The sequence below is a fragment of the Netta rufina genome (genome assembly GCF_964035555.1).
Source record: "Netta rufina genome assembly, chromosome: 1".
NCBI classification, from domain to species: Eukaryota; Metazoa; Chordata; class Aves; order Anseriformes; family Anatidae; genus Netta; species Netta rufina.
The window spans coordinates 166,525,547-166,669,725 of record NC_140123.1 but is presented as its reverse complement, the minus strand read 5'-3'; the positions used below and the strand labels follow the sequence as shown (position 1 = coordinate 166,669,725).

The 144,179-nt window shown below is 41.0% G+C and overlaps 2 protein-coding genes across 4 annotated transcripts; one reads left to right on the top strand and one right to left on the bottom strand.

Moving 5' to 3' along the window:
• Positions 1-27,239: 27,239 nt before the first annotated feature.
• ZDHHC17 (zDHHC palmitoyltransferase 17) lies at positions 27,240-101,805 on the top strand. The gene is made up of 17 exons (XM_084287231.1): positions 27,240-27,309; positions 47,186-47,289; positions 56,406-56,528; positions 61,729-61,806; positions 63,204-63,348; positions 68,544-68,608; positions 69,360-69,522; positions 74,080-74,205; positions 75,833-75,975; positions 78,167-78,269; positions 86,169-86,291; positions 89,308-89,370; positions 90,224-90,317; positions 94,217-94,300; positions 94,707-94,864; positions 96,959-97,053; positions 98,738-101,805. The coding sequence occupies exons 1-17, from the start codon at positions 27,247-27,249 to the stop codon at positions 98,874-98,876; spliced, it is 1,869 nt and encodes a 622-aa protein (XP_084143357.1). The 5' UTR covers positions 27,240-27,246; the 3' UTR covers positions 98,877-101,805.
• A 5,214-nt stretch (positions 101,806-107,019) lies between these two features.
• Positions 107,020-110,680, bottom strand: CSRP2 (cysteine and glycine rich protein 2; the record flags this gene model as incomplete). 3 transcript variants are annotated; one of them, XM_084286492.1, is made up of 5 exons in its annotated part: positions 107,020-107,152; positions 107,284-107,377; positions 108,093-108,225; positions 109,090-109,258; positions 110,569-110,680. In XM_084286492.1, 5 exons carry the CDS (start codon positions 110,678-110,680, stop codon positions 107,076-107,078), a joined length of 585 nt encoding a protein of 194 aa, XP_084142618.1. The 3 variants fall into 3 exon arrangements, with proteins under 3 accessions (XP_084142618.1, XP_084142620.1, XP_084142619.1); XM_084286494.1 differs by having other exon boundaries at positions 108,111-108,225; XM_084286493.1 differs by having other exon boundaries at positions 107,076-107,152; positions 107,290-107,377.
• Between the last annotated feature and the right edge of the window lie 33,499 nt (positions 110,681-144,179).

Genomic DNA, 144,179 nt, shown 5'->3' with positions numbered 1-144,179 from the left:
CAATTGCTCACCACCCGCTGACCGATGCCCAGCCTAACCCTGAGCAGTCCGGCCCCCTCCCCCGGCTAGCCACCCCTATATATTGTTTAGCATGACGTCAGATGGTATGGAATACCCCTTTGGCTAGTTTGGGTCACCTGTCCTGGGTCTGTCCCCTCCCAGCTCTTACTGCACCCCCAGCCTGCCTGCTGGCAGGACAGAGCAAGAAGCTGAGACGTCCTTGGCTTAGTATAAGCACTGCTCTGCAACAATTAAAACATTGGGGTGTTACCAGCACTCTTCTCATCCTAAGCCAAAACATAGCATTTTACCAGCTACTAGGAAGAGAATTAACTCTGTTCTAACTGAAACCAGGACATCTATATCCACAAAACTTAATTCCCAGAGCTAGATCCTCAAATCCATACCTGAAGGTAGGAATCAGTGCTTTCAGCAAGGGGAACTGGAAATTCAGAAATGGGACGAAGAGAAGCCTGTGTGCTGATAAGATGGGCTGAAGGAACTAGCCACTAAAATACATACTGCAGGGGGTGTTCCTGAAATCCCAGCTCCCTCCTAATGCCAGGACTTATTCCCTTTTCTCACAGGTGCCTAACCTGACTTTTGGGTACCTTCCTTCCTCTTTACTCCTTTAAGAGGAGCATGGCATAGATGAAAATTCAGCATTTTGGGGTCAAGGAAGAGCTTGGACATAGCTTAATGAGGAGAGGAAGACAGGGTGGGAAATGGGCTCCCATTTCTGTTCCTAATCAAATCAAGTCTTTTTCTCACTGGGCTTCAGGTTCATGTTTTCTCTTGTTTTCTGGTTCCCCTGCCCTGGGTATTTTCATCTTTGCAGCAGGCTGGTCCAGAATTAACAACCACATTCAAGTCACCTTTATTTATTTATTTATTTATTACCATCAGTATCGTGGTAAACAGGCATGTAAACACTGCTAGCGATGAAAGGTTATTTGCTTGGGACAACCCATCCAAAACAGAGACTTTAATAGAGGTCCTAGTCTGCCTCCCCAGCAGCTGAATTGCAGAGAGCATCTCTAGAAACGTCGTGAACATTTGACAAACCGACCTCACTCTAGTAAATCTTCAGCTGACTTTAGTGTATTACCTTACACCAAGATACAGCTCACACTTAAGTAAGTTTTCTTTGAAGAGTCCATCTTTGGAATCCTAATACAAAACGCTGATTTTTTGTATTATTATTTTTATTTTTGTAACCTGCTAGCAGTTGAAATACCACTACAAAATAAATCAGTAAATAAATAAAAGTTGAGTTTAAAAAAAATAGTTGAAATACTGTCATTGTGTCATATGGTACCTAATGGGTGACTTTGTCTGAATTAATGCACATTGGTGTTTTAATAACTACTCCATGACTCATGTTCTATCCTCTGCTTGGAAGGAAACACTCCATCTCTGTTTAGTTATTCATTTATTTTAGCAGGACCTCTAGCAATAAAATCAGCTGTGTATGTTTCATGCTGCTATAATCAGAGTTTTCTGTACTGGTTTCAGAAACTGTATTTGTGAAATAATGGCTTAGGGCTGAAGAATAAAAGGCACTCAGTGTTCAGAGATGACAGAAAGGGGGAGCAAATATATGCTTACTTTGAGTCAAGTCCCTCAAATTGTAAGGATTCCATAACCTGATTTTCTTTTGCCCTGACTGCCCACAACACTTCTCAGCACAGCAAACAGAGGCGTACTTGGGCTTTAATAATACGCACATTAAACTGCAAGAGATCTGCTTGGACTGTTCCCTGGGAAAGCTTTCTCAAACAGCAGCCGCTCTGGGCTGGAGCAGCAGAAGCTTTTGTTAGAATTCAGCAACACTTTGGGACACGTAAGAGTGGCTTAATTATGTGCAAACAGTAGCCACTGTGTTTGTAGTTGGTGGTAGCTGAATCCCCTTCCCACAGCCACCATCTATCACAATGTCACTGCAGCAGGCTTACCAGTCTGAGCTCTTCCTCTGCCCCTCCAGCTAGCAGCATCCACTTATACCAAGGTCACCTCCACTAAAACTGATTGTCAGCACTTCTTGCAGAACAAGACTTTTGATGTCCTCATAGTTGAAATGTTTGTCTTCTGCAACAGAAGCACAGCAGATCTGATATCACGCTACAGACAATCGTGGTTACATCTGTACCAGCACATTTGCGTCCCTGTCTGCAAGCTGAAGGTGTACAAAATAACAAGAGAAGCTTGTACCAAGCTTTCACAATATCACAGGGTATTATTCTTAATTATATGTGCTTTAAAAGCATTGGACAGTCCTCTGGATTTGTTCAAATGCATAATACTATTTATTTCTACTGATCAAAGAAATATCATTTTATTTTATTTTATTTTATTTTATTTTATTTTATTTTATTTTATTTTATTTTATTTTATTTTATTTTATTTTATTTTATTTTATTTAACCAATTTCTCCATCCTAGCAGGTGAAAAGCAATTCTGGTTCTACAGAAGCAGCTTATCAGTATTCACATGCACAGAAATATCTGGTGGAAGCAACACAGAGGCGAAAGATTGTCCAGAAGACTCTTTTAGTACAGAAAAAAGGAAAGATCATTCTGTGTGGCTGGAAGGCAGGGTTTTGTGTACCCAAGCCACCACCATAAAATAAATGAATTGGCAGCTGTTCTATACAGGGTGGTAAAACTTGTTCAGTAATACCTAGAAATATTAATTGAAATACACAATTAAAATTAAAAATGAAAAAAAAAAAAGAACAATGCTTTGATGGTAGCTTTAGTGTTGTTTCTTTTATACATATCTGTAATGGTAAAGTGTCATAAAAGATTTTCAGTGGAATCTGTATTTGTTTGAGGCCATTCATTAAGCATCTGTTGCTCTGATTGCACAAAGGTGTAACTCCCCAGCATGCAATGAGACTTTTCCTTTGTGCAGTTTGCATTTTTTGTCTGCTTTCTATACTTCAGCACTTACTGCACATTTATCTTTTTAGATAATTCTAATCAGAAATCAGAAAGTGACTTCCATGCCAGAGTTAAATAAAATAACTTTTTTTTTCTTTTTTTTTTTTTTTCTTTTTTTTTTCTTTTTCTTTTAAAGCAGAACTCTTTGCAGTGTCTGTAGTCCAACAGAGCACTTATCTGAGGTTTGTTTTGCTGGGTGTCTGTTTCTAAAAGAAGAGACAGTCAGGAAATGACAGGTAAAGGCACACAAATGAGAGCAACAAGCAGAGTACTCAGAGATATCCAGACACGTTTGACATTGGCATCCACTAACAAGACTGTCAAGTGCCTGTCGAATTTCAGATGTTTTTGTTTTGAGGCTTGGCAATACCTATAAGCACTGCTGACAGTTTGTTAAAAATAACCCCAAGAGCGAACCCTTTCTGGGTCAAAACCAACTGTAAGCTGAGTGCACTGTAATTACAGTGCACTAAATGAGTTACAGCTTGAGATAATCACACCCCACTGCACTAAAAAGCTGTAATTACACAGAGATAATGTGAGCTTGGCAGCATCTCCTATGGCAGTCTATGGCTTTGAGTGAAGTTTGATGTCCAGGTTGCTGGTCACTGCAGGCTGAGCCAACACACAGTTCAACAGGTAGAATAAACTGAAGCTTGTGCTCAACAAAGAGGAAAACTTAATGGTGTTTACCTAGAAAAGCTGATATAAAGAAAAGTTGAATGGCAAATGTACTTGAAAATTTGCATCCAGTGAAGGATATTTCTCAAACCAGTGAATGTTAAGCTGGTTTGTTGCAGCAGAATGCTGTTCTTTGAAGGGAGCTAATATAGTTTACCAATGGACCTATGTAAAGAATTGGGGCTTCTGTACTTTTCATGTATTTCACATTCTCCTCTTATGTTAAAGCAGGTGTCTGAATGAGTTATTGGATTTAGGGCTTCACACTTAATTTTTAGTTTCTCAGTTTTCCAAGTTTTGTTTTACTATGACTTTCTGGAAGGGTTCAAAACACTATTCAGGCAAATTTAACCTTGTGCTGTCAGAGCTTTTCATCATTGATTAATAAATTGATTACTTCGGCTAATTTGTAATTAATTTTGGCCTGTGTTAAGAGCAGAGTATTTGGCAGACAAGTCATCCTTAGCACCATAGAAATCCCAGGGAGAAGGGTTCACAGAAGTAACTATATAAATTTTCAGTAAAATGCCAGATCATCGGATTTGTTAAGAACCTCATGGTCAACCCTTCTTCCTGATGGAGTAAAGCCTTGATAAAGGTAAGTAAGAGTGGAGAAATTTAATTAATATTACACAAATATGAAGATAAGACATAGTAGAAAATTCATTAATAAAACATTAGGTAGTTAACCTTGCAGAGAAATGGTGTACTGAAATAGTGTACATGAGAGACATGGACATACTGGAAAGAGTCCAACACGGGGCCACCAGGATGATACGGGCCTGAAGCACCCCTCCTATGAGGAGAGGCTGAGAGAGCTGGGAATGTTCAGCCTGGAGAAGACGAGGCTCAGGGCGATCTTGTCAATGTGTAAAAATATCTGTGGGGAGTGTGCAAAGAGGGTGGAAGCCTACTTATCAGTGGTGCCCAGTGCTAGGATAAGAGGCAATGGGCACAAACAGGAACACAGGAGGTACCATCTAAATACCAGGCAGCCCTTCTTTATGTGCAGGTGAAAAAAGCACTGGCACAGGCTGCCCAGAGAGGATGTGGAGTCTCCTCCTCAGAGACCTTCAAAAGCCACCTGGACGTGGCCCTGGGCAGCCTGCTCTGGGTGGCCCTGTTGGGACAGGGCTTGGGCCAGGTGGGTCCCAGAGGCCCTGCCAGCCTCAGCCCTTCCATGACTGTAAAATTACATTGCATGAGGTGACTCCTGAGCTTCTAGCTGGAATATTGCTGAAGACCTGGGAGACTGTGTTCTCAGTAGTGATGACTTGTAGTCTTCATCTACAGCTTTAGCTGAATTTAAGAGCTGCATTTAAAATTTGTACTCATTTCAAGTAGTATCACATGCAAACCATTCTGCTTCAACAGTAGCTACAGAAACTGTCTGTCTACTGCAAATATCACTGTTGCTGTTAAACATAGTCTGATAGCTCAGTCAACTAAAAGCCAGCTTTAAACACGGTGCCTGAAGGCACTTCTATTCACTGGGAGATGTTTCAGTGTCACGTTTCTCCTGCCCCCTCTCGCCCTTTGGTTGTTGGATCTGTGCAAGAAAGGTCACTAATTTTCTGGAAAGCATCACTTACAGAAAAGGACTGGATGTTCCCTCGTGCCAAAGAGCAGAGGATAATGCAGGAACACCAGCCTCCAGGAACAGCGGCTTGAGGAGGGGAAGTAGGTGCAGAGTGTGAAGTTCTCTCAGAGGGGCTTTGTGCCAGGATGGGTTCTGCTGAGTTGCCTCTGTTCTGTGGTTGTTGTAACCCTTCTCATTCTGTTTTCCTTTTTCTACAAAGGAACAACACAGAGATTGCATGTGAGGTAGGAAGCCTGTGCACAGCTGAAAGGTGATCACCAGGAGATGGTGACACTTCCTTCCTCTGAGTACTGCAAAATGCACTACGCTGGGTTTAAACCGGTGGCCTTGGTTTAACTCTCCTTTATCAGTGTTCATCTGCTGGAAATCTCTGACAGAACAATATCAGGGGCTTAGAGAACATGATAAACCTGGGAAGTAGCTGGTTTCTTGAAGAAATTTGGACCAAGGAAAGAACATGGGGAATGAGAGCAAGGGTTGAGGGGGATTTTCACCACTGTCCCTCAGGAAATGAAACGAGTGACCATCAATAAAATGCCTTGCTGAGCGCTTTTCAATCTCACAGTATGGGAACTGCAGGGCAAGTGGGATGAGCTGTCTAGCTTTGTTTTGCCAATAACTTGAAGAATATTACTTTTTCCTTTCAGAATTGATATCATATCGTCTGGAGGATTTCTTGGGTGGATAAAAGTGAAGAATGCTAGAGCTGCAAGAGCCCTCTCCAACTGGCTGCTGAGGGTAGCAGAGGGAGGGGAGGAATCCAGGCCACCGGACTCCTGTCTGGGCTGTTTGTTACCCACACCAGCAAGCAGTTCCTGCACCTGGTGGTGCCCACGCACTGCAAGCCTGGGGCCTGTCAGCCACCCTGGGGGAGGCTGCTCCTGCGTGGCAGGTGGGCAGACCCACCACCACCTTGCTGCAATGGTTTGTTTTTTTCCTGCCCCTGGCCTCTTCAGCATAGGCTGTGCTTGTGTCATGCCTGAGCCATGCACAAGACATGGTCAGACTAGTGCTCTGTATACAGGAACAGGCCAAAAGCCTGGTCAGTGGCTGCTCGATGCTCAGCTGCCACTGCAGTTGTGATGTTGCTCAGTAGCGATGCTTCTGAGGACTGCCATTGACCACTGCCATCCTCTGAGGTGGTGCCAGGTAGGCCTCTGCTGGGTACAAGCCATCCTGAGGGATGAATGGAGGTGCTTAATGCACAGGGAAAGATGTTTCCACCACTCCCATTCTCCAGATTTAAGTCAGAGTAAGGGCTGTCTTGCCCACAGGAGGTTTGGGGCTGGGCGAGTAGTATCAGCTGGTTAAACTACATCACTCTGCAGCAGGGGATAACCAGCAGAGAGTAGGGGGGGCATGCTAAGGTCCCTGTGCCAGAATCCATGAATTATCTTACCAACACCCAGGCCCAACAGGCAAAGGGCTGTTATGTGGAGTCACGCAATTATCAACTCTTACCAGCTGTTGAATAGTGATTTTGGAGTCATTAGGTTTGCTGTTGGCACAGAAGGAGTGATGTCTCTGGAAAACCTGCTGCAAATCCTTTGTCCCTGTCTTGTTCCTGGTGAAATGCATAGGAGAATAGAAATAATTCCTTAGCTGGAAAGGATGTGATAATTACTGAGATTTTCACGATGCCTCAGTGGAAATGAGTGCCCATGCATTCACTTCCTTAGCAGAAATGATTGGTTAGGAGCTTGGTTCATTAAATTGAGTTTTTTCTTGTCTATATGTACTAAGGTAAAAGACCCAAGTTGGAGTCTTGAGAATGAAAAGCACAATATAAATACCAAATACCGTATTTACATATTGATACTGTATTTACATATCTATATTTTTTATATTGGATTTATCTATTTGTAAAACAAAGAAGGTAACAAAAGGATGTTTTTCTTAAAGCCACCTGCCTATGACTTTTCCATTCTTTAATCTCCTTTAAAATATCTGGCTTCATTTGTGTGTTCTTATTGTTGTTAGCAAGGACTTCATTGAGGGAGCAGTGGTAACTTTGCGTTCTGTCTGCTTCTGCCTTCCTCGGGAGCAGCCTTTGCTGGTAGCGCATAGTGCAGCAGCCACCAGGAGCCCCCAGGTGCTACCCCAGCAGCTGGAGCACTGCTGGCACAGATGGTGCAGGGTTGTCAAGGCAACTCCAGTCACTGCATCACTGGGGACCTGCCTGGTTTTGTACGGACCATAGTGAGAACAGTGCAAGATGAGATTCAAACTTCTCCACTCAGTCACAGCAACACAGAAAGACTGTACTCAGCATGGGCTTTGAGAAGCTGGACTCCGAGGCTGAGGGCAGTCAGGCACTGGAACGGGTACATTGTGGGCTCTCGTCCCTGGGGAATTTCAAAACCTGACTGAACTCTGAGCAACATGCCCTAACCTTACCTTCCTCGAGCAGGCAACTGCACCAAGTGACCTGCAGAGGTCCCTTCTAGCCTGACTTGTACTTTGGTTGTACGACCTTGTCAGATAGTCACTCCACTGGATCCTCTTGAACATGCGTGCAGATTTAAATTATTTGTAAGTTGCTAACGAAACATGCTTTTATTGCCTTATTTGTTGGGAATACTGTTGGTTTCTTGTATCCGTAACTCTCAACGACCTACACTTTTTTATCTGTCTCCTGCTCAGGAGCTTACAGAGGTGTCTGTGATGCAGTATCAATATATATTGTTTAATTTAAACCCTGTACTGCAGGTCCTCTGCAGGGCAGTGCTAACTTTTCCAATTCTTTCCTTTACCAGGGCTTGCAAGTGTTTATGTCCTAGTCTACCTAATGCAATAAGCAAATTACTAGTTGAGTTTCTGAAGAAATTCCTAGCATTTTAACAGCAGTGGTCAGATTGGAAATGCTTTAGAGTATACAGCACACATTATTTGGAGTCATAGACCATTATGAGAATCAATGACATAGCTTTGAAAGCATGTTTTTTTTTTTTTTTTCTTTTTTCACTTGCATATTCTTTATATCTACACCAGTAAACTATTTCCATTTTCCTTAAATGAATGAAAAAGTAAGATTTTGTGGTGCGTTATTTTAGTGGGGTTACATCTAGAGTGATGTTGGCCCTCTTTCACCATCAGCTGGGGAATATCTCAAACCAAGAACCAATTAAGTACACAGTATTCATGAGCTATGTCTACATTGTTTACAGGATTGCACTTCATTAGTAAACACAATTTTGTGCTGCATTGTTAATGACAATCAACATAATTACCATAACTTGGTAGATGATTGCTTCTCAGTTATAATGACAGCTTTATAAAAAAAAATGAAAATAAAAAAAATTACTCCAAGATTTGAGATAATAGCTTTATTGGAACATTCTTCTTTTTTTCCCCCAATCTTCAGTAAGATCATTTAAGCACTTCACCACAACGGTGCAATTTAGAAGACAGTAAGAAGCAAAGTGGAGGACTGGCAGGCTGGAGTTGGCTCAGATAGTGCTTTCAACACGCCCAGGTGTCTGGCTCATCCTTACTACAGCTGCCAAAGCATTATCAAAATACAGAGAAGCTTTGTGTGTGTGTGTGTGTAAACATATGCATTTGTGTATGTGTGTACAGAGTAGCATCAGGCTGATGTGTGAAACATCATGGCCAAGTCTCTATGTTCTATCTCCTTTAAATAAAAGAGTGAATTATTCATTGAAGCTGTTAGCAAAGGTACTTCGGTATCACTCTAAAGAACAGATAGCTTCAGCCTGGTGTTTTACAGGAAAAATATGGGAAACTACTGGCTATTGTATACAGTCATGACAAAATTCACATAGCTCGAGACAGTGTAGGCCCATCGATACAAGGACCACATCCTTTCTTTGTTCGTGTTTCTGTACCAGTCATGGAAGCACCACCAAAGGAAGGCAGCAGAAGTAATTCACAGAATCAGAGAGTGGTTTGGGTGGGAAGGAACATTAAAGACCACCCAGCTCCAACCCCGTGCCATGGGCAGGGACACCTCCCACCAGACCAGGTTGCCCAAAGCCCCATCCAGCCTGGCCTTGAGCACCTCCAGGGATGGGGCACCCACAGTTTCTCTGGGCAACCTGTGCCAGTGCCTCACCACCTTCTGAGGGAAGGATTCCCTCACCCAGCACTACCCGTACAGGCAGGGACCTCACATCTTCAGCAAGCAGATCAATCATGTGCCCACAGCCCCAACCCTGGGACTGACTCATGCTCGTGCAGGTTTTTTTTTGCTTCTGCTTCTGCGTCTCACAGATCCATTTCAATCATCTCATTTTATCAGAACTATTTGTGTGATTAACTTTAATTGTTAGGTTATTTCACAAACTGCATACAAACAGTCACATTTAATTTCACATACTGCGATCCAAAGCTTACCCAAGCTTTTCATTGCTTGTTTCAATTTACAAAATAAATGATTTTCCCTGAAACCCATTTTCCTTCCTTCCAGAAAGAAAAAACCAAGCATGCTCCCCATCTCTTCCTTGTTACAAGGAAGCAGTCCTTAAACTGAGACCTTTGGAACTAGCATTAAGCAGTAAACCAAAGCCAAAGGTAAAAGTTCAATTCACTTTTTTATATATTCTTTGATGGAAACTTGGGCTAGATTCCCCTTTTTGCTTTAGTCAGCGTAGGACTTACTTGAGGATGATTCATGGTATGTTTTCAGAATATATCATGAATGACAAGCTAAAATTTTTCATTTCTTGTTAGTACACAGTCACTACAGCTTGTCAATAAGCAATTTGGATTTTTTCCCAATTCTTGCAATGAAATGCTGAAACTTCTTGTTTGGACGAAAATATTTACTCTGCACAAATAATGGTATATTAATTACATACAGATTCTGAGAAGTATGCTTGTTTTGGGTTGCATTAATTTTCTTCCCTAGCTTAAAAGTGGTTTTCATTTTTACTTTTTCCTTCTTATTTACATTTCAGGCATATATTATAATTACTTCTTTACTGGACAAAGCTATCTTTTGAGCATGTTGTTCAGTGACACTTTGTAAACATTTTCACTTCCCCTTTGTTTGAATTTATGTAGTGGAAAAAAAGTTAATGATGTTTTTAAATTTTCTTGTCAGATCACTCAGGATGTTTGTAACAAGGACAAGCAAGAGAGGAAGAGTATACTCTACTTTGGCAAAGTTCTTACTGTGAGCACCCTCATGAGGAGATACTAAAAAATAAATAAATCCAAGGGAAAACAAAATAAAAAAGGCAACATTTCAGTTTGGAGAAGGAGACAAGTGGAGAGAGATGAGTTTGGGAGTGATTAGCACAGAGTTGATATTCAGAAAGTTTTCATATCTGGTTCTTCAAACTGGATGAGCAAGCAGAAAAAGGGTAGGAGCTTTTATTGCCTAAGGAAAAAAATCACACCAGCTTAGGTGTTGAAGACAATGTAGCTGCAGCCCGGTGCCATTTGCCTGGGATTTAATGTATCTGGTTTCTCAGCAGAGCTAATTAGCTGAGCGAGAACCATCAGGAAGGGAGCTGCGCTCTGCACAGCTGAATGCAAGTCAGCACTGGTACATCACGCTCCACTGGGCTTCGTAGACACAGGGGATGCATCTGAAGAAATATCTGAGGGATTCCCTTAGGGAATCTCTGGCTGAAAGCAAATGGTAAAAAAGATGATGCTCCACCAAAGGAGAAAGCAAAGGAACAATCTGGAAGGAAAACATAGCACCTACATGGAGTGAAGTGGCAGCATCTGTCCATGGGATTTTGAAGACAAGGTTATGTTTAGCAGCTCTGATGGTGGTACTTGCTAATTAGTGCCAGATACAAATATCCAACATCTGTGCATTCTAGTTCAGTGGAGAACAGGAGGAGAAACAGGCTGAAAAATGTTCACTCTCAGTGTAAAACAGGCAGCTGTCTCATTTGCTTGGTAGCTGGTCAAAGCTGAAAAAGCTTTTGAGTGACCAAGAAGAATATTCATGGAGAAACAGGGGGCTGTTTGGAAAGCACTGCACTGTGTGGCCAGGAGGGCAGCCAGGTGGAGGTCTGTGACCTGAAAACTCTTCATTACAATCAAGCAATACGAAACCTTAAAAAAAAAAAAAACAGAGATAAAGAGAGATTGCTAGGGTTGGACTGGCTATCTTAACCCCCTACACTGAGGGGAATAAGGCAACCAAAAGCTACCAAAATTCAGAGTATGGAAGTCAAACTGGGTGTTCCTGGTTGGTGAGGAAGAGGCACTTCAAACAAAATATAACTCTTCAAGTCTGGTGGCTCATCATCTGAGAGGAAAACTAGAGGAACAAGGACTCCAGCCCTGTACATAAATAAGAACAAAATTGTGGATCCTGCAGACAGGATGCTGCAGGTGCCATGAAGGTCCCATCTATGGAGGGGTTAGAAAATTTTCAGCCATTTGGGCTCTCACAGGATTGTCTTAAAAGGACACAACTCTACTCATCATTTCTACTGTCACGTGGGAAGGATGTTCACATGGGAAATTGTTGCTGCAGTTTTAAAGGCGAGGGCAGGCAGGTGGTGTAAGCGCAGGTACAGAGCGGGAGCTGCCATCAGGCTCCCCTCCTAAAGTTGACCATCTGCTGTTTCTCCTGTGGCCAGGAGATACATGCAGGATCTCAGAACTACGTACAGCTCAGGCAGACTCTTGTGCGGACCACTAGCTCCTTGAAGTCCAATGTTCTTCTGGTCAGGAACACTATGGTTGCTTGCTGCATCTGATTTCTCTAACTCAACAGCCAGCTTTAGCACTTCAGTTACCACATTTTTATGTGATTTGGCAACTTCTATGAGCAAACCAGAAGAACCATGACCACAAGCAGCAAATATTGCAGTTGCATGTTATATAGAGCAGGTATTTGCCTAAGTCCCGCCTGCAGTTTGCTCAGAAGGATGATGTATTCACCATGTGTGGAGAAGGAACTTTAACTGAACCATAAGGGTTGGAGAGGTTAAACATGGTTGCTGGCAGGTTTGGATACTTCTCTCTGGAGAACCTTTAATAAAAAGCCTCGTATATTGGTCTACTCATGCAGTGACAGCAATAAATATGCCAAGTGAAATGCAAGCTAATTAGAAAGCACTTATTCTAGTCCTCCAGAGTGTATTAAAATGGAGAGTTTCACTTTCAGGCTACAAATTCCTCCTTTCATATTCAGACCCATTCTTTTGCTGTTGTATTTCTGAGATTTTCTTCTCCATTCAGTGACAAGGCAGAACATCTTGTGGGCTTTCCAATGCAGATTTCTTTCTGTGCTGAGAAGAAGGGGTCATTGTCTGGGAGAGTCATTCACAAAAGTCCTTCAGGAAGTGTAGCATCAGCTTCTTTGTCCATCCCATCAATTACCCCTTGCTCCCCTTCCCTTAAGAAAACACACACGTCTTTAAAATTCAGAACTGGTAGAAATGGGCTACCTCCAACTAGAGCTCTGGGACTTACCAGGCTCAGAACTGGTATTAAATATCCGCTAGTGTTATATCTTGCTCATCACTGGGGACCCTGACTCCCCTGCTGCTGTGTTAGTACTGCTCAGTAAATTTTATTGGTGAATTTGCTGAAGAAAATAATCTAAAGAGAGCAAGTAAATGTACTTAATGACAAGCAAGCTACTTGGAAATAGGATGGGGAAATTGAAACTGAGAAGAGTGACATGAAATTACAATATAGCTTGACATTCTTCGACATTGTTGAGATAATAATAACAAAAAATGTTCTCAAGTTTTTATAATAAAACCAACCTCTTCTACAGCTTTACCCTCGCCTGTGCTGCAGTTGCTGGAGTGATACTTTACCTTAGGATGTGACCGCGGCTTAAGTTTAAGATAAACCTACCTGAGCTATTCCTTATAAGTGAAATTTTGTCTCCATTGAAGAGGGTTGGCATTTTGCTGCAGATATATTTGGAAAATGGATTATCTGTGTACTGATTCTATTTCTTTTTAACCAACCTTGTAACTAACGGCCCATCTCCCTTGTTTGAATTCCACCATTTAGGAAGCAGAAATTAGCCTCACATCAGGCTGTTTGAGTCTTAAACTTTCATATTTTCAAATTTTGGAATTGGAAGGGGACTCTGGCCTTTTTTGTTACCCTTGGTTGCAGTTGGAGCTAGAGCTGTTGGAGGGAGTTTTTTTCCAGTAAGAGAGGACAGCAGCTTTTGAGCTGGACAGGCTTTGGTCTGGGTTCATGGCGAACAACAGCAGAATGGTCTACTTGGACAGACGCAATAGGCAGGGTGTGATGGCTGACCTTGTTTTATTGGGTTTAGGTACAGCACTGCTAGGGTTGGCTGGGGTTGATATGCAAGACAGGTTTTGATACCTGACTCAGAAATCTCCTGGGTATAGTTGCCATGCTTTAGTCTTAAAATATAGGTTGCAGAAAACTGTTAGGAAGTTTCGTGGCTCCCAAATACCCAGTTAGGTGATACGGGAAGGGTTACAGGTTCTGTGTCAGGTATAGGGATGATGCAGCAGTCATTGCATTGATCAGGCCAAGGTTTTGGGGCCGAGGCATAAATCTTCCACTCTGCTGCCAGCTTTCTGGGAGATCTGCAGCTCTCAGGTCTGGCCTCGAGCAGGAAAGAAGGGGAGAAGTGAAGGAAAGCAGTATCTTGCATACATCACAGAATTTCAGCTCTTATCACTGATATCCCCTGTTACAGGGGATATTTGGTAATTGTGCTGCCAAGAATGGGCAGAGAGAAAGGTCTGCGGATCTGCTTTCTCTGACAAGTTATGGATTGTCCACAATTAGAACTAGACTGGGACAAACAGTCTGACAAACTTCTTGGGTTGCTGGCTGATGTATCTTGCTTATATTCCCAGGGTTAAACTAACTGACAGATTTGGGGTTAATTTGAGGATTAATTTTTTGGTTGGTGTCAGATTGGCAGAGACTGAGCAGCTTTTGCTTTCCTGTGGGGCATGATGCAGGATCCATCTGCTAGAAATTCTCCAGGGATGTTTCAGCTAATGGCAGTGCTGTGCATGTCTTCTGTTCCCTTTCTGTGCCATGGTGTAATTTTTGAGGCTTTTTGCCTTTTGTACTAATGGTCTTGAGATTGTTACATGCTATCAGAGACTGCTTTGTGGTACGTGATATAGATGGGGACGCAGATACTCTGAGGATCCATCTGAGCCTAATGTCAGCTTCGTCACAGCATGATTGCAGTGAGCTGCATTCAGGGACCCTGAGGTTCCTCTCCAGTTCCACACTCTGCCTCACACCATGTCAGCTCAGACAGATCATCTGTCACCCTTTCTGTCTCATTGTCCTCTTTCTCTGCTGCTCTTTAGTTTTCTCCTCTTTATACATGCATATATATATATCTGCTTATGAGACTACATCATAAGATAAAGAAAAGAATAAGAAATAATTAAATATGATAAATGATACCATCCTTTGAAGCTTTACTATTCTGATAATTCTCAACCTTATCTTTCAATCCCTGTGTAAGCTTTGGAGCCAATATTTCCACAAACTGATGAAGGTGGAGACCAAAATTTCCACCCAACTTGGAAGTTGTCATATATTTTCCAATAAAGCATGTCACTGTTTCAATGGTAAATCATTTGAAGGCAGCAGCCATTAAAATTGGGTCAGAACTGAAATGGATCAATGTGAGCAGAGAGGATGTTAATGAAAGAAATGTGATTTTTATCTTCACAGTCTCATGAAGCACTAGGCCTAGAAAACAAACTGCTGAACATCTTTGGAAGGATGTAATGGGTGATGACCCTGCTTGTGGTGAGTACCATTGATTTCCATTCCTGGTGATCCCAAATCATCAATAGTCAATGGCTTTTCAAATCAGGAAAACTTGCAGGTCTTTTTCTGGTCAGAGCAAGATGTTTTCTGCATCTCACATGCCTTGAACCACCTACTTGACATCATCCATGTGAAATAAGACTAGTCAGCAGGAGTAAATAGAATTTTAAATAAATATTTTTTGTTCTCCTAGTGTGGGAGAGCAAAAAAAAAAGCAGACATACACGTATAAGAGGAATTGCCTGCATGTGGCTTTCTTTTAAAAGGCTTACATGGGGAGTGTAAAGCTCTTCTTAACCATGCACTTCTCAGGCAATGGTACTAATTGCACACTGTGCACACAGTCTTCAGTTTTAATAGCATCTGCTTGAGTAAAAAGGAGGTCTATTGCCTGATTTTTAATTCTGTCTGCATTGTTTTTGGAAATACCCTTTCTGTGCAAAGCCCTGGGGAAGAAAGGCATTTTTTTTTCCCATTTTTTGAGTGCTTGGGATTTGTGAACACTAAAAACAGGCCAAAGCCTTGATGCTATTCTTGACATTTCAAAGTCAGCTAAGCTGAAAGTCAAATACTGCTTAGCCACAGAGAAAGAAAAGACTATGGCTAGTATTTCACTCCAAAGGTAAAAGATCCCATGGTTTCCTTGCTCCCTTGCCCCAGCCTGTAGGTTGTATACATTCTGTGGGAGAAGAATTAAAAAAAAATACATCAAAAATTAAATAGCAGCAACTTTATGATTAACCAACACTTGATGAAAAAGAAAAAGAAATAGTTTCAAGAGATAATGAGTAAGAAATGCCCCTTTTCTTTCCCCACTCACCTTTTGCTTCTTTAATACCCTGCTTTCTCTATCTTTTACTGCCTGCTTTAGGCAGTAAATTGTTTCTCTGCTTGTTATTCTCCGTTCTCTAACTTTTTACTGACTCATATAATTTTCTTTCTACTTAGGGCTCTTTTTTTTTTTTTTTTTAGTTTATCAGATATCCCTGTTGCCTACCCTTTCATTTTGCACCTTGGCTTAGTCTCTTCCTGTTTTTCCTTCTCCACCTATTTATTGAGATCACTGCCAACTTAACACACAGCTATTGGCAAAGGGCAGGACCTGGCTTCACTCCATGGATGACCTCTTCAAGAAATAAGCAGTTTGGAAAGTCAGCAGGCTTCAGTAATTTTCACTGTGCCCTTGGAGATGGAGTGCTGAGGTTCATTAGTGTCTAATGCAATAAGAACAAATATGGAGTGAATACATGTCACTGGAGCAAAAGGGGGGAGCAGACTCCAGATACAGCACATCGAGTGATGGAGAATTTACTAATTTTGTTGATATTCATGGACTCGTACTGCCTACTTCAGTGATTGCAAAGATACTCACAATACCCACTGTCCCTGTCTCTTAAGAGATGATTCCAGCAAATACTGGACCTCATTCACAGTTATTTTTGCTAATAATGAAGTATTGCACCACCACAACTTTACTGATGTCAGCGGAGATAGGCCAAGTTTAGTGATATAAATGAGATCAGAAGAAGTGAACTTAGCCCATACATTTTCTCTGAGTGCTTTCCAAAGTCTTCTGTTGTGTTTTGAGAGTCTCTGCATTTCCACTCAAATTCAATTATTCATGTTTGACAGAACCTGCTCCAGCATTTACTGTGGTTTAAAAACTGGAAACTCCTCCAAGGTATAATAGAGAAAAAATAAAAACCTCTCTTGTCCTTGAAAGGAGCATTGAAATGTTGTTGGTTCTGTTCTTTCAAGCAGACTGATAGATTTTTGTCCTATTGTGTCAGTTTATGGTTGCTGAATGTATTCTAAAACATCTCAATTACTCTCTACTTTACAGACGTTTTTATTAGATCTATAATCTCATGCCTCATATCCTCAGAGCATCCTCAGTGTTCTGCCATTGCTAAACAATTATCAAGAGGATGTATTTTCTCCCTGATGGATTCTAAGCTTTTCTTCCAGAGGCTAGATTTTACTGCAGATTTTATGTCAGGACAGCCGAGGCTCATTGCGTCTTCTTAATTGTTCCCACTAGAAGTCAAAAACATAAATACAGAAAGAAGAACCAGACTGATAATCCGGGCAAGAGACAGAGTGGTTTTGGGCATCCAAAATACTCATAAAAATTCATTGCATGTTCCTGCTGACCTCCTTGTTGATTCATGACAGACAAACAGAATGCCTCTCTCTTTTCTCCCCTGTTAGGATGCATCAGAGAGCCAGGCTCACCTCTTAGCCAGCATCTTTACTGCAGAGTAACAGGCTACTGGATGGCAGATAGTTTTGCATGTCTGCATACTTTAGCTGTTCTTTCTGCTCATGTCTATTAACTCGTCCTCTTCATATACTGAAAAACTTCATCTGCCATACACTTAGGTGTCCTTAAGCCCCCAAGATCACACAGGAAAAAGCATGCTGTTCCCAGAATGTGATGCTTTAGACTTGTCAGTTGTGTTCCATGATTTCCATAGAAAAATAATAATAATAATAATAATAATTTTTTAGAAGATATTCCCAGTTTTCATATAAAAATGTCAAATTCATTAATTAGCTTTCTAAGTAATATTAAGTCTAACCTTCCATTCCAGTCTTCACTTCCTGCTTTTCTCAAGGCTTTACTTGAAAACAGGAATACCGAAAAGATGGCAGGAAAAGATTTTCTTTATCGTTTCAGTAGCAGTGTCACAGGGAAAGACCTTGGTAAGAAAGGTACTTAGAACTAGAGGTTTGAAGTGCTCAAGGCTGGTGCAAGACAACCTTCAACTTCAGATGATTACAGGTATATTGTGGGTCTCCCAGAGTATTGCTTGCTTTAAGGAACAAAACAGCTGCAGCTGGATCCATTCACTGTGTTTTGCATTTCTGCTTGGCCTTCCACGTGGGTTTATCCAGGGTTTAAGGCAGGAACTGAACATTTGCAAAGGGTGAGCTACGAGCACTGAACGAGTTCCTAATCAAAGAGCACCATGCTTATGCCATGTAGCTGGCTACTTGTGCTGGTGTGTGGCAACTGGGCATTTCAGTACGTGAAGGGCTGGCTCCAGCTCCGTGTAGCCCTGCCCAGCAGGTGGCTGCTCAGCTCCTCTGCCTCAAGGTGCAGGAGCTGCATGGCCCCATGCTGAGCAGCAGCACTGGGTTGAACACTGAGAACACCAGGCATGGGCTGTCAGGAAAAATGAAGACATTCATAAGAAGCTAAGCATATGGCTCTGTGGTCTGCATTATGCTTCATTTCTCCTTCACAGAATGACGCTCTGTCTCTCCTGGAGACTGGCGGGGTTATACAGGGGAGCTCGCATCCACCAAGAGCCAGAATAGGCTCGGTGCTGATCTGCAGCTCTGTAGATGAAATTGATGAGTTTTGCCGTCAGCCCTCTCCCTCCATATTTTAATAGGGAATCCAATTTTATGGTGTGGCATTCCCTACGGATGTTTTGTCGTTTGTTTCCCAGACATGCTGGAAGCATGTATGTGCTTCTAGAAAAGGCCAAAACCTAAACCAGACAGCTTATGAGTTAGCAGTGGCAGCTTACACTATAATAAATGGCTTAAGTTTTTGTTGCCGTATAATGTGTGATCACTTGTAACAGTTTTAAAGCCCAGCTATATACTCATCTATTAAATACCTTTGTCTGCCAAACCTTTTAGTTCCACTGTATTAAAGTCTGAGCAAATCTTTTTTATTTCTTTTAGAGACTGATAAAAAAGTCAGCAGTAAATGAAGTCCAAGGGGACCAAGGTCTTGATCCCACAAGTTCCTGAGCATTGCTGCTTCCCATTAACATCAAGATGTGCAGTTAGAGTGCTGGGAAGTCTCTCAAGTGGTGGCACTTCTCAGGACGGGGCCTGAATGGGTCTTAAACTTCATGGCAATTCCAGGGAAGTCTGTCTTAGTACACTGTAGGAATCATCCATGCTATTTTGACAGTGTTACTTCAGCATATATAGAGGGAGAGAGGGAGATAACACAGTCCTTTCATTCAAAATGTCTTAGCATCTAAAGGGTCTTTTTAAAAATTTATTTATTTATTTTCAGAAAAGAGTTTGGAAAGGGGGGTTTCCTCTTTCTTGTTATCCTAATTGTCCTATTATTCTATTCCTTTTTCTGGAGTTAACTGCATTCCCAACATATTGTAATGTTTCTGATCATGCATGAGTTTTGATTTTCATCTGCATTTTCTCAGAAAGGCAGCCTTGGAATAGCACATCTACAGATTCTCCTCCTCTCCTAACCCAGATCTTTGCACAGCAGATTAGAGCTGCGCAACAGCACTGTCAGCCTTAACGTGACAGCTCAGTTCCCTTGCATTTATTCTAAAAATGGTGCCACTGGCTCATTCCCTACAGCTTCATTATGCTAGCTATACATGTACACCTCCGATACATGTCCTCAGTGATTCCCAAGTGCACCGTCTAAACATGCAACTTTCCACCCTTCAGTATTCTGTTTTTTGTTTGTTTGTTTGTTGTTGATGTTGTTATTATTGTTGCTTTAAAGAATAAAATTTCATCATGCAGCAGTACTGAATATTAACAATGCATATGAACATTTGAATTTGCAGTTCGGATTGAACATTTTCATGCAAGCCTCCTTAAATTTTGCTCTGTGTTAGTTTTCATTTATTATTTATTTTATTTATTTATTTTAAAGCTTAACTATGGGGTTTAATTCTTCATTTATTAGCTTCAATATTCTGTCAGTTATTACGTGAATGACTAATGTCTAATACAAGAAATTCAACCCTCAAACCTTGTCCATTTTTTTTTCTGCAGATGAATCAATGAGATGGTAGACATTGCTACTGCCTACGTAGCCTTTCTTCATCCAGGGCAGGTAAATGTTGGTGCTACCACTTCAAACATAGCGTAGTTCATATCAGCACCTGTGAATAGAGTGCTTGCCTGTAAGTAATGATTAATGATATTAAAAATTAATTATTATTCACTACTAATTAAGCAGAAACCTAAATAAGATGGTGATTCATGCAACTTTTTCTGTCACAGTTTTGAAAGCTTATCATGAGTGGCATTGGCTTACTTTGTCCTTAATTCCAATGCTATGATAAATCTAAAGTATATGCATGGTATAATTTAAATACTTCAAACAGCCAATTAATTGTCCTCTACAGAATTAAATATAGAAATAAAACAACTCCCATTAAAAGAATGTGAACAATAGAAATATCAGAAGCATTCTGCTTTTAATCTTTCATTTTCTTTCTTACTACTTTTGATGAAAGTTTCCTTGGTTTATATATTGTTCCTGGTGCTATTCCTTGTTTTGTTTTGTTTTACATGTATGCAAACAATCTTCCATGTTCAGTTAATGGGCAGGTCCATCTCTGGCAATATGCTGCCTCTGAGAATGGTCTCTAGATGTTTATCTTGATGACTACCATGATGAAAATGACTGCAGTTCCTGAATAGGATTACAACACATTCTATCATCATGCTACTTATAAAAGTATCTTATAAAAATGCCTTATAAGTATGTTTGGGCACCATCTTAATCACTGAAAATTAATTCAATCAGGCTAACAGATTTTAGTTTATAAAGGAGAACAGTATAAACCTATCACGGTCCTCTGAGCTTTATTTTGAACTGAGAGAGGAAAATATTTATATCATTTGATTTAAATTACCCAAAATAATTCATTTATTGGCTTTCAGCCAAAGATGGTAACTCAAACTCCTGTGTTCTGTTTCTTATTTTGTTATTCAGCCTGCTTCAGATTCAGTTCTTGAGGAGCCTATATTTCCATGAAAGGGCACTGTAATTGAGTATTTATTGCTTTACTTTCATTAATATCTCTCTAAAGAAGTAGCATGGCTATTTATTTTATTTTATTGGTCTGTTCTTGCTTTTCAGTTTGGCAGTGAGCTACTCCCTCAGCAGTTACCGATGTTTCAGTAATACATCCTTTGGACATGTTCTGGACCTTCTTCAAAGGCAGTTGGAATAATCAGCCCAATGTATGCAAAGAGAGGTCTGGGAGAACAAATGGTCAATGAAAAATGGAAACAAAGTTCATGAAGTGTAAGCCAGTCTTCATTTTGAAGTCAGTTCATCTTCCCTTACAAATATTAAGCATAAACCAGAATCAGATGTTCCATGGGGCTGCACCACAATAGTTGTAAGTTTGCCCCAGTTAGCAGAACAAACTGGTATATGTGGCAAGTTCCTGGACGCGTTAAAGAAAGAGCTCTAGGGCAAAACTCAAAGGAGACTAACGGGTACCTTAAAATATGTTTTAGTAGACCTGTTAGACATATTTAAGCATTAGGCAGTCGAAGTAGTGAGCAACCTAATAATAGTAACTTTGGCTATAATGAGCGTAGAAAGATGAAACTTGCTTTGACATTAAGTATAGCAGCAAAGCCTGCTAGTTATGGGTATAACATGAGGCCAGATGTTCAAATTAAGATGAGTGGGAAAGAGGTGCACATTGTCTTAAAGAAAAAAAAAAAAGAAGAAAGAAAGAAAAAAGAAAAACAAAAGAGGGCATAAAAATGTTGTTAGATAAAGCCATTAATTTTCTGTACTTTTAAATCATTATGAATCATTGAAGAATTTGTCAGCATGTGGAATTGTGTCAACAAAAGTAACCACCTATAGAAAGAATCTGATTGTTTTATATTATTATATTATATTATTGTTTATATATAAGTTATACCTATTTGTTGGTAGTATGATTATTTTGACAGGAAAGAGGTACACAGTAAAGTTACAAAAATACCAAAAGCCTAAGAGTGAGGTTTCTACGCTTAGTAACAGACTAAATTTAATGTTCACCTCTCTGGTTGTGTTCAAATGCTAAATAATGATTTCATTAAACAAATAAACAAAGAAAAAAAAAAAGTACTAAAACCAACCAACCAAACAAACAAAAAACAAACACCAGAAAGTGAAAGAAGCTTTTCAGGAAGAGATGTTGTATTGACAGGTTGAATTCCTTACTGTTTGAAATCACAACTTTAATAGCAATTAACTAAGCCGTTTAGGATTCCAGAAATATGTTTAGCATCTTGCAGTTTGTCACTGTCATATATATCCTTATTTCATCAGCATTATATTTTAATAACATCATTGGAGAAGCCCCCTGTAGTTAATTCAATGTAGAAATTTGGGGTTCAATTACACTGTGGGAAGCTACAAGTAAAAAAGTCTCCCTTCAAATGAAACATGTAGCATCTTTTAGTGTTGCAAGGGGCTTTCCAGCTTCCAAAGGCCAGATGGAGAATTTGCTCACTCTGGGAAGGTGAGGGTGAAACATCAGCAATATATTATTTTTCTGATGCTTTCTTTCAAACACCATACTGGGCCTTTTTTTAAGACACTTAACTCCTGGAGACTTTCTGCAGGAGAAAAGAGGCTGCGCAGGGGAAGAGCTGATCCTGTTCCATACCAATAGTCCTGAAAAACAGCTATCATCTACAGAGCAGCAGCCAAAATTATGGCTTGCTTTCTCATCAAAAGAAGCTTGCTGCAACAGATTTATGCAAGAGTAGTGAGGAAAAAGGTGGCTTTCTCTGTTAGTACCACTGTCCGTTTTGTGTTTTACAATTTACAACAGTTGAGGGAGCACCCAGACATCAGATAATAGTTAAGCTGGGATTTTCCCACCTTTTTTCCCCTCTTCTAGGGGGATTGCTGATACTACATGGTATCTAAAACTGCCTGCCTTGATTTGTGGTAGTATTTGAGAAGTAGTAAAAGTAGTATACACACTGTGTCTGACTTTCCTCTTTTTACAGCAGTGTAAATCAAGAGCAATACTGCTGAAACTCAGAAACGCATCATTATAAAGCTGGAGTAAGAGCACTGTCAGGCTCTCTGATGGGATCCACAGAAACAAACTGCCTGCCACAACTGCCTAATGCAGCCACTGTGGCTATTTGTCTTTGCTGGCCGTGCAGAGCAGGGAAGCCTGGCAGTGCACGATAGTAAAGCAAAGCACGTCACTCGCTGATCTCTCTTACTCACAGCTCTGCCTGACTTGCAGTGGCACATTACAGTCACACAGTTGAGTTGTACTGTCACCAGCCATCCTCATCAATTCACTGTCTTTGATTTCTGATATGAATTCCGCATGCTTAATATTCTCCTAATGTGCTTGCTTTGAGATCATTTTCATCTGGATTATATTTTTAAAGACAAATTCCATGGAGCTATTTGGGCAGAATGAAGCAAAATAAACTTCCAATTTCCCCACCAGCTGTGGCTCTTGTTGAAGATAAATGACTTGGATTGTTCTTATAACAACTGGTTCTAATTTGACTTCAGATATAATTCCCTGCCCAGAGTGGGGCAAGAGCTGTTTGTCATCGGTTTAAGTATTTTTCTCTAAATTGTTAAACTGAGCATTTTGGAGGATCACAACCTAACTGCAAGAAGGTAGGAAAGGAAATCTGGTAATGGTGTCATGATCCTGTCTCAGTTACATTCATATACCAATGGTTTCTTCTGAATGCTGAAGACACCTCTCCTCAACAAGAAAATGGTCATACTGTACATTATTGTTTCTCCATTTTTTTTCCACATTGGATGGAGAAAGGTCATTTGTGAATGAAGTTTTTTTTTACATTCTCCCTGCTGTCGAAATTGGCTCACTATTTTCATCTGAAATTTCCCTCCAGTTGTCTCCTGCTATGCAGAGATAAAATCTAGTGAGTAAGAGTTTCTAAAAATGCAAAGGGCCTACAGCATGGGATTTAAAATGAAATAACTGAGGCAAATTTCATGGTTGGTGGCAGCTGGCCTTCCAATAGCAAAGAATAAAATGTGAAACTTTAATCAAAATGCAGGGTGCGAGGCATGTTGTCAGAGCCAAAGGAGTGAGGTTCAACCAGACAGACATTAGAGCAACTAAAAGGTGCTGATCCCCACAGCGAAGAAAAACCTACACAGCCTTTAAAGAATGGTATGCTTCTGAGCCCAGTGTACACTTAAACGCCCAGTTACATGGTCATGCTGTGGTAGTTTGGCCTGCAGGAGCATGTTGTATAAACACTTCAAAGAAAAAGTGTCCTGAATGTACCCAGAAGGAGGCCACCTGGGGTTAGCTGTAGTCACAAGCTTTTGGCAACTCAAGCTGGTCAAAACCGTGTGAGAACCGTGTGCTCTGCATCTAGAAGGGAATGTGGAGAGTAAGCTCAGACTTGGATAAACCCAAGCGAATTACGTGCTTTGTGTGCTCATACACATTTAGACGGATGGATGCAATTACCGCTAGAGGAAGCGCAGAGTACATGAAGTAACATGATTAGAAAATGCTGCGTGGATAGCTAATAACGAAGATGTAAAACCTCGGGCCACAGGAGCGCTGAGGATGTCGCTCTAGTGGTATTTCATTTTTCTCTGTTAATTACATTACTTGTGCTGCTCTGCAAACACACCCAGAGAACAGGAATGTGATATGCTCCCAGGGATATTTCAGCCACTGTCACTGAAGCTACTTCTTAGGGTGACTAAGCAAGAGAAAATTTCAGAGAGGCAAAGTATGGAGGCAAATCCATTTCGTGGTGTTTTAATTAGAGTAGGATTAGTGAAAATTACGTAGGAGAAGCGAAGGACAAACACAGTTCCTTTAACGATGTTCATTCTTGTAGAGTTAGGAAGGGTATTTTTGACTTAGCGCTTATTTTTGTGCTAAGACGTTCCAATATTTTCACTACATGTTTTTGCCTGCCAAGAGCGCAAACATTTAGCTTGAATTGTAGCATTTAGTTACAAAGGTAAACATTGTGTAATTGCACTTTTAGTCATTTTAATTGGTAACGCCATTATACAAAAATACTACTAAGACATGTATATCTTTTATTTCACGGTCACATTTCACAGTTTAGTAGAAGATCCAATCTAAAATAGCTGCAAAATAATCCTTTGTACTGAAACCTGTATATGGGTATATTATATTTATATTATGGGTATATATATGTATATTTTACAAATATATGATATCTTGTCTCTGCCAAAGGCCAAGGGTCCACGGTGTTGGTGAACTGTGCTTTCTTTTGTCAGACTAGAATCTAAAACCATTTTTCAGTGTGCACTGTGTTTAGCCCCTATCATAGGCACGTCCCTACTGCGTATTGAGTAGGAAGCACTGGATAAAACCTTTGGTCAATATGAAAAAAAATTCACACATCAGCTACTGATCATTCAATGAAACCACACAGAAGAGCATTTTCTGCTATCGATCAGTAAAAATCCTGGCATTTACAAGGCATTTTTAATCTGAGAACTTTACGTTGCTCTGCAGCAATAATAAATTCAGACTACCCCTCAGAACTAGGTGTCATAATACTTGATTTACAGATGAGCAAAGCAAAATGTAGAGGAGCAAAATAATTGTTCAAGGTCAGGTAACGATTTTCTCTCGGAATCCAGAGAAACATCTAACCTTTTCACATTTGTGGAAAATAGGTGCAAACGCATCACCCCAGCAGGTTATTAGGCTTGTATCTGCTGTTGGCTTACTCTGCACAGATGTTAAGTGTGTCCAAAGTGACGATGTAAGACAGTAAAGAATCATGTTTCCAAGCGATTCTGTTACAGATTAGGAAATGATTCTGAATAAAAGGGAGACTCCGTTCTGAAGAAGGAAATAATGGGCTGCACGTGAGCTACACAGGGCCTCAAATTCAACAGCAAATATTCTCTGTGCAGATGTCTCTCAGAACAGAGTCAGTTTCAAGGCGTGTGGACCTGTAAGGAACAGAGTATAAATAGGGAAATGGCAGGGTTTGTGCTTGCAACCCACTTCAGAGCAGAAACTGAATGTGCCAAGGGATGAAACATAGCTTGTTTAGACTTGTGAGGAGAAATAATGTGCATAGTAAAAATACTATAAGGACTTTTGGTTATTTTATGACCCTTACGTTTATTATAAATAAACGAAGAACTGCAGTGATTTACAGGATTTCTATTTCTGAGGTTTGCAGGAGGTTGAAGACTGTTCTTCAGGCAAATCAGATTACAAATTATATCTAAACTCTCATACGTTTAATAACATGCACAGTTAAAAAAAGATCCTCTTCCGTATACCGTGTGTTGTGTTCTGCTCTTTTAGCACTTCAGTACCTTAACATTTCAAGTCTGTGCTTTTGGACCTGTTCTACACTCGCGGTTTCTAAATCTTATGTCATCCATCTTCCTGACAATTTTAATCTTGTATTTATTTATACAGCAAAAAGATATTTATGGTTTAACACTTTAATAATGCTGTAGTCAAATTTTATTAGTGCTTCTCTGTTCCATTTTATATGAGATAGGAGTGCAATGAAGAACATATCATAGTTGGTTTTTAGGCTTATGAGCTTAATGTATTACGATACAACACAATGTATTATATAAAGTCCCTTTCTCAGAAAGGCAAATGAGAGCACTATAGATATGACAACATAAAGCAGCAATCAAACCAGCAATAACACTCTGTAATTGGAAAAACATTTTTTACAAAAATGTAATTGATAATGGCGGGCATTTACATGAGTTTGAAATGAAGAGCTTTAGGATTGCTCATCTTGCCTGTGTGCGTGTTACATGGCTGGTAAGAACAGCAAATGCAAACAAAACACGACAAAACCTGTTTTCCTCCCCAGAATCTAATCCGACCCCTAAATCCTCAGCATGCGGGTTGGCCGTTTGGGTAGTGCATGCGGTAGGACGTAAGAAATCATCAGTTCAGTTAGGCACCAGTGCTTGGAATGGATCCTTTGTCGACTTTCTGAGCATGGTGATGGTTTACATATATATTTTTAAATTTATTTTTTATTTTTGAGCTGATAGTGGAAATGTTGGAAACCTCTCTTGCTCTCTTTGCTACTAGCAGGCACGAAGATAACTTCCAGAGAACCGGGCAAGTGGTAGCTGGAAAATAAATCAATATTAACACAGACAGAAGAGTCCTTATTTTGCTTGCGTTCCAAATAATAACGAGTTAATTAATCCAGCTGAAATTTCTCGGAAACCACACGCCGAGAGCGGCATCCCCAAGCACCAACGCGCTCCCAAAGGGCATCGAGGCACGGATACCGCCCACTGCCCGTTAGCACCCGTTGGTGCCCGTTAGAGCAGGCTGGTGCCCGTTAGCACCCGTTAGAGCTCGTTGGTGCCCGTTGGTGCCCGTTAGCGCCCGTTAGAGCCCGTTACCCTCACCCGCCCCGCTCCCTCTCCCCTCCCTGCGCTGCCCTCAGCCGGCGGCGGGGGCGGGCGGGGCGGCGCGGCGGCGGCGCGCGCAGCACCCGGCATGCAGCGGGCGGCGGGCTCGCTCCAAGATGGCGGCGCCGCTGGAGGAGTACGAGAAGGAGGCGGGCTGCGTGCCCATCCTGCACCCCGAGGTCGGGCCGAGCGCGGCGCCGGGGCGAGGCCGCATGGGGCGGCGGGGCAGGGCAGGGCACGGCAGGGCAGGGCACGGCAAAGCAGGGCAGGACACGGCAGGGTACGGGGGCAGCGAGGCGAGGCGGGGCTGGCAGCGAGCGGGGCGGGAGGTGCCCCCGGGCGGTGCCCCGCCGCCCTCCCCCAGCCCCGGGCGGTGCCCCGCCGCCCCCCCCCAGCCCCGGGCGGTGGGAGGAGGCCGCCTCCTGCCGGCTCCGGGGCCGTGGGGCGGCTGTGGGTCTGTCCGGCCGTGTGTCCGGCCTGCAGGGGGGGAGTGGGGGTAGGCACGGCGGGGGGGGCTCGCTGTGTGCTCCCGTGTGGGGCTGCGGGGGTGTTGGGGTGCGCAGCGCCCGCCTGGGGGAGAGGGGGGAGCGTGCGCCGGGCTGTGCTGGGCAGGTGGCACGCGTTTTCCTTAAAACAGCGTCTTGAGGACACTTCGGGCTTTGCTGAGGACTGAGGAGGTGCTGTAGGCCGCTGTATGCGGCTGTGTATCCTACCCGCTCCGAGCCGCGCTTTCCTACGGCTTTAAAACAGAGACACATGTTCTGGAGGTTAAAGAGCAAAGCGTGCACCCCAAATACGTCCTGGTTATTATTTTTAAGCGATACACACAGACAGACACTGCGTGTTTCTTCAGAGTTACTGGCGAGGCACTCTCATTTCCAGTGTCTGATGTTCTTCAGAAGTGACAGAAGTTCGCAGTAGGGACCCAAATTGAAGGCTCTGCCTAAAAGGAAATATCCCGGGCAGAGGGAAAGACAAAAACTGTAAAATGGAATAAAAAGCATCTGCACTCTCTTAATCAACCATAGCATTTTATACGCTGTGTATTAGTATTCATTAGGTGAACTTTTGAGTAATTACCACATAGCGGGTGAACGCGTCTCAGGTTAAACGGAGGCGTTTCGCTAGCTGGGTGACCTGGTAGAGTTTGTTACTTACTCAGCTTTGTGCACCAAAGGAATGTGTTTATGAAGGGTGAGGAAGGAAATTAATATAACGTTGTACCATAACACCAACCCAAATGTGTCAATTTGCAGTAAACACCGCGACTTGAGGTTTTGTAGTTGGATTTACCTGGAAGTGTTGAGTATCGGACCAGTCAATACAGTCAGGTGCTCTCTGGCTGTATATAAGGGCAGTGTTTGCGTGGATCTTAGTGGGTGTTCCCTCAGTCCTTAAAAATCCTTTATGCAAATCAGCTTTCACAGAGAAGGATGTTTTCGGTGTTGGTGGCTGTGAAAAGAGTGTTTCTGGAGCATCTTTAAAAGCATGAGGATCCTGTCCCGTGGGGGGCTGTGCTGCCACAGACCCTGTGGTCAGTGGTTCTTCTGAAGGTCAGCGGCCTTTGTGCTCGGTGACTTCCACCTTTTAAGAAAATAGCACCATGTCCTTATGTAAGTGGTGACGTTGGAGCATATAATCGGGTCTTACATTTGTACACACAGAAAAGTGATGCTTTTTATAGGGCTGTCATAATCTTTCCCAGTTTCCCATGTTTCGTGCTAGTGTTATCTCGGTGTCATGCATCTTTTTCAGACATCTTTCTGTGCTTTTTAAAATTAGTTTTGTTTCTGACTGTCTTTTTGTTTGACTAATTTGAGCTACTTTCAAAGTTTAAGGAGCTTTTTGGGGGAGGGAGATGGTTGGTTTTTATGTGGGCTCTCCGGCTTTGTATTTGACCATGAGGTATTTTTGAATGCTGTCCGTGTGGATGTTGTAAGAAAGATGGTCTTAAAAAATTGTGAAACAGTACTTAAGTACTAAGGTGCTGAAAGATTTATGTATTTGTTTATTTATGAAAGGCTCAGCATAAACAAGTGACCCAGGTAATTTTTGGTAAGAAGAGGTAAAAACTGTTCTGAAAATGTGAACGCTTAAGGAAGCTGATTATGCGACTGGTTTTTATGGTGTGTTTTCTGTTTTTTTTTTTTGTTTTTTGGACCAAGTTTGTGGGTCTTCTACCCACTTGAAAGCCAGCCTAATTTATTAATGGAAACTTGTTTCCGAGGGTATTCTTTCGTATCGAAGTTCAGTTTGGTAAACTACTGCTGTAGAGCATACAAACATCATCTTAGACATGAAGTGCAATAGCCAACAGCCACTTTGTGTCGTTTGAGCACTGTGTGGTCTTACAGCATATGATAAAGTTAGCTGGGCAACTGTTAGGTCTCCGAAGCAGTGGCTGGAGGGAATTGTTCCTGAAAGCCTTGCAGGAGCGAACCTACTAGACTTGAGGCGCTTTTGTGAATGATTTGGAAGTAATTACAAAGTTGCCGTTAATAAAACTTGCAGGTGAACAAGGTGGATAGGTATTAAGCAATGAGGACAGAACAAGTGTACAAAACCATCTCTCACTCACATGAAGGTGTGCTAGTAAAGCAAAGTCCACCTTTATGCAGCCATATTCTAATGTGCTGAAGATAAGGAACGCAGGCATGGGACTATATCCAGAAATATATTGACTGGTGGGATATAAATATGAGCAGTTCTGCAGAAGCTCAGTGTAATTCTGTGACTAAAAGTGTGCAGTATATTCCTTGATTATTTTTTTTTAAAGGTGGTTTACTGATCAGGAGCAAGGAGATGATTTTTGGCTGAGCATGGGGTAATGCTAACAGTGAAGTGCTGCCCTGAAGTTTTGAGTCTTTAAAAGTGATTGTTGAACACTGGGAAGTGAGGGAAGAGTTTAAAAACCGACTTTAATAATGCCTGATGCTGAAAGGCTTGGAGAAAAACGTTCACATTGTTAGAAATAGTGAGAAGTGGCTTTTGGCAGCGCTGTTACTGGGATGCAGCGCTTTATTTAGGATATACTTGACGAGATCCAGTGGCTGGAAAGTGAAGCCAGATGGGACCGAGCTGAAAGGCACAAGTGGTAAACAGCGAGGGTGACTAACAACAGAAGAAGGGAAAGGAGGCATTATCCAAGCCCTGATGCTTTCAGCTGAGTTTGGGCGCCTTTTGGGAGGCTAAATGCAAACTTTTGAACTGGGCACGCCTAGGGCGCAGATGGCATCGGCTGCCCTGCAGTGTGGTAGCTCTCCTGCAGGAGCTGGGGCGCACACGTGGAGCACCCCAGCACGGGGCATGGCACTGGGCTGGGCAGTCCCTGCTGGTTTGTTTCCTCCTCCCACTGCTCAGGTCGCCCAGTGATGGCTGCAATGCAAGCTCTGCTTCCGTCTGTTTGGCGTAGCACTGGCATGGGAATGCTGCTTGCCCTGTTTGCACTTGGACTAAATGGTCTTAATAGTCCTCACCACCTTCCTTCAGTTCAGAAGATCTTCTAAACAGTTCTTCTGACGCCTTCTTGATGGTTCGGTGGTAGGTGATGATAGGGTTGGATGTTTCCCTTTGAAACAAAGGAGTTGTGGGGGAATATTCAGGAAACAGACTTTGTTTTTATCCTTCCTTCTTCTTGTTTGCAAAATATTCCTTGTGTGTGAGCTGATACTGCCTGACCTGCCGAAGGTATTTCAGCTGTTGAGGGCTGTGCTTCTCCTGACGTGTGGAGCACTCTTCCTGGAGAGGGAGCTTTGCTTTGTTAGACCCATGGAGCCTGTTCTCCAGTGCTATGAGGCTGTGTTGGGTGGGTTTGAGAGAGGTGGAAGTGACTGGTAATTAGGAAAGTCTTGGCTGTAGGAGTTGATTTTTTTTTTTTTTTTTTTTGTCTTACTCTGGTCAGAAAAATCTTCTTTTTAGACTTCAGAAGTGACTCTGGAGCTTGGTCAGGGTCTCTCCAGAAACTAAGCTTACATTTGTGATCTCATTCAGTTGTTATTTATTGCTTTATTTGAAAAAGGAGGATGGAACCGTGACGTCTCAGAGAAGTTAGCATGTTTGATATCGGAAGTTGAATCTTGTTCCATGTGTCATGCTTAGCTTCATAGGCTGCGAGGCCAGAGGGGAAAGCAAGTCTAAATTTAACCTGCCTTCTAATGCAGGCATGGAAGCTTTTTTATGAAATAATTATTTTTATAGCCAGGATACTACTTCTACAGTAAAAAAGAAAATCTTGCAGTAACAGATACTACTGTATGGCTGGGCAAGTTGCCCTGAAACTTAATTATTCTGTTAAAGACTTAAACCTACCTCTAAAATGAATTTAATTTGTTTCAGATCATTAGGTCTTGAGAGATATCTATCCAAATAAATACATACAGATCTATAATATGCAGATGATTATCAGATCCCTACACTAGAGCTGTGGTCTGCAGTCATACTGAATCTTCTGAGTATCTTGTTGAGACATGTTTTTTGTATTCTTTGCATGTTTTCATGGCATTATTCTGAGAGCAATATAGTAGCAGGCTCGAGAACAAGCTGCAACTTTACTGCTGCAACTGGCCCTGTGTGACTGCTACTAAAGCAGCTGGGAGGATGGAGAACCTCACACTGCAGGAGAAGATCAGGTTTGAGACCTCCAAGGAACCTGGAGGTGCACAGGTCTGTGGTACCCATTGAGATACATCTGTGGGTCCTGAGGGGATGGGCGGATGTAGTTGCTAAGCCACTGTCCATCGTGTGTGAGAAGTCAGGGTGGTCTGGTGAAGTTCCCACTGACTGGAAGAGGGCAAACATAACCCCCATTTTAAAAAGGGACTAAAGGGAGACCTGGGGAACAGTAGGCCAGTCTCACCCCTGTGCCCAGCAAGATCCTGGAGCAGATCCTCCTGGAAACTGTGCCAAGGCACATGGAAAATAAGGAGGTGACTGGTGGCAGCCAGCGTGGCTTCACTAAGGGCAGATCCTGCCTGACAAATCTGGTGGCCTACCAAAATGGTGTTAGAGCATTGGTGGATAGGGGAAGAGCAACTGACATCATCTGTCTGGACTTGTACAGAGCATTTGGTGCTGTCCCTCATTGTATCATTATCTCTAGATTGTAGAGCCATGGATCTGATGGATGGACCTCTCGCTGGGTAAGGAGGTGGCTGGGTGGTCGCACAGCTCTTTAGGAGTTGTGGTCAGTGGCTCGGTGTCCAGGTGGAGGCCAGTACTGAGTGGTGCTCCTCTGGGGTCAGTACTGGGATCAGCACTGTTTGTTGGTGACATGGGCAGTGGATGTACTGGAGACATGGCTGCATTGGAGAGAGTCCAGAGGAAGGCCATGAGGATGCTCGGAGGGCTGGAGCAGCTCTGCTATGGGGACAGGCTGAGGGGAGTTGGGGTTGTTTAGCCTGGAAAAGAGAAGGATCTGGGGAGACCTCATTGCAGCCTTCCAGTACTTGAAGTGGGCCTACAGGAAAGCTGGGGAGGGGCTCTGTTAGGGAGGGTAGTGATAGGATAAGGGGTAGTGGCTTTAAAGTTTAAAAAAAAAAAAAAAAAAAAGGTAGATGTATATTATACATAAAGGAAGAAATTCTTCCCTCAGAGGCTGGTGAGGCCCTGGCACAGGCTGCCCACAGAAGCTGTGGATTCCCCATCCCTGGAGGTGCTCAAGGCCAAGCTGGATGGGGCTTTGGGCAACCTGGGCTGGTGGGTAACATAGAGGGTTTGGAGCTAGGTGGTACTTAAGGGTCCTTCTGACCCAGCCCATTCTATGATAACTTTCACTTTCTTACTCGGTGTTCTCCATATGTGCAGCCCCTTGTAGTGGTCTTGTTGGAAACTGCATCACCTTGGAAGCTTGTGCCCAGTTGATTGTCTATTTCTAAGTCTCTTTAATGCTTTCCAGCTAGTTTCCTGGCTGGGTCCTCATTTTATACGTGACCTTACCTTTGTTGGTATTTAAAAAACCTTATTGTGGCTGGTCCCGAGCTCCCCAAGAGATACAGTCTGCATCGTATCAGAAATAACTGTTGCCCTTTTTTTTGCTCGCCACGAACACTTGCCTTTACGTGGTGTTTGTTCCTAGGTTGTAGAGCAACATGAAACAGGACGGGGTCAAAATATAAGCTCTGTGGGATGCTTAGTGCTCTTGCAGTATTGCTATATGGACACTGCGCTGCAGCTTTAGAACAGGAGCTATTGAAGAGGCTTCTTTTGGCCAGCATGGATAATGACAGCATTTGTAAGTTACCAAACCAATCATAAGAATGAGGCTTGTCTCGTTTGTGATACATCCAAGATAGACCACATTAACTTTCTTAATGTTCTGATATCTTAATTAAAATATCAGACAATACTGAATGATATACTTAGGGCATTAACTCTGTACTACTTCCTTATGAGCTGAAAGTGCTGAGTTTGTTTTCCTGGGAAGCCGTGATATCTAGCATCACTAATCTTTGCTTTTTCTCAATAACCATGTAGAATAGCAACCCATGTTGTCTTTTGTGCAGACCACTGGAGTTTCCTCAGGCTCAGATGGAAAACAGCATTCACATCTTTGGGGTGACACGGCTGGCCTTAACATCCTGTACTTTAAAGGAGTTGGAGAGTACCTGTGATATTAGAAAGCATTTGTATTGTGGCAGCGGGATGCGATTCCAATTTCCCATTTTTTCACTCAGCTGTTTTTGTTTTGCATTTATTGAACAGTTGCAGATGTTGTGGTTTTGTTTTTATTATTGGCAATTCAATTGTTCTTATGTACGACAACTTTTGCCTGTCTGGCATTTTTGGGTATTGGTATCCTGTTTGCCCTTCTAGGGCCAGGGCTCTGCTGTCTCCTTCTGCTTGCCTTTCAGTTTTACATATTTTTCTGACTTGTTGCATTCATTGCCAGTGCTTCTCTTGCAGTTTTTACAAATGTTTTTTCTCCTTTTTTTTTTTTCTTTTTTTTCCCCCCAATTGTTTCCAGTCCCCTTGTAAACCATGCACTTTTTCATCATTGCAGGCTTTTCCTTAATAGCATCATTGTGGCTTCTCGGGAATCTGGTAAAACAAACTGTAAATAGTTGAAGCATATTTTTTTTTCTTCCACATGTTTTCTTCTGAAAATGCAGCAGTAACTGATCTTAACTTTCCGAAGCATCTGTGGTAAATGTCATCTTTGACCTAAACTTGTGTTGACTCAGTTTACGTGGTAAGCACACTTTTCATCTCTCTCAGATTTCACAGAAGTTTGCTCCTTCAACAGCATTTATTTCACTGTGTACCGTTGTGCTCAGAAAATCCACGGGGCATTAAAATTATGGAAGAGGGTACTGGTGACTTGTCAGAAGTTTAGTTTAAGGGAATAAAGAGGACAATGTTTAAAAAAGTTTGCTAAGTTGCTTTAAAAACTGGGAAATATTGTCATCGATGCTGATGTGTAGGTGAGTGCAGCCTTGGGATTTTACTGTTCAGCATTCACACTGCCCTGTGCTGCTTTCCAGAGGCAGTGTGAGGTACGGATTTGACTTCCAGAGCATCCCTGCAGTCGGGAGAAGCGCTGAAGCCTGTTGCACGGATGCTGTTGGAAGCAGCAGGAGCGTCCTCTGAAGTCAGAGGAAGCTGAGTGGGGCCCTCAGGCTGCCATGCCCAGCCTGATGTAACACAGGCTGCAGTTCCTCTTGTGCAACTTTGTGATTCCTTCCTAGGATTTTAGGATGCCCTGAGGTCATAGAAGTGTTTCCTTGCTCCTCCCTGCAAGGGAGGAGGTACCAAAAGCAGAGGGTGGTGGCAATGTCAGAGCTCCCGAGGCTGCTTGAGGCAAGTCTGGAGGGAGATGGTGGTTGACTTGGGAAGGTGGGAGCGTGGTGTAAAGGGGAAGGGGACATCAGCGTGCTTTGAAAGCACCGAGGAACCCAGATGTAGTCCCTTACCCTTCCTTGGGCCAGTGCTTGCAGCCTGTGGCCAGGAGGTGACTTGGGCAAGCCGTGAGAGCTGCTAAAAGAGGCAGCAGGGAAGGAGGGGTGGCTGGGACCAGGAGTGTGGCCCCCCCTTCTGATGGTAGGTGGCCGTGAAGCCTACCCTTAAACACTTCCAGCTGTGCTCATCTGCTACTGACACTCATCTCATCGCAGAATAGAGCATTAATCCCATATACAAAAAAAAAAAAAGTGAAAAACTTCCTGTGAGTTCACTAGACCTGCTCGTTGTAGGGTCAAATGTGCTGCAGTACTGAAGGGAGATGGAGGACGGGGTGCCATGACCAGCCGGGGAGGTCAGGAGTCGCAGAGCAGAGGTGGATGAAGCTGCCTCACATTGTGCTTTGCTGTGCATTGCTGCAAGTTGTATTAATGTTGTTTGTTTTTTTTTTTTTTTTTTCTCTAGTATGTGCTAAGGAGGAAAGAAAGGGTTCATGGCCTGGCAGACTGCTGGTTCTGTGATGCGCACTTGCCAGTTCTGTAATCCTTGATTGATTATTTTCCTACTGTTCCACAGAGATGAGTTAGTTGCAAACTCACAAAACAGTGTAATTTAGATTTGAAGTGTGTGCTGTGGCAAATACTTGTTGAACAAGGCAGAGCCCTCACTCTGCTGGATTTCCATTCTTTTTTTAAAAAAAAAAATAAATCAAACTATGTGATGTTAGCAGAGTTTAAAACTGCATGAAGAATCTTCACCTTTGCAAATTTTCTGAATATCCTTTTCTGGGATTTTTTTTTTCCTCCAAGTAGTTGAGTATCAGGATTTGGCTGTATACGTGCTTATGTGCGTTTGGTGGAAAAATAAAATAGCAAAATTTGCAGTTTTTTTTTTTTTTTTTTTAAGTTTTTCTTATGATGGCTGATTACTAATGTGAAGTCTCTAAGGGATTTTTTGATGTTAAATGAGAGGTCTGCAAGCTCTCACGCTCTGAGACCTGGACCTGGTTAAATCACTTGGAAAACAGTTGTTTCTGTTAAAATACTCGGATTTGGGATGCCAGTGCAATGCAGAGCTTGTAAAAGAAAACAGAAAAAAGATGTAGGTACATGTTGATACAAGTTGCTAAATTAAACCCAAGTTCTATGGACTTCCCTTGCTAGGAGGAGAAAAAATAATTGTGGAAGAAAAAAATCTCTAAGAAAAAGAAGAATTTCAACTAGAAAAATGTCAGTGCGCTTTGACTTGTGAGCATCTGTAGTTATTACAATCTTGAAAGCAATTACAGGGTTGAGACGCGGTATGAAAAGGTTTCTGTGGACTATACAATTATTTTTGTTTTCTAATTTTTTTCTTATTGGCGTGTGCTTGGGAGAATCTTCAGGTAGCTTCTATCAAGTCCTATAAGTGCATAAATATAGCAGGGGTCCAGAAAGCAGCCTCAAAGCACTCAAGTTCCTGAGGTGAGGGTTTCAGCGTGCTTACGCAGTGCGTGGCCTGGCCTGACAAAACTTTGGTACCAGCATTTCTGGTTATTATCTGTACTGAAAAAAAATTGTTACTACCATCGCATAGAAAATGCTCGTTTTGAACGGAGCATGTAGTCCATTTAATATTCTCTAGTGCTCAGCAGGTGTGTTTTGCCTGTTTTGCTTTTTGTTCATGCTCCTAGGGGATAAATGGGATTTTTTTCTCTGTCTAACAGCCTTCTCTCAAGCACGCTTCTGCTGCTGGGTTTCACTTTTGAAAGTACAGTTTCATGCTGAATACTTTATTGTAGAGTTTTCTGTTGCTAAATGACAAAGATGACAATTTTCTGTTATTTTAAATTATTTTAATAATTTCATTTGAAATCTGCTCATCTGAAAAGGAACTGAGGAGGTAGGTAAGGGTACAGGCACAAAATACCGTAGAACATAGTTCTTTAAATCTGGGTATAATATAATAAAGCACTTTTTAACTCCCACTTCTCAGTCCGTAGTAGTTTACCTGTGTACCTAAAGTATGAGATAGCTGCTGATGGATGGATGATACTTTTGTATTTATAAATCTCAAACTTGTATTTACTGTTTCTGAGAACCTTTTGCATGGAAATCGATGTGATTAGGTACGTTGTTGTCGTGGTTCCGCTCGAGTGGGCAGCCGAGCTCCACCACAGCCGCTCTCTCACTCCCCCTCCTCAAAGAGGAATGGGGAGAAAATATGTGAAAAGGGCTCAAGGATTGAGATAAGGACGAGAAAATCACGCAATAATTATTGTAACGGGCAAAACAGACTCGGCATAAGGAGATAGTAAGATTTATTGCCTACAACTAACAAGCGAGAGAAGTGAGAAAACAAAGAAAAAAAAACAAAAGCACCTTCCCCCTCCATCCACCCTCTTCCACCTCCTCCCCCCGAGCGGCACAGGGGAACGGGGAATGGGGGTTATGGTCAGTCTACAGCACTTCTTCTCTGTCGCTCCTTCTCGGTCACTCTCGTCCCCTGTGCTGTGGGGTCCCACCCACGGGATGCAGTCCTTGATGAACTGATCCGGCGTGGGCTTCCCACAGGCAGCAGCTCTTCCAGAACTGCTCCAGATACGGGTCCGTACCACGGGGTCCATCCCTCAGGAGAAAACTGCTCCAACCTGGCTCCCCTACGGGCAGCAGCTCCTGCCGGGTCACCTGCTCCTGCGTGGGCTCCTCTCCACGGGCTACAGGTCCGGCCCGGAATCTGCTCCGGCAGGGGTCTTCCACAGGCGGCAGCCTCCGTCGGTGCAGGGCCACCTGCTCCACCGTGGTCTCCTCCACGGGCTGCAGCGTGGAGCCCTGCTCCACCGTGGTACTCCATGGGCTGCAGGGGGACATCCTGCTTCACCATGGTCCTCACCACAGGCCGCAGGGGACTTCTGCTCCGGCGCCTGGAGCACCTCTCCCCCTCCTTCTACACTGACCTTGGTGCAAGGCTGTTCTCTCACTCCCTTGAGTCTCCCGGCTGCTGTGTGGCGCAGCGTTTTTTTCCCTGTCTTAAATATGCTCTCACAGAGGCGCAAAACAACATCGCTTATTGGCTCGGATCTGGAAAACAATGGGGCCCTTCCCAAACATGGGGCAGCTCCTAGATCTTTCTCACAGAAACCACCCCTATGGCTCCCTGCTACCAAAACCTTGCCACGTAAACCCACTACAGTTGTAAACCTTTTAAGCTTTTTATTGTAAGCTTTTAAATATTTTAGCCATTACAAATGCTAGTAAATGCATCTGTCTTAACGCCTGCTGGCTATACATGTAATACATGTGCAAATAGAAGGCCTTCTGAAAGCCCTAGTTGTGAAGCTGGTATTGACTAAACTATGACACTCTTCAGTCCAGAAGCATCTGTAAGTACATGACGAGGAAGTGGTCAGCTGGTGTTGGACGCTTGCTTTGGACAAACAGGCCTGAGCTGCTGCCAGCTGTTAAATCACCTTAATTCGCAAGATCTCTGGCATCTGCATGCAGCAGATGGGTGGAAGGCTCTGGCTGAGCATCTCTGACTCCTCGTTATGTACAAATGTAAGTCTGCAGCGGAGTGTGCAGGGTTACTCGTGTTACGTGATGGCTGTCGCTTGTAGGTGGAACTCTGCCTCAGCAAAAGATCTGCTTCGTCATCTTTGGGACGAAGCCTCGCTCCATTGATCTCGCTTCTTTTTAAAGAAAGCATTCTCATTTTCAGTTGTAACCTGCTTTCAAAAGAAAATCAGGAAGTTGTTTTAGGTGCCTTTTTTTTTAATTATTATTATGTGTTAATTCCGTAATTAGCTTCTCCAGGGATTTTCATAAATTATCTTACTTTCGATGGGCGTGTGAAGGATCCATGCAAACAGGAGGGAAACCATGAAACAGACCTACCAAGATGCTGTCAAATGTGAAAAGTGATGGAAAGCAGTGACAGAATTGGCATTGGATGGAAGATTTTTTTTGTCAAGTCATACTCATTTTGTGTTAGTGAATGCTGTACTAGAGGGAGGGGAGAATCCCAGCATAAACTGTGTATGTCCAAATAAAATAAGTCTATGAGTGTGTATTTACAAGCCAAACACCAAACATTTTTCTATAATTTTTTAGTGTTTTATGTGACCAGTTAGGATTCAAATGGAGGTGGCATTGCACATCTTTTCCATGGGCAATGCCATCTGGTTTAGATGCTTGTTTTCCAGTGTGTGTTACCTGAACTGAAGGTCTATTTGCATCATCCCAAATCGGCACTCCCATGCTCATGGTTGTCTCCTGAAGCAGAAGAACCTACACAGCCCTGCAGAATTTCTTTCTATCTAGGACTTCCTCATGTGGATATAGGAAAGAGCGGACTGCTCCCATCTGACAACAGCTGGCAGTGAGGTTAGCTCTTTCTGATATCACCTGAAGCTTTACTGCTGTTTCTGGAGAAGAAAAAGCTATTCTGACATGATTCTGCCTAAAATTAAGCCATGGTAACTTTAGTCTCTGTTTCTGTGGCTGTGCTGCAGTTAGGTGAAGGGATAGGGACAAGGAAGTATCATCAATTTTAGAGAATGTTAACATTATAAATGTGAACATAGAAACATGATCTTTTTTAGGAGTTATTAATTGTTTTGCTTCTAGTTTGTGAGCGCTTCTTTATTAATATTAGTTCATGAGTGGCTGGTATATACGCTAATGGGGGTCTGTAAGTGTAATATGCAAATAAGTACAAATAAATTCATCTTCATAGCTTCTTGTGCTTCTTTAAAAGTGGGAGGAAAATTGCAAAAGCTTATTAAAAGCGATGCGCTCCACCAAATGAAGAACAGAGAAATTGAATGTAGAAATGTGGGGGAAGGAATTCTTTCATTCTTTTAACCCACGGTAGTCTGTTAAACATAACACACACACGAGGATTGTTTCATTATTTAGCTACCCCGAAATAGTACGCGTAGTTGCAGTCACTTCTGATTTTATCTAGATTCTTTGTGTTGCAGCCAGATACTGAAATAGTGTAGTTGTCAGTAAAGATACATATGTGTCACACTGCCTAAATGTTTTGCTTTTCCTGTTTTCATTAAGAAACACAGGAAATAGTGTGCGATATTTTGTAAAAGGTAAGGCTTTTATTTGTACATTTTTATCTTAGTTAATATTTCTGTTTTAAGTGTCTTTTAATGAACTTGGTCACCATTCAGGATTTGACAATCATGGTATCTCCTCCTTTGCAGCAACATTGCATAATGTTAAAGGAGAAGCAGCTCTAGCCATCTGGTAATGCCTACCAGAGCCATATGTAGCAGCTGTAAGCAGCAGTATTTTCCTCCCTTCCTTATGTCCAAGCAGGCATATTGACCTCTTCATATCCTTCTGCTATGAGAGTTACGAAATTGCTATCACAGAATAATTTCATCTTGGCCATCTTATTCTTTCATGCAAAACTTCCTATTTTTTTTTCTATGAATACGGTTTTCAGAATTATCTTTAAACTTCTTTTATGTTTGGCTTCTTTGATTGGAAAAGATTAAGATTTGGGTGCTGAGGGTAAATCAGCATAACTTGCGAATTTGGTTGTGAAGAGAATTGCTTGGGAATGCCAGTATTGTTTGTGCTTGGCAGTTGTATTCTCCTCCCCTTCATCCCCCACATTTCTTTCTTTCTCTTTTAGTCTTATTTTTCATCTTTCGCTCCATTTTCTGTTTCTTCAGTTTATTGGTCCCATTTTCCTGAGGAGGTTCCCTTTTCTCTTGCGCCGTGTTTTCTTCTTTCCAAAATACATTTTTCAGCCTTCTCTGCGTAATTTTTTCCCTTCCCTTCATTACTTCTGTGTCTGTGCAAGCAGCCTGCACAATTTGTGCCTAATGAGCAATGACAAACTAGCCACAGATGCATGTGAGTGATTAGGGCACTGTCAGAGGATAGTCACCGAAGTGGAAGCTCATCTAGAATAAGTAGTAACGAGGGGACCAAGTTTAATTATAAATAAATAAAACTCTGTTTCTCGTGCAGCCTTCTCAGCCAGCCAGCTCTACCTGTTCCTAGAAGCAGCAGCATTTTCTTCATCCTGCCAGCCTGGAGTCCTTCACCATTTAAGAACTTGAGTGTGTAACTCCACCATTGCTTGGTCAAATTGGCAACCAGCAGCTGCTAAGGTCTTGCTACCTTGTTTTCCCTCTGCCAGTGGCTGCAGAGCTTGTCTTTTTGTGGCAGAAACAGATTCAACTTGCAGCCCTAGTAGAAGAATCAGGCAAGAGCAGAAAAATTTCTTCTTTCTTCCAAGACCTGAGCTGGCTGACTGCAGCTGCAGCTCTCAGTACTGAGCCATGCAGGGGAAGCAGGTAGCCAAGAGCAATGGGGGAGGGTGGGCAGAGAGATGACCTTTCTGTTTTAGCAATGGTCAGCTCTTCATTTGGCTCAAGTCACCCTTGGAAACGGCTCCTTGAAGCAGGATGAAGTAAGTAGAGATTTGGTGTTTGCAACCTGCTTATTTTAAATTGGTGAAATTGAGCTTCATCTCCGCTACCTTCTATTTAGCTTTCCTGGCAGCCAGGCAGGGAAGAGTGGGGAGATGGAAAAGCCATTGACCATAGAGATCAGAATATCAACATAAATGATTTCAGTTAGGTTTTCATCTTTGAATTGGCTGTTAGTGGTTTTTAACAGTCAGTCATTGTTGTAAAATTAAATTTTGCTGAAATAAATCCGTTTTGTCATAAAGGGGGAAATATTTTAACACTTTAGGAGTATTCTTGAAGCCATTTGTGAACATGGTATGTGTTGTAAGCTCAGTCTGATCTGTTGTTTCTTTACTACCAGTCTGTTACCTCTCCAGAGATATAATAAATAAATAAATAAATAATAATAATAAAACAAAATAAATAAAATAAAGGGAAAACCATAACAGTTGCAGGGACTTCAACTCTTTTCCTAAAACTTGTGAGGGGACATGAGTTTAGAGGAGCTTCATTCTGTGCTATTTTAAGTGAGAACTTGAAAATGATGGTAAAAGTGATGCTAGGGTCTATGAAATGCATGTTGTAAACAGATTATCTTTCACCTTTTAATGCTTTGTCCTGTTCTCTTAATAATGGTGGTTAAATATTTCAGATCAGAATAGGATTTTTGAACGGAGCTTTTTCTTCTATCTGACAAGTAGAGGGAAGTAATCTGTGTTTTTGTGTGTTTTAATCTTCTGTTAAACTCCAAAAATAGATGTTGTCTGAATGTCATGACTTAGGGCTTCTTTTATTTTAGCTGCTGGTGCAGACCGACTAACGTTGGACAAACTCAGCCCCATACAGACCTGTAATCGGCCTTCCCAGGGACAAGCAGGACGCTTGCTGTCTAAAAAAGGAGGTTACTTAAACATTTTGCAAATTAAATAATGTACTGGTTGCTCAAGATGTCTTCATCCTTTTCAATCCTGTGTTTCTCCCCATGTTATATTAGTGTTACTCAGACTCGAGAGGCCACATCTGAAAAAAGCCTTTTATGCATGAGGCTATTTTTCCCTGACATTAGACCTAGAAATGGACTGGAAGTGAAATACTCCGTGTAGATTACAAAGTGGTAGGCTTGCAGTGAAGATTGTCTTCTTGTCAGGCCTGTTTATTTTGAAGGATTAATGTAGGTGTTCATGTTAAGTCCTCTTACTGCATCTCTTGAATGGAAGTAAATGACTAATGTCTAGGCTGTATCTGTAGGATTTGCAGTTACCATGCATATTATGAAGGAAAGGTGCTCAGTGGCATCAAATTCTTACTTCCCTATAGAGAGATGCAAAAGTTTGCTTGTATTCTAATTAGTGTCTTTTACAGGGCCTTTAACAGGTGAATATATCCCAGCACATAGGGGCTTATGAGGAGTTCTGGTGTCAATATGGTTTTTATTTATGTGACTGAGTTGAAACCTTGAATATTCATGCTTATCTGTTTCCTTCTGAGTGTTGGGCTGTCCCAGTGCTGAGTGTTGCAAATTCTATGTACAGTTGCAGTCCTTGAGAAAGAGGAGTTACCGTAATCGTGCTGGAAGAGCTTGTCTACTTTCAGATGGTTTGCAATAAGGTATGAAAACGAAATGAACACATTGTAAATTTTTTTTTTTCTTTCTAAATAAGTACAGAGATATGTGGCAGAATTTGACTGCTGGCTAGGTAGTAACTGCAGGTTTTGTCTCTTCTCATTCAAGAAATAGACCTATCAGAAATCATTTATTTACAAGTGTATTACAAATTGCAGTTTTCAATTAGAGAACACAAAAAAGGGCATCATCTGAACTTCCTTACGGGTCTTGGGAAGGTGCTGTTGGGTTTCAGTGCTGTGCATTGAATAACTAGGGAGAGCTTTGCACTTCGGTTTGAAGTGATGGTGTTAATAGGACTAAATATGTGTCCGTCATAAAGTTTTACTGGTTTGGCTGAAGTTGTTTGATATCTGAATCTGAAGTTACTTGAAATACTATAATAGTAAATGAATCTGAAGTTAATTGAAACCCGTCCATTTACACATAGCTGTTGTAAAACCAGAGGCAGCTAGCAATGGAGTTGTGTTGGCTAGATAGCAGTGCGTGGCAAGCCATGAGATGTGAGGAGGTGAACTGCGTTAAATACAACAGCTTCTAGTTTCCTGAGAGGTCAGCGTTTGGTCCAATGAGTGGGATTCTTTAGCAGAGACTCATACAAACCAGATTGCCCTCTGAAATCAGGAAGGCTGACAGTGACTGCAACATAAAAAGCTGAAGGTTCAGGGGAAGTGCTTCCTGGCTGCGTTGGGTAAACTTCCAGGTAACCCCCTGAGCATCTGTCTGGTGTGCGTTCGCTTGGGGTGGGTCTTGCAGTGATCCCAGCAGTACAGAAGGAGATCAAAATTTGCACATTTAAAAACATAGGAATGCTGTCATTACCCTCAAGTGCTTAGCAAAAGTAAGAGGTAAGCTGGAGGGGCCAATGAATTTCACCTCTCACTTCTTTTTTTCCTTAATTTATATGGTTAATAATTAATTTTCAAGCTTCTGCTGTATTCCCATAAACCCTTTAGTGAAAGCATTAGTATCATTGGGCTGTGGTTTCATGGTCACTTTAGGCTGACATAAATACGCATCGCTTCTGAGCGGGCAGCTCTCCTGGCTTGCTAGCGTGGGCCCAAGGGAACAGGAGCCTGGTTTGTGTGCTTAAAGTGCTTGGGAAAATGCAGCTTAAGAGAAATAGTGTTCCCTAGTAAATTAACATCTGCCTGAAAATAAGTTTCTGTTTGCTTTTAATAGCTGCGAGATAACAAGACAGATCTCCCCTCCCTCCCCCTCTTCAGCAGCTGCAGCAGCCCAAGAAACACCCTCCATGAATGTCTCCTCGTCGGGGTACTCCAGGACACCAGATTGCCTTTGTTCTGGCCTCTGCCTGGTGGATTTTTCCCTTTAGCATCCCAGGGAATTTCCAATTTGAAAAATCCTGGTGTGATTGTGGAGTGTAATAACAGGTGAACAGGCTGTATGAAGTCTGTATTTTTCTAATTTGAGGGAAAGCAGCACGGCACAAAACCAAAGAATTTATTAAGCTATTCTGTTTTGCTTTGTTTTCATTGTCATGTCATCTGGCACTTTTTTCAGCATCTTTACTCCAGACAGTAACTAGTAGCTGAGGTGGAGGAGGTTTGGTTCAGCTGTTGCCACCTTCAAATCCAAAATGAAGCTGTGTTTCGGGATAGTAAGAGAATGGGTTGCAGCGTGTGATTTGGATGACAGCAGATGCCCTGTTGCAATTTTAGGTTTCCTCCTGTAGAGATGGCAACAGAGGAGCCTTCCTGCTGGGCTGGCAATGCGTAATTGGTTAATCCAGTTAGGTTGTCAGGCTTAGAAAAACAGTGAAACGATGGAGCACCACAGAAAACATCGTGGTCATGAAAAGATGTGCTTGGATCATTTGGGTACTGAGTGAAACTGGGAAAAAAATCATTCCTTTTAAGAAAAGTCAGCATAAAAATGAAATTTTTGAAAGTTATGCGTATGGGTAATTTGTTCTGAAAATGGTGCTGAAGAAGTGAAGGTGTTGAATTGCTTTCCTCCTGACTGGTCTGAGAAGGTTCCCAAAAGGCCAAGGACGGTTCAGAAGTGTTACCTGGACCTCCTTTATTTTATTTTTTTCTGAATGGCTTTGTAGAAATTTGTATTTTGTGGAATAAAGGAACATCTTGAAATAAGAAGTGAGCATTCAATGAATTATCTGCAGTCTCTTGACATACTCTAATGTCATTGAGTAAGACTGCTCGCTTTTAACACATGCCTTTCCATACGGAGATGCTGCAGCTATGCGTGTGTAAGTGCAGCACAATATGGTTGGAAATGGAGACAGACTTGTTTTGTAGAGTTAGGCGTGTATGAGTAGCTAAATCTTGGGGTTCAGTGCTCTGTTCCCTGATTGTCTTAGCTGTGGTGGGTGGCTCAGGCTGTGTGTCATGGGGACTGGCTGGGTGTTATCCAAAGGCAGGTGAGGCTGGGGGTGAGCGAGAAGAAAGGGAGCACTTCTCCCACTCTTTTACAAGTGGGTTCCTGCTTTGTTCCTGCGGAGCCTTCCCAAGATGTCGCTTAAATCCCTGCTATAAGTGAGGATGCAGGTCGTGCAAGGATGTCCTGTTGGGGTCGTCTTCAGGGTCTGCAACTGCCACCAGTGATCCAAAACCATAAGCTTCTGCTGTTTGAAGTAGAGAACAAGACATAGAAATTAGGTCCCAGATAGAGCTATTGCTTTTATAAAAAGCAATTTTACTCTTACACTTTGAGATGATGGAGAATCGAGTAATAGAGGATACAAAATACTGTTCTATCCCATAAAGCACAAAATAAAGTTTGCATTGTTTACCTAAATATGTGTTATAATCAGTAAAAAGGATGGGTGTGCCCAGTGTTCATGGACATCTTGTTTGTATGCCATGTTCTGTCTTTATTCTGGGCCCAAATCCTAGCTTGATTTGGAGGAACTACTTTTTTATGTCAAGAACTTGGCAGTGCTAATAGATCTTAACATTCAGTCTTTGTTTTTTACCGAATTTATCCTTTTGCATTTGTTTCTGAAGATTTTGCTTGCAGTATTACTATGTTGTAAAGTTCTTGGTAAAAACAAGCAAAACAAAAAATCCAAAAAACTTGAATCTCTTGAAAGGCTTTTTATGTACAAAATTTCTGTAGTCAATATTAACTTAGTACAATATAGTGCTATAAAATGTACCGAATGCATTAAAATCCTCATTTGACTTTTTTCTGATTGCGTTGTATGTAACAGAAACATTCAGCTTAAGTTATTCAGTGCTGATACACAGGCAATCAGCTACACAGTATTTGTGACAAATGGAAAATTGTAGAGAAAACACCAAATACATTCCATTTCAACTTGCTGAGTTGATTTATCTGAGTTTCTACATGCATGCAGCTTTTAAAGAAAAATGGTGCGTTGCCACCCGAGTGATGCGTCAGCGCGGTGTTTTAATGTAAATTCCACCAAGGGGAACATTAAGGGTTGTAGTGATGCTGTTCATCAAAGTAATTAAGTAAATAGAAACTGTATCTGATGACGAATGTGTCATGCTGATGCTTTGTACTTTTGTGCTGAGGAGCTCTGACAAAGTATTAAATTCTGTTTTTTTTAAATTTTGTGCCAAAAAAGAGACGCATTGATTAAATGTATAGATCACCTCTGAAGCTGGGACTTGAGTTGAAGAATCAATAAAGTGTTAGTAGGTTCCAGCCACCGGTATTATCCATTCTCAAGTATTTATTTTACAGACTCTGTGATTTGAAGCGTAAAATTTGTAGTAGCGGTGAGACTTTCTCAAATTATGGCCAGTAGCTTTTTTTTTTTTTTTTTTTTTTTTTTTAAGCTGTTACTGTATGTATTGCATTTATTTAAAATAAATTCTGTTTCCCTTTGTTGGCATTCTCAAAAACTTCCTCAGGAAAGGATTTGCCAGAGCCCTGCTGCTATGGGTAGCATGTTCTGTAAGGTGTTTTCAGTCTATTCTCAGGAATACAGTGGCCTACTTTGCAAAAAGTACCAATATGGCCAGTCAGCTGGTCACCCTCAGATTCAAGTAGCTTTATAGTGCTTTGAACTGGGTCCTTATATTATTTTTACTTACAGATTTGCATTTTTTTCTGAGAAACTTCAGTAATGCTCATTTTGGTGTTCTAATAACAAGTTTGTCTCTTTTAGGAAATAAAGCCTCAAAGCCATTACAACCATGGATATAGTGAATCTCTTGGACGGAAAAGCCACATTGATGATTACAGCACTTGGGACATTGTAAAAGCCACACAGTAAGTTTTTTTTGAGAGTCAAATAGCAAAATATATATATAGCAAAATGCAAATATATAGCAAAATATATTTTTTATATATAATATATGTATAGAAAAATGTATTTTTTTAATATGCAGAAAGTTGAAGGCTAACTGTATTTGTAGATACAATAACGCAAGATTTTAGAAGTGAGCTCTAAAGTTTAAGATCATTTTATGAGCAATGTGAGAAACATGTAGGAAGCATTGTGATAAGTTGTAAATATAGGTGGTTGCTGGGCAGATCGTTGGAAGAGAAGGTACAGTTTTTCTCCAGCTTGTACTGATGTTTATTTTCTCTAAGTGATGGTTAAGAGGTAAGTGGGCAGCATATTGATGAGCAAATGTGAGGATTTCCTTGATTTCTTGGCATCATTTATGGGTTAGAAAGACTGCATCTGTATGTAGCTTCCTCCATCTTCTCTAATTCTGCACTTTCAGTGGTGCTATGAAACTGACTTTATTGCTGAGAAAAGAATTGTAGGAGTAAACTGTAAAGAAAATTCAGCTAATAATTGCTTTTTCAATGCAGATTAATTGTATAGAAGACAAATCTGTGTAGTCCTGTAATACCTACTGACTCACAAGACTTTCAGAAGAATTGTCATAGAACTACTTTTCAACTTTGTTGTTCACTGTTCAGAAACCACCACCATCCCTTTGACCCGTGGTTTTCAGTTAGCTGAGATGATACAATTTCATTTTTAAAAACTATTGTTAGTTTGAAATCCTACTCTATTGCCAAGCTATTTGCCTTTCTTTATAAAAGAAAAAAACAACTTTTAGTTTCTTTCCTAAAAGTCATCTCCTTGAACTGAAGGCACCTTTGCAGCTCAGTATTTGACATAGGCCACATGTAGGTTTAGGAAGTATGTACTTTCCTTCACCTTTTGAGTTCTTAGGGATTTAACTTCCTGATGTAGATGTTGACTGACCCTGCAGTTGTTGCTCTATAGGGTTTAATAGTAACACTACAACCTATAATCTTCTTATCAGGGGATTCTTAGAAATTAAAGCACTGGTATAACATTGAACTGGCTGCTTCTTAAGGGCATGGAACTATGACAGCAGAAGCGATGATTTTGCAAATTACCTGCTTTCATTTTTGTATGCTTGAAGCCCTGAAACACATTTGTCTCAGATAAATGTCTCTGTCATTATCCCTCAGATTTAGGTTGATCTGTGCTTTCAGCTGAGGTGCTTTAATTCTTTTCTGGTCTCCTCTGACAATTAATAGGGCTGTGAGTTATGTGTTACATTCCTCCACAGTCTTTGTGTGATGCAGTTGGTGAGAAGTCCTCTCCTCTGTAAGAGGACTGCTGTTTTCTATCACAGCCCAAATGCTTAATAGCTCAGGGAAAGATGACTCAGCGTGGGTATACGATCAAGTTATGCTAGTGGTATTCCTTGGGACCTCCCAGACTAGACGGATACCTCACCTTTATTTTAAGTATTTACTAAGTTTTGAAGACCATGTTATATAAGACATCAGGCCTTAAGGGAGAGAAACTAAGTATTATAAGGCTTGTAGTAAAATAAAGCTGCTAATATATTAATTCAGCTAATATATTAATTCAGCCCAATTAAAAAAAAAATAAATAAGAAAAATGGTCTCCACATTACTGTTGAAGGTGAAGTTTCACATGATAAATAGCAATGGTGAAAGGGTGCATCACTAATGCGTAGTTCCTGCTAAAATGAACAATGTAGTTACTTCTGTAGAAATATAACCTCTTTAACCTCTTGTACATCTATAACCTTTTTACCTCTTTCTTGTTAATAAAAAATGAGTGATCTTATCCTCTGCCACTTGTCCTCAAATAGCATTGTTTACTTAGATTAAAATAACTGGTTCAGTTTACCTTTCAGTTTGGTGCTAATGTAAGTTGGATGTCACAACAAACTTTTTCTTTTTTTTTTTTTTAAAAAAAAAAGAACACTAATGTGTCTCCTAGAACTCCCCTCCCCAAGCAGTTCAGTAACTTCAATGACAATACAGAAAAACAGAATAAAAATTATATTCAGTCTCCTTAGTTTTGGCTTTTTTTCCCCCCCAGAATTCACATGTGTATTCAGCTAGGATTGGCAGCAAAGTTGTTTTGTTTTTGCTGTGTTTCCCCCCACCCCCTCCAGGACACTTCAAAACCTCCCCTGAAGGATCTAAGTTTTCTCAGTGCAATGATATCAGATGGCAGCTGGGGTGCTTACTGTTAATAAAATGAAATCCTATTGTTCTCAGGACTGATCTGAGAGCTAATTATAATAATAGTCTTGTGCATTTTTCTGTTTCTTTAAAAAACAAAACAAACCTGACACTTTAAAAAAGACAAATCTGTCTGATTGTGTCTTCCAAAATGTTTGTCATTTAATGTAAGACCACTGAAATTGCAGGCTTCTGCAATTTAAGATAGAGGGTGAATTTCACCATAGCCTAGAGTTGTCTGTTATCGTGTTTGTGATAACCCACACAGGAAGCAGTCAGTCGCATCATATGAGTACCTAGTCAGTCATTTAATCTTTTTCAGTCACTGTTCATGCTGTATTTCATGTACTACATTATTAAAAGCTTCTCCTGTGAAATCAACTAGCGTTGTTTATTGCTGCAACACATACTGAAATGGGGAGCATAGCTTCTTAAACTTTAATGTTGATGATGAAAATGTTTAATTCCTCTCCACTCTCTACATGCTGTTTGATTGTAGAATTCCGTTTTGAGATGAAGACTTTATTGGCACATGATTACAGAGAAATAGAAGTGTTAGTAAAATGATGCATTTGCTTTTATGTTTCTCATTAGGTCAAAATGATAAGAGCTTGCAAGCTCCACACATTTTTCCAGAAGAATATTTTGTTCTTTGTTGCATGCCACGTTGGACTGTTCATGTGCTTTATCTTCTTAGTTTGTAGTTTGAGCACTTACTAAATTAACTTGCTTATACGCTGATCTACAAATCTGATAACCTCTTAAAATCAAATTAAGACTGTATGGAAAAGAGCAGTTCAGTCAATGTTATTGGTGCAAGGAGTTTATCAGTATTTGTGTTTTTCTCCCACTATAAATGTATTCCTCATAAGTTGCATAAACTGGATCTAGGCATGATTTACACCAAAAATACTCTGTTTATTTTGCAGAAGCTTGTGCTGGAGTAAGAATGATAGTGTTTAATTTTAATACACATTGATATGAAGGACACTTTCTATTGGCTATTTTATGTGTCCAAAGACATCTAGCTAGAGTTAAAAGCACTACTTTCTTTCTTTTAACTAGAGTTAAAAGCACTACTTTCTTAACCCTTCACATTGTAACATCTGCAAGATGTTTGTAGTCCCTCGGCACCTTGTATTCAATTATAGCAAAATTCAAGTTTATTCATGTAACGTTTCCACTGTTTTTGAAAAGTAGAAGCAGGCCACTCATATATTTGAAAATACATTTTCAATGCACTGGTAAAAATGGGCCATTTTTGCCTTTGCTGTTGCAGTAGAGTAATATAAGTTTACTCCATTTTACTCAATTTAGTAAGTACTTCACCTGGAACTGCGTGGCAGGTCTTTGTATTTCTCCTGTCTCTATAAAATCCAAGGATGGGCTGTGTACCAGTTTAGTTTCTCTGATACCTGCTCTCACTAGAGAGGAGTGAATGGAGTTTCCTATAAACTAGGAAAAGCCATAAGCTGTTTAAAAGTGGAAGTGTAATTGGGGATATTTTAGGTCTGTTTATTTCCATTTCTTATGGATTAGCACTAGTAGCTCTGCTTCATCCAAGTTGGAGTCAACTTTGAACATGATGACCTAGGAGGGGTACCATGATAACATAGTAACTTAAAGCTCATTGCTGGCTGTTTCTTTTTTTAGATCTTTTAAGCCATGAAAATAATGAGAAACAGCTAATGTTCACAGGTGGAGAAGTATGTGGTGGGTTATGACCAGAACTAACTCCAGAACAAGTTAATTCTTGCTTTGTGATTTTCAACTCTGAGTGAAGAGGCACCTTCTGCTTGCAGTGACCTTGAGCAAATTCCAACTGCTAGAAGTGTGTTAAATAAATATTATGAACATTAGTATTAAACATTAATAAGATTAATAACATTTGAGGCTTCTGCAGTATTGATTCTCTGTGCTCAAATATTATGGTTTTGTTATTGCAAGATTAACTTTTCTGCTAGTTTTATTAACCAGTATCATTAAAAATGAGATTTGTATGCATTGTGAAATAGTGCAACAAAAATATGCTGGATCTATGCTGAATCTTGCTCAGAAATAAATAAATTGGATACATTTGAGAACTGGCTTTTGTCCTCACCATTTCTTATTATTCATAGTGTACCAGACACTAAGGAAAGAAAAGATACATAGAAAATAATTCAAATTGGTCAGGGCTGGCCAAAGTGATGATTACTCCTGTTTTTATTTCATCCATCCATAGGGGATGAAGGTCAGATTGTGACAAAAGTATGTATTCTTTGCCTGCTTGATTCAGCCTCTGGAGTTTATATACATACCAGCTTTAGCAATATAATTTAAGTTTGAATGGAAGGGTGTTGTGTTTTTTTAACCACGTTTACAACATAGCCACAACTGTCTAGCCAATCTGGGGCTCTGGAGTGTATATGACAGCTGAAATTCTCTTGTCTCTCAACATCATTGTTCAAGGTTCGTTAGGCAGCTCTTGAGTTTGCTCAAGAGCAGCTTTGCTGTTGAAAACAAAGCTGTCTTACTGTCTAACACACCAAAATATATATATATATATATAAACATGTGAAAGGCTATGTTAGTATTCAACTGCCATTGTTCGTGGGAATGAAACTTTAAAAGGTGAAACAAAAAAAAATTTTTGTATTAATTGCATTTCCAGTTAAAACAGCTTTGATTGTATTTGCAGTGATAGGAGCCTCCTCCCTTATCTTACTGGCTTATATGCTGGTTGTTGGTGTGGTGATGTGCTCGCTGAAGAGAGAAACCTTCTTACTACTGTGACCAAATTTGATGTTGCTCCTATGGCAAAGCTGGCAGCATCTATTTTTAAGACTGTGTGTTTGCAGACAAAAACCAAAGATTACAAATTTAAAACACAAAGGGATTCTAGGACACTATTATTGAAAGTATTAAATTAAGAATATAATTTACGGTGACAAGATACTATAGTTACTGAATTGGCTTAGACTGTGACAATGAAATGAGCTTGCACAATGGGATTTTTGCTCTGAAAGAACTAGTCCCATTTTTCTCAAGAACAAGACAAATTCAACAGTATTGACAATATTCCTAGATTATATTCCATTGATGCTTACCATCCTCCAGAATTAACCCAGATGCTGAATTTGTTGAACTAATATACTGATCTGTTGAGAGGATTTGTCTTCCTTCTTCTCTCTTGAACGGAATACAACCTTTATAGCAACATTGTGAGTATGCTGACTGAAATAGGTGGCTTTCAAATGTTGTAATCTAACAGTGCATCACTAACATTTGGAGAAGACAAAGTGAAGTCAGCCATGGCAGACTAATGAAAGAAAAACTGTGTAGTGTGTTAAGAGAAGAATGCTACATTTCTAGGACGGAGCTCAAGAAACCATGGCTGCATCAGATTCAGTGTTTTCTTCTATTTAATTGTAGAGAGCATACTGTTTCCAGTAATAGGAACAAATTGCTGTAAATTCCTAACCTTTTGCCAGCTGTTTTTTGTCTATCTAGATCCTTACATCCTCTCATGACAATAAATTGGAGTTATTAAGTTATACCTTGTTACATATTTTATAATCAGTTACGAACTCCAGATGCTGTAATATGCCAATGTGATATACAGACGAGCAAGTTTGGGAAATTCCAGAAGCATGTTGAAGATAATTCTCAAACATCAGATGTAGGAGGCCACCTTTCCTAGCTGGCTCACCAAGTACTTAGGACAGGAATTAGAGAAGGCCTTGTGGGAGATGTGACAGGAGGTGGCTGTCTTGGCCACAGTGATCATGAAGCAGTTCAAAAATTTTGGTATAATGTGAAAAAAGGTCTGCAATGTTTCCACCCTGGATTTTAAAAGAGCAAACTTTAAGCTACTCAGGGAGTTAGTTGGCAGTATCCCTTGGGTTTAGGGATCTGTGATAGTGGGTCACTTTTCAAGGACCACCACTTAAAAGCCTAGGAGCAGACAATCCCATTGCCCCTGCAAGTAAAACAAGTGGGGCAGAAGACAAGCTTGGTTGAATAATAAACTCTTCCTGGGACTAGGGCATCAAAATAAAATATATCACCTCTGGAAGCAAGGTCTGGTCTCCACAGGGAGGGTACAGAGCTGCAGTTTGGTTGTGTAGAGAGAAACCAAAAAAAGCTGAAGCCCAACTTGAGTTGACTGGCCAAGGTGGTGTCAGACAATAAAAAAAGGCTTTTTCAGGTATGTGAACAGCAAGAGGCAGTCTAAGGAAAACATTAGACTGATACTTAATGAGGATGGTCACCTGGCAATTAAGGATGAGGAAAAGGCTGAGGCATTTAATTCCTTTTGCCTTAGTTTTTAGCCTTAATGATAGATCGTGAGCTGCCTAGTCCTCTGTTGGAAGACCATGAATGGGGAAGAAATGGCTTTCCATATGTGGCTACTGAAATTGTTAGGGAGCAGCTTTATCAGTTGAATCTTTGGAAGTAAGTGGGGCTTGATGGGATTCATAGCAGAGTGCTTGAAAGGGCTAGTAGATATTACAGCTGGACACCTCTCAACAATTTACCAAAGGACTTGGCAGTCTGGGAAAGTCCCTGCTGACTGGAAGCTAGCCGATGTTACACCAAGAAGGGCATGAGGGAAGCCGCAGGACACTAGAGGCCTGTTAATCTAGCCTCTGTCCCTCAGAAGGTTATGGAGAAGATTATCTTGGATGCTACCAAGAAGCAGTTAAAGAACAAAGCTATTATCAGGCATAGTCAATGTGGGTTCATCAGAGGAAAGTCCTGCCTTAGCAATGGCAGAGCCCCTGGCAGCCAAGGGGGCAAACTAGTTGTTGGATGTGCTGAACACCGCATAGCCGGCTGGTGAAACCCTTTTGATTCTCCCGCTATGTTTAGTGTTAGTGTGGCCTCACCTTGAATACTGCATGCCCTTCTGGGCTCCACAGTACAAAAATGGGTGTTAAGGTGCTTGAAAGCCTCCAGAGGAGGACGACAAAGCTGGTAGCGGGGCTGGCAGCCTGTCCCATGAGGGCAGGCTGAGGCCCTTGGGCTGCCTGGGCTGGAGAAGAGGAGGGTGAGAGGCGACCTCCTGAACTATTCTATTCTACATACTGTGTGGCAAGGTCAGAATTTGCTTTCTTGTATTCTAGAAGTCCTGCTTTCACTGCATCTCTTTTACTGCCTTGTCTCCTCGTTCTTGGCTGAGTTGCCCCTAGTTGTCCTGACTTGTTTCAGTGGCCCTTGCAGCTGCAGGGCCAGCCAAGAATTGCATCACGTTAACCTATTTAAACAAGTGTCAGAGATCGGCCGGTCTTAAAGCCTTATCACTTTTCCTGGCAGTTACATGTGTCTGACTGGATGTATTTTGTCTAACTGGTTGCATATTTGTGAGTCTTCATAAACCAAACCTCTCCTTCCCATCCTCCCTTTCTCCCCCCAGCCGCTTAAAAACAAAGCTTTATTGTCAAAATAATTCATGACTGCTGCATTTTTACTGAGTCTGAAGAACCAAGCTATACAGGCTTGTTTCCAGTTTGTATGTGCTGCAGGCAGCAGTCTTTGTTCTGCTTTTGTAATGCTTTTGAAAGATTACAGGCATGACAGCAATATCTAGCATTTTTCATAATTTCCAGTGTGACTTTCCTAAGAAGTAGAAAATATGATTTAAGGAGGTTGTTATGCATAGCACTTCTTTTTTTTTTTTTTTTTCCCAATACTGTCCGATTAATGTGCTTCAAACCTGGAGTGGGCTTGGAAAGCATTCCTGAGGTTATATGACTTGATTCAATTGAGGCTTCACTACGGCAGGACTGTGTCCGGGTTGAAGAGCCACTCAAACACATTGAAGAAAAAGCAAGAATGGGAACTACCCTGGAAAAAAGGTCTGGATGCCAGTTTTGCCAGCTGACCCAAGGGGAGCAAAGGGGCCTTCAGTTGTCTAAGGCTGTGTCTTCTGCAGTGGAATATGAAAGCAACATAAGGAAAACATACTTAAATTCCAACTTTGAGAGGCTGTTAATCTTCTGCTATAGCAGAAGTCAAGTGTCACAAAGAGAGGAAGCATTGAACTTGACTTCAGGTTGTGCCTGGCACCAGTCTCCTCCTTGAGACTTAGGAAATTCCTGTGGGTTGTATATACTTTCAAATGTAATCTTAACAAGCATTGTTTTTATGCTTTTATTACCACTAAGAATAGGAGTAAAACAGTGTAAGCAACAGGACAAACGGTATTCAGTGTTGGAGTTAGTCCTACGTTAGATGCGTATGCGATGTTTGTGATTCCTGAATTGTTTCAACTTTCAAAATATAGGCAAATTTTTTAATGAAGTTAGCTCACAGTTAATAGTTGTCTTTAATTAAAGCATTAATTTCATATTAAAAGAGATTTTTGAAGGGATATGATAAAACAGTACTAACATTAGGCAAATTGCTGTTTGTTATCTGAGAAGGAAAATGCAAAGTGTCAGGGATCTGTTAATGTTTGTAACTGATCTGATGATCTTGTTATCCATTCCACTGATTTTTGGAAGATACTTTCAAATGAGTTGGCCCTGTTACTTTGGCCTTCAAGAGATGGGAAAGGAAGGAAAACAGACATGGGAGAAACAAATACAGCTGAGTCCCTGGGAAGAGAAGAATCCTGTTTTATACTAGGCATCCTACTGAGCTGTATTTCACCTTGTTCTGCTGTATAGTTTGCTGTGGAGACAATTCTTCTGTAAAATCTTGAACTGGTTAATACAACTTCTGCCAGTGAAACTTACTGTTGTAAGAGATCTGTATTCATGCAGTGCCGGAAAGTCTCTGCTTTGATTCTCTTCTGCTGAAGGTTGTGTATCATCATTTGAAGGTTGTGTATCATCATCATTACAGAGTTTGCCTAATCCATTTTTATGCAAGGTAACAGCTTTGAAAATCTGATTTTCTTCTTCAAGGTATGGAATATATGAACGATGTAGAGAGTTGGTGGAAGCAGGTTATGATGTACGGCAACCAGACAAAGAAAACGTAACGCTTCTCCACTGGGCTGCAATCAACAACAGGATAGATCTGGTGAAGTATGTATTATGCTTAAAGTGATATATAAACTAATTGTATCCTTGAAAATATTGTTGTTTTAAATGTGTTTGTCCTAATTATCTTAAAAAGTCAATTTTAGTTCTTGAAATCTGAGGGAGGGGATAGTAGACAGAAGATCTGATCTGCGTGTTTTACAGACACCATTTTGATGACACAGTTAACAAAAATAAAACCTGTTAAATGTCTAGTATTTGAGCTTAAGCTTTTCTCAGATGAGATGAACCTGTGGAATAGCTGTTCAGCTGCATGTGTAATTCCTTTATACCATGGTGGACTTGCTGAAGTGCCAACGTTTTTTTTTTAGGGAGTAAAATTACATGCAAGATATTAGCATGTATTTTAAATAAGGGAGATTAATATGATGGAAGGGGCTTCCATCTTCATTCAGCATTTCAAGAAGTTCTGAATTTAATAACATTTCTGCATTTTACTAGGATTTACTAATTCTTAGTACTTGCTGTTTTATAAGTCAGAACTGTATACAGGACATGTTTGTTTTCTCTACCAGTAGCAAGATGATGAATTAAGTACATACAGTTATATCTAAATACACAAAATATTACTGAATCAGCAAGATTCTAGGATATTTGGTATAAACTGCACATCTTCAATCAGTCCACTTTTCAAAATATTTCTTATGAATGAATGTAAATACACACAAAACCAAATGCAAAACATCTTCATTTTAAGCGGGGTCTCCCCATGTATTTCCATCACCAGTGTCTTCATCAGAACAGATCTTGAGTTTCTTGAAGTTGCCTGCAGATCTCAGGTTCATATTTCTCTTCTTGTTTTTAAAGGACTTTGTTCTGATGTAGTTCTTTTAAAAGAAGGTTAAAGGTAGATAAACAGAGGAAGATTTAGCTCTGCTAAGAAGGACCTTAGGGTCCCAGTTCACAGCAAACTGACCGTGAGCCAACAATGCACCCTTGCTGCAAAAAAGGCTAATGTTATCCAGTACAAGAAACATATGGGTATACCTGGGGTGAGTTCAGTGCAGGGTCACAAAGATGATTAAGGGACTGGAGCATCTGATGTCTGAGGAGAGGCTCCAAGAGCTGGGGCTGTTCAGTCTGGCGAAGAGAAGTCTCAGGGGAAAGGATTTTAATAATGTCTACAAATACCAGATGGAAAAGGAATAAAGAAGACAGAGCCAGAGTTCTCCCTTGTCTGACAGGACAAGAGGAAGTGGGCACAAATTAAAACGTGAAATTCCATCTGAACATCATATTTCATTTATTTATTTACCCATGTGCAAGTGGCTGAGCGCTGGCACAGGCTGCCCAGCAAGTTTGTGCAGTCTCCCTCCTAAGAGATCTTAAAAAGCCTCCTGGGCATGTTCCTGGGCCACCTGCTGTAGATGCTTGAATGAAGGAAACAACAGCTAGTGCAGGAGGTTTTATGCCTTTATTGTGGGTAGGAACTTATCATGGAAACTGTAATTCTGTGTTTGGTATCTTCCTTTCACTAAGTATGGGTAGCCAGCGTGCCTTCTGGCACACAGAAAGACAGCCTCTTGCAAAAGTGATGCAGAACACTGGTTAGCCAAATAACCTTCTTGGTGAGATTGTTTTAGACTCTATTGTTTTCTTCCTTTTCATTCCATTTTCCTCCTGGTTTCTCTTGGGTCTTTCATGGCTAGCAGCTTAGAACTTGGTTTGAAATAACTGCAATGTGTAGAATTTCTCAGATTGCTATTTTTCTTTAATACCAATGCAACTTATAAATGCAGTTGTGTTTTTTTTTTTTTCCTGAGCTCACTTTTTAAATCCAACTTGAATGCATAATTAATTATGTGCAATAAACTATTAATCTTATTTGAGCTGTTGCAATATCTGTAATATAAATGTCTTCTGTCTTATTTGATGTGTCTTTGTAAGGTCTGAAAGCTGAATGGCATTGAGACAACCATAACCATTTAAAAACATCATTGTACTATCAGGCATATGAAGAAAATAGGCCTATATTGTGGATAATGTTTCCCTATTAACTTACATATAGTTTCCATATTAGCTTTGTTATGAATCTACTGCCTGCATTATACTTGATTGCAACCTTATGCTTTAGTTCAGTAGCATTTCATATAATACTCAGTTTTTTATTAAAAAAAAAAAAAAAAAGCTCCAAACGCTTGAGGACCTTTCTTCATCCATAGCGTAAAATCAGACAAATTGTAAATTCCTAATTAGTTCTCTTTTGAATCTTTTTTTTTTTTTTTTTTTTGAGTGGTACTTCAGCGTGTGCTTCTTGTGTTGTATTTTGCAAGATTTTTTCCCTCCGAGCGTGTTGCTAATAATTTCTTGTTTTAGCGATTGTCGGTCATAGAGACAGTTCAAAATCAAAATACTGGGTTTAGATAGATGGAAGTCTGAGCTCTAAGCCTGGAAGTCTGAGCTCTAAGCTAAATCTGTATTTAGTTCTTTGTTATATGACAGGGAGATCTCTCCACCTACAGTTGAGTGCTGACATCTCTCCCCAGGTCTCCACCATTTCTGTCCATTATGTGCAGTGGATGATTCCATTACATATGTGGCCAGTGAGCTTGGTATCACAGAGAAGGAGTCTAAGTATGGTCTCATGATCTTAGTGCTTGTCTTACTGGATATTGACTATATTGTGTTGTCATACTGATGAAGGAGCTTAGCAGCTCGTCTGTGGAAAGAGCAAACTTAGAACTAGACTCCTCTTGTTCTCAGAAGTTTGTCATCCATGCTGTGAAACTTCGGATTCAGCCTAGATACCAGTGAAGATGCTTTGTTATGAAAGCTACAGAACCTGCTCTTATTTCTACAGGATCAGGGATAAATGTCACCCAAGCGTCGGACATAGATAATGTCATTCTGTTTTCATCATGACACTGATCCGTTGCTCTGTCTTTGACTCAATTTTGTGAAAAGGCAAAAATTAGCATTGTACCTCTACAGTTACCTAGTGACTGCATTGCACTGTCCCTGTTTCTCCAGACGAGGATTTCCCTTCTACTTTTTCTAGCAATGGTGACTGCAGGCACTTTAATTTCACAGCCCCTGAATCCAAACAGGGGCAGTTTACAAATGCATGACGAAGACTTAGTGACTGTAATGCGGAGATCAGTGGAAGTATTTTCTTCCTAAGCCGACCTCTTAACAGATCTGCTTGCTTTGAGTGTAAGTAGATTGCTTAAATAGGACTTGCACACCTGTTATCTTCTAGCATGGATGACTAAGTGAGAGTCAAATCATTCAGTTCCTCCTTTCAGTAACATTCTTATGAAGCACAAAATTGTCCTATTTAGATGCTTATCTAGACCAGGAGATCAAGTTCTCAGACTACTTTTGCAGAAAAATCTCCCCATCCATGTGTACTGTAATACAGTGATAAATCTCAAATTAGTCTAGAACACCCTTAAGGAAACATAAAGAGTTATTTCAGTGTACCATCTGGCAGGAGATAGCCGCCTTGTATTTTCCCAGTTGTCAAACTGCAAGTTCGTCGTTCTAAATAAAATGTACTAGCCAGTAAGTAATGCTTCTGCTCGGTAAAATCTGAACATATTCTGCGTTTCTGCAGGGACCAGTGTTTGAATGAAGGCAATCTGTTTAATGTTCACCTCCCCATGAGTGGCTGTCACATCAGTGAGATGGATCCAAGCTTTGGCTGTGAATGTCTGTGTTGTCTTTTTTATCTAGACAAGATTTCCTTGGGAACTCCTTTCTAAAATGGACTGAATCTGCTTCTCGGTATCTTTTGAAATTTGTTCTTTGGTAGCTGAGACTTTGCTTCACAACAATGAAATGCTGTCCCTTTAGCTCATACAGGCTTTGCCTTTTCACTTACACAGGACCAAGACTTTCAGAAAATCTTCCTTGTTGTCTTTGAAAAGTCCAAACGCTTAACTTCAGCAGAGACATACACTGCATTGCTGTTCTTGGGTGTCGAAGAGCAGTAGAGTGGACTGTCCTGTATTGATCAGGGTATTAGGTTTTTTAGCCTGTACATTGTTAGCAAATGCATTCTTCAGGTATTGCTTCTGTAGGTAACTTGTGGTCTCTTTTTGAAGTTTCACTCTATGAACAGATAAGCACTCGAGAAGAAGAAGGTAGTTACTTAGAGCAACGTTTTTCAGATTGTTCTGTTTGTTGTCCTTCTTGCCATCTGTCTTGAAACACTTAGAGGAAATCAAGGTGCCAGAAGCTCAATGCTGAGGATTTGAAGGCCGGTTTGTGTGGGCAGGAAAAGGAGGATCCATGTAATATTTAAAGGTGTTATGAAAGCAAAAAGTCTGCAGGCACAGGTACTCAAAATTTTCAAGCGCTTAGAAATCTGTACCTAGGTAGTATTTTTCAAAGATCTTTTAGCTCTTTGCCATTGGCATTTACAGTAGTGAATGAAGAACCGAATTTCTGTGCCTTGTGGGAAGACCTGGTTTTAAAAACATGAATTTTTGCTTTCACAAAGCAAAAATAATACTGCCAGCTTCATGTACCAAATAAAACAGCAAAGAAAGCAGTTAGCCAAAACAGTACAAATGACTGAATAAGCAATCCACATTTAACTACAACAATTTATATTTTGTTCCCATCTGTTTAAAAATGTTCTTGAGGAAAGGATAATCTCTAGCCCATCATTTAGAAATATTTTAGAAGTACTCAAATATTTTTGTCCTGTATTTAATACTGTACTACAACAGAGAAACGTGTAAAATCTTACTACTTGGCTAAAATTGTAACTTAAGCAGGAGCTCTTGGAACAGTGATTTCAGCGGGGAGTTGCAGTGATGATACATGCTCTGAGATGAATTATATGTAGTTTTGTCATCTTTGCCAAACTTTTCTAAATATGCTAGTTTTCCAGCAGCATTTTCCTTTACCACGAATTCAGAATTCTTTTTAACCTAGCAAGCACCCCTACAAATTTTAGAAGAATCCATTTTATCAGATACTTACATGGTAGCACGGTCTGTATGTAGAACAACTAGGCTGTTTTATGTTGGAACCAACCTCGGAAGCAGCAGTGTGCTTAAAACACAGGAAGGGGTGTTCCTATTCTCCTTAGCCCTATCAAAAAGGCAAAAAATATTGACCTCTAAGAAGGAAGTTTATATGAAAGCAAAAGTTCTCACCTGTAATTGCCTGTTTTGTTGTGTCCTTTCTGTGTAACCAAGATGAGCAATAATTCTCACTATTTTTGTTGTACTAGATACTATATATCAAAAGGTGCTATTGTTGATCAGCTTGGAGGAGATCTAAATTCCACCCCACTTCACTGGGCAACAAGGTGAGGAAAAGTCTTCTATATTTTTTTTCCTAGGTGTTTTTCTTAACTTGGTATCTGCTACTGATTGCTTTATGTGATTGCTGTATTTTATGGAAATACTTGCACAGGAATGAACTCAGTTGTTGATAACTGCACACACCATGAATGTTGTTATGTTTGAGCTTTGAGCTACAAGAGCTTTCTGCATTAGTTCAGTTTTTGTCTGATGCAGAGAAAGACTTCTATGATAGGATAAAGAGTAAAATAAAATTAGAGTCTGTAGTCACCTTGGTTTATTCTTACTTTGTAGATCTTAGTTTTGTCAGTCTTCTGAAGGTCAGCAATGCTTGTGCAGCTGGGGCTTGGGATGATTTTGTATGACATTGACCTTGCAGCTTTCTATTGTGTGTGTGGATATTTTAAGATGCACTTAAAATCAGGTTTATAATGTTGAAAGTCATCTGAGAATGATGACTGGCTGGGAAAATTGAAGACAGCCTTCTGGTGTCTGCTTCTTCAGACAACTGCCTAGAAATGGACAAGAAAGCAGCACTGTCCATATTGACATTTTTAACTGCAGACTGCAAAAGGTTGCTTAGAAAATTATCTTGTAGAACATATAATGTATCAAGATAATTTCTTTACTAAAGATGACAACTTGCTTGTAACACTCCTTTAAAGATCTTAGCTTGTATATTTCTTGTTACAGATTGCATTCTATTTTGTGTATGTTATCAGCACAAATATTTGATTAAATTTTCTGGTGTTCATAGCTGTAATCTGTTGTTCTGTGTTTTCCAGAACTGTTTCTGACAGATTCAAATTTTTTTTTTTTAGCTCATGTCAGAAACACTGTGGTTATAGTTGTACTCCTTATCAACTGGAAGGATGTGCCTATGTTTATTGCACCAAATAGATATCTGAGCTTTAAGTGTAGTATGGAGGAAAAGTAGGACTTACGTTTTCCTTTTTTTTCCTATTTTTATTTTAGTGCTGTTATTAATAGTAGAAAGTTAAACTATGTACACTACAAAATACAGGATTATAAAGCCAATTTGGACATCTCTCAAACTGCAGGTTTCATATATGAATTTGAAGCAGGCACAGTAGAGACTTCCAAATTGAACTTGGGTGTTTAGTTGACTGGTATTTTAATTCACAACTCACCGAAGCCAATTGCGTGTGATGCATGCATTGGCTGCATAGAATTTGCTCGTGTTGAATGAGTGTGCATACTTGGTTGCAGAATCAAATCATGATAATCACCGTTTTCAAAATATGTCAGAGTTCAGAAGCTCCTGTAGTATAATTAAATTCTAAACATATTTGTTTTATTAAAATATTAACATTTTAATAGTTGATATTTTTTTTGCATATAGTTATTCAGTTGTTTGTTTTCTGTGTTCTTTTACATTTAGACAGGGTCACTTATCCATGGTTGTACAGCTGATGAAATATGGTGCAGATCCATCGCTAATTGATGGAGAAGGATGTAGCTGTATTCATTTGGCAGCCCAGTTTGGACATACTTCAATTGTTGCTTACCTGATAGCAAAGGGACAGGTAAACTTTAAATAATATATTTAAATAGATTCTACTCAGAATAAGAAAAGAGTTGAAAATTAAATCATTCAGGAAGTGCAAAATATTTGCCTGACTAAACCTCACTAACTCAATGTATTTTACTGTAGACTACTGTATTTTAATTGATGCATATGCCATCTGTTAACTTAATTTCCTGGAACAGAGGTTGGAGAACTTTGGCTTTAATTCATATCTTGGTATAATATATGCCAATTCTAGCAGATAGTCTTTTACCATTCTTTATTTCTACTGAAGTTAATCTTTAAATATTAACAGTGATGAAGATAGCAAATATGTTGGAAATATAAAATATTTTGGAAATAGAAACATTGAATCAAGCATGGGTAAAGAATCCACTGACAGAGTTGTCATAGGTCATTTCTCTTTTTTGTGGATACCTCAGTCTGTAACTTTTACTTATTGCTGTTGTAAAATAGAAATTGGAGAGGAATGCTCTTTTATCAGGAACAAGTTTTGTATTTTGTTCACAAACTATGTAAAATGAAAACGCCATGCACTTATATCAGAAAAATCTTGCAGATGTTCTATATGTGCCAACTCATGTGAAGCACAGCATCAACAAGGTATAAATAGCCTTTAAAATGTTCTATCATGATTATGAAACCTCCCTGTGAACATTTAGTTTGCCCTGATTTTTATATACAGACTTGGCCTATTTATTTATCTGAGCATATAATGCTTCAGTCCAAGAGAAGCTGCATGTGTGTGCATCTGTACATACATAGACATAAATAAATCTTAAAGCAAATTCTTTTAAAATTCCAACCTATTATCTTGGTAACAGATCTTTATCAATTTCTTTTAATGCGGATTCTTATCTAGTTGTGCTACATCTAACTACAGAAACTACTTAGTTTCTGTAGAAGCTGTAGGAGATAAATGATTCTACTTTTTATTATCCTTCAGTAAGTGCATGCGAGGTCATTAATTCTGCTTTTTGGTCCCAGTGATCTTTACCTCCTTAGTAATACTATGATTTAGGTTTGGAAACTAACTGCTTTTTCCTACAATGGGCTTACTTCGCTACTACTTGCAAGCATTTTTTTTTTTTTTTTTTTTTTTTTTTTTTTTTTTTTTGTCTTTTGCCTTTATGGAGATCATGTTCTCTTATATCCAGAGATTAGGCCTTTGTTCTCAACCCAGTTGAGAACTGGGTACTAGATGGCAAATAAGTAAGTTTCACAGAATCTCAGAAGGGCTGAGGCTGGCAGGGCCCTCTGGGGCCCACCAGGCCCAAGCCCTGCCCAAGCAGGGCCACCCAGAGCAGGCTGCCCAGGGCCATGTCCAGGCGGCTTTTGAAGGTCTCCAAGGAGGAGACTCCACAGCCTCTCTGGGCAGCCTGTGTTAGAGCTCAGTCACTCACATATAAAGAAGTTCTTCCTGATGTTCAGAGGGAAACTCTTGGGTTGCATGGAATCATAGATTATCCCGTGCTGGAAGGGATCCACAAGGCCAGGGAAGTTACTAAACCAGGCATTTACTGCCTAGGTCTAGCCTACAGCACATTAGTTGCAGGATTGTAAGGCCAGTCATGTTTCTTCTTTATGACTGTCAAAACAGACTCTGTTTGATGGACTAGATTATTCGGAACAGAGCTTTTGTTGTTCAGGAGAACAAGGTAGCTTCTGTTGTGTGCCTCACCTTGCTTGGTAAATTGCCTGTCAGGCTGCACTCGGTTTGTTCCGCTAGGACCCTGTCAAATCTCTTATTTCGGTGAATAACTAGCAAGTTTTCCCCAAATTAGGAAATGTTCTCATTCTTACATCCACCTTCCTGATAAATTTTCTTTACTGTTTGCTTTTAAATGTGCTGTTTCTTTGAGAGCCCAAGTTTCCTTTTCCCTGGCTGACAGTCCATGTAAGAGGGATCTTTTCCTTGCTCAGAACCCTATTCTCCACAAGCGTATAATGAATCTTTATACAAAGGTCTGTGATCTGTGAAATAACCAGCGATGTTTCTGAAGATGATCAAATTCCTGGTCCCTTTCAGCGCATTTCTAACTGGAAAGCATCCTTTGATGCTTTTTGTGCTTTTGAGAAGGCTGTATTGTAACACAGGGCTGGTCTGAGCGCTACTGTTCCATGCCCTGGTAAGCCTGAATGCTGCTGTGATCTCTGGCTGCTATTCAGAATTCAAACTCGTCAGCTAGATTGCTTCTGAAAAGTGGCTTCAAGCAGTAGAATAGTTGCCACAGCTCCTTTCCATGCAGGAGGCTGTTTCCTCCCCTATACTTTTGCCTCTCCAGAAGCTTTTTTTATTAATGTTGTAGGATTAAAATCTGGCTCATCTTTGTGTGTGAAGTTGTTCTCATTCAGAGCCAGAGTTGTCCTATATAGGAAACAATTTTAATAATTTACCAATTATGATCTGTGTTGTTCTCACACTTGAAATACATACACAAGGCATCAGTCTGCACAATTTTGGATTGTTACATCACTGTACTCAGTGAAATCTGGTTCTTGTATTGCTCACGTTCCTGTTCTAACAGCATAGATGCCTGTCTGTGAGCAGTACCAGGCTGACCTGTCAGCAAGAGTTAAACAAGAAGTTAATGCTGAGATGTCTGTTGGTACACACCAGAACAAAGAACAGTCTCCCGAGGTGTATAGGCTGTTGAAGGTTTACTTTTTTGTCTCAGCCCTCTGGTACAGAAGAACAACATAAGTTTCTTTCAGAAATGTGCCCTTTTATTATGTGGATGTGGTAATGATCTGGCAGAATAACAAAGAATTTTTGACGGGAGCTTTGTTAGACACGTCTCTTCTATCCACAAGTACATCATATTTAGTATGACTATAAAACCATATGCAAGTGAATCTTAGTTTCCTTGTCTCTTGGTACAGTTCCTTTGAAGAGGGATCTGCCTCCATCCATGCTGGAGCTTAGTGGCTTATTATGAGTAATAGGTACAGCCTGCTTAGATAATCTGTGCAAGGAGTAATCTGGAGCTCATCTTTTCTCTTTTTCCCCCTCTTTTTACTGTCACGTAGTATGTGAAGTGTAGTTTTGATTTGTCAGGTGGAATCACTAAAGGAATCGTTTTTTTTCTACCTCCTTCCAAGCAATCAAGCATCTGTTGTTGGCCACAAAGCTTTGCATTTCTGTATGTAATCTAAAGATGAAAGAGTGATTGTTCACGTCTCAGTAATTCATGCATTTTTCAAAACGAGTTGTTCACGCAGTGTGACCTGTGAATCAAAGGCGTGCTTCTCAAGGATGAACGAACTTGAGGTTAGGCTGTGGTTCTCATTTCCTTCCCAGCCTCGGCAACAGGCGGCTGAAGGCAGTGCCAAGAATTGTGCAGCCCTAGGAGGCTCAAAAGGCTACACGTACCTAGAGCCAGCAGGCTTGGATGCTGGTGTCAGTGCGTGTAACTTGTTTCTGAATACACTGTGCAATAAAGTAATGGTTCTCTTTCCTCCTTCATCAATCACTTTATTTCCGATATATTTTTCTTACCTGGGGGTCCCAGGGTGCTGGGTGTTTGGCAGACACTGGAGCAGAGAAGAAGGTTTGGAAGGAATGGAGGGCAGGTAGAAAGCATCATCATCTACATTTTGGATTTCTCTCAAGGGTGTCTCTTGCAAATGATACTGAAACACTTTCAACCTAATTTTCCTAGTAAGGTGTCATGGTTTAACCTGGAGGCTGATGAGCACCACACAGCCGTTCACTGCCTTCCTCTCCCCCCTGCCCCCCACGGGTTGGGGGGAAGAATTGGGAGGGGAAAAAGAAGTAAAAGCTTGTGGGTTGGGATAAAGACAATGTAATAGGACAGAAATGGAAGATAAATAATAATGACGATGATGATAATAGTAATAAGAGAACATACAAAGCAAGTGATGCGTAGTGCAGTCGCTCACAACTTGCTGACCAATGCCCAGCCTGTCCTGGAGTAGCAGTCCCACCCGCCCCAGACAGCCACCCCATATTAATTGTTCAGCACGACCCCTTATGATATGGGACGTGCCTTTGGCCAGTTTGGGCCAGCTGTCCTGGCTGTGACCCCTCCCAGCTCCTGGTGCACCCCCAGCCCACTTGCTGGCAGGGCAGCATGAGAAGCTGAAAAGTCCTTGGCTCTGTGAAAGCTCTGCTCTGCAACAGCTACAACATCGGTGTGTTATCAGCATAATTCTCATCCTAAATCCAAAACACAGCACCATACCAGCTACTAGAAGGAAAATGAACTATCCCAGCCAAAACCAAGACATGAGGGCTGAGGGGAGTAGCATAGTACATATTGATATAGCTCTACTGCCTCTAAGTACAGTTGTTCAGGTCTTGAATTAAGTTAGTTTAGAGCAATATAATGTTGGTAGGCTGAGGAACTTGCCCAAATGTGCCTGAGAGTCTAATCTGGCTCTAAACGTTTTTAGGAATTCCCAACTTCCATGTTAGCAAGGCAGAACAAAACCCTGCAGGTAATTGATACTTTCCTGTCTGGTCTTAAAGAGTTGTCTGAAATCAGATGTCCTGGATGGTGCTGTTTTGTTATTCTGTGGCTAACTGAACATAGGTTCAGTTAAGCAAAATAATGAAATGGTGTGGCTTTTGTTTTGTTTTTAATTTTTAGTCATCAGTTTAGTCACCAGTTGATTACAGATTAGTTGACTGTTTTCATTAATAGCTTTTATTTTGGCATAAAAATTTTGTGGCATCCATTAAGTTGATATCCAAATATGTAAATACCCCTGGACCTGAGAGAACTAAGGAAAATTGCTCTATGAGTGGAAAAATAGCTGTAGCTAGTATTCAGCCATGTAGGGTGCTAAGTCATGCTTTTAATGCAAATTTATCAAGTAGTTCATTAAATATTGATGCATTACTTTAGGTTTATCTTGCGTTGGAGTGCAGTATTACACCATCTATTTATGTGTTTATGTTGAAAGTGAATAGTATGGTTGACGTGACTAGCCTTAAATACCATGGTTGTTCCTTAGTTTCCAAGATACACTGCAATGGTTATGGTTTTGCAATGGTGGTGTTGATGTCTGTTTTCATTTTTAAATACTATTTTACTATGTGCTAAAAGCTTGCCAGGTTTGCACCAACTCATTTGGTTAGTCAGAAAATACTGCTTCTTATTTGCAAGCCTTGTATCTCTTGGAGCTTGAGCATGCTTGTTTATCTTACCAACATTTTTCTTTTTTTAGGATGTGGATATGATGGATCAAAATGGAATGACACCTCTAATGTGGGCAGCTTACAGAACACATAGGTAATATAAACTCACTTTAATTTTGACTTTGTCTTGACATTAACTAAGTGGCTTATAATGGTGACTGGTTTTGATTTTTGGCGAGTGCTTTGGTTTAACTAGCCAATGTGCTTTTTGCAATTTCCACTTTTATCTTTCTTCATTTATGACTTATTCCAGAGTGAAGATAGCATTCAGATGTACTCACTAATATGAACTTTAGATTACTAACTAAATCTTCCTGTGGAGATTACTGGAGAAAGTTGGTGTAAAAAGACAGTTCTCCAAAGAGCAATTTAGTCTCAGTTAGTTTCCTGCTTGGAGAGGCCTGTCTCCTTTGCTTGCTGAGAGGAGCATAAGCGAGCTTCTGCAAATACCTACTATTAACAACATTATCATCCTATTCTATTTTCATCTTTTGGAATCTGAAGTAGAAGTCTTAACATATTTAGAACTTTTTCTGTCAAATTAACAATACTGTGCTTTCTTTTACAAATCTCTCTTAGTACTGTTAGTTTTTGAAAGAAATTAAAACAGAATTGCATACCAAATGTGTTTCATGGCATCCCAGAACAAGCTCCTTTTAAATTCAGCAGGAATGTGGTTTCTCTTTGGTGGGATAAAATTTGAGCCATTCAGAATCATCAGCTAAAAACCTTTTCTATTACATATTGTACTCGATAAACATTCTTCATAGAAGCTGAACTCATTAACAAGAAGTTGGAATGTATTTGAGTTCTTCTGTAGATCTAACAAGACTTTTCCTTTCTAGTGTGGATCCAACGCGATTACTACTTACGTTTAATGTTTCTGTTAATCTTGGAGACAAATATCACAAAAACACAGCATTGCACTGGGCTGTGCTAGCGGGAAATACTACAGTTATTAGTCTTCTGTTAGAAGCTGGAGCTAATGTTGATGCTCAGAATATAAAGGTAAACAGTCTGTTTTTATTGTAAGTGGTTTATGGCAGAAATAGCAGAGCCTATGATAAATCTGAAGAGTAGGTGATTCCTGTGGGTATGGGGGAGATCACGAAGATGGACCAAAAGTCATGCCACTGGTTTTTAATCTGGGAGTCAGTATTTGCTAATAGTGATGCATAACCATTCAATCTGAACATTCAAAAGTACCCACGTAAATAGTTTAACAGTGGTTATGTGTAAATATATTGGAGCTGGGGTGCACATTTAGATTGCATGAATGAAATGCTGTGTATTTGGATTAAAAAAATATCTGAATGGCTTCTAGTGAAATTTTGGAGTACCTTTGTTTTTGTTGGAGTGAGATGTGAGACAGTCCATCTCCCAGTGGCAGCAAGGAAGTTTGAGACTGAAAAATATCACAAAGAGTGGAATAAGCAAATGGGCTCTTCTTCACATCAGAACTTTAAGTTGCCTGGTTACTCTGCCATAACCTCTTAATGAAGCTAGATTCAGCACTTACAGGGCCTGTTCTAGCGTGTGTTAGACCAGCCATGGAGCTGTTAAAATTTATGCCATAGACCTGGCGTCTTTAAGAGCTTCTTCAGTGGTGGAGGGTGAGCCTACTGAAGCTTTGCTCGGCAGTGTTCTTGTCCATTGACTCCAGACTGTTCCGTATAGCAAATGAGATGTACTTCATCGCCTAAGTTGTTTCTTCTGTGCTGTCAGAAGAATGCAATTTTAGAAAAAGGAATTTTCCGCTACTCCATTTCTCTTCAAATATTTGTATTTTTCACCTAATGTTATAGGTGGGGTGGATAGATTGGAAAATACTGCTGTACATCTACACGTATAAAACACTAAATATCTAATTAAAATAATCTGACCTTTCACCATTTCGCCTACCAATTAAGATGACTAGGCCTTACTTCACTTGGCACAAGTGATAGACATATGCTTTAAACAAACAAACCTATTCATCCGTTTTCTTAAACAGCATGGAACAGTCTTTTTAAGGGTGCAATCTAATTTTGCTAGTAACTTTATAGCTTCTATATCCAGTAGATGTGTACTGATGTGAATACGTGTCCTAGTCTGTAAGGTCAGTTGTGTGGATTAATTATGCTTCTAGTCTCACTTGCAAACTGTTGAGAAGCTCTTCCCTGTGCCACCTGGTTAAAAAAAAATAAAATAATATTTTTTTTGGGGGGGGGGGGGGGGAATCATTGTGTCATAACTTGCTTCCCTTGCCAGACTGATTAGTGCAACTAGAGTTTGAAAGTCCTCACCTTACCTACGCTTCTGGACTCTTAGGAAATCTGTAATACAAATTTGTATGTTTGGCCAACTGAAATTATATCAGCTAGCCTGAATGCAGTTCGTGGTCTCTCCTTCATTATTGACAGACAGCAGCATTCAGTAGAAAAATAGGCTTTTGAACCTGCTGGATCATAATATCCTTCCAGTCATACCAGAAGACATGCTTGATTTCATTATCTGCTGCCTGCCTTCTGCAGTGGAGTCAAAGATTCTTGCATGCCTTCCTATAGGTTTCTAGGATCTTCATATGTCAAAATCATTCTAGCAGTGGTAGTTTTGCCATGCTGTTGTTGGATTTATAACAGATAGCTGATTTGGGTGATATATCTTACATTCAGCAAAAGCTCACAGTAAGCATAAAATTTTTGGTAGATTTCTGTAGACAGATAGATATGAATTCAGTTTTGTGCTTCTTTGACTGTTCAGCAAAAAAAAAAAAAAGAAAAAAACACTTAAGTGGCTCATGTTTCCTTAGATAAGGGAATCATGAAAGGCTTCTTTCTAATGCAGTCATTTCCAAATTTCTGTAGCAGTACTTAGTGAAGTCCTTTTCTCAGCTAGTCCATGGAAATAACCAGAAATAATAAGACAGATAAAGTTAAAGAAATACCTTGGCTGGTATCCTTTCATCTTTTTCCAGTTACAAAGTAGATGAAATGCTAGATGTCCAGGTTGTCCTTTCTGGTATCGGCTCTAGGCGGTGTGTGGTAGCGAAGTGCCTGCTGTGCTGGTGTTCTGGGTTTGGAACAGACTGGAACCAGTCATCTCAGTGAGGGGCTGCTTTCACATTGCATGACAGTTCAAGAGAGCTAGTGGGGGCTACATAAGAGAATAATACAAACAATTGCACTCTTTTCGAATAAAGCTTGGTACTTTGGAGAAGAAAAAAAGAGAGAGAGAGAATGCCCATCTTGGAAGTAAAATGATGTAAAGTAGCATCGTGGATTAATAACACCAGAATGTACATATATCACAGGTTTAGTTGTTTCAAGTTAATCATTAAGTGGGTTTGTCTTGTTCTTGTTATTTTATCCTCTTTGCATTTTGCTGGACAAGAAATAACAATTTTCTTTTGGTAGTAAGATTTTCTTTTTCCTTTTTGAGACCTGAGTTACAGTTGGACATGGAAGTTGCTTTTCATTAGTTAAAGGAGTGTTGTTTTTTTTTTGTTGTTTTGTTCTTTCTCTGTTTTGTTTTTTCATTTTTCTGTAGGTAAAGTATCTTGCTGCGCCAGTAGACAGACTGGGCAGGTGAGAACAGGATTTCACAAGGACTCAGTTTATTATTGAGGTTGGGAGGGAAATCTGTAAATTTTACTTAAATATAAGCAGAAACACCTATTTGTTTTTCCCTAAAGTGTGAAAAGAGCTTTTATCATTTAAAGAAGATATTTATTAGAAAAAAAAAATTACATCTGTTAATCATTGAATGGATTTTAGGTGTAGTTTCTTGATTATGCAGTGTATCTGTAGGTTTGTCTGTGCAAGTCCATATGTAAAGTTCCCTATGGCAATGACGCTTCAGACTATTCTTTCTGTCTAACCACTTAATCTTAAAATATAATCTGTTGAAGCCTTACTGCTTGCTGGCAAACTAAGTTGGTTACTAGACCAAGATCCCTGATACTTTTTGGTTTTGTTTCGCTTTTTAAGCAAATCAGCCACCCATCCCTGTGAGTACAAGGAAAATATTAAAATGGCCAGATGATTAGACACATAGTTAAAGACTTCTTTAAAGCTCCCTCAATTTTTTTATCTAGGCAGTTCCTAGGTGTCTCATGGCCCTCTAGTGGAAGGGATGCTCAGCTGGACCCCAAGACAACTTCAGGATTTACTTGGGAGATCAACTCCCAGAGGGAATTGCTTGTCCACAGGTAATCTTTACAGTCTGGATATTCAAGGTGATATTTAAAAAAAAATAAATTAAAAAGACATGCCTGGAGTTTTCCCGACAGTAGTGATTCAAGATGCAATTACGTTGGTGATGAAGCAGGCACCATAGTTTGATTTCAGGCATTTCTGTTGAGAATTGAGAAGTCTCAATCTGTTTCTTAATCATCTGGCTAAATAACTTTGAAGCCAAATTATGTAAAAAGGCTATTATTTTCTTACTGATTTTGGTAGTTGAATTCTTTGGGCAGGCATCATGCAAGATCCTGTTAGGCAGCAAAAGCTTCACTTCATAATCTATAGCATGCACTGGTTTACCCTCCTTTTAGAGATTTGGAGCAAGAGATGACAATTAAATAGTTGATTCCCATTTTCTTTCTATGGGATGTAGGTAGCTAACTGTCCTTTTTTTTGTCTTTGACATCTCTTCTGTCTATAGTAATTATTGCCCTTTGTGGGTAATTTCAGTTTCTGGTACCTGTCTCAATTTTTTTTTTAGGAGGGGGCCAAGCGATGGAGGACTCAGCCATTTTTCAAGCCTCCATGAATGGTTTGTTTAGGAGGGGATTTAACTCCAGTAGAAGAGAGGAGGAGTCAAATGCAAAACTGAAGCTGGAGGTACCTGCAATTGGTTGTCTCTTGCCTCCTCTATAATTTTAGACCTAGTCAGTAACTTTCGTTTAGCTCTCTTCCTAAAAGTTTAGAAAGCAATAAATTAAAATCAGTTGGGTGGGCACCTTTGGCCCTTGTATCTCTCTCTCTTTTTGCTTTGTCTGTCAGTCCTCTCAATGTAGGGAATGCGAAAGCATGGACCATTGCTGGCTTTGCACCCAAAGTATGTGAAGCACAAGCCAAGCACAAAAATCTGGAGTTTTGGAATAAGTCGAACGCGAGCAATCAGAGGCATTCTGTGATACTAGTTACTTCTCTCTGCCAAGAAAGCAGAGAGTTAACCGAAGTCAGGCTTTAGACTGGGAGAGTTTCCATGATCCAGTGGGTCACGAGTTCTTTTTCTTTGCTTGATTTCTGCTGCCTGTCAATAGCCAAGGGGGAAGCACAGTCTTTCATTTACAGGCTAGTGGACTGTGTATAGAACAGCGGAGCACAGATGTGTTATGCCAAAGGCAATGGTTATTGCTACATCGTGACATACATCAGCGTCACATCTTAATTCTGTATTTGTCCACTTGTGTAGTTATGGGAGTGTGAGAAAGACCGAAAGGAATGAAGGATGATTGGTGTCAAGTAAGCTGCAAAGGAATAAAAAAGCCAGAATCTAGCTTAATTTGATTTTAAATATATTTCCCTGAATGCATTTTATTTTTAAATTAGATTTTTCCCACTTTTATACTCCTGGCAGGGAGAATCACCACTTGATCTAGCAAAACAGAGGAAAAACGTTTGGATGATCAATCACCTACAGGAAGCAAGACAGGCTAAGGGATATGACAGTCCATCCTTTCTGAGAAAACTAAAAGCTGATAAGGTGAGAAGTAGTATAACACTTATGTAAATCAGTGTTACTGCTGATGTTGGTGGGAGAGGGGTCTTGTTTGTTTAAGGTAAGCAATTCCACACTGTGTATTCCCCACATTTTAGTCTTAGCAAACATCATTTTTTATGATAAAAGTAATTTAAAAATAAATTAAAATAAACAAACAAACAAAATAAACAACAACAACAAACCATCCACAACTTTATTAAAGGCAGGAGGAAAGAAAACCATAAGCCTCCACAATTGCCTTTAGCTATTGTGCTGCCTAATTGTTAAGAAAGTACCAAGCAGTGGTACTGTTGAGCATAGCCAAGATTATTACAAAGCTGATTCTCGAATATGTGAAGGACAAAAGAGTTTTAGATAGCCTGAACTCTGATCTTCTCTCTATTATGTAGTATTTTCTGTTCAATGCCAAAAGCAGTCAGTCTTGGCAGTATTATAATGTCATAAGAATCTCTAAGTGGAGGCCTTTTTCTGCTCAGGTTAATATCTAATACTGCAGATAGGAGGAGACAAGAATAGACGATGTAAAGGGTAATGTATTGCTCTAGCATGAAAAACTGTTTGCCTATAGTGCTGAGGAATCATAGAATCATAGAATTTTCCAAGTTGGAAGGGACCCATAGGGATCATCAAGTCCAACTCCTGGCACCACACAGCTCTGCCCAAAAGTTTAGACCATGTTACTAAGTGCACAGTCCAATCACTTTTTAAATTCAGACAGGCTTGGTGCAGTGACTACACCCCTGGAGAGCCTGTTCCAGTGTGCAACCACCCTCTCGGTGAAGAACCTCTTCCTGATGTCCAGCCTAAACTTCCCCTGCCTCAGCTTAACACCATTTCTGCAGGTCCTATCACTGGTGTTTACAGAGAATACCTGTCATTGCCTCTCCACTCCCCCTCGCGAGGAAGTTGTAGGACTTGCATAGTGTTAATGTTTTCTTACCAGTGAGAGTATTGTGCTAGATATTAAGTGTTGCTGTCATTGATTTGTAATTATTTCTTGATTTAAAGATATATTGCATCTTGATGATTTTTTTTTAACTGTATTGCCATATAACAATGTAACAAGTACAGCCCATAAGTGATCTATGTGTTGTATTATTTGCATACTTGCACTGTGACTCTGCTTTCCAGAAAGAGTTCAAGGTGCCTTGATCAGGAATTGTAGCTACGTAATCTGAAGCAAAACAGGTCCTATATTTATTTGTATACTCTTCAGTATGACTTAATCTATTATTTACATCACTTTGATTGTTAATGTTTGCTGAGGTTAACCTGACTTATATAGTCATTTATGCACTTCACAATGTTTTTTTAAAAAAGAACTTCTATTGCCTTTATTCTAGATTAATACCAAAGTCTCTAAAAGAGGCTTCTTCTAAAGCAAATTACTAATTTGTTACAGAATTTTAGGAAGATTATTTTTTTCTTGCATATACACTGGAAATATATAAATATAGGAAATGACAAAAAATCATGACTATTCCTTCCCGTATGTCAAACTTCTTGAAAAATTATACAAGTTTTTGTGACTGTCCTTTTTATTATATAATGTTGTTATACAACCTGTTCCTAAAAGTAGAATTTCTTATTGATATTTGTTTCTATATAGGAATTCCGTCAGAAGGTGATGCTGGGAACTCCTTTCCTAGTTATTTGGCTGGTTGGGTTCATAGCAGACCTAGACATTGATTCTTGGCTCATTAAAGGGCTGATGTATGGTGGCGTTTGGGCTATGGTGCAGTTTCTTTCAAAGTAAGTGTTTCACCAGGACACTGTCTGCTTAGCATGCACACAAGAAGTGTTTTGTTGGCATCATATTTATTGGATAAATAATCTGAAATTTCTATTTTTATGCAGTTTTTGGACATGCAACTTTTTTTTTTTCTTTTTTCTTTTTATTTTTTTTTTAAAGAACTATTTCTGGGAAAGTTCTTGTGCAACTTTGCTCTTGGAGTGCTCAGTTGTCTTGCAGATAGACATGAAATTATCTTGGTTGAATGCCATTGAGCTCATCGAAGCTAACAGCAGAACAGAAATTCAGTTGTTCTCCAGAGGAGGGTGCTGAATGTCTGCCTACAAAGAGTTATCAGTGTGAATTTTGTAGAAAACAGTCAAGGGAAAGGCTACCACAAAGGGATAGAAGAAGGATGTGCAAGTAAAAAAAAAAACAAAACAAAAAAAAACGTGGTTTTAGAATTTAAATACCCAAATGGTATCTAAAGAGACTTACAGAGAGAAATAGTCATGTAGGATTTGTAGCTTCTGTTTTTGTGGAAAAGGATGACTAAAGAAAAAGGCTGCTTTCTTATAATGTTGATTTGTTACCTGATCATAAAGAACTTGAGATGTTTTTATGATTTCTTTAAATAACTGTAAACGTACATACGTATGCACACACACAGGTGTACTTCAGTGTATTTTCAAGATCCTTAGACCATTTCATAAGTGCTTTGCTTTTCTTTATTATGTGTGGCATGTATAGAAAAACCTATTATATCATCATACTTAGGAACTTTCTGCTCTTCTGGCATTGAATGTAGAGGAAAAGAAAACATTTCTGCCCCATAAAACAAGTTTACAGAATCTAAGTGATCTTTATATTTGCATATTATTTACCATCGTAGCTCATCTGCCTTACAGGATTTTCTCAAAATACCTAAGCTTCCAGTAGAGGAGAGAAAGTTACTACAAGGAGTAATGGAGTAAAATGAAAGCTATTCAATGCACACGTTAGTCCGTGGCAGCCCTGAGGCACTATCAGGACAAAAAGGGAAAAGCTTCAATATAAGGATGTTTAAACAGGTTTTGAAAGAAGTTTTATATCGAGGAATTGAGCAGTATAGAGTGTGATATATATGTTCAGCAACTTTTTCTTGTATATAGAGTTACCTAGTCAGTAACCTAGTTTGTCCAGACTAAATTCATATTCTGTGCAGAATATTCTTTAAAATGCAAGAGTGTGAGAAGGTGAAAAGAATTCCGATAGCTTATTTTTTTTTTATTAAAGAAGTAACATTGAATCTTGGAACCTGGCAAATCTAGTGATGTGGGAAATCATCTGTTTTTCCTTTGACTTTCTGTTGGCAACTGTAACAGAAGCAGAAGATTCAAGAATCAGAAATATTTCAAAAACGTAGGCTGATAATACCAAGGTCTCTTAAGCCTTTTTCTTACTGAAGTAATTTTAACATGTAATTTCCATTGCATGAGTTTCCTAAGTACCTTAGGATCTCATGTGTAAATATAGCTTGCAACTGCTATCCATGCTGTAGGTTAGGAATCTCATAGGTGCGTACCTGTTGTCAGTGTAGTTGCAGCTAAATATTTAAGCATTCTACATTTCTTGTCCAGGTCTTGACTGCTGTAGTGCTGTTGGCTTGTGACTTATTAAAAGTACAATGGTTCACTGAGTATAAAAATAGCAATCAGGGAAAAACATGGGTTTTCTGATATCATGAACAATTTCAAAACAATCAAGCTGTATGCTTTTTTTTCCCTGTTGTGAGGATGGAACATATTTTTAAAGTGTATAGCAAAGATTTTTTTTATAAGTTCAGGAAACATTGTGAGATTATATAGAAAAGATCAGTTTTTATAAAGACAGTTTTTTTTTTTTTTTTTTTTTAAATTCAGCTATTAATGTCTTATTTTCTGTAAAGCACATTTCTCAAGATCCACAGATTGTGTTTATCTCATTTTTTCTGGGATAGAACTTCAAAAGTGAATGTATAAATTTTAATTAAACACATTCTATCATGTCCATTCATCTGGACAGGTTGAAAATTGAACTCTAAACATAAAAGTGAAGAGTGCTTTTGTGACATATTTTGCAATATCCCTTATAGTAGTACATAGTATACCAGGAATTGTATTTTCAGAAGCTGTAGTTTAGGATTTATGCTTTATAAGTTCAAACTCATGTGAGATTGTTTCTGCTTTACAGGTCATTCTTTGATCACTCTATGCACAGTGCATTGCCTCTTGGAATATACTTGGCAACAAAATTCTGGATGTATGTGACGTGGTTCTTCTGGTTTTGGAATGATATCCTTTTTTGTGTACAGTAATATTTCTTTCATGTTAGTAGTATGAGGTAATACCCAGAATCATCCTACATATAACAGTAAGTAAACTAATTAAAATTTTAAAAAGCTGTCACCATTAAAAACATTCTGTCTTGATGGTAATTATTTTATTACTTTTAAAATGTGCATATTATTACTTCGCTTCAGTAAGTAGAAGGAGGCAGTCAGCAAAATCTCCTGTGTTTTACCAGTTTCTTCAGTGGGGAAATGTAAGCAGGTCTACAAAGTACGCTGTGGCTGTAAGTTGACAAATTTTAATTTTCTGAAAAGCAGTAGGTAGTTTCATGATACATAATAATTCTAGTGGAGTTAGCTTTGTAGGTAGTTCTTGAAGATTTTGCAAATTCCATTCCATACATATAGTAGATAAGTTTAAGTTAACTGTATTTTAGTCTTTGAAGATTATTGTATTAACTACACTAGATTATAGAGACTGCATACACCCATGGTTTATGTTATTGACTATCTGCCTACGTATAAACCCTACATACTGCTGGGGGTAGAAATTGATTCAGAGTTCACTGAAAAATATCAGTTATATCCCTTAAGGAAACAGACTTAAATTTTGAAACAACTTGGGTATTGTAATTACAATAACTTACTAACCGACTAGAGATTTAATGTTTTCTTAAATGTTTAATGTAGTTCTTGTAGCTGCAAGTAGTTGAAATGAACTTAATAAATTAGTACCCATCACAATATATTATAATGGATATTAGCTTGACTTTTCTGGAAACGGTTTTTCTGTTTCAGAGAAATTATACTATGAAATAAGGTAGTAGCACCCCTTTTATCATCTTCTTAATATGTTCTCCAATCTCAGCTAAATGAGCCTCATGTTTTTGGGTTGCGAACAGAGAGGAGATCCATGTTTACATGCTGCCTTGGGCTACTGTGTTTGCAAAGGTGCTGCTGTGAATAATAGCTTTCTTAATATATTATGAGACAACTGCTATTGCATACTTTTTTTTTTTTTTTTTAATAAGAAAATCTCATTTCTGCTAAATACAAAAAATATTTGTATCCATACTAACATGAGAATGTCTTGAAATAGGCATTTAGAAAGGCTGATACTACTACCAATCTCTTTCTGGTCTGATTTTCTGTGTTTGTTTTTTTTTTCAATTTAACTTACTGGTAAGTGCAGAATGAGGAACGTGAGTACAATATAAATAACAAAAATGTATTTAAAAAAATAGTAGTTAAAATGGAGATGTACTTTTCCATTTCTTGAAGGACAGAGTAATACTGTCTAAATATGTCATGCCATCATGCTGAAGTTGCTTTTCTGTTGTTTTTTTGTTGTTGTTAAGGAAAGAAGCCTGACTTCTGGCAAATTGTGCAATATAACTTTCTTAAGCAGTTTTAACAACTGCACCGCCTCATTTCTGAATCCTTGTGCTTCAAACCTTACAGGTTTTCTTTAGGAACTCATGTTTGTTTACACTGCTGCATGTTTTGGGTAGCAAATATTGAGCTGCTGTGAAATGCTTTCTTATGCTAATGCAACATTATCTTGAACCAAATCTAAGTATGTGTTTAATTTTAAGTTATAGTCCTTGACCATGTTAAAATGTCTGCCACAGCCAGCACAGCATGGTGATAGCCTCTGTCTTTATATAAAAAGCTGTGCCTTAAGGCTGGCAAATTGAGAGATTTATATATATATATATATATATATATATATATATATATATATATATATATATATTTCTTTTTCCTTTCTTTTGCCTGCAGTTCTTTCATAGTCATATGAAAATATATGTATTTCATATGTACTAACTTAGATTTTTATTTCTGGTAGCTGTCCTGATTAATGTAACTTGAAATTTATGTCACAGGGTAATGTTTATTGTCCACTAGAAGCAGTCAGCATGGACAATTAGTTACTTCAGAAAGTCAATAAAATACTGTACTGCTTTTGTGATTTAAGGTAGGTGTCACAAAAAAAAACCCTTTGCAACAGTCTTTTTGCATGCAGAAGTAGTAGTTTAAAACTTCAGTTCCTACTGATTGCTTTCATTAGAGCTGACACAATTCTGTGTGACAAGCAGCTTTAATGACATTACTTGAGGCCATCTTCCTTTAATTGATGATTTTAAATTGGAAGTCTTTGTAATAAGATTCCAAATTCATTCTTCTTCTTCTGGAAAATTGCCCTGTAGCTTTATTGGAAAAAAAAAGAAATTGCATGCCTGCTCTATTTTTATAGCATGAGGCACAGTATTGTGGTTGGGGAAAGGATTCTTGTATTTTTACAGCTTTATATGATTACTTACAGCAGACCAGAGTACTACTGCTTTATACTCTGTAATGCTGATGTAATGAAACTTGTCCTGGTAGTTTTCCTGAAAGCTGACAATATCTTGCTCAGGAAAAAAGCACTAACCCGAAACAATTGTCAAGGAATGCCATACTGGAACTTTACGTGTAATATTATAAGTAATGTGAAAGTCTTTACTGATGCAAGTGATACATTTAGTGTTCAAGTATTTATTAAGAATTCTCATGTGGATATGTTTAAGGTGTCTGAAATATCATGTAGTCTTCTGGATTTAATCCTAATGAGGCAGAACAAGACAACGTATTGTAAAGAACATACAAAACTAACAATTAGCAGTGCATTTTCTTGAATTTCAGGGTGGTCATGTGGAAAATGTAAGTCGTAAGACCTAACGGTGTGTCTTTTAAAAGACCAATCTTGAAAATAAATTGAAGTAGTTTATATGAATCTAATGTACTTAATTACATAAATGTTTCAGTTGGATTGGATTTTTCCCTGTGGTTTCTAAGACTAATTTATTTGTTAAAATAGAAATACTGTTCTTGATGGGAATGAGAAATGTATGAGCTGGGTATTTATGTATGAAATCTAGGGTCTCATGCTTCCCTTCTGCTTTTTTGTGCATAACAAAGAATAGTTGTGTCTTGCTCTCGTAGTGTATCTTCTACTGTTTGCAAAGCAGGAGTAAATAATAGTAAAAAATCCTACACACAATCACTGTATTTTAATCGATTTTTAATTTTAAAGAGTAAAAAACAGTTGAACGTACACTTTCAAATAATGGAGTAGAATTTAACATTTCATTACTTTCTTTCAACATATATAGGTAGTATGTTCTTCTGTGTCCTGTAAAAGTTCAGGACATATACTGAGTTAATATCTTCGTTGTTCATACAGTCTTTTCAGTTACAGCTGAACAAATAGATCCTGTTGTGTCAGAGGTTCTTTTGCTGCTCTGTTTTTCTAAGGTGTCAGGGTGTACTGTAACCCAAAATATTCATAGGATAACTATTGTTGTTGTTCTACCCCTTCCATTTGATGCAATTGTGGGTATGTAGCTTTCATTAATTATGCTTTTTTGTCATGGCATACCACTTAAAAAAGCTGAGGTAAGGAGATAGAAACCAAATGGTTTGTATGTTAATAATTTATTATTGACTGATGCTTTTCTGGTTACCTTCACAATATGACAAATACACTTCGTATATTAGTGGTATTTAGGTGAAGGAAAACAAGTACTGCATGCTTTTTCAATTAGTAAAAGAAATAATTTTTAAAACTGGTTGTAAGAGAATTCATGATCAGTTCCATGCTTTCACAAAGCTGTTACAATAGCATAATGTTTTAAAGACAGTAACAAGCCCATTGGTACAGCTAAGCAGTAAAAACAAAACAAATAGCATCAAAATTTAAAGGTTGCCAGCAGGAAAACAACAGAAAGTCTTGCATGGAGAAAGAAAGAAGGCAGTGGCTTTGTTTCTAGAGGAACTGAAACCAGGGGTAAAAAATCCAAACCCCAGTTCCAGCTGTCCGTGACTTACATTCCCTTGTCAAAATATTTTTTCTAACTGGAAAGTAAACATTTCTGGGGTGGAGGAGATGGTAGCGAGTCAATTACTTTTTGGAAACTAAAGGGTTTTTCTTTATAAATAGAGGATGGGGGTGAGGTGGAGAGCTTTTGCAGATCTTTAGTTGGTAAAAAAAAAAAATGAATATAGTCTAATAAATACCTATCAAAATGAGACCTCTCGTGTCCCTATCTTCTGTTACCTACCTGTGGGCTTGGATCCAGACGTACAGCTATTATGAACTGGCAGATTCATTAGCTGGTATTGATCTGACATCTTATGTTAGCTGCAGATCTTGCGCTTTAGGAGAAAAGGACTTTATTACTGGCTTAGTGAGTGGAAGAGCCTATCTTGGTTTATAATGTGTACTTTGGCTTGGTTTCAGAGTTTGTTGCATGGTGTTGTAGCTGTGATACCAGGAATCATCATTTGTTTGGGCTGTTCTAAATAGGCTGCAAGTCAGGATAAAAAATTACTTGATCACATGTTTGCATTGCTCGTGGGGTTTGGGGTGGGATGGGGATTGCTTGTTTGTTTTTCTCTTTCTTTCTAATGAGATAGTCTCTTGGTTCCAACTGGTTTCCTGGAATAATTTTCAGCCTGTTGTTCTTATAATTAAAGGATGCTGATTGAGACTAAAAGTAGGAAACATTTCATGCTTGTTTCTGCCTTGTCCCTCACAGTGAAAACCCAGGGAAGCCTCATAAAAGACAGCAGATTGGTGATGGTGCCAAAGGTAAATGCCCTACCATGCTTTCTGCAGCCATTAATATGGTAATGTGGTTTCCTTGGTGTAGCTGTAAATGAGGATGTAAGGACAAATGAGGCACTGTCTCTGGAGAACCAATTCCCTCCTCTGTAGCTAACGCGAAGCTACACGGGTTTTGTTATGTATGGAGAGTTTTGAGAGATGTCTATGATACAAGTTGCAAAGATCTTTTTGAAAATAAATATCCGAGGGGAATTCATAATTTAAAATAATAATAATAATAATTGCATGGCACTGCTTGTCTGCCTTGAATATCTTAATGCTGAAGATGGGAAGTGGATTTTTCTTTATGTAGTGTCTGAAGGCATACAACGTGATTTAAAGTCAGTGAGGTGGATCTCAGAATTGGAGTTTTGTTCACTCTAGATGCTAGAAATGTCCTGCAAAATACAATTCTAATCTTTCTTTCTCCTTTGAAGTCTGGATGGTTTTTATCCCTTCTCCCCAGCTTTGCTTCAAACTTTTGGAAAAAAAAAATATATATATATCTTAAGGTATTGATGAAAAATGCTGTTTTTTAGTCTTCCTCACTTATGTAGTTATTGTTGCCTATCTATAAATATATTTTTTCATGTGGACTCTCAATGCCTCCCACCTGTGATACTTATCTGCCACAATTTAGATCGTCAGTGTAGCACTCATCTCAGAACACCACAGTAAAAGGCAAAACTTAAACTCTGCAGGGAGTCTCTTAGGCTCTCCTATACATTAGTTTATAGAGTAAAAAGTGGGAAGGGCACATGTAGAAAAATTCTGTGTACTGAATTTCTGCTCTGGTGGTTTGGATCCACGGACAGCTTCTTGATCACACATTGTCCAAATTTTAGCCAGTAAAAACAGAAAAAATCTAAAACCTTAAGGTTTCTAAACTGTTTTATTGGATAGAAAATAAATTGTATTTTCTCCTATCTTCTTTAGAAGTCTAGACATGACGTATAGTAATTAAGGAATGGTCCATGATTTTTTTTTTCAGTTTTGCCGTTATTGTTTGTAGCAGATGTCTGATTAGGGTATTTCTAAAGGAAAAAAATCACTGTTGTGGCAAGAACACCAAGGATAATGTAAATATAGCAAAGAAAATTGAATTTTTCTAAAGCTATAAAAATAAGTTGAACCAGCTTACTCTTGGCAGCAGGTAGTTTTAGAAGAAAAAGAGGAAGAAATTAGATTGTATAAATACTGCAGTCAGAGCTTTTCATCTGTAATGTATGAAATAGAACTGTGAGTGTTTAGTTTGTAGTATAGCTGGGTTTTTTTGTTTGTTTGTTTTTTTGTTATTTTCCCTATTACAAACTTGCTGGAAGCAGCTTGTTAGAGGAAGGGTTAGCCTTTAAGAAGTTAGTAACAGCATTCTACCATATATTGTATGTTATTGTAATTTTAACCTAATTTGTCAACATTTTTATTGGAAATTTATAGCCAATTTCTCCCCTCAACAGAGAAGGGAAACAAAAGTATTATGGGATGCACTTACAGTAACGGTTGGACTTCGTTCTTGGTGCTGGTGACTGGAAAAGAGGGAAACATCACACCCATTTTAAAAAAGGGTAGAAAGGAGGACCCGGGCATCTACAGAGCTGTAAGCCTCAACTCTGTGCCTCAATGAGAAGAGCTTGCTGAGAGCAGCCCTGCAGAGAGGGACTTGGGGGTTCGGGTGGACAAAAAGCTCGAACATGAGCCAGCAGTGGGTGCTTGCAGCCCAGAAGGTGATTTCAGAAGTCCCGAAGAGTGAGGCCTTGGTTGCATTTATTGATGACCAGAGTTCTTTCACACCGTGAGAGTGGTGCAGAAAGATTTGAGAGGCTTACTGCTATTCTGCAGAACTTCCTTTTTTTTTTTTTTTTTGGTTAATATTTGCTTATATCTACGCCACGTAGGTTTATTTACAAATGGTTTATATGATCTTTTTCTTCGTGCTGTTTAATGCCTTTCTTAAACGTTTTTTCCAATAATACAAACAGAAGATAGTAGATTTGTAGATATACAGTAGAATATATTTGAGCATCTGTTCTAGTTTCAAAATCCAATTTTTCTCAAAGCTTGCAAAAATGTTTTTGTTTTGTTGTTTTTAAAATGTTCTGTGCCACTTCCATACCGATTTTAGCGTGATATTTTTAAATCTTGTAACATATAATGCTTGTGTACAGTTTTGTAGCACAAACACATCCATATTAAGCTTTAATTACGGAAGTCTTAATGACTCCCAAAGTAGAGAGGAATATTCCCTGAGGTGACTCAGAATAATAATGTAGTTTGCGTGTGCAGTGATCTGTGACAGAGTAAGAAAAGTGTCCTTTTTGCACAGCTAATTCTTTAAAGGCTTCTCCCATCAAAGCTTTGTCAAATACGGCATCTCTGCATTTATGACTGGCAGCTGTAAGGTATCTTTAGTGTTGGTCAGGTCTTTTACAGTCTTATCAGAGTAAATACTCTGATTTTCCCATTGCAGTGGAAGAGGCACATCTGAAGTACTTGCTTTTCCAGCATCATTGCTAAGTAATGTCCTTATTCTTATTCTTAATCATTCGTCACAGGAAATATATTTTAAAGCGAATGGTTATTTTCTGCCTTTATATGGTAATTGATTTCATAAGCGCTTCCAGGTTCATGGGGTCCTGTGTTTTTCTAAGTATTAGCTGTATTAGTGTACTAAAAATAACTTTGTGGTGAGAAATGTGGGTATTGCCTTACGACAGGACCAGGTTTCAGATGGTACCTTTCTTGGAGATAAGTGGTGGTTGCGAAGTGGTCGCCAGGCAGCATTGTGCCACGTAGCACAATCCCTTAAAAGGCTAGAAACGGGCCTTTTGGTCATCCAGCTGGAATTTCGAGCAAATGAAGAGAGAAGCAGTCAAATGACAATCTTATAAATAGAACTGTGAAATGTGTATTGTGAAAACAGGAAATACTTCTCAGGAGATAAATTTCATGGAATTTAATTTATTTAAAGAGGAAAATAATTAGAAAACTGAACCATCATTATTCATTTTTAGAAGGATAAGTGTTTTAGAAGTGTCTCATGGAAAACAACATTTAAAGAAAAATAAGTTTGGAATTTTGAGCAATAGAAAATATTGAATACCGAAAAAGTTCTTCCAGCTGTGTTGAATTTTGTTAATTCAGAGCACTGACTCGAGAGCATTTATAAAAATTCATCTTAATTTCATTTCAGAATTATTAGTGGATGTTTTCAAGAGGAAGTTTGTTTTGAACTTTAAATTCCTTGACTTCAAACACATCTCAATTTTTTCTTTATACACCTTCCGTTCCTTGCTAATAGTGTTGCACTTTTCTACAATTTTGGAAAATCTTGGAAATCTGATCCGGGAATCATCAAAGCCACAGAAGAACAAAAGAAAAAGGTAAAGCTGTGAGCTATGTCAAGGGTATTCTTCAGCTGCCTTTGCCAGTTGGTCACGGTAGCTTGCTGTTTAGTATGTGAAATTTAAATAAATTGTTGTATGACAATAGGTCTAAAATGTTGAAAATTTCCCTTTTCTTCCAGTTTTCTCTCTTCCATTTGGAACATATGGTCAAGTCTTTCTGGTCCAAAGTTGCATTTAGGTTGTTCTCAGTAAAAAAAAAAAAAAAAAAGAATTGCAACTCAAGATTTTCAACATAAAAAGTTTTAAAGTAGCTGGATGAAAATGCACAGGTTTAAAATTTTGCCTTACTGAAACATATGTCCCATTATGGATTACGTGTTGCTTATTTGATTCCATAAAAACTTTCCAGACTTCCAGACACCTCCAGTTTTCCTTATGTTTGCATCTAAAAGTATTAGATTCACGAAGATTTTGAGTGTAAAATAACCAAAACCACAGGCAGTCTGGGGTGGTTGTTTGTTAAAATATTAGAGAAATTAGGGATGGTTTTGAGACGTTTCTAACACTTTTTAGTACTAACTAAAAATTTATTTTACTAATTCTTTTTTTTTTTTTTTGATTTTCTAATATCTTTTAGTTATGGATTGTGCACAGCAGCTAATCTGAGCATTGAATATGCCAAAATTATACAAGTAGCAGAAATGTTTTTTATTTCATTCTAAGTTTACTAGAAGTTTACATACCACCAAAACTGAGTTTTGTGCTTCTACTTCATGCTTACTTGTGAAAACATGTGGATTAATGTCAAACCACTTGGAATTATGGCCTTACAAAGGGATAAATGTATAATAGCCTTTAAAACATGGTTGTGATTGCTTAAACGATTTTTTCTCTGATTATTACTGAGTTTTGTTAGTCAATGTGCCGATTTACCGCACAAATTCCCTTTCTATTATTGCAAATTCGCCAAAGTAGAATCCAGATCTAAATTCTCTTCCTTCAGTGGGGCTAAATTAAATAGGACAGCCAGCACCTGCACCTGCACTCAGACTCAGCAAATTGCATGGACGTGCAACTCATTTGATCTATGTGCACAGGTCGTTTTGTGTGGGTGCAAAAGCCTTGCTGAACTGGATAGGAATTATAAAATGCAGCTTCCTTGGTTAGATGAGTATCATTGTGAATATTTTGGATCTCTTACGTTGCAGCTAACCCAACTGTAAAATGATCTGTTATCAGGGGCATAAACCACTGGTTGCAGTGCGGTGCTATCTCTTGTTTAATTAATTTGTCTCCAAAAATGTTTATGTTGAGTTTGCCTTTAGCTTTTGAACAAGTAACCAAAAAAAATTCTTCTAATTCCAGATGACCAAGTTAAGTATATTTCAAACTGTTGCAGTAAGCAGCATGTTTCAGATGTTTATTCTTTTGATATCTCATGTTCTTTTTTCATGTAGCATTTCTGTGTTACAGAATAAGCTGAGTTACTCATAAAATAAGTAAGTTAATAAACTAAAAAAATCCCATTTTCGCAATCAAATATTAATAGTTTGAAAGCACAGAAAATTGACCCAGGGTTTATAAAGCACAAAAGTGTGGCTGTAACTCAAGTACTCGTGGGTCTTTGTCTTGTAAGTTTTACGAAAAATTGTATTTAAAAGCTCTTTATCCTGTTTGGCTCTGTTCTCATGAGCCTTGGGATCTTGCTTGGGGACTATACCGAACTCAAGTTCAGTAGGAGGTTCCCATGGTGGAGGTGAATACTGTACCAAAAGCAACTGGAAATACAACAAGCAAGGAGAAACAGTAGTCCAAATTCTGGAGTTTATTTAAGAAGTGTTAGAAAACAGGAAAGTTGTTCCTTGTTTGCCTGAAATCAGCAGGGGAAGCAAGGGGAAGACACAGCTCACCCCTGGACTGTTGACTGTAGCTTTTCCTGGCTACTTGGAGGCAAAAATTGCCATAAACATTTCCTGACCAGTTAAGTGTAGTGTTGTGGAGGAAAACTTCAGTGGCTTCAGTCCTGTTACCCATCGTAGAGTTCATCATCTAATGAAGGAAGTGATGATTTTATTGCTGTGGTGAGAAAATACTTAAGAACTATCTTACTGCTATAATATTAAGAATGATATTAATAATTAAGAAGTATATTACTGCCTCTCCAGTTAGAAACCACGTTGATGCATAAGCTATACGTGGTTTGAAAGGGAGCAATAGACTGACCTGTTTGCCATTAGGCTATTTGTGCTGAGTAAATTCCTTCTGGATCAAGGAAGGGTACTTTGGCAAAAGACATTTTCCGGATATTTTCCATATGTTGCAAATGTCATTTACAAGTCTCATGTGGGACAGATTTCAGCTGCTGAATTTTAAAACTTGTTGGAAGCCATTTAATGGAGTAATACGTTACTTCTATTCCAGCAATAAAGTAGATACTGAAGGAGTGCACAAAATAAAAGAGCTGTCATTTAGCGTGAAGGAAGAGGGATGCTTTAGCTGATACCTATTTCTGTGCATTACTTGAGCCATGAGTATAGCATCTGTAAGAGGAGGTTTGGTTTGCATTATTATTCCTTTCTTCCTAGAAACTTCAGCATCTGAGAAAAGAGGTGAATATAGATGTAAAGTTTTTGATGGGGTAGCTGTAGAAATAAAGTCTGGTTTTTAGACTGGCTTATCCTGCTAGCTTCATGAAAGGTCTTAATTGTGTTCCTCTTTAGAAATTCAGCTGCATTCATTTTAATAAGCTTAACAATAATCTAGTCAAACTGGTGATAAGCAGTGTGTGAATGTATTCAAATTAGTATAAACTTGCTTTTTCTCTAATTAAACCTAGATAGAGAGTAGGAATGAGTATAAACTAGAATCAATTTAGAAGTAAATGTCTAGATTGGTTTAAAATCAAATTTGGATTAATTTAATTTGTTCCTGTGTGTAGAAAGTATCTGAACTTACTGGAACTCACACCCTTGGTCGGATGTGCAGATATAACAGTGGTTATCAACATTCATTTGTGTACTAAAATCTATTTTTTTTTTTTCTTTTTTTTCAGACAATAGTAGAACTTGCAGAGACGGGAAGTCTGGACCTCAGTATATTCTGCAGTACATGCTTGGTAGTTGCTTTTTCTTTTCTTTTTTACCAGTTGCAGCACTTTTCAAAACTAGATTTTCCTGTGCTGAACACATGCACAACCTTAATAATGCAATACCAGTGACAAAATTTATTTGCTATCTTTAATTTAAGCAGTATTTTCAATAAATAACTTATACAAAAAGCTTTTGCAACAATAAGGAAAAAAGCATTTGTAGTAAATGTAATGTGTTGTGTTTTTCACTGTAATGCTCTGACCTATGTAGAACATGAATGATGTTAATATTCTTAAAATCAAATCTGGAAAATCAGGTATAAATGTGGCACCCTAAAATCATCTGTGTGTATATACATATGTATATCTCAAAAATACTTAACAGATCTTTTTTCTTCATTGCCATTTTGTATTTCTTTCAAAACACGTGCTTTAAAAAAAAATTGCTGACAGTAATCTAGCATCGTGAGTTCCAGTTGTTGAATTGCATTCCTGTCTTTAGACAATAAGCTGGAACAGTTTAGGTGTCAGTTATCAATAATACCGACAGAATTGTGGAACTCAAACTTGTTCTGTACTTTCACTGTTAAAAAGCTGAATTGAAACTGGTTGCTGCACAAAGCTCAGTATTTGGAGGGGACAGAAGAACTTTGGGGAAAAAAATCCTTTATAGAAAAAGAATCAGTGTAAGAGTCATTTAAAGTAGGTTATAATCTATAATTTACCGAACATAAACGTATGCAGACTAAGTCTATTAGCTAAGATTGTTAAAATTGAAGTTATCTAAGTAGTTAACATAATAAGTTTTTTGCTTTTTTTTTTTTGTATATAAAAACGTCAGATTTTTGATGTTCTAAACAAATGTTAATAACCATTACAGATACGGAAGCCAGTGAGGTCCAAACATTGTGGTGTATGCAATCGATGTATAGCAAAGTTTGATCACCACTGCCCGTGGGTGGGTAACTGCGTAGGTAAGTAATTCTCTAAAATATGGTGCCTTCATAATAGACAATGAAGGGAAAAGCTTCTGAAACTGACCGTGCGTTGTATGGGATTTTTGTCTGTTCCAGTTTTATGGTGAAAGTGACTTGGTTTCTGCCCAAGCCACAGAAATACTTTTGAATACTTTTGATGGAAGGAAAATTGCTTTTAGTACTGAGCTTATCTTTTTTCTACATGTGATTCTCAGCATTATTCTTATTTGTATTGTCTCTTATATACCCATCCTCAAAATTGTTTTAATTCAGTTTCCTGAATGCATATTTATATTCACTTACATTCTAGTATTTAAAAGATAAAAAGCTTAACTGCATTTTTACTTTCCACAGAAAGAGCGTGTACTGATTTGACAACTATTTATCCATTTGCATAATGTATTTTTTCATATTTTCTAATAATTTTCTAATGGCAAAGTGTGCATATTCAGAAATGCGATGATTATAGTACTTACATGCAGAATGGCTTACTAATGAGGTATTCTTTTCTTTATGGCCCCCTCCTCCCCTGGCCCCAGATTCACAGGTATTCACTTATTCTCCCCAGCGATGATGTAAGGAACTGAATAGAACAGGAATAAAGTCTCTAAATGCTGATATTCTATGTCTTGCTTTTTGAGAAATTTACTTGAAATCCATTATTATGTAGGGGGAGCTTCACAGCTAGGAAGTGAATATAGCTTGCTTCATTTTCTTTAGGACACAATCAGAATTTTGGGGAGGAATTAGGACCTGCATTCATTGACATTGTAGTCCTTGCAAATAATAGATGGTCACTGCAGTTTGACTGTTTTTATGGTCAAGAGTAGAGTGGTCAGTGCTGACACTGGAATTAAAACAGCATCGCTGAAATCTCACTGAAATGGACTTGGATCACTCCCTTCTATTTTACATTTCCTGCTACTGTCATTATCTGAGTTACTTTTGATTTACATTTTGGATGTTTTACAATGAAGAACTGAGGCATCCTTAATGTAATGACCAACAATAGCATAAAGACAGAGTGGGCACAGGCTCAGGTTTTGGAGACAACGCTGAGTGACAGCTTGTTATTTATTTTTTAAGAGTGCTGTGGAGTACTTGTCAGTGGGACAAAGATCCATGATTTTAATCAGTAACTTGAAAAAGCATAAAACAACATGGGGAAGGAAAAAAAAAAACACAAAAACATTGTGTGTAACAAGAAGAATGTGAGTAGTAGGATTAGGTTAAAGGGAGGAAACGTGATGTGATTTGGGGGAATGGGAGGTTGTAGTGTATTTTTTTCCCCCCTCAACAACAGTGGTGATGAAAAAGCAGAATCTTCCTGGTCTTGAACAGATCTGGATAACTGGTGGTAAAAGTAAACATTAGGAAACTTGAAAATATGCTGGAAAAAAAACGTAAGAAATTACACTATGGGAACAGTCCTGAACTAGAGGGAATGATGGTCTAATGACCTTAAATGGCTTTTCTGCCTCCAATTTGTACATGGTGACTCTGCTCATAGGATTACAAAACAGAATCCATTCTTAAAACAGCATTCAGGGTATGTTTCCCAAAAAGGGAAAGATAAATTATGCCTTTCCCAGGAAGGTTGGATTTGGAAATGTTTTGTATAGTCTTCCTTCAAATGTGTTAAAAGGATAAGAATTTTACTAAAGATAGGATTGCAGAAAGTGTGTGTACAGCCACTCTAAAAATAAATCCTTTGGGGGTTATTTGCAGTGCAAAGAGAGACAATATTTTTACTGTTCTGAAGAGGTTGACAAGAAGTGCAGACTATTAAAGAAAAAAAAAAAGTTAATTAAATGGGGCAAATTATTTTCATCATACCTGCGAAATTTTAGTTAACATTTCAGTGAGCAAGTCTCTGGAGGTGATTGATTTATACCTGTTTTTAACGGAGTATCAAAAAGGCATTATTACAGTCACTTGTTTAATAATTTATTTTTCATTTTCAAACTTGCAGTTACCTTTCAAACCCAAACTGTAAACTTGCAACAGAAATCTAGTTTTCAAGTAACAGCATGAAAGGAGCTATAGCCAAATTTTGTACTGTTATGTCACAAGTTGTGCTGACAATGTACTGAATTATTGTTTGGATAGCAGTAACTGAAAAGGTAGGTCTTGTGTAAGTGAGAAATTACATTATGGTTTAGAACAATGATTTCTTCCCAAACCCCAAAAAGGATTCTTCTCCAAGGGGCTAAACATAGGAAAAGAGGAGGAAGGAATGAACAAATTATACAAGTCATGCGTTGTATAACTCCATCAGTTAAAAAATAAAAAGTAGTTTTCTGTATTATATGTTATTACTTATGTATAAAGTAAACAAAACCATATAAAAGTACTTAGCGACTATTCTTCCAGCATTATCTTGACTGTGAAGGATCAGTGACTGTGTTGCTGTCAATCCAGGGTGAACTTCTAGAAAACAGTGCTGTGTTTTACTCAGTTTTATTTAAGATAAAAAAGGAACTTCTTTCCTTTACTGATTGTGATCCTTTCTGAAAGTTCTTTCTTTTCCAAAATAAAGTCCATTTTCCTTTTCTGGTGTCTTTTAATAGTTACCAAGGCTATACCTGTCTGATTTCATAGGTTTAAATTCTATGTATATGTTTTCACCAAATACCTGGATTTCCTGTTAAGTAACATTTGGTCCAGGATCATTGGAGATGCTACTGCAAGGAGTGTTTCATCATACACCTATCAGATGGACCTCTAGGTCACCAATTAAGTTGCTTTTTTTTATTTTTATTTTTTAATGAAACCTAACTGTTCCAAAGCTTAGGATGCTAGTGGAACTAATACCTTAGGGACATTTCCAAACACTATTTCTGGTGTGCTCTTAGCTGACTGAAAGCAATGTTGCAACATATTTTACATCTGAAGGAGCTTGTTTGATTTTCAAGGAAATGTCGTGTTTAGTCTAGCTTGTGTTTGTGTATTTTTCCTTATCTCTTATTTATATAGCCTTTCAGTTCTCTTGCTAAAACCACTTGATTATTTTCTGCCTCCAGAGGATGCTCTTGCTTTAGCAGGCAAAAAACAGTTGACATAATGAAGAAGTAAAAGCTGTGCTGGTAAATGGTGACAGCCAAATCTTCTTTAGCCCATTACAGTCTCTATTGGTTTAGTTCACAGCCTAAAGCTGTTGGAAGGTTACAGCAGTGGGTACATCTTATAGACAGAAGGAAGGCTGAGTCCTTCAAAACAACGACATACATAAGAGGCATCTTCTTAGCTGTGATGACGTTAGAAATAGATCATTCTTTAAATAACTGATTTATTTTTTTTTAAATGCTGTTCATTATCTTAGCCAGCTCTTTGGGGCTGTTCTGTTCTGTTAATATCTAACTTCTCTTGGATATTTATTTTCAGTTAGGCTTAAACATGCTTGATAAAGCTAAGTTTTGAGTTAACTTATTATCACGGGGGGTTGTATTTTTTTTTTTTTTATATATTCCTATTTCTTTTAAGTAAGTGAACTCTGCAGTTTGGCTTTTTTTTTTTCTTAATTGAATTCTAAAAATATACATATTGATGTGTAATTCCTGGCTGTTCAGGATTCTGCAATAGCCGTTAACCAACATTTTAATAATTGTGTTGGCTCATGAAAGGAGCTAAAAATGAAATGTGTTTGTGTGAATTTCAGCTGTAATGCAACAAAATTAAGTAAACAAGTTCTTTGTTCTCAGTAGTGGGAAAAATCATAGTGAAATTGGCTGTTTCACTAGTCTTTTAAAGTAATACTGGCTTAATATTGGAAAGTAATATTTCTATATGCAATAATGAACAGTACATATAAGCAAGAAATTAAGCTACCATGTGTATTGTTGTCTTTCTTCTGAAAGTGGAGTAATTTGGTTCCCGTTGTTCTTGTACAACTTTAGGAGCAGGGAACCATCGCTATTTTATGGGATACCTGTTCTTCCTCCTATTTATGATCTGCTGGATGATTTATGGATGTATCTCTTGTGAGTAAATAGTTTTGTGGATTTTTTTTTGGCTTTTTTTTTTTTTTTTTAATTGCTTTTAAATACTTGTAAATTGCTTGTAAATCCTGGTATGGATTTTTAAGGATTTTTTGTCTTATCAAAGTTTTTGGTATTTTTTTTCTGGAATTGAACTGCATATTAGTCATTGTCTATACCAGGTAATTTAAGTTAGATGATGTTTCTCTTGTCCTAGTTTATTTTCATCATCATAGCATGTATCGGCGTATGTCATATATCCAATGACTTGGGAAAGGAAGTGAGAACAACTAAAACTCTTCAGTTCATTTTTTATTTCGTGTAGCATGTTCTAATGTGGTCTTTATGTTGATGCATAGTAAACATATCTTTAATCTTTTTTATGGTGTTTGCTCCCTTTTTTCTCTAGATTGGGGTTTCCACTGTGAGACAAGTTACGCAAAGGATGGATTTTGGACCTATATTACACAGATTGCTACCTGTTCTCCTTGGATGTTTTGGATGTTTCTAAACAGTGTTTTTCACTTCATGTGGGTGGCTGTGTTACTCATGTGTCAGATGTATCAGGTATGGAAGAGCACTTCCTTCATAATGCTGAGTCTTGGGAGTGACATAAGAATATCAAACAGTTGTCATTTACATTTTAATGTTTGTTATGCAAGACCAGGTGTTCAGTCTCTCAGCCACAGCTGAAGGAGGTGTCTGTTGTCTCTGCACAGTAGAAGGCGTTGTTCTCTTTTTGTTCTTTTTCTTTTTCTTTTTTTTTTTTTGCAAGAGGTTAAAATACTTACCTCCTGCTTTCCATTCTAAGAAAAAGGCAAAATAGACCAGAGAAAAGCAATAAAGACTAATAGAAGCCTAGAGGATAAAATCTGTGGATAGAAGTAGGAATAATGCAGTATGTCATTAGCATTAAGAGGGTGGTAACTTCAAATGGGATGCAGTAATTTCTTACACTGCTTCAGGGTAATTCGTCATCACATGACTTAACTGTAATCTCACCAAACCCATTTTTTTCTGTAACCTTTTTAATGAAAGACAAGTCATACTGGAAACCTTTCAATATGACTTGTCATTAATGAACAGTGAGACTCACTGATTTAATCTGTCCAGAGATCCTGGAAATGAAAATCATCCTCTAAGGCTTAGGTGAAACTTCTTAGCAAATTTGAGTTTTGTCCTCCTTTCTCTAGAATGGTTATTTACAATACATGCCAATTTCAAAGTCTTGTGTAATTCGGTCTTTTAGAGGTCTTTCTTGCCCAAGACAAATGAGCAAAGGTAACTACTACATATATTTCGTGTGGCTTTCAAACCAGTCTAAACCACCAGACTTCTCTGTAGCAGGATAAGCATATAACCTTCCAGAGAGCCTTCATTTGTGTCATGATCTATTAAGTTCCGCATTGAGGATTCCTGTTCATACACTCAGTGTGCAGGCGAATCTTTGAATTGCATGACACCTTGAAAAATACATCTCATAGTATTATGTATCATTAAGGTAATTAAGTGAAATAAGTATAGCACTTTAGTAATTAATACATTTCCAAAATTAGTACATCTCTGAAGAGTGTTACATATAGAAAACATAGGATTATTGTGGAGAAATGTTTCTTTGGAGTTTGATGTACTGATGAAACTGATGTTCTCCAATTATTTCTTTTGCTGTGCAACTACACAGCCCCTGCTGTTGCTGCTTTTTTTCCCCCTCCATTGTCAAGTTCAGACTTGCCCTTCATATTGAACTGGCCAGGGTTCTTGTCAAAGCACTGCCTACAAAAGTAATTTAAAACCTTCACTTCCAACTTCAAAAGTTGGCCATTAACACCTCATTTATATACATAGAAATGAAACTCCACTGGGTTTCATGGAGGCAGAGAAAATGCTTGAGAAAATAAGTAAATCTAAATGAGGCAAGCAAGCACAAATTTAATTTTCTCAATGTTCTTGCTTTTCTACCATGCAGCAGAGTTGACTTTTCATATTCCACTAGGACTTAAAAGATTTTATCTTGCTGTGGTATAAGGCTGTTAAGGGGGTTCTCATATTTTTGTTTCTAATTACATCACATTACAGTAAGCTCCAGTTTTATATCAGATACCATGTTAGGCTAAAGTAGTTGGAAAGTTGTTACACAAAATCATAGTCTGTGGGCCAAATGATTGTGGTTTAAGACAAACAAGCTAAAGAACCTTTTTCTAGTCGTCTTTTTATCTTGCAGACAGAAAAGTTATGTTACTGCAATCAGGACATAAATTGGAGGGAAATACACTACTGTTGTATACCATACTATAATCAGAATGTCAAGAGGAAAAGAAAGTGATTCAAATGCTGTGTGAAGAAACTCCTGAATCTATTATTTACAGCACACCTCAGCTGACAATGTATCAGTCAGTCATCTCTTTGTTATGAACTAACAAGTCACAGTTTGTTCAATGATCATGATCTATTTCCGATCACTTTCAACATTAAACCTTCTGCACAATCTGGTGCAGCTGTTGTATGTTGTTTTATGTTGGGATCTGACAATTTCTGCAGACAAAAATTGTTTTTAAAAGAAAGAATATAAAAAACAAAATCCTTTTTCAGTCTGTCTTGTGCAGGACTTGTCTGTTTGTTTTTACATGGGTTAAATTGCTTACTTTATTTTCCTGTTTTCAGATATCTTGCTTAGGAATCACTACAAATGAAAGAATGAATGCAAGACGATACAAGCACTTTAAAGTTACAACCACGTCTATTGAAAGCCCATTCAAGTAAGTTGTAAAGTGTAAACACGCATTTCTTGCTTGTGTAGCTATTCACATGGCTGAATTGTGCAGCTTGGTGAAACAAAACATAGCTAAATACCTTTAAAGGATTTTCATTACTTGGAATGCTGGAGCTGTCAGCAGTTTTTATAGTAATGCATTCTGTCCAGTTAAAGGAAGTGGCAAATATTTTGTGGTGACTCTAGACAGTGATGTATAAACACCAAAAATAGTGCTCTCTAGCAGTGATCGTATTTTACAGCAGAGTTTATGGGGAAATAAACCAAAAATACTCTCTCTATAAATCAGGTGTTCAAACCCAGAGGTAGTTAGTTGCTCTGTGCATTGGCTTCCCTTTTTCTTTACTGTGAGAAAACAGGTAGCACTTTCTCTTCAGGAGGAAAGTCACTGACGAAAGCTGGTTGGGCAGGGAGCAGGGTGTCCCGGGAGCTGAAGTGGGCGTTGTGTGGGTGAGATGCGGGCCTTTGGGTGTCAGGCTGTGATGTGAGGGTACAAGCAAAGAGAGGAGAGCTCAGGGATGATGTAGCACTGGAATGTTAGTATTTGTGGGAAATGAATACAGCTTGTGAAGTCAAAGCAGGAAATAAATGAAGGCATGAGGCTGGAATATGGGTGGGTTAAGGGTGTGTTATGGAAGGAGCAGCGAAAGGACAGAAAAACATGTCTCATCCCACTGTACATGCTGTGTCCTGTGGGAACTGCTCCTCTTTCAGGTAGCACCCAAGGGAACAGGAGATAAGAATGCTAGAAGAGAAGTTTGTGTGATTTTTTTTAATATCCTTCTGTACAGAACTTCTAGTGAGAAACAGGTGAGCATCTCTGTATGGTTTAGTCTTCCTATAGATGAGAGTTGTAACAAAATCAAGTAATTATTTTGCCTGAAGAAAGAACAAAAGTGGTGGACAGGATAGAAAAAAACTACTGTTTTTATCTCCAAGTTGATGTCACATTCACAAACCATTTTCATAAACTGAAACAGCTCCTATTGTAAAAACAGCTCCTAAAAATTACAGCAGGTGTCTAAAATAACTGACTTGGCATCACCTTGCAGATGAAGCATTGTCAGATGAAGCAGTAGTCATCTCCTTGTTGCTTTGATCTATTCTAGCATATTATAACATGAGCTGCTCTTCCAGGAAACTATGACCTATTCAGGCCACGTGTAATTTTCTTAAAAAAAAATAAAAAATGGAATTTTAATGTAGGCATCTTAAATGTATGAGAGTGAACTGATTCAGCATCAGGAAGCACTTGAACAGGCCGTCTAATTCCATGAAGATAATGCTTTCTTAATTTTGTGTTGTCTAGGGGCTTAATTGATCTTAGATCTACAGCTGGAGAGAAAATATTTATGACAGAAATAAATAAGTATCAATAAAGATGGATGTTATTCTAGGTAAGAATAGTGGGTAGTGGAAGAAATAAGATAACAGGTAGTGAAAGAAAGTTAGTGTCTGGCTTGTGTCCAAGATCAAACATTGATGAGTCTAATGACGTATTTTCTAACTTGTTCATCAGCAAGCACTAAAGTATTTTTTAGGTGAGTCAGTTCTTTACAGGTGGGAACTTAGAGAATAATTGAATTTGTAAAAAGACAGAACATGTACTTGTACTTTGTTAAAAGAGCTATGATACTGCTTATTAACGTGTGGTTTTATTTTGTTTTTAGCCATGGATGTATAAGGAACATTATAGACTTCTTTGAATTCAGATGCTGTGGTCTTTTTCGGCCTGTCATCGTGGACTGGACAAGGCAGTACACAATTGAATATGACCAAACTTCAGGATCAGGCTACCAGCTAGTGTAGCACCACCTTCGTCCTGTGAGCATATCATATCTGAGTGGTGCCTGAAAATTTTTCTCTCTCTCTCTCGAATCCACATCCCTTGAAGAGTAGCATGCTATGTGTAGGGCTGGTGATGAATCTTAAGGTACCTTCTCTTCATCAGAGTTTTATTAACAAGAGTGAAAATGGACAGAATAAACTGCCAAACCTGATAAGGAAGAGGAGGAAGATCAAAAAGGGATTTTAACAGTTCTTAACATGAGAATTATTCGCAACAGCATATTCACAGTATTTGTTGTTGTTTTTTTATTTAAGATCTTTCACAATGGAGCATGAGTTTATTGAAGTATTGACATAAGTAGTTATGTTGTGCTGAGCAGAAAAATTCATTTCCCAATATGAATAACTCCACTGAAACAAGAATTTAGAATATAAAGCTAAATTTCATGATGCAGAGTTCACTGATCGCTATGGTGTAGTTCCTGTAATGTGATTTTTTTTAATACAGATTTTCTGTAGTATTATGTACATTGAAAAATGTGCTTTTCAATACTGTGAAAAACATCATGTGGTGGGAATCCCCTGTAATGTGTTACGTTAGAGCAGTAGGGCACATCCGATAATGGTTTTAAAAAGAAAAAAGAACTGCCCACGTTTTTTGGTGAATGTTACTGTCACCAGTTACTGGTACAGCTAAATACTTGTAAAGGCCCTGTTCTGAGATTACATGGTCTAAAACAAATGATTGTGCAAGTAAGAAAAGCTCTTCTGTCAAAGTAAAAGCCCTGCTTATATGCATGATACACCCGTAAAGCTAGGTTATATAACGTTCAGGAAAAAAAGTGGAAAAACTTCATTATCTTTGAAGTAAATGTATAAACAATTTACAAAGTAGCAATGTTTCAGTACTAGGTTCGGTCCCCATACAGTACAGTGTGGTGTAATTGCAGACACGTTCAAAGAGAAATTGCATGGGGGAAACCAAAGGTGTGAAAGCAAAAATCTCAGTTATAAAAAGACAAGATGAAATAGTTTTTAATTGACTGCAACTGCAGAAGAAGAAACTAGAGTCATCTGAATTACACTTACTTTGTTTGGATGTAAAATGATGGAACACTTAAAAAAAAAAAAAAAAAAAGAAAAATGTCCAAAATAGCACACGCACATAGAAAATGTAATGCAGCATTCTGAAGAAGATGGTGTATTGGCAAGTGGAAATCACCCTTAATGTTTTTAAGTTCTCATGCTACAGATGTGTTTGGAAGGTAAGGAATGACCTGAAATTGCATTCCAAGGGGGCTTTTCTTGAATGTGATGCACTGATTTTCGTTATGGTGTTTTCATATACTCATAGTGAATTGTTCACTGCTTCCTTAACTATTGTTTACAGAGAGACTGAGAATCAGGTTAGTTTTCTTCTAAGTGCTGTAGCAACCCAGTGGTTCGAGAAACCTGTGAGGGGAGTACGGGGAGGGGACCTGAAAGCAGATGTCTGAGACCAGTGTAAAGAATGTGTATCTGTATATAAATAATTTATCAACTAGTTTTCTCTCTGTGAGTGTGTGTTTAGTATATTTAAAGCTGCTCATTTTCATTTTATTCAACCAAAAAGTGTAGGAAGATATCTAATGAGCTTTTAGTGATGTTAAATATTGCTGTTAATAGGCATTATGCCCTGCAAATTCACTGCATGTTTGATGCTTGGCAAAATTAGCGTTTTCTGTAATACGCAGATTACAGGTAATAAAGCAATCTAGTGGTATTCCCGCCCCTTGCCTTAGTCAGAGGAGCAGTGAAACTGTAAATAGTTGATGTTCAGTATTTGCAAGTAAACATTTCTTTCTGTAGTTGTTTGTTGATCTCAAGACACACGCTTAGTTTGCAAGTACCAGATATCAGGATTTACAGAAGTGCAACAGTAGAGTACTTGAATGTTTAATACTGGAAAAATCAACATCATCTTGGACACAGTTCTAGTGGGAGAGGTTTGGGTATAGGGGAGGCAAGAAGCTTTTGCTATTTTTGTCAGACAAAATTTGTAATCCCAACGAAGACACGTTCTATTTCCGTGACAACAGTTGACACCAGTTAGTCATATTTTTCTAATCTGAAAACAAAAAAAGCATGAAGGCTTCACAATGTTGTTTATTTTATTTATCAGGAATGTTCTGCATATTTGTTCACTTTCCACATTTCTGTTGGGGGTCAGTTGGCTTGGACAACTTGAGTCCACTTTATGAAATGTCACCTAGCACCAGAAGAGCCGTTCGGTTTGGTTTTAGTTGCCCAGTAGCATTAACTGCCATGAATTGTGGCATGCAGTCCACGTTAAAAAAAAGGTTTGCAGGCAAGGTGATCTTTGGTAATATGTGGTGAATTCTGCACTATTTACTTTTAGTAGTTCTCTGGTGACAGTTTTGTTAAGACCTGCAGAATCTGAGCAATAGTAAATAGTTGTTACAATGAACTTGCATATGTGAATTGGGGATGTGAAGTTTCCAGTGCAGGTTGTCATTTGTCTTGAGTTATACTGAAACTTTTGATCGGAGTCGTAAAATCAAGCAGGAGGGGGGAGCCAGCTATGCAGCATTTTTCTGTCAAGTTATCAAACTTGCAATTCATTTGTTGAACCAAAACTGCATCGCTTCTGAAACTTCATGAAGCTGATCCAGACCCACAACAGATCAGACCAACTTAATCTGATATAGTTAGAATAAATGGGAATTTTGTCTTGGCCCTAAACATGTGCTGTTTCTTTGCAGGTTTCTGTATTCTTTGATGTCCACCAGATATATATTTTTTTTCAATTAATGTGTAAAACAGCATCACTGCATTTTAAGCTATGGATTTTTTGTATATTCTTTATTTATAACTGTGCCAAGTATTATTTTAATACTGTCAGGATCTTGATGTATTACATTGTGAACAAAAAATCTGTAAAATGTTTAATAAATTAGCTCTCCTTACATAAATTAAATCTGTTAAATTTTGTAAGTTATTAATCAAATAAATATTGACTCTTAGATGCAGCGTTTGTCTTGACTTCAAATGTGATTACACACAGCATCATTTTTATCCAACCTCGGGAGCCATACCTCGAGGAAATGCTGCTACCTTGCATCTGATTTTAGCAGTGTCAGTTTCCAGAAAGATTTACAGGTATCTTAAAAGCTGTCGGGCACCCAGTTCTGTGCCGATGGGAAATCCTGTAAGGTTTCACTGGGTTTCAGTGAAGTGCACTTTGCTACTACCGATTAAGTTACCGTTCCCCAATGAGATACTCCTTTCTTTTGAGTAAAGGATGCTGGCAACATAACTGCTTTCTTAAAGGGAAGGGGATTTGGGGGGGCATTTTAGGTGGTCAAATGTACATACATAATGTTGTTTGAGGTATTCCAAGGGTAAACAAGACACCCATGCAGGGCTAGTAGGTATGACCAAGATGTGCACTTCCAGGTGGCATTTGCAGGAGACAAAGTACTTTAATTCCTCTGGTCTGTGCTAAAGATTAGGTTTTACTAGAAACAAGGTAGCCATCCAAGTTGTAATTTAATCAGGATATTCATAACCAGACTATACATTAAAATAAAAGGTTGGGAGTTGGGTACACTTAATAGGGGGAAATGTTTCTGTGCTTTGTGCTGGGTGTAGCTTCAGTATTGACATTGATTCAGAATTGTTGCTGCTGTTTTTCCCTTCCCCAGGCATTGGTTCTGGTGAGGCTGGGCCTGAGTTTGACTCTACCATCCTTTGATTTAGCTGGTAAGGATCAGGAAAGGCACTATTTTAACCAAAACCACCACCAAGAAGAACTTCCTGTGCTGATTTGAAGTGAAATCAGAAATCAGATATTTTTTTTTCTAGGAGAGCAAAGTCTGTGCAAACACTTGCATTGAGATTTTGACCACCTTAGGCTACTGAAGGGAGATCAGTAAAAATTGCACCTCCTAACTCCAAGTTAGGTTTATCTGCAGTTCCTTATAGAGGTAGTGCTATTTCCACATGGCCTCCAATGCTACGCACAGCTGAGATCTCCAGCTCACTAAGTCAAAGTTCACGTGGGAACCACTCTCTCCTTGATCAGGGCTCTGAACCGAGAATACCTCAGAGCATGACTTCAGCCTGAGGTGAGCGCTTATTCATCGGCGCTTTGTTGCTGCTGGAAAGTTGACAGCAACCAAGTGAAAGCACTGCAGTGTGGGACACTCATTCCTCTTGACAGGTATATTGTCTTTGTGGTTACAAGTATTCTCTTTTCCTTCATTGCTTTGTCTTTGTCTTTAATTTCAGTAACTCCTTGGGGTGCAGAGCCATGTGGAGCTGAGCTATCACTAGGACCCCAGCACAAAATGAAAAAGAAAGCCCTGGATTTTTAGCCAGTTAAATCACTTCAGATCACTTCCGTGCTTTTTTTTTTTTTTTTTTAAGAAGCGAAAGCTCTTGTTTTTACGTAAATGAACAATGTTCTGGATGCTGGGTTTTATCAGCACAGATTGCACCCACCAAGCGGTGATGTGGCAGCTTTACATCACCTACAGCAGCTACACCAGGTAACGGGGACTGGTCTCATCTGCTTGCTCTGTTACAACTCCAAGATGTCAAGAAATTGGTTTGGTTTCTGTCTGTGAAACGGTGCCACCCAGCTGCTCACGATGCCTTTCCTAAGAAGAGGAAGCACTTCCAACAGGTAACAAGGCTACAGAAAAGTGATATCGTCATTGTTGTCTCTGTGTCCTCAGCTGCTGGGGCCTGGGTACAGCTTCTGAGTTAGAGCTGTCCGTGTCCAGGTTCGCTCTGTGGTAGGGGGAAGCCTTGTGCCTGGCAAGGAGCCCGCAGCTGTGAAGGCTGCATAAAACACTCCTCTGCCTCTCTCCTTTCCTCATTCGGCTGCTGCACAGTCCAGAAGGGAGCCAAAGTGTGCTGACAAATTGTCTGTCTGCCTCCCTGCAGCTATTTCTAAGGCAGCTGTGAGCATGGCAGGTGTTTGTGGATGGTCTGCTCATTGCTAGGCAGTGACAGGCAGAGCTGCTGTCTGCAGCTGAGGTAGAAAATGTCAGTCCATGTTTTCCTTTTTATAGCTTTTTTCCCCTAAGTATTAATAAGGCAGACTACGTATTACCTCTGTGTTCTGGTTAGTATAGTTTCCACTATTAGGTGCTGTGCTCTGTAGGCTATTTTCTGAAATGCTCTTGGCATTGTGTTTGGTTGCTCTGAAAACCCACAGCTGTAAAATGACCTTGGTTGGAGATAAATAGAATAAAGATTGTAAAAGTCTTAGCGGTGTTGCATGATGTTAAGAAGGAAATAAAGCGTACCCGCTATCGAGCTAAGATACAAAACGGTGTGTAGAGACTTCTGAAATAGGTGAATTTTGTGCTGCATTTCTGGCATGCTCAGACTGTTCTTTCAGCATGTGTGTATATATAAATACATTTAGGAAGCTTGAATTGATTAAATGTTCCTTTTTCATTTTGTAATTAGCCTAAATTTGCATGGAAAGAGTAGCTGCTTCCTTAGTGGTGAGCTATTCTGCACATTGGAGATGACTGCATTTGATCCCGATGGTTAGAGTGACACAACCCTGCAGCAGAACTCGATGAATAACAAACACTTCTGCTATTAAATGGTAATAATTTGCAAGAATGTAACAAACCTGCGAATGTGTTCCCCAAAGGACCCTCATTTTCCATCCTGAATACAACATTTCTTGTGACTAGTTGACTAGTGTATATATTAATGCAAAAAATCTAGTAGGAGCTTATCTTGAATGAAAACTTGTGATAAATTACCACTCCATTACAGTAATTCATTCTGAGTTGCTCTGGAAGTTGTATCTTGGCTTTTTTTTTTCTGTTGTGTAACAGCCTCCCTCCCCTTTTTCAGGAAGCCAGCTTCTCAGCCCTGTATTTATCTGTTTAGTCTAAAGGCAGACTCGTTTGAGGATGGTCCCAGAGGTGTAGGCATGAGCCTTCGGTGTGATGGAAGAACTGGGGGTGCTGGAGCCTTCCTGCACAACTGTCGAGTCAGCAAAGGAGAAATAATGATTTTTAGGAGAAAAGTATTAAATTCTGCAGTGTGAATAGGTTTCTGCCCAGGTTTCCCGGGCTGCACTGCTGCTTGTGGTCTCGCTCCCACCCCAAATGTGTGCTGCTTCCACATTACTGGTGTCTATTTCAGCTGTAATTTTTCTCTCTGTGTGAGCCGTGCAGGCTCTTGGCTCGAGTTTTGATCAGTCTGTCTGTTCTTCCTCGTACCCACATTGTTCCTTTATAACTCATACAAAATGCTCTTTGTGTATTATTTTGACTCGTACATATTTTTCTAATCAGGCTTTTGGCTCGCGCTGCCGCACTACCTCAGCCTGCGGTGGTAGATGCTGCTTGAAACCCTGCCTGCGACCACGCTCACACCCGCGATTACCATTTTATTGTAGCGTTCCCAGTCGTCCATGCGCCTCCATGAACTCGCTCTGCAAAGGCTTTTTTCCCCCAAAGGTATCATCCTGCGTCCAAAACCAGACTGCTTCAAACCTCATCTGTTCTGTAATGAACTTCTGTCGGGCAGGATGAGGACACAGCAGCCTCCCACCTCCCCCCAGACCTCCCCTTGGGCCGTAACACGAGCTCGTGCCTCTGCACCCAGGTGGCCCTGCTCTGGGAGGTTGCCTTGGTGGCCTGGCTGTGTGGTAGCACATCCTTCAGGGGAAGGGATGGAAAGAAACTCGTACAGCAGCCTGTTACCTGCTCGGACGTGCTCCCCTGAGCTTCAGTGTGTGTGTTTAGGAGCTGACTCCCAGATCTCGTGTGCTTCTTCCTAACAGTAGGCAAGAAGCTCTGTGAAAGGTTGGCCGAGCAGCCTGAGCGCACCAGTAAATGCCTGTTCCTGGCGCTCAGGAAACAAAACCAAACAAAATCAGATAAGCTGTTCGTACTAAATGCTGGTTACCTTGCCTCAAACTTTTTGCCTCCTGGTTTTAGTACCTCATTCTCACGCAAGGCCTCTGTGTTGCGCTAGACTTCGGTATCCTCAGGAGGAAGCGACTCCCACTTGCACCACGAGATGTGAAACCTGAGGTGCTGTCAGCTCGGGCCTAGCAATTTCATGGTGGAAGATGCTCCAGCCCCTGAAATAAGCCAAGCTCACCTGTGAGCTTTCTACTCAAGGTATGGCTACAGCACAAGCACTTTTCTCCAAAAATTAGCAAACTGCTGCTAAGAAACACTTAGATTAGCAGGTTCGAGGGCCCTGCCTGTTGCAGCCTTCATACAACTGCCGTGATGACGTGGAGTAAGTCTGTGCTTACCCTTGCATCGACGTGTCTAATTGCTAGTGCTCCTTGCCTAGTCAACTTGACTCCGTGTCCCGTTATCTACCAGAACATTTGGAGGCAGGATTTTGTTCTGCTCTCCTGTGGCACTACAGCTGCCTCTGGCAGGTGCAGTCCTCAAATGGCTGCAATCCTCCACGGTTTTAGGAAACCAAGGGGTGTAACGCTACTGGAAAAAGGCCAAAAGCATCTCTTAAGATTGCATTTGACATGTTAGTTGGGAGCTTGGTCAACTGTAAGTAGGGATGTTATTAGTCTGCAGCTGTATTGGTACGGTACTCCTGTACAAAAAGCAAGTCCTGTGCATAATAAAACCTCAATAGCAAAGCAGATACGATCCCACAGAAAATTCTGGTGAGGCTATGTCCCCTCCCTAGGGGATCTACGTCCGGGACAGCTGCTCATTTATGCACACAGCTATGTAAAACCCACCTCTTCTGTGCAGCGGGTGGCTAGCCACTTTTCACACATGTGATGGTGTGGTAGTCACTGCTGAAGGCCATGGCCACTGCTGCACCTCTCACCTTCCAGTCCTGCTGGGCTTTCAGTGAAGATCTGCACCAAGTCCATGCCACTGTATCTTCACCCCTGCTCGTCAGAGCACCCCAATAACAGTCTCTTTAATTACTTGTTCATAGTTGGCAAAACAGGTGACACTTGGCTTCAGGATATGTCAACAAGCAAAGCTTTATTGAATCAATACACAGTATTAGAAGTGTTAAAGTGTGGTACATAAAGCAAGGAGAAAAGCAGTGCTTATAAAGGTAACTAGAAGTGTGGCCCAAGCACTACAGTAAACTACTATCGGTTTCACAGTAGTTAGTAACATTTTGGAAACTCTTTTCTTGCAGCAGAATCTGAGCAGAGCCGTACAGGTTGAGCGCTGTGCCCCCTCACTGGGCATGAACAAGGGCACCTGCTCCCTGCCCGTAGCCAAATCCTTTGGGGCCGAAGTTCTTTGCGTAACAGCCTGCAAGAGAGACGAGTGGTAGGGGCTGAGGCTTCTTGTTTCTTGAAACAGGAATAAATTCAGCCTCTGCCCTTGTAACACGCCACCTTGAACCATTAACAAATAGTTTTTTTTTTTTTTTTTTTTCTCACCTTTACAGTAGATTTCTCCCTCTTTTTCAGTTAGGGTCGTAGATTCTAGGCTTTTCCCACACTTGGCACATCGGAAGCAGTTTTTGTGCCATGGCTAGGAGAGGAAAAACAAAAAAGCTTAAACACACAGGATGCCTGAATTTGTAATAAATAAATAAAATAAAAAGCTATTAATTAGACATGCTTGTATCAGTATTGTTTACATATGTTGGTGCAATGAAAACCACTTGGAGTGCACTAGTCGCCGATTAAGAGTGTCTGCATTTTTGGGTGGCACAAAGCCCTGGATTCCACACAGCTTACTGCTCAGGGAAGCATTTTGGAAGGCCTGGGCTTGCCCTAATCAATTCTGATCTTGGCTATCAGTCAGACAGCTGGCAGACTGACACACAGCTTCATGTGGTGCTCGCAGAGAATATGCCCTTTCTGCTGAAACATTCAGCCCTTCATGAGCTGCGCACAAAAGGATCATTCTCTTTTCTGGAGGGAGAGGGCTCCTGAACTTTGGTTCAAGCCTCTGGTATGAGAAGGTATTGAAGCTTCATCTCTGAAATCCAGGGCAAGACCTTGTTACCCAGAATTTCCATTTCAAGTGCTCTTTAAAAAAGTAATAAAATAAAAAATAGAAACAAAAATGAAGACTAGATTACTTTGACCATTTCCAGTTTTGAAAAATGAAGTTTTAGGGTGACTGCCGCACAGTTGGTTCTTCACTACCTTCTAGATAACACACACAAAGAAGCCTTCATAATACACCTCAATCACTTTAAAGTCCATTTAAGAGATTAAAAAGAATCGCATTCCCTTACCTTTCCAGCACCTATTACTTTCTCTGCCGCATACACAGAATCCCCACACCTGGAACATTTCTCTGCGCCTCCAAACTTCTGAGCGAATTTTGAAGTATTTGGATTTGTTGTGGGTCGGTGGGGAGAGGACGTGCTGATAGAAAGAGAATATTTGTTTTCTTAGTAAAAGAGCTCTTGCTCTTCCTGACAACGCTAGCAGTGCAGCATCTAACACACAGTACAGAATACAGTACTTTTCCAAAATTTTAGAGGTTGTTACCACATGTCACTTCTAGAGACATGATGAATTCCGAGACCTGTATTCCAAGGTGATTGTTAAATTCCTGTCATTTGGTCATGTCTGGAACCTGAGCTGGTCAGTGAACCTAATGGATTGAACTATGTATCATTTCTAGATTTGCTCTGGCTGGAGAGCAGGCATCATATAAAAGTCAAGTAACAAATTGCATGAGGCAAGTGGCGAGGCATACCTCAGGTGCTTTTCACGTGCTTTGCTTTACAGCAAGAACTTAATCAGATTAGGACTGTTTACTCTTTAATAAGCCACTTGGTTTTGGCTGTAATTAAGCACAAATGGTTCTTCATTTGCCAATTAAAATTTCATTCTTGTAGCCCCAGATTTGACGCTCCCTAAATCCTTCCCTGCACAAACCTGCTGAGCAGCTGCATTTGCAGCTTGCATAGGAGAGCACCCCGAGACCCACCAGGGTGCTGACCTTTTGAGGGCTCATCAGACCCATCATCAGGGCAGCAACTCCACCACATCCTAATCCATATAGCTTGCTTCTTGTGTCCTTACCTGTGCTGACCCCTGCTCTTACAGTGCCTACTTGGAGGCATTGTGGAAGGTTTGTGCACTGTTAGCTAAATGCCCGACATTCAGAATACTGCATTCGGTTACATCTTTTGCAGCATTCCTCTCCAAGTGACAAAAATCCACCCTGAATACCTCCTGTGAGGACAGTGCTGGAGGCACATCCCAGTCCAGTTAACTCACCTCTCAGGCTTGATACCTAGTCTCTCTCCCCTGTCCATGTTCAGCGTGCCTGCCCCTTGCCCATATCCATAACCTTTCGGGCCGTACTTTTTCCCATAGCAAGACTTGCAGTAAACTTCAGCATCATGAATTGCTACAGTTGTGCTGTCCAAGTTTTTCCGGCAGACCACTAGAGGGAAAAAAGTTAAACAGCCTTAAGGGACAATTTCCAGCAGCACACGTAGTAAGCCAGCAGTGAAGGGAGAAGCAGTGGTATGGCTTTCCTTGTCCACAAGTCTTCCTATTAGGCCGTGGGACGGCTGGAGATGAGAGGTTGTCCTTTGAATCAGTGAATTATGCTTAGCACTATTCAGGGCTCCCTTCCCTCCCACCTTTCCACAGCCATGACATTTAAAGTCTGGAAGCTTGCCGTGGTTTGATGAATGAGACCGCTCAGAAACCCAGATAGTGCCGTCAGCGGTTTCCCTTGACAGATGCCGTATAGTAGAGAGCAAAGCAGTGCAGAAGAGTCCCTGTCCTGCCCTTTTGGCCAGGGAAGGAAAACCTGAAGGCTTCCCCCCTGCCTGGTTCTGGTTTGGGGCACAGTTGGTGCTGTTTCACAGCTGTCACCAGAGGGGCCTCGCTTTTCTGGCATTCATAAATCGTCCTTCAGCACAATGTAAGCACCATGCCCAAGGTTACAGCTGAAGGCAAAACTATTTCCTGCTTCTTCTTAAACCTGCCTTTGTAACCACACTGACATGTTCTCCCAGTCTGCAGCAGCACTGTGCAGTGATAAAGAATTTGGATGGGGGGGGGGGGGAGGAAAAAAGAGAGAGAGCCCTAAGAATTTTGTGTTCAAAAAGAATTTAGGGTCTTCAAAATACACGGCGACCTTTGCTTATGGCATTCATTAGCTCCAAGGCTCTTTTTATAAGACACAAATATCCAATAAGTAAATGAACTCGTGCACGTTTGTTAAAGTGTACAGACTTTAACCCCAGCAGAACTATGCACGAAGCAAAAGCAAACACGCAGTCAAACACACTAGAGCCATTGTTTGCCTACAAGTTCCAGGTTTCTTTTAATAGAAACTCCCATAAAAGGCTGAAAATGAGGCAGCTGAGACATCTAATTTTTGTGACTGCTGTAGAGCTAAGGAAAAGGAGCGTAGGTGCGCCGGGGCTCCCGTGCCAGCACTGTGCGCTGACATTGTGCTGCAGATTCATGGCAAACCAGACCGAGAGCTGCAAGTGTGGCTTGTAGAGAAGGCAAAATCCCAGCTCAGTCTGCGGGAATTAAATGCCAGCAAGACAGAACAATACCTCATGGCTGCAATGAGGTAAAATTCTCTTTCTCAGTCAGGCAGGCTGCTGGTTTACAAAGTGTTCAAAGTAAATAATGTGACCCCCAACCAACAGCACAGCCGCCGCCACGACCCCAAGCTAGGCCGGGCGGTTTTGGGGTGGCAGGGCAGGCCGGGCTGGGGGCAGTACTTACTGCAGAGGAAGCAGCAGCGGTGGAAGCTCCTGCCGTCGCACTGCACCTCCTCGGCGTGGTACACCGTCCGGCCGCAGGCGCCGCACTTGTTGCCTCCTCCCCAGTTGGGCATGGCGGTGCTGCAGGCCGCAGGGGAGAAGGAGAAGCTCGTTAGCTGCGCCCCGGCTCCCCGAGGGTTAGGGTTTTGGGTACTGACAATGAAATCTGCCGAGCTTGGTGCTTCAAGCAAGGAAAACAGAGAGACGAATCCACGAGGCACATCCTCCAGTGCCTGCTCAGGAGTTTCAACGTTACATAAACTGGATATGCACAAATTAGGCTTTCATGCACAAGGGCTTTACTGTACCTTGAGCGGACGCCCCCCCAGATGGATGTAATTTCAGTTTCTATGCTTCATTAGCGCTGGGCCTCTCAGCTGGTGGAAGCAAACCAATTGTGCCAACAACAGCATTTTGTTTCCCTGCAGGGCCCAACATTCGGGATGCAGCACAAGCCAAAGTTCAGCTCGCTGGAGAGCCGTTTATTAGGGCTGTGGGGGCATTCAGAGCTCCCTTGGGATCACGCCTGCACTTCAAGGCTGTTTAAGGGGAATTATTTCCCAGAGCCCCCACCACTGTTACACAAACTGCATCTTAACCAGACAGCTACAGGCACCAAACCCAACTGCTCAAGGACTGCAGCTGCCCTAAGAGGAAGAGGAACTCTCTCTCATGCATGATTTGCAGCAGGCCCTGAGAGGCTGGCACAGAGGGATGGCTATCACTAGCGATCATATCCAGCTACAGCCCTAGCAGCAGTCTCCTACCCAAAGCCAGAAGCAGCAGCTGTCCCACCTCGACCTGCCCCTGCCCTGCTGCCCTGTCCTCACGCTGTCACCCCCACCGAATCCCACCCAGCTTGGCCTGCAGCTCCTCCTGCTCCCCAGAGGGTCCCGTTAGCTGGCCTGGGCTAAAGCTTTGCCTTTGGCTTGCATGGGGTTTTCTTCCTCCGGTCACCACTGAGGGCTATGAACTTTCTGCCTCAGGGCACTTTTGTTTGGGGTACACCTTTCTGAGGTGACTTTGCCGAACCCAAACGAAGCCACCCATCTCACCTGTGCTGCACGAGTGCCTCCAGCCCACGCAGCCTGAGTGCCAGCTCAGTGGTCCGGGGCGTGCAGCAGGGGCTGCACGGGTCCCCAGGGAGACACGCTGCCAAGCCACGGCTGGCAGACCTTTGTCCCAGCCAGGCAAGCAGCCACTCATGGCATGTGGGAAAATAAGATTAGTTATTAATGCGAATTAGGGCATCTTTGGTACATTCCTACACAAAGGCTTAAGAAACTTCCTTGGAGTGGCTGAGCGGTGCCATTTACAGCACCGACACTAATTACTGAGATATTCCTTTGTTTAATGCTTCCACGGGATTAACAACATTACTGCTCATGGTTTAGCACTAATACTCTGACCGAGCTCATAAAATTAGTTTTATGACGTTCACCAGTTTGTCTCTGTCATTCTTGGCACAACCATAGAGTCTAAAAAATTAAGATTCCATTTCTTTTATTCAAGTGTTTGGCTGTGCTACCGCACAGCAGCTGACATCAATCATGGCATACAGCGTCCTTAGTTAACGGGAATATAGGCTGCACAAAGCTTCGGAAAAGGAATGTGTTAACTGGAAAAAAAAAAAAAAAAAAAAAAAGAGAAGAGATTCCTTTCCATTTTGTACACTTTCCAAAGCGTAAGTGGTAGGTATTTGGTACGAGAACTACCTCCTCTCTGTTTTCCTTTCGCCTTCCCATGCTCACGTCCTTTTTTGCGTTCACTTCGGCTTAAATTATTTTAATCGCTTTATTAGCAAACAGTTGTCTAGTTTCCACACACACTAGACCTGAAGACCTGGATCTGGTTTCCAGCTTCGCCCCAGATTTCCCATGCAGTATTGGCCAATACGGGGTGCAGCTCCACCCCTCCTTCCTCAGGGAGACGAAGTATTAGAGGATCTGGCAACCATTAGCTGACTCCAGTACCCTGATAAGGGCTCTGGGAATTCATTAAATGAAAAGAAAAAAAAAAAAAAGGAGCTGAAGTCAGAGCTTCAAGGTGACCTCGCTCTCTTCCACAGAAGAGATTTCCATTTATCCTCCCCGCGACATTCCCATGACAGCTCGCGTGGGAAGCACGGCAATATTTCTTCAATTACCCGGCAGCGAGGGCTAACCCGAGGCGGTGGTGCCTGGGAGGCACCAGGGGAGGAAGGGCTGATGGTGTGGGGGCGCACAGGACGGTGTGCAGGCCCCAGGAGAACGGGGCTCTCCTCTGGGAGCTCCGCGGGCAGCAGCTCCCAACCCCAGCGCCCGCACGAAGCCTTCTCCACCCCCAGGAGGTTTTTTGGCCAGTTCAGGCAAGCCTCCGGGGAGCTCCAGCGCAGTAATTAAGCATCCAGATGATCTCACCAGCAGCACCAACAATTCTGACTTTTAATTGCAGGTTTGTTGGCAGCTCCTGCCCCCTGATAAGAGCACCCTGGCTTCTGCTAAGCTTGTGCCCGGCCGAGGGGAGGCTACGTTCCTCGGCTAGCGCTCTCCAAAAGGCCAGTTACAAGCCAGGGCAATGGCAAAGTCCTTTCTGACACATTTGTTAATGGGGTTTCAACACAAGATACCCAAAGCAGACACAGGACAGACAGTGAGGAATTTCAAGCTTATCCCGTTATCCTTAAACTATACAAAATAGCTTTTGCAGTGACCCGTTCAGGGACCTTCAGACGTGATCCATGGGACAAGCTGAGTGCTGACAGGCATCGGGCAGCCCCACGCTGCTCTCCCCAGCCCCAGCCCCACTGCTCACCCACGGCCACCCAGCACAGGGCTACCCACCACAACCAACACCAAGGGAACCCATAAACCTATGGGGCCGGGCTACGTGCTGCCAGGGGACTCCTCAGCAGCCAAAGCAGAAGAGGGAGAAATGAAGGGCTCCCTCCCTAAGCTCACCCCATGCCTCTGTGCACAGCTGGGCAAGCATCCCCCAGCCCCATCGCCGGCCAGGCAGACCCCAATGGGCGCCCCAAAAGAACTCCAGGGATGGGGTGGGATGGGATGGAGTGGGATGAGGTGAGATGGGGTGGGATGGGAGGGGGTAGCTGCTGCTCCGACGCCCCCCCCCCGTCCCGGTGTCGCCCCCCAGGACCCCGCTTCCCCCGGCCGCCACTCACCACGGGCTGGGCTCGGCTCCTCTCGGCCTGGCGCGGCCCCGCAGCCGCTTAAAGCGCCGGGGCGGAGCCTCCCCCGCCCGGCCCGGCCCCGGCCCCGGCCCCGGCCCCGCTGCTCCCCCCGGGGCCGCCCCGTCTGCGGGGGGACCCGATGGGACGGGACGGGACGGGGCGAGGGGGGCCCGAGGTGTCCCCCCGCGGGCCGTGGAGGGGGGGTCAGGCTGCGCTTTAACTCGTCCTGCTCCGTTTTAGGGGGTTTTAACCCCAAACGGCCAGGCTGCATCCCTCCGACAGCCCGCAGAGCCCGCGGCTGGGCTCCTGGGGCCAAAAGTGGGCTTGGTGTTATGAGGGGCGCGGGTGGGGAGGGTGCAGGGATCCTGCCCAGGTCCTGCCCTGGTCCTGCCTCGCAGCTCGGCTCCAAAACCGAGTTGAGCACCAGCCCCCGGGGTGGCCGCCAGGCAGGCACAGAGGCTCGGGGTGCTAGCAGAAACACCCCAAAGTGTTGGCCATGGTTGGTGCTCGGCTTGGAGGTGAGGTTAAGGGAGAGGAGCCCTCCAGTTCAGGAAACAAGAGGGTGTGAGTCAGAGCAGGCTGCCTGTGTGCACTGCACCAGGTACCTGTGCTCTCTTGCCCAACCTGTCCCACTCCCAGCCCTGCTGGGACTGCGTGTAACGAGGCCGGGTTATTTACCACGTCTCCTCAGGTAGCCTCCAACGCGCTGAGATTTTCCCTTCTGATAATGTTTCCTGAAGACTGTAAAGAAAATAAACAGCGAGGATCCTGAAGGGAAGAAAGCAGCGCTGCAGTCCTGTTGAGATGTGAACGTATGCAAAGCAAGGAAATGCTCACTGTGATTAAGGGGCCGTGCTGGTACAAAATAAAACTTTCTTCAGCACTGCCAAGGGAGTTAGAAGACAGTCTGACATGCAAGAATTATTTTTCTCATGCCCAATATTGAATCAGTCTGTCAGAAGCAGAGTAAGGACAAAGGACTGACACAAATATGTTAGTAAGTCCATTACTGTAGGAACAACGTTAAGGAATACATTACTGCAGCCCTCAGGAATCATGGCTTGGAATGAAGGAAAGCAGAAATGAGAGGGAAAACTTTCACCACATCGTTTATTTTTATTGATGAGTATTTCTATAATAGGATTTGTAAATATATTCAAATATGCATAAATATATATAAATGCATTCTTATTTATATGTGCAAATTTTATAAATATGTATGTAGGTATAACTCCACACACACACATATTGTATCTCCTCAGCAGGTCTGTTCTCTGTCTCTGTCCCTACGTTCCCTGAGGACACAGTCTGGAACAATTTAAAGATGAAGCCTGTATCTGACCCTCCTGCACCCCTGGCTGTCCTGCACACTCCCTTACCCGGTGACCCCAGCAGCCTCCCGGCCCCATCTCCCTCCTCACCACCCTCCTGACACAATCCCATTCTGCCCTATCTTCCTGTCTAATACCCACTGTAAGCTCCTCTTTCCAACCCCAAATCCCAAATGTTGACTCCCCTCGCTGCCTTGCAGAAGAGCTCCCATCTGACCTCGCCGTCAGGTGCCCCGCTCCTGCTCCCTGCCAGCATTTTTCTGATTCATGCAGTTTTGAGCTCAGCAGTTCACAAACAGGTCAGTTTGTTCTGAGAAGCAGCATTTGGGTTCTCAACAACCACCTCTCGTTTCCTCTATAGGTTGGTCAGCTCCAGCATCAGCCTGTGAGCAGGGACACGTGCTTCTGCTTTCTTGTGTTTCTGTGGCCACCTGCACAAAACCAGTCCTCCCTTCCCTTGTAAAACTGACCTGAAGCATGTTTGTCCACTGCTTTCACCTCAAAACAAAGTTCTCTGGTTTTAGCTATTCTGTAATCTTACGTAAAAGTTGTTCTGCGGGTTTTGGGGACTGAGTAAATAACCAGGCTTTCTGACCTATTTTCTCCACTTGTCACATATCAGCCTCAGGCCTTTTACATCCACTAAATACCTTCCACTCACCTGGGATTATCTTATCCTTGTTTGATCTTGTAAGTATGGTCCCACATGTCTGCTTACAGCTCAGTCAGTCTGCTCACTGCCCTGGTAATCCTTGCTGTCACTTTATGTACATTTTTCTAGATGGTTGGGACTTTACTTTGCAGGGGAGTTGGTCATATTATGATACAGTATTTGCCAGATGTATTTTTATCAAAATGCTGGCATTACTGATAGAGCTCTCTTAAGTATGCTTTTGACAGAGCATAATTTAACTAATTTTCCTGTTAGAAGAGATTGTTTTAAAGCTCGTGTCAGAGGTTATCATTTACTAACCTTCGAGGTCAGACAGCTCTCCAGGTGTTCTGTTGTATCTTGGCTAATTTCTCACTGCTAAACCCACACTTGCCCATGGTAAAAGGTCTTTTTAAATGAGCTCTATGCAACATCAGCAAGTGAAAAACTGATTCTTGCTCAGTTACCCATATTTGCCCTGTTCTAGAAGGATATACCTATTTAGCTAATTGCTATAGCTAAATATTCTTGCATCACAATAATGCTATACATTTATTCTGTTGTAAAATACAACAATGATAAATCAGTGAAGTGTCCACAAATTAATAAAGATACAGCAGACAATTCTAGGGTTTATTAGAGCTGAGATTTTGAATCAGCTGTTTAAATCCAAAACAGGGATGTCAGAGACATCCAATATGAGCAGGCTGTGTTTTCAAAGCTCATTGATTTCTTTATCATTGCTCATATTTGAAAATTATTTTACTTCTAGGAATTTTAACTTCTAGGAAAAGTTAATTACAACATCCTCATTTGCCTAGAGGCTATAAGAAAGAGCAATTTGTATGTCCAGTAAACAACATGATCCAAGCTAGCTTAATTTTACAAAAATTATAGTTTCATCTTTCTTGACCCACACCTTCGTATCAGTGAGACTTCATATCAGTGAAGTCTCTTTTGGGCCCCTCGCTACAAGAAGGACATCGAGGTGCTTGAGCGAGTCCAGAGAAGGGCGACGAAGCTGGTGAGGGGTCTGGAGAACAAGTCCTACGAGGAGCGGCTGAGGGAGCTGGGCTTGTTCAGCCTGGAGAAAAGGAGGCTCAGGGGTGACCTTATCGCTCTCTACAGGTACCTTAAAGGAGGCTGTAGTGAGCTGGGTGTTGGTCTGTTCTCCCATGTGCCTAGTGACAGGTCGAGGGGGAACGGGCTTAAGTTGCGCCAGGGGAGTTTTAGGTTGGATATTAGGAAGAACTTGTTTACCGAAAGGGTTGTTAGGCATTGGAACGGGCTGCCCAGGGAAGTGGTGGAGTCACCATCCCTGGAGATCTTTAAAAGATGTTTAGATGTAGAGCTTAGTGATATGGTTTAGTGGAGGACTTGTTAGTGTTAGGTCAGAGGTTGGACTCAATGATCTTGAGGTCTCTTCCAACCTAGAAATTCTGTGATTCTGTGAAAGTGTGGAGGGATAACAATACCTTTTGTGGTTTAGCTTTCCAGTTTCATTTTATTTTCAAACTAGAACGTTTTAGCTTTTTGAGTTCTTCCCAAAGAAATTAATTCTAGACATGTGTAGGAGCAGTTTAATATTTTATGCATACAAGGGATTGAAGTGTAAATATGGCCTCATAGCTGAACAATGGGTATTATTAAGTTTCCATTGCTCTTTGTGGGAGAACAGCACACAGGAAATCAGCAAGAAACAGCTAAAAGATACTTCATCACAATTCGTAGTGGTTCTTAAAATTACATTTTATTAAGAAAAGTTCTTTTATTAAGAAAAGGTTACACATAGACAAGTTCATATAGCAAGTGTGGGGTGTTGCAGAATTCTCGTCCACAGCTGATGGCACCATCTGCTCCTCTGTAGGACTGTCCTGTAGGATGTTGATGCGTCTCCAGCAGTGTGTCAAGGAGAGGCGGCCAGGAGCGTGGTATCATGGGCTCGTGTCCATGTCCAGCTCTAGGGCTAGCAGAGAAGCAAAAACACTAACAAGCGAACCCCTGTGTGTTGTGCCACCCACCTCCTGGGCCCACCCTGTCACCAGCCCCACTGTGATGTGGCTGTGACATCAGTGGGGCTGGTGCCAGCAGCACAATGTGGGAAGGAACTGGGTGTTGACCTTCCTCAGCATGTGGCCATGGAGTCCAGGGATCTCTCCTGTAGAATGCTGACGTGTCACGGGCTCGCGTCCGTGTCCAGCGCTGAGGCTAGCAGAGAAGCAAGTACAGGCCACAAGAGAACCGCCATGTCTAATACCAGGCATCTCCTGGGCCCACCATGTCACCAGCCCCACTGTGATGTGGTCTGACATCACCAGGGCCTGTGCCAGCAGCACAATGTGGGAAGATTGGGAGTTGACCTTCCTTAGCATGTGGCCATGGAGTCCAAGGATCTCTCCTCTAGAATGTTGATGTGTCATGGGCTCGTGTCCGTGTCCAGCGCTGAGGCTAACAGAGAAGCAAGTACAGGCCACAAGAGAACCGTCATGCCTAATACCAGGCGTCTCCTGGGCCCACCATGTCACCAGCCCCACTGTGATGTGGCCGTGACATCAGTGGGGTTGGTGCCAGCGGCACAATATGGGAAGGGACTGGGTGTTGACCTTCCTTATCATGTGGCCATGGAGTCCAGGGATCTCTCCTCTAGAATGCTGACACGTCTCCAGCGGAGTGCTGGAAGAAGGCTGTAGCCATGGTCTTGCTCTGTCCTTTTCCAGGATTCTATCTGTAATAATAAATAATAATAATAAAAAAAAAAACAGCTGGAGAGGAGCGGCCGCCCTTCATTGCCATGGAAGGCCTCTCCTCTCCCTTCTCAACCCAAACTCATCTGGCTGCTCCTTGGCCAGACTGGCCTGCTGCGGCCCTTTTATAGCTGCCAGAGCTGGCCGCATCATGGGCTCCCCCTGTGACATGGCCACCACCAACATTCTGTCCCCTGTGACATGGCCATGGCATCACCAGGACCAGTGCCCACTGAGCAGAAGAAGCGGTTAAATAAAATAAAGTAAAATAAAGTAAAATAAAAATATAACAACAAACAACAGCCACTTGTAATTCTGGGGAGAGAGATTCAGCAGCTGTAAGATCAGTTTGAAGATCAGCAGCTCAGCAAAGGTTAAAAGAGCATCAAATCCTGCAGGTACTGCCTACCCACTGCCACATTTTAAAGATTTGTGTGGTACTTGCTGCTGGGATTTGTGGGCTTGAAGGCTCAATTGCAGCAGAAAAATGTTTGCTGTCTGGAGGTGATACTTCACACTTTGGGTATGAAAGATGCCCAGTGCCCAACCCTGTGTCCGCAAGTGCCTGACAGTGCTGAGGATGTCTCAGCCAGAGCTGTAGACTTGCATCTTTCTTTCTCTTATGTGAACCAAAGATTTTTCCAGTGGCTGTCCTGTGCTGCACACTCGAGTGGGACTCAAAAACAAAACCTGTAAAGTATCTTCCATCTGCTTGATTCATTGCAGACCGTTACATCCTCTGTAGAGGATGGCAAGAAGATGGCAAGAGGCAGCAGGCACAAAGCAAAACCCGGGGGGGGGGTTCCTCTGAACATCAGGAAATGTTTTGGTGTTGTGCATGGGCTGCCCAGAGAGATGGCTCAGTCTCTGTCCTTGGACATCTTCAAAAGACGGCTGGGCAGGGACATGGGAAACCAGCTCTGGTGGTCCTGCTTGAGCAGGGGTTGGCCTCCAGCCTCAGCCGGTCTGTGATTCTGCAATTTTGGGAAATATCCTAGAGACTCAAAATGCAGAAAAGATGCAGTAAATCCCTAGTGAGAATGTATGCATGCTGCCTTCAAAGAAATGTAGTTGAATCACTAATATGTTGACCTAAGTAGAAAATGTAATTACTTTTTGTTTCCCCGATGTAAAATTCTGTTGTGTTACAAGTAGTGAGGTTTTGTATATCTAAGTTTCTCAGATTTTTAAGTATATATTGCAGCATTTCTTTTTATGTACTGTGTCTTCAGAGTAAAACCCAAACTCTTATTTTTCCTCTGACTTCTACTGCTGGGTTTCGTGTTGTTTTTTCTTAGAGGCGAGGGGGGCTATAGCGCTTATTTGTAAAGTAATAAGCGATGTAACTTGTTTTGGTCTCTTACAGCATTTGTTACTCTGTTAAATGGAGAGCAGGCTCAAAATGCGATTCAGAAATTTCACCAGTATTCTCTTCAGGGAAAATAAATATCCGTGCAACTCCAACCAATGGATGCTTTGTTGTGCATCACTAATTTGCCCATTTCATTTACATTAGAAGAGTTTGAAGAACTTGTGCATGCTTATGGCAATGTCGAGAGGTGTTTTTTGGTGTACAATGAAGTTACTGGCCATTCCAAGGGCTTTTAAAGGGGAAAAAAATAAAAAGCATTGTATAAGTAATTGCACTAGGACATCTGATTTATGACAAAGAATTCTGTGCTGCTGTTAGGTTCAGGATAGCTAGGAATATTGTGTGCTTTTTGGCTCTTACAAAAGTGATAATTGTGTAGTGAGGAGGAAAGCATTGTTTATACTTTTTTCTGGACAACTGAGACTCCAAATTTGGGTGTAGGATAAGAAAACATGGTTAGCACAGTTTTCAGGCTGTGGTTTCAGACAAGTTTCTTGCACTGATCAGTACTGTTGCTGCCAAGTTGCTTCTTTTGCCTTTGGACCTTTCTACCCAGGCTCCTTATTTTTCTGTCTTGTTCGTGAGTATCCACTGTGAGAGAAGTCAGGAGAGGCAAACTGGAAATGGAGAAAACTTCCTGCTCTGTCTTCAAGAGATGTAGGGAGAATTGATTTTACCCTGTTTGGATGCGTTAAGGTGGCCAACCTCCTTATGGCAAAGCTTGAGTGCTCAGGGAGGTTGTGGTCTGTGGGTACTGGGCTGTGCTTGGCATGGCTATGTGGTGCAAGCAGAGCTTTCCTGGGGTGTTTCTGCCTTGCATTAAGTTACCTGCAGGCAGGACTGTGATATTTATTCAGTGTGGCAGACACTTAGGATGGCATTTGAAGAGTTGAGGGTAAAGCCTGAGACAAATGGCTCAGAGGCTGGTGCCAGCACAGAAATCTTGTTTTTTTTTTTTTTTTTGACCATGGGATGCTTTACTCAGCACCCAGCGTAATGGCCGCAGACAGGTCCCTATCTCTAAGGGGAAAACAGCTCCTGGGCCAGGAGCTGGCGGGGCTCATTAAGAGGGCTTTAAACTAGGTAAGATGGGGGATGGGGCTGAAACAAGGCTTTTTGGAGCTGTGCTGGGGGAACAATGGCAAAGCCGGGGGATAAGGCAATGGCCCAGCTGAAGTGCATCTACACCAATGCACGCAGCATGGGTAACAAACAGGAGGAGCTGGAAGCCATCGTGCAGCAGGCAGGCTACAACTTGGTTGCCATCACGGAGACGTGGTGGGACCAGTCTCATGACTGGAGTACTGCAATGCCTGGCTATAGTCCCTTCTGAAGGGACAGGCAGCACAGAAGGGGTGGTGGTGTGGCTCTCTATATCAGAAACTCTTTCGATGTTGTGGAACTCGAGGCTGTGAATGACAAGGTCGAGTCCCTTTGGGTTAGGATCGGTGGGAAGGCCAACAAGGCTAGCGTCCTGGTTGGGGTCTGTTATAGACCGCTGAACCAGGATGAGGAGACGGATGAGGAGTTCTACAGGCAGCTGACAAAAGTTGCGAAATTGTCGGTGCTTGTTCTCTTGGGGGACTTCAAATTTCCTGACATATCCTGGAAGCCCAAGACAGCCCAGAGAAAGCAGTCTAGGAGGTTTCTGGAGAGCGTGGAAGATAGCTTCCTGACGCAGCTGGTTAGTGAACCTACCAGGGGTGGTGCCCCGCTAGACCTTCTCTTCACAAACAGAGAAGGCCTGGTGGGAGATGTGGTGGTCGGGAGCTGTCTTGGGCAGAGTGACCACGAAATGGTGGAGTTCGCTATTCTTGGTGAGACCAGGAAGGGGACCAGTAAAACCGCTGTATTGGACTTCCGGAGGGCTGACTTTGAGCTGCTCAGGACACTGGTTGGTAGAGTCCCTTGGGAGGTGGTTCTGAAGGGCAGAGGGGTCCAGGAAGGCTGGGCGCTCTTCAAGAGGGAAATCTTAATGGCGCAGGAACGGTCTGTCCCCACGTGCCCAAAGACGAGCGGGCGGGGAAGAAGACCAGCCTGGCTGAACAGAGAATTGTGGCTTGAGTTTAGGAGAAAAAAGAGGGTTTATAATCTTTGGAAAAAAGGGCGGGCCACTGAGGAGGACTATAAGGAGATAACAAGGCTGTGCAGGGACAAAATTAGATAGGCTAAAGCTCATCTGGAGCTCAATCTGGCTACTGCCATTAAAGACAACAAAAAATCTTTTTACAAATACATCAACGCAAAACGGAGGACTAAGGAGAATCTCCATCCTTTACTGGATGCAGGGGGAAACCTTGTTACAAAAGATGAGGAAAAGGCGGAGGTGCTTAATGCCTTCTTTGCCTCAGTCTTTAGCGGCAATACTGGTTGTTCTCTGGATACCCAGTACCCTGAGCTGGCGGAAGTGGATAGGGAGCAGGATGTGGCCCTCACTATCCATGAAGAACTGGTTGGTGACCTGCTACGGCACTTGGATGTGCACAAGTTGATGGGGCCGGATAGGATCCACCCAAGGGTACTGAGAGAACTGGCAGAGGAGCTGGCCAAGCCGCTTTCCATCATTTATCAGCAGTCCTGGCTATCGGGGGAGGTCCCAGTTTTATTCCTGAGACACGGGCTGATACTGAGGGGTTCTCTGCTTTCAGGATTTTAGAGCTAAGAAGTGAAGAAGATTTAAACTCTTAATTTAAAGAACCTGCTTTGTTCTAAGTCATGGATGAGGGAGATGTATGTGCTTCAACACAGGTCCTCAAACTTATCCAGCTTTTGCTACTTCTGTCCTCTTCTTAAATGCAAAGATCTGAGCCTGGTTTTCATGTGGCTGAAGCAAGCGTGGCAAATACCAAGTTGTTGGGGTGATGGAGGCGTGCAAGCCTCTCACTCCGGGTGTGCTCCCAAAGTGTCCTGGAGAGCAGGTGAAGGTGCAAGGGCTACTAGGAAGAAAATTAATTCTGTTCTAACTGAAACCAGGACAAAGGCGCAGAGGAATACCTGTCCTTGAGGGTCCCACTTCTCTGGGGGCTTTGCTTCAAGGGCTCTGAGCAGAAGCGGAAGCAGCAGTAGGTAATATGGGTGCTATGGGATTTTAGGAGACCGAGTTGTGGGGCTTCTAAGAAAATCCCTATAGTTCTCTGTTTTGGCTCAGAGGTGCTCAGATTCACTCCAGCTCAACAAAGCTTTGCACAGAGCAGACCCAGTGTGGTCCTAATCCCCCAGGGAGATAATTTGGGTTTTAGCTCACACAGGGCCCACGCACGCTCACCAGCTCACAACAGCAAGGCAAATTTCTTTTTTGCCTTGAAATGCGCCTGCAAAAAACTTGTCCTAATTTACAGCCTTCAGATGTGGGCTTCCAAAACGTTTTCAATTAAAGTCATTCAGGATGTAGGAGCTGATAAATGCTCGTGAGTTGTTCGTCTCCTCATTAAGGAAATATGAGTGGGGTGAAGCTCTCGCTTTGGGGAAGTCTTTATGAAACAGGGCAGAGAGCTCCCAGTCACACGCAAAGCCTGAGCCTCGTGTGAGACTTCTGTAGGTTGGCCTAAACCTGTAAAGATGAAAGGAGCACACGGGCTGTATGTAATCCCAAATACATTGAATGATGTAACACACGGCATAGGCTCTTGGGATTGATGCTATCAGGCGACAGCCCTGTGAAAACCCAGCAAAATATTGAAGTTATTATGTTCGGGTCCTGAGGTTTTGGACGGCGGTTTCTGAGAGGCCTAGCAAAACACGGCCTCTATTCCAGATGCCAGCTCAGCAGAATACTAGTACCTGCACCAGTAATGATGTCACCTTCCTGGCAGGATACATAATTTAGGTTGAAAGTATTGATTTCTTTAATAAAGCTTGATTTATTCACAGTACGCTCACAAGGCCGGATTATCCCTCGCGTCTTGCCATGGAAAAACCTGCAGGCAAGAGCTTCACTAATCTCCAAAACATACAAGCTCCGCCGCTGACTGACAGGATTTCATTAGCACAGGACAAAATGTGAGGACGAACACAGCTTGTTCCAATAACGCTGTTCCTGACTTTGAGGAGGGCAGGGAAATGTGTTTAATATTAGAGGGGATAGCCAGGTGGGACGGTCTGACTTTGCTGCTCTCGGAAAGCTTCCCAGCCCCATCAGGCTGCTGGGGGATTTGCCAGGAAGATGTAACCCGGATAGCAGAGGGCAGCTGTGCTCGATCCAGAACGTGAACAAGCAGTGGTTGGAGTAGACAAAGAGCCCAGGTGATTTCTTTCCTCATCATCCCCTTTCTGGGTAATGGCGAGGACCTGGAGCCCTTCTCCAGCCCAGCACTGCTGTGTGTCACTTCTGGTCCTGGTAAGAGAAGCACAGAGGTGCGTTTTGCTAGGTGGGATGGTGATTTCTGCCTCTGGCCTGCCTGACAGGGAGCAGGGCTGCAGGATGGGTTGTGCCACCTGGCAAACCTACCCAGCCTCAAGGGAATGAGTATCGAGTATGGCTGGTCTGTAGCTCCTAGTTGCTCCTGTTCTCATTTACACAAAAAAGAGCATCAGCCTTTCTGCAGCGGGCACCAGCTCGGTGAGAGGCAGCAGCAGCACCAACACTTCTGGAGGTTTGAGCCCACCCAGTCCTGCCTCTGCCCCACCACCCATTTCCAGGACCTGTGGCTGCAGTTTCAGGATAAGGCCGTAACGCCTCATGCCTGTCTTTCACCGCGTGTTTTAGGAAGAGGTGAAGCTGAGCTGTTCCCATCGGCACTGTCTGAGGAGGAGAGAATACCTCACGAATTAGATCAGCTAATGCTGATTATTAGTTAATGCAGTTATCATCACCGGGTGGAATATTTTAATGGCCTCTATCACTAAATCGTTATTAGAACATTATTTGTGGCACTGAGGGATGTGGCTTAGTGATGAGGCTTGGTACATCAGTCTGGGGGTTGGACTTGATGATCTCAAAGGCATTTTCCAACCTGGATGGCTCTGTAATTCTAAGAACCAGAAAAATAGGCAATAACTGTACCATAGAAAAGATGACTATGCACAGGGGCTCCAGCAGCAGCTTCCCCAGTCCCTTGGCCCTGCTTCTCCCCCCTGTGCCTGTCCTCAGCCATGCCCTGTCCCTCTTGCCATCCAGAGCATTAATCAGGGCACACATCTAAAATCAACTGTGCAAAAAACATCTATAGTGGCAGTACTGGCTCTGGCCGATCATACAGCTGCATCGTCAGCAACAAATCGTTGTAAGCACTCTGCTTTTCTGTGGTTTCTTTGGATAACAATTTACGACCTCCTTCCACAAATAGTGAGTGAAAACAAGCTGTGCTTAAGAAGATCATGTTGGCTAGTTACTGCACATCACGCAGTCTTGGCAATCATCCCTTTTTCTTGGCACAAATACAGAAGTGCTAGGATGCTGTAGTGTCAGGGCCTTTGCTGTATGGTGCTGATGGTCAGCTTTCAACATCTGGCTTATTAATTATCTTTAATGCTGCATTCGAGTTATAATAGCTGTGATCATATGATGCTCATCCTGTAACAGTGTGCAAATGGTTCTTTAAAATGAAGCAGGACCAATAAAATACAGATCACTTTTGCTGGTGTAAAAAGACAATGAAAAGGCCTAGTGGACTTCTAGAGATCTCTTATCAGTTGGAAAAGAAAACCCAGCTGTAGCAAAAGGGAAATTCCTTGGTCAGGAAAAAGCCCAAACGAGTTACAGTATTTTCCTTAGTTGGATTACAAATGTCACCTTTGGAATACACCTAAAAATCAATTATGCTCTTCTCCTTGTTGTGCTGTCAGTTTGTTTTTACACTTCACTGAGCAAGGCAATGAAACAAGGTTGTTGTGCTTCTTATTGATTCCACTTTATGTTCAAAGGCAGTTTGTCTTTCTAGATTTTGGGCAACAGTGATCTCTGTTTTCTAACATAGATGATGTGGTTATCTGCATTAACTTCAAAACTGTGCAAATTGGCATTGTCTCTCACAGGGTTATTTCCAAGCTGGGACATAGATTCTTCTATGCAATGAATTAAAAGATGCATTGCATGCAAAAAGAGGTAGCATGTATGCAGGTCAGAAAGACAGCTCACTTAACCTAGAAGTTAAAGTGGGAGAAGTCATACAAACAGAAGTTGAAGAGGAGATGATTGAGATTGGTACATCCTAGTTGCTCCTGTTCTCATTTACACAAAAAAAAAGCATCAGCCTTTCTGCAGCGGGCACCAGCTCAGTGAGAGGCAGCAGCAGCACCAACACTTCTGGTGTTTGGGGGTGCTACCACCAAAAAGCTTTTTTCCCTAACTCAAAATAATTCATAAATGTTTCTTCAGAGATGGAATTCCAAGTCAGAAATGTATATAGCCGCATATATGTATGTATATGGAAACACACACATCACTTCAATGACGTGTGGGCCATTCTTAATCCTCAGTTACTCATGTTACTGTTTGTCCTCTACTATTTGTTCTCACATTTGAGCTCAGTGTGAGTACACACCATCAGTTCAATATAAATCATCTGAATCACCTTTCCACTTTGAATTGAGACACCCCCAGTTCTCACCTTCAGCAGTGCAGTTTAGCAGCATGCTGTGCACACACGTAACAGCCTAGGTGACTTGGCTGGGGTTTGGGATGGGAGCAGCAGCAGCAGAAGGGGCTTTGGTAGGGGTTTTCTGGTGGGGCTGGCTGATGGTGCCCTACCATCAGCACCTACAACACCTACAGTTGGTGTTGTATCGTGATGACAGCTGGTGGCAACCATAGTCCTATCATTAATGAAAGGTCAACGCAGAGGTCTGAAGACGAAATACTTGCCATTACTGTTATGGTGGTGGCCATTTAGCAAACAGCCATCTGTCTCTCTGCATCACAGCTTCAGCCTTGTTTCTGCAGCTGGCCATGACACCAGTGTTTCAAACAGAAAACGCTCGGCTCAGCTCTTGCCAAACCCTGCAGAAACAGCAGCGGATCAAAAGTGCAACAAGCACCGCATGGTCTCAGCACGTGAGGTGCTGCAGTATTAAAAAGCCCTCATATTAATTTCACATTCCAAAACCCAACCTTTGTGTTTGCTTACATCAGAAACAAAAGAGCTTTGTTTCCAGCTTGTGGTTGTTTCGAGGGAACCAAGCCTCTTTAAGGTTCCTAGGCATTGTATGCATTTTTCCAAAACCAGCTTGTAATGTCCCACAAATAATTACAAAGGCCTGAAATTCACAACTAAAACTTGTTTTGATTTATTTCCATGTAAGTTTTGTCATGCAATCAAATTCCATTTTCAATGCAGCCCTATGTTCCTAGCAAAAAGGTTAACAGAAATCAGTAGCAATTAGCTCTTCTAAAAAGCAGTCATTTTAGGCAAAACCAAAGAGGGTGTATATATATATTTACATATATATATATATATACACATATATATATGTTAAATTGCACAAGGCATAAGGCAAAATACGACTGTTTTGCAGGTTAGTGCAATTTTTACTGTTTGATGGTCCTTTTAGTGGTCTTGTCTAAAATTCAGCGAAGGCAATGGGACAATTCCCCTGTCTGCAGTGCACTTGGACTCTGTTACCAAAACCAAGAGGGAAATTGGCCAAGACACAACAATTTAACCACTGGGTGACACAGCTGCTGATAATTACACGTTCAGGGTAATGAATGCTGGTGGTTTCCATCAGCCTGTGGCTGCTTTGTGTTCACAGAGGACTTGAATTCAAGGGCACGCAGTGGGAGACCTCTCACGCACAAATCGCCTTCTCTCTCCATATGCTCAGGTCGCTCTCACCCATTCAGTATTTCAGGAAAAGATTTCAAAGTGCTGGTGTGATCCAGGAGTACAGATCTCGGTTTGAGAGGTAAGAGGCAGACCAGCTAGACATCAAATTGGTTGTTCCTGCAACCTCTGTGCTGGCTCAGTGGGGCTGGCTCTCCAGCACGGAGACCCCACAACAGAATGGGGATGTTTGCTGGGGGCTCAGCACACCACGGGGCCCTGGTGTTTGAAGTGAGGCTTAATTATCAGGGACACAACGGGTTACCCAGCGAGCAAGCAGAGACCACTAATGGTTTCTCTGACCTTGGTGAGCTGCTCTTGCTGCTGGAGTCTGCACCACCCAGCAAAATCCTTCTCAAATGAGGAAAGCCAGTGGTCCTTGGAGGTATTTATTTTAGCTACTGTAACTCCATACGATGTTCAGACCTGCATAAACATAATCCTTTCCTGATGTTTTCTAAGCTAATTGGTTCAGGAATATGTATGGAGGTAGTTTCTAGGGGTTACTTGTTTGCTTATAAAAACACTTCCTGCTATTCATTCTGCTGTCATTGCCTCAGCTCCTCCTGCTCTCACTGCATGGAAAATGCAGGACGCATCATGTTGCCTCGTCCTTCATTCTCCCCTTTGCCTGGCAGTCTTCTCTCTACCTCCACCCCAAAGTCCTTGTTGGCTTGTGTTCCTCCTCCCTGCCCGAGAGCAGATCCCAAGTCAATACCACATGGATATGCATATGTATACACGTGCATAGGTACCGATGTCTTGTTTTCACACAGTCTGGGAGCACAATATGGCTTTATTTTGGGGCAGCACGTGTATTACCAGCCGTGCTAGGGGAGTGCCTATGTAGTTCAGGGCCCGATGTGAGAGCAGCCGGCCAGGCGAGCCAGCTCCGTCACCTCTGAACTGCACTCTCCTCTTCACCATGCTTTTCCCTCTGCATTTGTTAAACTGTGCACGTCGTCTCTGCTGGCTCTTCCCATTTTTTCAGTGTCAATGTATTCTGCACATAATGAAATTGTTCTCTTGCTGGAGTTACTCTCTGTTTTAGCTCGCGTCCTTCTCCTCTTGCAGTAGACGCTCACTCAGTTCATCTGGCAGCACATCCTTGCCGTTATTTCCACAGTTCTGAGTGCTTCTTCTGCTCTAGAGAGCACGCATTTATTGTCATGACCTTTCAAATAACTCATATCAAATTTCAGTCTTATGTTAGTTTGTCTTAGCAGCATGTTTACACTTGACTTTATATGGGACTTTATAGTTTGGTTCTTTTCTCCCTTGTTCAGCTATACTGCAGAGAAGAAATGTTGGAAAATTAAAATAACATACAAAGGAAAATTATTATGCAATGTATTACTCTAATGTTAGAATTTCATTGTTTTATAAATAATTCCATATATAAATAAGAAACAGACATTTGATGTACTACGGTCTGTTTGAAACAGTCATATATGGTAACTTTCTGTAAAGGGATCATAGTCGAGCGAAGGTGTCTATTATTGTTGGCACTAAGTGATACGCTTTCCAGAGCTGCTAGACTTCTCATGGCACCGGACCAATTTGTTATTTTGGGAGTAGATAAAGTCTTCGTTTATCCTTCTGGCACTCGGCATAGCTCTTTAAAATGGTTTTCTTAGCTTTGCTTTAGGTTTTCTGTTGCTCTTAAATCTGCCCCATTCTATAGGGTTTTGTCACAGGGGAGCAGGGGCCTGAGTATTAGGTGTACTCTTTCTTGGATGGCTTCCCAGCAGGCTTAATTTGGGGTGGGCAGGAGGGGGACGCTCGCAGATTATGTACAATATTGTCCTTGCGTATTGCGGCATCAGCACTTGTGGTTTCATCTATGACCAGCAGCTCTCCTTGTTGGTGGTGTTCACCAGATGTCAGATATGATTCTTTATGTAATACTATAGCACCTGGACTGCTTCAAGCTTTTTTTTTACTTTTCTTTTTTTTTTTTTTTTTTTTTCTCTTTTTTCTTTTCTCCCCCCCCGTTGTGTCTTAGCTCATTTTGTGCAGTCTACAGGTAAAAAACTTGGAGTCAAATCTAGCAAGAGCACTTGGGCAGTTAGAGGAGAAGCATGCTTATACCTAGCTGCAAAGCCCCCTCAGTTCCCAATTTGGAGGTTTCCCCCTTGCTGGAGGTGCAGGTTTAGGGGACCCGGAGCTCCCCCTCCCTGGCACAGATGTCCCCTTGGGGTGGGGAGGATGCCCGAGCCCAGCCAGGGTCCTGAACAAAATGTTCCTGCCCACCGCCATCGCTCATGCTTCACACACAGGCAGGATTGTTCTCACAGAAACACCATTGTCAGCTGCCCTGAGGGCAACTCGTGGAGCTTTTGTGCGGGATAACCTTGCAATTAGAGCCGCAGACAAGAGTCTGGGAAACCTAGATTTTGTTCGCTTCTCAGGAGGATGGGAGGATGGCAGCCTGCAGCCCCAGGGACTGCCCTCCTCACCAGGCTGCTGGCAGAAGATGTCCTGGAGAGGATTTCCCCAGCACAGGGTGATTGTTACCTGCTCTGCTCTTCCCTGTGCCCAGGGCTGTTGCAGTTTGCCATGCAGTCAGGGCTGAAGTAAAGTCCCTAGTAAAATGCGCTCTTAAGGGCATACATGTCCCATCAGCCTGAACAAAGCTTAAGTACGTTCCCAAAGTACCACTTGGTGGCTTTGCAGACATGGACTGTGGCCTCAGGACCTGATTTTTCTTTCCTTGCTCAAGCATGGGAGTCCATGGGAGGAACAGGCTGGTGCCACCATGGCATAGGCAGGTCCTGGAGCTGAAAAAAGATCTCAGGATCTTCTGTGGAGGATATAATCCATCATCTGGATCTCCAGCACAGAAACCAGTCTGTGCTCCTGTTCTGGGCTCTGCTGCCCTGCCATGTTTTCTGCACAGCTTGGCAGAGATGGTAGACTTGCAATATTTATGCATGTGAGGCTTATAAAATACCTTGTTATCCTCAAGAACTGAAGCACTTCCATATTTTCTAAAAGCATTTATTTTAAACACCAATCAATGAAAATGTCTCCAGGAATCCAGTTTTCCAGGAGACAGCTTCTCATTCATCTTGAATACCAAGATATGCTGCAAAAGGCGCAGCTCAGCAAACACAAACCCAGGAATTTACCTTAGGTCCCAGGGGACCATCACTGAGTACAGTCCTCGCAGGCATTAACACGTTTGAAGAGTCTGAACACAGAGACCTGATGTTGAAAATACTGATGGCAGTCTGAGAGCATTTGTTGGGAAATGTCACTCTAGCAGCACAGGGATGTCCTTCCAGCCCACAGGGGAGCAGTAAGTGGGTGTCATTGGTGCTCTGTGCCACAGGTGCTCTGATAATAATTTTTTAATTGATTTTTACAGGGATAAAAGAGAGAGAGAGCTCCAGACTTTGTTTGGATTCAGTTATATTTCAGCAAAAGGTAATATCTGCAAACGGTCTGTTTGGAGCAAGATGGCTAAATATCTGTTTGCAGCATTGCTTAAGATGTAGGGCTGTGCTAGGGCAGCCCTTCATCAGCTGTTGCTTGGAGCTTGGGCACCCGGGTCTCCTGAGAAGGCAGCTGAATGAGCTGTTGAGGATAGAGCTGCAGCACAGGTGCCTGCAGCGTCCCATGTGCCTGCTGTCCATAGGCGAGGGCTGCTGGCCCACCACCACCACCACTCTGGGGGACCTGGGACGAAGGATGTGCTCCATCGTCCTTGTATATAGCTGCTTGATCCTGGAGTCAAAACTCTGAAACCTCTGAGATGTCTTCTGAATTATTTATAGTTCAGAGGAAGCGACGGTACGAGGAACGTTGACATCTTCCACTTAGGATGGGAATAAGGGCAGTCATACAAAGAGCACAGAAATTAACTTATGCAAGTGGGCTGGTGAACAGCGTATAAATGAAGGTCTGAAAAGCACACATGCATGCTATTCCTGGCCAAATCTTGAAGGTCTCACACTATTATTTGCCCAAATGGGCTGTGAACATCAGAGTTTGTCTGCATCAAGGAGCGGTATATACAGAACGAGAGCATCAGTGTTAGACATCTGATGGTGGGGGAGGGAACACTAAGGTTTACAGAAGAGTATGCTTAAAAAAAACACTCTGAAAGGCAAAAGGGGGTGAGTGCTTGGGCAGGAAGGCAGCTCTCTTGCCCTGTAGCTAGAAGGGGTTTTGACACAGAAGAGTACTGCGGGTACAGGGAGAGTGAAGGGGATGGGTTCTTTGTATTTAGTCCAGAGTTCTGGGCAGCTCATTTGTTTGCTTGTTTGTTGGCTAGGCGGCTGCAGTGGCTCATTTCCATGTTCGTTGTTGACTCATCAGTTTTATTTAATTCTTTGGCATTTTCAAAGAGCCCAATTAAGGCCATTTCCTTCAACTTCATCATTAGGAACAGGGCTCAGTTGTGCGCTCCAGTGACATGACAAATCTGGTGCAGCCATCCCAGCCCTTAGGGAATCATGTGCAGCTTCCTTTTTTGTGGAATTGTTTTTTTTCTTTTTTTCCTCATTTGTAGAAGTCTGCTGTCTGATTTGAATTTCCCCAGGCCTAGAGAGAGACCCAAGAGGAAACTGTAACCTGTGTTTCTTTTATCTTCAGGAGATCCTCATAGACTTCTGCTACAAAGAGGGCTTTGAATTACTAGGATCAGGGTCCAAACAGCATCCCCAGTGAGCACGCAGCAGTGCATGGGGATATTCAGTAATGAGCAGGATTTGGATCTTAAGTTGAAGTTTAACCCAAAAAAAAAAAAAAAAAAAAAGTCAAAATATTGATCTTTCCAAATTGTATGCAGCAAGTATGAGAGCTGGCTGTGCTGAAATTTTATTTCAGTCTCTATCAGTATTCCTGAGGCTGATACAAGTTACTAATATAAATATTACTAAAAGGTTCATTTTTCTCCTTTAATGCAGCTGCAAGTGGTCTGGAGTTCTTCAGTTTCATGTTTTTCCCCTGAATATCACTTTAAAAATACACTTTAAATGGGTTGCCTTTATGGCTATGTAATATATATTTTAGTTTTGTTGTAGTCAGTGGTGTTTATTGAAGAATATATAACCTGGTTCAAAGTCATCCCAATTTGCAAACCTGCTTTCTTTATATGCATTAACTGGAAAGTAATGTCGAGGGGATGTAGCTACTGTCCTGCAGTAGCTGTTGATGGGTGCAGTCATCTGCTTGAAGATTTCCTAGCATCTTATTTTTGTGAGGGAATAAAAAGTATTGCATTCTTCAGATTGGACGAGAGGTGTATGGAAATTTTCATCTTTGTACTGGGTATAAACATTATATCTCAGGAAGCTATGATCAAAGAGCAGAAAGGATGCTTCATCTTTGCTTTGTTGCTTAATGAATTAAACAAGTTATTGTCTCTTGTCCTGTGCTCTGGCAAACCAGAAATGCAGGAATAATGGATGTGGTCATGGCTGGTTTTCAGTGTTAACACTTCCCTTCTCTCTCTCTTTCTCTCTCTCTGGTCACCTATTAGTTTCTAATACACCTATATTTTGTCTAAGTATTTGTAACTAGATTAAATTGCAAAGTTCCCAGTTTCCAGATACTGGCATGTCTAGAAATGAAATTCAGATAGAAATGTTCAGCAGTTATGCTGTACAAGCAATAGCTATACTTCTACTACAGCAAATCATTTCATTTCCAATGTTTTAAACAAACAGGGAGGCACAGTGATAAGCACCATCTTTCTACAAATACTCTCTGAGAATATATACAAAAAAAAAAAAAAAAAAAAAAGAAGAACTAAAGTACTTCAGTTCAGTACCCACACATGTTCTGTTCTGAGCTGTGGACGAGCTGGATCCTGCTTGCATCTCTGCCACCCATTTATTTCAGCAAGTCACCTCATCCAGAGGCATCTGGGGCTATCTCACATCACTACACTGACATACGCCCAGGGACGTGTGTACCTTCCCCACATGCTGTGTACGAGCACCCTGTGGTGAACAAATGCTGGTCCAACTGTTCCCATCAGATGCAATCACTGACAGAACAGGTTTTGGAGGAAACAAAGAACCCGGGCTTCCTTTTCCATACATGAAACAAGCTTTGGGCTTTGGAAACTTAGATAAGAAGCAAATCTGACAGTAGATTCCCATGGTGAATAAATTAATGCAAGAAGGAAGGGGAAGTAAGCACAACAGCAGAAGTAGACAAGGGGTTTCTAGCCCGGAAGAAGCAATGAAAATTTTAGGATATGAACATTTTTCCCCACTGCAGCATTATGACCCTTATTTATTGTGAAAGGAAAGATGATTACACCATGGTTGTGTTACCATAGTGTTATAATGTGGATGGGATGGTGTCTTGCATGGAGACTATCAAATGGTTCAGTGGCATGGATAACCAACTGTGGATTTCGCTGAATGACGAGACCAAGCCGTAATAACAGTTTGGGAATAACTGTGCTATTTTTTTTCCATTAAATAAAGTTTTATTTGTGGAACATTGACCATTTTTTAAAGTAATGTAGACTTTTCTTACCACTAAAGCCCACATCTTTATTACAAAGCCAAACTGTTCTCTCTGAAACCACATTATGCATGTTGTAACAATACTCTCCCACAGATGATGAACATTTAGAACATATTTTTCCATGTGAATCATCCATTCACTTAAAAAAAATCTTTTATTAAACAAAATGCAGCCATGTGACAAGCTTTGTAGATCTGTATTCCACTTATCTTTTTATTAGACTATTAAAAATTTATTGTCATTTCAAATAATTTTCTGATGATTGCATAATTTTTCCTCCTTCTTCTTTCCATTTCCCTTTCAACATAATATCAAGCATTTTCCATTGTCACTTTGTTGTAAGTAAAATAAATGACTGAGAGCTGATCCTGCAGAGGGATGAATACAAATGGATCTGTACTGCCTCCTTGAAACCAGTGGTCACACACCTGCCCATAACAGTGCCTGGCAGCATTTCTCTGTTGAGTAGGGCCCTAAAAGAGGAACAAAGCCATCATTACACCACTGATCACTGAAAAATTCAAAGTCCCTGCAATTCTGTGTATTTTCCTTTAAAACTAGAAGGTTATGAGGGAGCACGACAAGCATATGTTACTGTAAGGCTGGTAGTCTGGGTGAACATCCATTACCAGATGCTGTTTTGCCACTGATGATACTGCTTTTCATGGGTATTAGCTGTCCATTTCACAGCTCCAAATAAAAGGTAAACAAGATCCTAAGTTCCAGGAGTAATTCATTTCGATAATTGTTCTGCTGTTTTCTTTGTGCAATTTACTTCTATAAATATACACTAGGGGAATCATTTGTCTAGTGTACCATGGCACAGTAATTTCCTATATAATTTCATCCAATTGCTGCAGGAACTCATTTGAGCAATTGTTAATTAATCATTAACAATCATTAACTTTGGGTAGCAATGATTGCTAATCAAGATTTCCATGCTGCATTTTTAATCTCTGAAGATTCATCATTAATCAAATTAGTAACATTTTTTTTTGTTGTTGTTATTTGAAGAAAAGAAGCAGTATAGATCCCATCAATTCAAAGGAACTGTTCATAATGTCTTTGCCTTTAAAATCGTTACATGCCTTTACTCAGGCTGTTTTAAAAATCAGGGTTTTTTTTTGCTGCATAAATTACTTGAAAATATTTCGCAGTTTAAATTAACAATGCTTTCCCATTGTTCATGCTACTAGCAATTATACTGTTAGAAACAACCATGAAAGTACTGACAGCACTCCAGCTCTTTCCCTCATGGTTAATATTCTTTACCTCATGCCTTGTAGCACTGAACAAAACCAGCTATTCGTAATATTTTTAATGTTCTCTTTTTCTCAATGCTCTATATAAAAATATTTTTTTTTCTGTACCCTGGTGGCCCACCAGCACCACACTTGTGAACGATGTAGATGTTGCTGCATGAAGACTGTGCAGCTCCCCAACAGAAGAACATTTAATTCTTGTTTACTACCACTGCAGTGATTTCACAGTGTCTGCTTGTGAAAAGCAGTGATACAGACAGTGGATGGCAAGGAGGTAGATACCTCCCCTGAAGAAGAAAGGCCAACCAGGTGTCTCTGCACTCCTTCCTCCATGTCTGTACCTGCTGTCCTTGATCATAGAATCACAGAATGGTTTGGGTTGGAAGAAACATTAAAGACCATCCAGTTCCAAATCCCCTGCCATGGGCAGGGACACCTCCCACCAGACCAGGTTGACTTCATTCAACCTGGCCTTGAACACTTCCATGGATGGGGCATTCACAGCTTCTCTGGGCAACCTGTGCCAGTGCCTCACCACCCTCTGAGTGAAGAATTTCTTCCTAATATCTAATCTGAACCTACCATCTTTTAGTTTAAAACCCTGTGTCTTATGGGTTCTTACTGACAAAGAGTCCCACCCCAGCTTTCCCATAGGGCCCCTTCAGGTGCTTGAAGGCTGCTATAAAATAGAAATGGATGCAGGAAGGAGGTCCTCACATCTCCACTGGGGACCTTTGCCCTCTGTAGCTTGTCCAGGCTTCACTGTTCAGTCAATGGACCCCATTGCTGGGACTTGTGGTGTTCACCTGGGAGAACTGGCACGTGGGAAGTGAGAGATTTCCTTGCTCAGAGGCATGACACAGAAGCAGCCCGGGAGCTGAGGGATGTTTGGAAGCATGGGGCTGACGGCCTCATTGAACTTCTGGCTCTCTGCCTCAGTGCTAGCACTCTGGCCTCAGGCAAGCAATTCTGACATGTGTGTCTTCCCACCATCCACAACAAAAACAGATCAACTCACAGGGCTGTGAAGTGCCCGAAGCACATCTGATGAGCAGCTCCAACCAGCTGAGCCTGCCCCAGCAGTTCCTGGGCACATGAGGCAGCAGCAGAGGCCCAGGAACTGCTGTGCCCACATCCAGCCCATATAAGTATAGGACAAAGCGGGCCCAGGCCCTGCTGCAGGCCTGCCTGGCCATCGCCTCCTCCTGCCGCCGAGCTGGAGCTTATCAGGCCGTGACTCACCAGCCCCAGGACTGAAGGATGAGCTGCTCCTATCGGCATGTTTACCAAGATAGATAAGCTGCTCACGGGCTCACCTCACAGGGAGCCATACAGATTAAGATTCGTCAGGTCCCTTGAAGGGGAAAATGCCATGAACGGCACTAGCTTCTTATCGCTGCTGCTTGCTAATACTTGCTATTACGTTTATTATTAAAACTCATTTCCCATAGAGCTGTGCGTTGCGGGGCCATGAATAGTATCAGGCTGAAATCAGGGTGATCTTATTTCAAAGAATTCCAGAGGAATGAACAATAATTTGCCACTAATTGCAAAGAAGCTTTGATAAAAACTCTGAACAGATTCCCAACAGCGCATATTTTCCAGAGCCCGCCTGGCAATTTTCAATAAAACCCAGGAACAATATGACCATTAACAGTTATGTTAAATGTCATCCAGATTTGTTCATATCATTCTTCACTGCTCTGCATCTTTTGTACGTGTGTTTTCATAATCTATGGTGTGTGGCCGCATTTGGGCTCGCTCAGCGATACATCTGTGGAAAAAATTAAAATGAAGTTCAAATGAAGCCCACGAGGGATGGGTGATAACCTTTCCCGCTTGACTTTTCCTTAAACTACACAGTTACTTCAGAAATGGAAGCCACTTCTAGCTTGTGGCTTCATTTGCCGACAGATTGCATCCACACAAAGCCCCTTGGATATAGAGGTTTAAATACATCCGCTACGTATTTCCTTGAAAGGGTCATCAGCAGTGGCAGCATTTGGATCGTGCGGTGAACCACACGATGATCATTTGCAGCAATGTCTGCAGTACTGTGCGTGTGTGTGGCTTGCTAAGTGAGTCTGATGGGGAAGGAGAGGACAAGGGCTGATCCTTGACCACGCTTGCAGGCTGTTAAGGCATCTCCCAGCACCTTGGCAAGCTCCTGTGCTGCTCTAGGGTGTTATCAGTAGAGGTCTGATGCAAGACCCACTTTGTCTGTGGAGACTTTCACTGACCTACTGAGATTTTTTAAGTAGACTCTCTTTGTTTTAGAAGAACACATTGAATAACATACTCTGCTTGTTGGAAAAAATCACCCTTTTGTGCTTGGCTAGAGGTCTGCTCATGTTTTTTGATGGTTTATAAATGTTCAGAAGATTACTGGTATTCTGAAGGCTTCCCAATTGTAACAATATCATTTAATTATTGTGAGCACTTACAAAAGAGGCAGGTTGTTTTTGCTTAAATTTGTTGCCATTTTGCGTTCCAACAGCAGTAATCAATACCAGATGACTTAAGTTACCAGCCAAAAGAGAAGACTTGGTGAATAGTTGAAACAAACAATTTGTAATACCTCATGGGAAAGTTATTTGTTCAAATTATTCAGCAAATATTCCAAATTCACAGACAATTAGAAAGTCTTTTGAATATTTTGTCATCATGAAAGATCTATGTCTATATAGAGCATTATTTTAAATTAATATTTCAACTGTCTCATGTTTAATTTATTCTGTGTAGCTGGCCTGGTCTTGTCCTATTGACAGAGGAAGCAACACATGTATGAATGTGCTCTGATTCCCAAATTCCCTATTTAATAAAATATATTAAAAAAATTAAGAACAAGCTTTAAGGCATGTCCCACTGTGCTGCTGGTTCTCTTAAGAAGATTAGCAGATGTCATGGCATCCCAGGCCTCACTGTGCTGGGATCTTGGCTGCCAGTTGCTGGAAGGCTGGAATCTTCCCCCATGTATGCACAAGTCATTAAAAATATGATCACTGGTATTTTAAGTTGCCTAAATTAGGAGATGTCAGTGCATGATATTCATTAGGCTGAACCCACTGCTGACATAAACCAACAGAAAAAAAAATGGTATAAATGAAACTAAAATTCTGACAATCTAAAAAAGCCTTCAGTACAAGATTTCATATTTCCAAAACAACCCCAAACTGAACAGGTATAATCTTTTTTTTTTTTTTTTTTTTTTTTTTGATGTTGTTTGTTTGTTTAAATGCCAAAGGACAGATCAAGTGAGAGTCTTTGCATCTGACAGTGCACTTGCTAAAAACCCAAGTAAGGTTTCTCTTCTGTGCTCTTCTCTTATGTGTTCTCTCAGCTTCCCAACACTGGCTTGGCCAGCAGTGTGTCCAACAGTGTCTCAGCCTGAAGGTACAAAGGAGAAATTTGGGGTGTTTGAGTATCTTTCTAATAACTTAAATGCACTCTGATTCAAAATGCTGAACACAGTAAGATACCAATATATTTTTGCTCAAAAAGAACCTGCCTAACAGTGGGATCAAGTCTCCTTGAAAGCTTTTGTACTGAAGAAAACAGATTTAACCCATGCAAAACTTTGCTGGAGCTTGTTGGGCCAAATTCTGGATGGAAAGACAAGCAGGTCCAGCACTGGCTGCAGCAAGGGGTAATGATGCGCTTTTCCCTGGGGACAGCTGCTTTCCCTCTGTGTTACCTGACAGGAGTTCCTGCTAGAGCTGAAGAGCCACAGCCCCACACAGCTTTCTGACATCCTGGATTTCACTATGCACTCACACAACTAACAGATAATTCAAGTTTCTTAAAATACCCCCAAATCTAGTGTGGATGCTCTCCATGTACTTGACTAAGATACATAACTTGCCCTTGGAACCAGTGAAACTGGACACCAAATTCTTGAAAACTGGTGCAAATGTGAGTAACTGTGGTGTTGTTTGTTGTTGTGATGTTTTTGTTTGTTTTGTTTTGTTTTGAAGAGAAAATCTTCTGTGGATGAAGTTGCAGGGCCAGGTACAAAGTAAGGCTAGCAGAGGCAGGACTGCTGGACAAGCTCTGGCAAATGTCTGGCTGGGAGAGCAGCACGCATGCATCAGCTTCCCCCCGTGGCCTTGTGGTGTTTCCAGACTCAGCACTGAGTTCAAGAGCTGAGTAAGGTACTGATTGGACTGGAGTGCTTACAAAGCAAAAACATGTTGGTTTTTGTCAACTATAGTCTAATAACGGGAAAAATAAACTAAACAAAAATGCATTATAAAAACCACTATTAAACAAAAAGCTGGTTTTCATCCAGACAAATTCCAGATCTTCATCTGAATTCTCCTCTAATCAGAAAGCACGCAATTCAGAAAATGCTTATCTTTTCAAACATTTATGCCAGAAACCACGGATATCTTCATTTTTTATTAATCTATGTCTTTTTTTTGTAATAAGATCTTCTCAAATGACCCCCTTCTGACATCACTACAGAATACCTATTCCTTTTCTCTCTCTCTTGCTGTGCGTGCGAAGTCACATTACACTGCAACCTTTAAAGCATGGATAGAACTTGACAGTACTTCATATGAAGTGTACTTTTCAAGTACAGAAATAGTAAAAGCCCAGGAAATTGCTATTTTTTTCTGCCATTGCTAATTAAATCCACGGAATAGGAAAAAACACACTGAAAAGTTGCTACAAGACCCAGAAACTTTGGACTACAGTGACGTTATTCCTGCAGGTAGAAAAATTAGAAATTACAAAAATTTCATTTTGAAACCACTTTATAATAATTTGCAACTTTATTTATACATTGCCTTCTATTCTGTAAACAACTTTTCCTAAATTTTGCCTCTAGTATTAAATATTCCATTTCAACCCAGGCAGGCATTGTAAGACCAAGACCTCAATTACCATTATACTTATTAATCAGTTTTGCTGCAATAAGGAGCTTTAATAGAAATTAAACAATCTGATATTTCTGCTTTAGGAAACCCATATTCTTCCACATATTGGAAAACATTTTTTCAGTTGTTTAATTGATAGTATTCTGTTCTCCTGATTTAAATATTTTGGCCCTTCAGAATATCCTTCATCTGCCAATTAGTTTCCCTATTACATGTATAATTAAAGACGAATTAGATTATGGTGATTAGCATATATTATAAGCCATTTTACTAATTTCTGAGGGCATATTTCTACAAGGGATAACATAGAAATTAGAAGACTAATTAGGCCAAAATTACCTTTGCTAATGAATCTAAGCAGTAGTTAAATCCTCTAACAAAAGAGACATTTTTTGTGCTTTGGAGGCTGAAGGTGTGATTCTCAGGAATCAACATTAGCAATACATTCATGGAGTTTCAAGAAGATTTGGGAAGGGCTCAGCTCCAAAACATCTGAATTAATTCTCTGAAAATCTGCTGCCATTAGGGCTGACTGTGATAGCTTCAGGAATTCATACAGCTGTAAAAGATTGAGGGAAGAAGAGCTGTAGGACAGCTCTTTCCATTGCTCTTGGAGCTCACAGGGCAAAGGAGGAGCTCTGACGGGCTAATGGCAAATTTTGCATGCAGTGTGAGGGCAAGGTCAGGCAAGAGGTTGGCACAGGCACGTTGTGTGGCCGTGTACTTGCTCCTAGCTATTGCTTTATGGTGGTTTTATGGTGTTTGAGAAGCTAGTGCAGGGCCATGGCCAAAGCATCAAAGGCAGAAGCCTGCAGCAGCAGCAGGATGCCATGTGCCTATCTGTTCATACTGCAGTGTGTCCTTCCCAGCTGGGAGACAAGTCTGGACTGGGTAAATCCCAAACCTTTACATGCATTTAAGCACTTGGCCCTCCTTTGAATTAGGAACCAAAATATCTCCGAGGTCTCTGATCTCAGTATCCCTTTTCTAGAGATCCTAACTGTAAAAGGCAAAAATAGTACTTTCTACATCAGATATGCCAAGTATGCTGAAGAATGAGGGTGGTTCAATGATAGAAATGAAAGGTCATAAAAGTTCTTAAATCCACCAAATAAGGACTGCTGAAGCTATTGCAGGTGCAGTCTTTCCCTAGGCTCTAGTCCATAAGAAGTGGTAATCTCCATCAGAGAGCTCTTTTCCCCTGTTTCTCCACCAAGACAGATAGTGCAAGAGCTCTCTATTCCCATACAGAATAAAGAACACAGGAAAGGTAGGAAACCAGCATGGCTGAACAAGGATCTGCTGGCTAAACTTAGGTAAAAGAAGAAAACGCACAGGCAGTGGAAACAACGCCACGTGCTCTGAGAAGAGTATAGAAATGCTGCCTAGATATGCAGGGATGGGATCAGGAAAGCCAAGGCACTGAGAGCTAAACTTGGTGAGGAATGCAAAGAACAAGAAGAAAGGGTTCTACAGGTATGTTGGCAGCAAAAGAAAGACTAAGGAGAGTGTATCACCTCTGAAAAAAGGAAGACAGAGAAATGGTAGTGACAGATGTGGAGAAGGCAGGAGTACTTAACAACTTCTTTGCCTCAGTCTTTGCTTGTGGTCAGGCCTCCCACATCTCTTGAGTCACTGAACTTCTAAGTGGGGGCTGAGGGAGCAGAGTCCCTCCCACTATAAGCAAAGAGCAAGCTCAGGACCTCCTGACACAACTTAACAACTACAAGTCTGTGGAGCCTGATGACATGCATCCCAGGGTCCTGAGGGAATAGGCTGATGTAGTCACCAAGCCACTCTCCATCACATTTGAGTAATCATATCGGTCAGGTGAAGTCCCTGGTGACTGGAAAAAGGGAAATACCACTTCCTAGGGAACTACAGATTGGTTAGCCCCACCTCTGCCTGGGCAGATCATGGAACGGATCCTCCTGAAAATGGTGTTAAGGCACATGCAGGACAAGGAGGTGAACCAAGACAGCCAGCATGGCTTCACCAACAGTTGATCAGGGAAAATCATTCCTGATCAACTTGGTGGACTTCTATGACGGGGTAGCTGCATCAGTCAAAAACGGAAGACCGACCAATGTCATCTACTTGGACTTCTGTAAGGCTTTTGACACAGCCTCACATGACATCCTAATCTCTAAACTGGAAAGACATGGATTTGAAGGGAGGACCATTCAGTGGATAAGGAATTGTCTTGATGGCCGCACTCAGAGAGTAGTGGTCAATGGCTCTGTCCAGGTGGAGGCCGGTGATGAGCAGTGTCCCTCAGGAGTCCGCCTTGGGACTGGTGCTTTTCAGTACCTTATCAGTGACATAGGTGATGGGATTGAGTGCCCTCTCGGCAGGTTTCCAGACAACACCAAGCTGAGTGGTGTGGCTGATACACCAGAAGGAAGGGGTGCCATCCACAGGGACCTGGACAGGCTGGAGAAGTGGGTCCATGTGAACCCAAGGAGGTTCAACAAGTCCAAATGCCAGGTGCTGCAGCTGGGTCAGGGCAATCCCAGACATGAGCACAGACTGGGAAAAGAACATGTTGGGAGCAGCCCTGCACAGATAGACCTGAGGGTTCTGGTGGACAAAAAGCTCAACGTGAGCCAGCAGCCCAGCAGGCCACCTGCATCCTGGAGTGCATCAAGAGAGGAGTGACCAGCAGGCCGAGGGAGGGGATTGTGCCCCTCTGCTCTGCCCTTGTGAGGCTCCACCTGGAGTGCTGTGTCCAGGTCTGGGGCCCCCAGCACAAGAAGGATGTAGATCTGTTAGAGTGAGTCCAGAGGAGGCCAATGAAGATGATCAGAGGGGGCTGGAGCACCTTTCCTATGAAGAAAGGCTGAGAGAGCTGGGGATGTTCAGCCTGGAGAAGAGAAGGCTCCAGGGTGACCTCATTGAGGCCTTTCAATGCTTCAAGGGGCCTTATAAAAATGATGGTAGATAATGATAGGACAAGGGGGAATGGTCTTACACTAGAAGAGGATAGATTGAGACTAGGCATTAGGAGGAAATTCTTCACTGTAAGGGTGGTGAAGCACTGGAACATGTTGCCCAGAGAAGTTTTGGATGCCCTATCCCTGGAGGTGTTCAAGGCCAAGCGGGATGGGGCTTTGGGCGACCTGATCGAGTGGGTGACATCCCTGTCCACGTCAGGGGCTTGGAGATAAATTATCTTTAATGTCCTTTCCAACCTGAGCCATTCTAGGATTCCATGATCCGTATTCTGCCTGGAACAGAGTGATTCTTTTCCTAGTTCTTCACAGAGATATACACCTGGAGTATCACAGTCAAGCTACTCCTGGTAGCTCTCTATTTTCAGATGCTAGTTACACTCTGAAATCTTCAGCATGTGAGCTGAAGTTTTCCAGACTGGGTTTCTTCCCTGGGATTAATTTAATTTAAAGGTGCGAGTAACAGAGCTCAGTTACTCTTGCAGACAGGGAAAATATTCTCCCTTCATTTGAAGGGAGGGGAAAAAAAAAAGCAATAGATTGTTCTGAACTGCTCTGGTGTCAAAATGGGTGGGGGTAAGGAAAGACTGAAACTCTATAGGAAAATAGTCCTCAGAGATGCAGTGGGCCTTTTGGTGTTCCAGTGAAGCTAGCCAAGGTCTCGGAGTGATGGTTTCCACATGCACAACAGGTTTGCACAACTGTTTCCCCATATTCCACATAAAGTGAGGCAGGGTTGTGCATGGAGATATTGCTCTTTGTGCACACAAAAAATACCTTATGGTCCAGTGAGGTGGGCTGTACCTTCACCACTCTGAGGGAATGGGAGGAGTGAACCCAGGGAAGAGAACAAGCTTTAAGGTGCCAGCAAAGATGTCCCATGGGGGCAATTTATTTTTTTGCCTATTCGACAGTGGGGTAGCTCACTGGCCAGTTGTTTAAAAAACAAATAGGAAAAAAACT

Excerpts from the sequence above, each read along its gene's own strand:
- ZDHHC17 (XM_084287231.1), top strand. The coding sequence starts at position 27,247 with ATGGCGGCGCCGCTGGAGGAGTACGAGAAGGAGGCGGGCTGCGTGCCC. Across the intron at positions 47,290-56,405 it reads GACATTGTAAAAGCCACACA|GTATGGAATATATGAACGAT; the intron begins GTAAGTTTTTTT and ends TTCTTCTTCAAG. Across the intron at positions 56,529-61,728 it reads AACAGGATAGATCTGGTGAA|ATACTATATATCAAAAGGTG; the intron begins GTATGTATTATG and ends TTGTTGTACTAG.